Source organism: Gobius niger (assembly GCF_951799975.1).
Source record: "Gobius niger genome assembly, chromosome: 22".
Classification (NCBI taxonomy): Eukaryota; Metazoa; Chordata; class Actinopteri; order Gobiiformes; family Gobiidae; genus Gobius; species Gobius niger.
The window spans coordinates 6,389,869-6,509,847 of record NC_136873.1 but is presented as its reverse complement, the minus strand read 5'-3'; the positions used below and the strand labels follow the sequence as shown (position 1 = coordinate 6,509,847).

The following is a 119,979-nucleotide window of genomic DNA, read 5'->3' as shown; positions in this document are numbered from 1 at the left end:
TGTTGAATTTTTGTCACATTTTTGCTGAGTTTTTGTCACATTTTTGTTGATTTTTTGTCACTTTTTGTTGAATTTTTGTCACTTTTTTGTTGAATTTTTGTCACTTTTTGGTTGATTTTTTGTCACATTTTTGTTGAATTTTTGTTGAATTTTTGTCACATTTTTGCTGATTTTTTGTCATATTTTTGTTGCGTTTTTTTCACATTTTTGTTGATTTTTTGTCACTTTTTGTTTGAGTTTTTGTCACATTTTTTGTTGATTTTTTGTCAAATTTTTATCACATTTTTGTCACATTTTTTGTCACATTTTTGTCATTTTTTATACATTTTTTGTCGATTTCTTGTGACATTTTTGTGACATTTTTGCCACTTTTTCATCAATTTTTTGCCGCTTTTTAGTCAGTGTTTTCTCACTTTTTGGTCCCATTTCCATAATTTTTTTCATCTCAGTTTTGTTGCTATTTTCACAGCATTTTGTTGAATTTTTGTTGATTTTTTGTCACATTTTTGTTGAATTTTTGTCACATTTTTGTCATTTTTTGGTCAGTTTTTGTTACATTTTTGTCATTTTTTCGTCATTTCTTTAATCAAATTTTAGTCATTTTTTTGGTCACATTTTGTCACATTTATGTACTTTTTTTCGCACATTTTTTGTCAATTTCTTGTGACATTTTTGCCACTTTTTCATCAATTTTTCATCACTTTTTTGTCAATGTTTTCTCACTTTTTTCCTCGGTGTTCCTATGAAGGGTCTGCAGGACATTTATTTCGCTCGAGCTCTAAATAAAGCAGACATAATATCATCGGACTCAAAACATCCTCTGTTTAGAGAGTCTGAGCCGCTCCCCTCAGGTCGAAGGTACAGGAGCCCCGCCCTGACTAAAAACAGGACCAGGCAGTCATTTGTGCCACAAGCCATTTTACAATTAAACAAACCAACAATACAAAGTAACCAACAGTGATTTATTATTTTTATTCTGCACAGCTGGTCTGTCAGAAAAGGTTTTTAAGGAACGTAGATAAAGATTTTAATATAATTTAAACAGAGGTGGACGGGCCGTGGTTTGTTTTTTGTATGTTGTCAATGTTTGGATCTGTCTGCTGTGGTCACTGTTGTATTTGTTTATTTCCACTCACTGCAAATGAATTTCCCCACGGGGACAATACATTTCTACTACTACTAAATTTCTACTACTTTTTTGTCACATTTCCATCATTGTTTTCATCTCAGTTCTGTCGCTATTTTCACGGCTTTTTTCCAGAAGCTTTTGAACCGGGGTAAAGCCAAACTGGAGAGAATGTGCTCGGTTCAGGTGGGAGTTAAGGGGTTCAGATAAGATGAGATAAGACAGCCTTTAATTAATCGTCCTAAATCAATCGTCGGGCAAATGCCTCCAGTTGTTTCTTTGCATCGACCAGAGATTTGGACGCCGTGGGGGGGGAATGGAAGTCCGTGCTTTAACTGCTGTTGAGGAAAAATCAATGCGGGGGATGTTTGGCGACTGTCATGCACTGGCCCGCACTGCTCACTATGTCACGTAGGGTTAGGCCTGAAACAAAGACAATGCTCGCAACAGCAGAGCCCAACCAACTGAAAGCAAAACTACATTAAAGGATGAGTGACCCCTGGCAGAGAGAGCGTGCACACACTCACAGTACAGACGCTCATTATAAACAGGATCCTCCGTCTCTGTTGATTTTATTCAGTGGTTTCCGCCCGGAGCGACGAGGACATCTCCGCTATAACCTCTCCCCTACATTAACATGGAGCGCACCCGGAGACTGACAGCCCAACAGCCCGCCCACACGGGACTTCACACAGCTCTGGAGAACAGGCGGCATCGTGAGATTATCGTGAGAGATCGAAGTTTCGAGAGCAAGATTCTGTTTATTTTACACACATGAGCGAGAAATCCCAATGGAGAATGTTATTACAGTGTGGCAAAGCTGTGGCCAGAATCTGAGGTCATTTAACGTCTTGACTCCGACCTGAACGGATCATATTTGCCCCAGTTTGGCTTCACCCTAGTCAAAAAGGTTCTTGGGACAAAACATCAAAATAGCCACAAGAAATGAGAAGAAAACAAGGAAAAATTCAACAAAAAAGTGACAAAAATTCAACAACAAAAAATGACAAAAATTCAGCAAAAATGTGACAAAAATTCAACAAAAAAGTGACAAAAATTCAACAAAAATGTGACAAAAATTCAACAAAAAAGTGACAAAAATTCAACAAAAAAGTGACAAAAATTTGACAAAAATTTGACAAAAATTCAACAAAAATGTGACAAAAATGTGACAAAAATTCAACAAAAATGTGACAAAAATGTGACAAAAATTCAACAAAAATTTGACAAAAATTTGACAAAAATTTGACAAAAATGTGACAAAAATTCAACCAAAAAGGGACAAAAATTCAACAAAAATTCAACAAAAAAGGGACAAAAATTCAACAAAAATTCAACAAAAAATCAACAAAAACTCAAAAAAAAATGACAAAAATTCAACAAAAAAATGACAAAAATTCAACAAAAAAGTGACAAAAATTCAACAAAAAAGTGACAAAAATTCAACAACAAAAAATGACAAAAATTCAGCAAAAATGTGACAAAAATTCAACAAAAAAGTGACAAAAATTCAACAAAAATGTGACAAAAATTCAACAAAAAAGTGACAAAAATTCAACAAAAAAGTGACAAAAATTTGACAAAAATTTGACAAAAATTCAACAAAAATGTGACAAAAATGTGACAAAAATTCAACAAAAATGTGACAAAAATGTGACAAAAATTCAACAAAAATTTGACAAAAATTTGACAAAAATTTGACAAAAATGTGACAAAAATTCAACCAAAAAGGGACAAAAATTCAACAAAAATTCAACAAAAAAGGGACAAAAATTCAACAAAAATTCAACAAAAAATCAACAAAAACTCAAAAAAAAATGACAAAAATTCAACAAAAAAATGACAAAAATTCAACAAAAAAGTGACAAAAATTCAACAAAAAAGTGACAAAAATTCAACAACAAAAAATGACAAAAATTCAGCAAAAATGTGACAAAAATTCAACAAAAAAGTGACAAAAATTCAACAAAAATGTGACAAAAATTCAACAAAAAAGTGACAAAAATTCAACAAAAAAGTGACAAAAATTTGACAAAAATTTGACAAAAATTCAACAAAAATGTGACAAAAATGTGACAAAAATTCAACAAAAATGTGACAAAAATGTGACAAAAATTCAACAAAAATTTGACAAAAATTTGACAAAAATGTGACAAAAATTCAACCAAAAAGGGACAAAAATTCAACAAAAATTCAACAAAAAAGGGACAAAAATTCAACAAAAATTCAACAAAAAATCAACAAAAACTCAAAAAAAATGACAAAAATTCAACAAAAAAATGACAAAAATTCAACAAAAAAGTGACAAAAATTCAACAAAAATGTGACAAAAATGTGACAAAAATTCAACAAAAATTCAACAAAAAATTGACAAAAAATTGACAAAAAATTGACAAAAATTTGACAAAAATTCAACAAAAATTTGACAAAAATGTGACAAAAACTCAACAAAAAAATGATAAAAATTCAACAAAAATTTGACAAAAAAGTGACAAAAAATCAACAAAAATGTGACAAAAATTCAACCAAAAAGGGACAAAAATTCAACAAAAAAGTGACAAAATTCAACAAAAAAGTGACAAAAATTCAACAAAAATTTGACAAAAAAGTGACAAAAATTCAACAAAAATTTGACAAAAAAGTGACAAAAATTCAACCAAAAAGGGACAAAATTCAACAAAAATGTGACAAAAATTCAACCAAAAAGGGACAAAAATTCAACAAAAATGTGACAAAAATTCAACAAAAAAGTGACAAAAATTCAACAAAAAAGTGACAAAATTCAACAAAAAAGTGACAAAAAATCAACAAAAAATCAACAAAAAATCAACAAAAAATCAACAAAAATTCAACAAAAATTCAACAAAAAATCAACAAAAAAGTGACAAAAATTCAACAAAAATGTTTTTGAGTCATAAAGACTCAAAAACATTTAATGTGTAACTAAAAGTTCAATAATTGGTTATTCATCAAAAAAATGCTAAAATATAATTTTCCGTCCCTTTGCAGCCCTGATCCTTATCCGTGCTTTTATCAGCAGCTGATTGGACGAGAGAAATGGATGTTTCACTGAACTCCCACGGAAAAAACACCCACCAGCAACAAGTTCACAAAAAAATATAAACGCAGTGACAGGATCGGTCTAGGTTAAATGGGAGCATAAGTGAGCCTATAGGTCACTGTTTACTGCGTAGCATGTTGCGTTTTTTTACTCATGAATCGTCTGTGAGAGTAAATACTACGCTGACAGAAAAGACAAAGGGACAGAGGGATATTGTGCATCCAATTACACAATGGAGATTATTTTTTTTCACTCAAGTTTGGCTGTAAATAGTGTTTAAGTGGCGCTAGCCCACAGTTAGCTTTGCCCGTTAGCCTGCTAGCTTCTTCTTTGTGATTCCATTAGTGTGTATTGGTGACTCCGAATCAGAGCAGGGAAAGCATTAACACTTGTATTACCCCCAGAGGGACTACGGTGAGGATTTATTAAGGTAAACACGTTTCTTAGTACAGCTTTAAGATTCAACTCCAGCTCGATATACAAAAATTCCGCGTTCCCCGAAAACTTCAAGCACCAAATATGACCCACAGAGCATAAGAACAAGTGCTTAACATACTCACCAGCCGCTCGGACATGGGCGTCTTGTCGTCGGCCGGCAGATGCTGCTCCAGAGCGAGCACGATGCAATTAGCGATGATGGTGGCCAGGATCATGTACTCGAATGGAGTGAGAGAAGTTGTTAAGGAAAACACAAGGGAAACAGCATGGAAATACAGACATCGCTTTTATTCTTCATCCCATTTTTCAATCCATGAGGCGTAATATTGTGAGTTACAAAAAAAACACGTTGCTAATGACTGACCAGACACGGCTGTATGGGTGGTTAGCTTAGCGCCTTTGCTGTCTGCCACGGTGGCCCCCCAAGACGCCCCAGGACCAATTGTTTGTAGGGTTTCTGGTAGGTTTTCCCTGCTGATTGAACAGTCTCCATGGTAACGCGTATTTTCCATTCAGAAAACCTACACAAAAAGTTGGATTGTCCACCACAGAATCCAGATCTGAACCCCCCCATTGAGAATCTTTGGCATGTGCTGGAGAAGGCTTTGCTCAGTGGTCACACTCTCCCATCACCAATACAAGATCTCGGGAGGAAATGAAAGCAACACCGGATATTTCGACACGGCAGAGCCCATGTATGTTCACGTTGGAGCGGCCAGAGCGTGAAAACAGAGATAAAACTGAACTCTCTCCACCAATACTTTAACAAATACCAAATTATAAATATATTTTTCTACTAAATAAAGGACAGAGACATGAAGAGGAGCAAAGTGGTTCAACAATAGTCCATAATACTTTAAATAAAGGACAATGCTAACCAGGAAGCTAGTGTTAGCTTCATGCTACATATGCTAACGTTAGCAACAAGTGCCATTTTTTGGGTTAGTGCTAGATCGTCTGCTCCGGAGGGACGGTCTGCTGTGATTTTGTATAGATCTATGAGTTGGTTTGTCTAAAAATACAAATAATCCTAATCCTAATCCTTAAGGTTAACCCCTTAACTCCCACCTGAACCGAGCAGTTTCTCCAGTTTGGCTTTACCCCAATCCAAAAGCTTCTGGAAAAAAGGTGTGAAAATAGCAATAATACTGAGACGAAAACAATGATGGAAATGTGACAAAAAAGTGACAAAAAATTGATGAAAAAGTGGCAAAAATGTCACAAAATGTCACAAAAAATTGATAAATAATTGACAAAAAAATGACACAAAAAAATTGATGAAAAAAATTCAAAAATGTGACAAAAAATTGATTCAAAAAGGACAAAAATTGATTAAAAAAATGACAAAAATGTGACAAAAAAAGACAAAAAATTGATTAAAAAAATGACAAAAATGTGACAAAAATTGATTCAAAATTGACGAAAAAATGACAAAAATGTGATAAAAAAGTGACAAAAATGTGACAAAAAAATGGATTCAAAATTGACAAAAAATGTATAAAAATGTGACAAAATGTGACAAAAAAATGACAAAAAATTCATTAAAAAAGTGACAAAAATGTGACAAAAAATGGATTCAAAATTGACGAAAAATTGACAAATATGTGACAAAATGTGACCAAAAAAATGACAAAAATGAGTTGAACACCCAACAAAAAATGTTGGAAAAAAAAATCTGATGACGTGAGGAAAAAGATCCTCTCGGTTCAGTCGGGAGTTAAGAGGTTAACCATTCCCCTGGCCCTAACCTTAATTTGTGTCATGATATCTCACGTTTTCACAGCAGACCGTCCCTCCGGAGCATACGATCTAGCACTAACCCATTTTTTGCTTCGACTAAACAGTTTGTGAAAAAAAACATCCATATGGACCTGATTTTGGCATTATTTGTGTGATAAATATGTTTAGAATCCGCCTAAAGTTCTTCTCTAGGTTTGTTTTGAGTAAAGGACATTATGCAAAAGCTGAATGGTCACATGGTCGTTGTCCAGAAGGCCCAGCTTCCATAAAGTTCATACATCAGACATCGACGTGATCACATGGGGATATTACACTTGTGTTCTGCGTGGCCTATTTGTGGCTAATGCTCCTCCCTAACGCTCGGGACTCAGAGGTCTTTATTCGATGGAAGGGAACACACGGCGCTGACCCAGAGAAAATGCAGGCTTTTCACAATGAAGAGGAGCGGTCAACCATCTGGAAGCTTCTGAAGCCTCTCACACATGAAACGAGCGCTTGTGGAGGGACGTATAGAGCGATGCGAGGAACACGCTCCACTGGGCAACGCTCGTCCAGCACGGGCGGGTCATCATTAGGGCTGCGGCAAAACGAGACGCAAAGCAAGACGCTGGGTTTTGCAGAAGGAGAACTGGCAATTTTAGATGTTTAAATACAATTGGCTTGTGTGGTCCTGTCCTTCAACCAGAATATAGACTTATTTATCACATGCAAATAAAGTCAAGTCTAAATCGGGCCCATGTGGATGTTTATTCACAGCAGATTGTTCAGTAGAGGCAAAAAAAACGGCAGTCGTAGCTAGCATTAGCATGTAGCACGATGCTAACATGAAGCATCGTTCTCGTTTTTTATGTAAATATGGGCTGTTGAACCACTTTGCTCCTCCCCATGTTTTATAGTTGATCATTTGTTAACCTCTTAACTCCCACCTGAACGGATCCGGTTTGGCTTTACCCTAAGCAAAAAGCTTCTTGGGAAAAAAGCAGAAATGAAAACCAGGATGTAAACGCGACAAAAATGTGACAAAAATTCAAGAAAAATGTGACAAAAATGTGACAAAAATGTGACAAAAATGTGACAAAAATGTGACAAAAATGTGACAAAAATTCAAGAAAAATGTGACAAAAACTCAACCAAAAAAATGACAAAAATTCAACAAAAATGTCACAAAAATTCAACCAAAATGTGACAAAGACTCAACAAATAAATTACAAAAACTCAACAAAAATGTAGCAAAAATTCAATAAAAATGTGACAAAAACTCAACAAAAAAATGATACAAAATCAACAAAAATGTGACAAAAATGTGACAAAAAATTTACCAAAAATTGACAAAAAATTGACAAAAATTCAACCAAAATGTGACAAAAATGAAAAAAAAAAAAAAAAAAAACATACAAAAGGTGACTCAACAGAAGAAAAAGATCAGTTTTGTGGGTCTTAGCTTTCAAATGAGGTGTTACACAGGCCTATATAATGGCCAAAGAGGACAGAATGCATTTGGTTTAGGCGGGTGGTAAGAGGTTAAAGCAGTCTTTGTTTTCCCCCTTAACTGTCTTCAAACATGACCATATATGGGCAATGCCATCTGTATCTATGTCAATGGAAAATGAGTGAGTGAATCTGCTATGGAGCTTTACCTCTGTCACTTCAAGTCAGTAGCTTAAAAATTCAAATAAAAAAACTTTTCACATTGTATTTGCTGCTTTCACTGAAATAAAATAATCATTACTTACAGATGTAATCTATCGACATAAGTCATATTTTCAAGCGTATTCAAACCTGGCATATGCACTTTAACCCCTTAACTCCCACCTGAACCGAGCTCATTTTCTTCAGTTTGGCTTTACCCCAGTCCAAAAGCTTCTGGAAAAAAGGTGTGAAAATAGCAACAAAACTGAGACGAAAACAATGATGGAAATGTGACAAAAAAGTGAGAAAACATGGACAAAAAAGTGACAAAAAATGGACGAAAAAATGACCCAAAAAATGACAAAAAGTGACCAAAAAATTACAAAAATGTGAAAAATTTGATGAAAAATTTACCAAAAAATGACCAAAAATTAGACGAAAAAGGGACAAAAAAGGACAAAAATGTGATAGAAAATTGACAAAAAGTTGATGAAAAAATGACAAAAAAATTACCAAAAAATGACAAAAAATGACTAAAAAGTGTCACAAAAATGTGACAAAAATTTGATAAAAAATGTACCAAAAAATTACAAAAAATTAGACCAAAAAGGCCCCAAAAAATTACAAAAAAGTGGCAAAAAAAAGTGATGAGAAAGAGGCATAAAATGTCACAAAAATGTTACAAGAAATTGACGAAAAATTTACTAAAAATTAACAAAAAATTGACAAAAAAATTACAAAAAAATGACCAAAAAAATGACAAAAATGTGATAAAAATTCTGAAAAAATAAATGACAAAAATGACCAAAAAAATGCCAAAAAAGTTACAAAAATGAGTTGAATACCCAACAAAAAAAATATGAAAAAAAAAAATCTGATGACGTGAGGAAAAAGATCCTCTCGGTTCAGGCGGGAGTAGAAAATATTTTACTTGTGGTTAGTTTGATTCCTCTGCTCTGTGATTGCCTCAGTACAAACTTTTCCAGGTTTGATCGACTCTTCGAGATGGTCCTGCTTTTCAACAGAAACAAAAGTCTGACCAAACAAGCCCTAATCTGCAACATTAACCATAAAGACATAAGAATTACATGAATCCAACCATCAAACACCGCCTACACGTTCCCCTATTGGTGACAAATCCCATTAGGTTTTCTTCCTAAGCGGCACAGCCCTAATGCCATTCAAGTGGGCGAAAGAAACGCTCATTTTTAAGTCGGTTTTGTTTTGTTTTGCTCCGTTCTTCCGCTCAGACTAACAGACCATCCACACGAGCTCGCTGGGAAACGCCCACACAGCGCTTTCTATTTATCCGAGGCAACCTGTTGTTTCAGAGGCATTTTCTCAGGCTTTAAGCTCGGTTCATGAGCACAGACTTATAATAAAGACTGGGATGATGCTGTTTGCAGGTAATTAGTGGTCGTTTCGGACATATCTTGATCACCATCTTACATTTTGTTGGTGAGAAAATCATTATTTGCGAGGCTAACTTCCGCAACAAATCAAAAATGTCCACACTTTCCATTGAAGAACATATTTTTCTGTTGGTTCATTTAATTCCGATATTTAAAGTTTCAGACAGTCCGCTTTGAGATCTCGCCACTCCAGACTTGGTGCGTTTAAAGGTCAGCACACGCTACACGATTTTTCTAGTCTCAAACGATTTTATATAGAAGGGATTCAGTGCGAAACACACTACACGATTCTGACAAACAGCTGATGTTTTATAACACAGTGCCTCTGTCCTCTCAAATCCGTGGGAAAACCTGTGCGGGTCCCGATTGGTCGACCGTGTCAACAATGTCACAACACCGCAGCGCTAGGCTAATGCTACTACGGAGCTTCAAACTGGGCTGTAGTTCTGTCAAAAGTCAGACACACACACTACGAGATCCGACTCTGTGTGACTGCCTTCGACTAGACACGACACGAGAAGACTCAGCGCTACTGAGAACTGCATCAAAATCGGGTCGTGTGTGCTGACCTTAACTCATTGACTGCCAATGACATCTATAGATGTCAATTCAAATCCGAACGTCAACTGCCAATGACGTCTATAGAAGTCAATTCAAATCCGAACGTTGCCTGCGAATGACGTCTATAGATGTCAATTGAAATCCGAACGTTGACTGCCTATGACGTCTATAGATGTCGATTGAAATCCGAACATTGACTGCCAATGACGTCTATAGATGTCGATTGAAATCCGAACGTTGACTGCCAATGACGTCTATAGATGTCAATAAAAATCCGAACATTGACTGCCAATGACGTGTATAGATGTCAATTGAAGTCCGAACGTTGACTGCCTATGACGTCTATAGATGTCAATTGAAATCCGAACGTTGACTGCCAATGACGTCTATAGATGTCAATTGAAATCCGAACGTTGACTGCCAATGACGCGTATAGATGTCAATTGAAATCCACCTAGTGACTCAATAAAAGAACTACACGTTATTTTATTGAGTCACTAGGTGGCAGCATTGCTCTTTCGTTTTCTCAGCTTTTTGGTCAGAAAACAGCATTTTGGGTGATTTCACCTATTTTCTTCGGACGATTGCTAAAGAATGGAAAGGGGTACAAACGAACTTTTTATTTTAGATGAAAGAAGAGAGTCTAATCTTTCTTTTCTTGGGTTTTGTGTTGACATAGACCTAGACCTAAATTTTCTGTGGGTCTTGAAAATACAGTCAAAATCCTGAAAAACCTCTGGCAGTGGGAGCTCTGATTTGAAAATGGCTGACACTCAATTAGTTAAGTGAGAAGTACGTGGGGTAGACTCATGGCAAGGGGCCTCTCTCCTCACAAGTGGCTGCGCTAATGGAAGATAACCATCGGGTTCCGAGCTTGCGCTGTCCTTGCACCTCCTATCTTATATTCTAGTATCCTATTATCCTAGTTACCCTGGAATGGGAAAGTAAGGGAAGCACTTCCTGGTTACGTAGGGCCGTGGGAGAACATTGTCCCTGTGGAGGATTCAAACATACGGGAATGTCTCAAAACATAACTCCTAGCATCCTTTTGATGACAGAACAACACTGCGATGTGCTAAAAAGCTGTAAAAAAGGTTTTGCATAATACTCCTCCTTTCGCGGTAAAAAAGCTAATCCGTTGGGAGCAGAGCGAGGAGCAGAGCGGAGAGTGGGCGATTTCAGCACCACGGACAGGGCTCCGGTCCAGGCAAAACCACACTGTCACAGCCACAGTGAACATGTCTGAACTACAACAGTCAATATGCAAAGAGAGGACAAGTGTAACGACGGGGGCAACAAGGTGTCATCTTTCCTTTGGCAGGAAATCCCCCTTAACCCCTTAACTCCCACCTGAACAGAGCACATTTTCTCCAGCTTTACCCCAGTCCAAAAACTTCTGGAAAAAAGGTGTGAAAATAGTGACAAAACTGAGACGAAAACAAGGATGAAAATGTGAAAAAAGTGAGAAAAACTTGAGAAAAAATGTACAAAAAAAGAGACAAAAATTGACAAAAAAGTGAGAAAGATTTGACGAAAAATTGAGAAAAATGGAAGAAAAAGTGACAAAAAATTTGACAAAAAAATGCAAATAATTTGACGAAAAGTGAGACAAAACAAATGATGAAGATGTGAAAAAAAAGTGAGAAAACTTTGACGAAAAAGTGACGAACAAATGACAGAAAATGACCCAAAAAATGGCAAATAAAAGTGCAAAAAATGTGACAAAAATGTGACAAAAAATGACAAAAAATTGACAAAAATCACAACCTATGGGGAGTCGTTGAAACATCTGATTCCACAGAAATATTATTACAACTATTATACTCGACTTTAGACTCGGTTCAGCCCTGGTTTGATATTGACCGAGGCCTGGTGGTACTTGGAGGGTCAGTTTTTTCATGGGGCGGCACTTGGTGTGAAACGTTTGAGGATCAATGATCAAAACTACACATTTATTCAAACAAACACCTTTATCTTTCTCTACTTGGGTTAAAAATCGTAAAGAAACATTTCCACATTCGGCACTGAAACGAGTACGTCCCATCCCCATACAAATGAATAGGACACTTAACTGAATCCGAGTTAGCATTTAGCGCAGACACTAATTTGTATCTAAAGTAAAATCTCAGAAAGAGCTGTACATTTATTAATGATTTCTAACAAGGTTTTGATCTAAATGTGTTTGATGAGTTGACAGCTGATTGATGGCTAATGCTAACGGCTATAGGGAAACTACAATGAGCAGGGTTACGGACTCTGAAAAGTCTCCCGGACTAGCCGACTCGCTAACTTTCCACATACGCTAGGATTGAACGACGCTCCTCTTTTTTATTACTTATGTCTTATTGTTTGATTACCGATTGCAAAACTATCTATAAATGGAATATTATTGAAAAGTATAGATTGCTATATTTGGTGGTAGCTAGCGTCACAACTGTACATGAGGCTCGGAACAATCAGTCTTGACTTCGGCCAAAACCCTTTCAGTCAGGCATCATTAAGCAAAGTACATGTAGTTAAACCCCTTAACTCGCACCTGAACAGAGCACATTTTCTCCAGCTTTACCCCAATCCAAAAGCTTCTGGAAAAAAGGTGTGAAAATAGCAACAAAACTGAGACGAAAACAAGGATGAAAATGTGAAAAAAGTGAGAAAAAATGGCCGAAAAAGTGTCAAAAAATTGACAAAATATGGGCGAAAAAAACAACAAAAACGGACAAAAAATTGACAAAAAAGTGAGAAACATTGGACGAAAAATTGAGAAAAAATGACCCAAAAATGGCAAAAAATGACTCAAAAAATTATGAAAAATGGATAAAAAATGACAAAAAATGTGACCAAAAAATAACAAAAAATGACCAAAAAAAATGACACAAAAATGACAAAAAAAATGTTTAAAAAAATGACCCAAAAATTACAAAAAATGACTCAAAATGATTTAAAATATGACAAAAAAGTTGACTGCCAATGACGTCTATAGACGCCAAAGATGGAAAAAAACTCTGATGACGTGAGGAAAAAGCTCCATTTACATGAGTTTTGTAGATCTTAGCTTTCAACTGAGGCGTTTCACTGGCCTACAGGATTTGGGCAAAGCTGACCTGGAGAAAACGCTCTCGGTTCAGGCGGGAGTTAAGACGTTAATAATCCTTCACTTTGACTTGGTGTCACCGTAAACCCTCGTGACCTCTTGACCCACCTCTGCTTGTGTCAGACACCTTTGGGACATGGCTGTCAGGGAACACTTTTAACGCACAAAAAGGATATGGCCACTCGGTGATCCGTTTGGCGTACTTCCTGATGGCGTTGTCCTCCCGGAAGATGAACAGCGAGCGGTTGACGGTGAAGCAGTTCTGCTTGACCGGGTTGGGGTTGTAGATGGCCATGGTGCGCGCCCGCTGCGCCATCGACTGCTTGTACATCCTCTGCCCGCCCGCGGCGCCTCCACCCCGGGCTCCCATACCTCCACCACCGCCTCCACCACCGCCGGGACCCCCTCCGGGACCCCCTCCATAGCGACTGGGGAGGTCTTCGGCGAAGCGAGCCATCCTGGAACGAGCCGGTGAGAGATTGTAAAATCCAAATTAGTTGCAGATGGAGGAGTGGGCGTGCTGCTGGGGGGAGCGCGCATCACACCCGGGGTCCAAGCATGCACAGCCCGCTATGCGCTCGCTGGTTCGGGGGGAAGAGCCGCCGCTGCCGCTGCCGCTGCCGCTGCCGCTGCCGCTGCTGCTGCTGCCGCCGCCCGCGGAGAAAAGCATGCTCGTTACGTCCGCCCCGTCGCTTTTTTACGCACGGTCTGGAGCGAGCAAAGTTCCTCCAAACACAGGTGGGGTTGGAGCGGGGTATTGCGACAACCCAGCGTCCGCTTATCCCCGCATCACGTCCGAAACCGACCCGCCGTCTCCAAAAAGAAACGAATTACGCACACACACAAAAAAAACACCAGTTGCGTGCGCGCCGTGTCAGCGCAGCGTCGCCCAGTATCTTCAGCCTCCTCCTCCCCTCTCTCCCCTCTCCCTCTCTCTCTTGATATCTCTCTCTCTTTCGCCACGTCCTGTGATCGCGATGCGCTCCGTGCGGCGGTGTCCCGCTGCGTGGGGGCTGCTGGGCTTTTATAGCGCGTCCTCGGAGGAGTCGGAGCGCGCCGCACGTGACCGGGGCCCGGGCCTATGAGCGAGCCGAGCGTCTCTTGAGCAGCTTCGGGGAAAGGGATGGGAAATCCGCGCTGCTCTTCGGCAGAGGTGGGTAAGTACTCAGATATACTCACTCAAGAGCATGTACTTCAGGCATATTTTGAAGTAGTTTTTTCATACTGTACTTTTTCCTTTGCTTTTTCCTATCAGTTACTCACTATACTCAAGTCAATTTTACTCTTACTTGAGTAAATATTCTTGACTACCCACCTCAGCAAAAAGAACGGGAAAGGTGGTCGTAGAAACAGAAGCAAAATCATTCATATAAATGATAAATAATATTGGTCCCAAAAGTGACCCTTGTGGTGCACCATGCTCCACGGAATTCCTTTTAGATTCATGTTTTTTTTTTTTTATACTGGGCTTTACACAAATCTAAAAGCTTCTCGACTGGAGAGCAACAATGTAACGCCTCATTTGAAAGCTAAGGCCTACAAAAGTGATGGAGACTTTTCGTCACGTCGCCACATTTTTGTTGTTTTTTTAATCATTTTTTCTATCATTTTTTGTTGTGTTTTTGTAACGTTTTTGTTGCATTTTTGTCATATTTTTGTTGTTTTTTTAATTATTTTTTCTATCATTTTTTGTTGTGTTTTTGTCACGTTTTAGTATCATTTTTGTCATATTTTTGTTGTTTTAAAATTATTTTTTCTATCATTTTTTGTTGTGTTTTTGTCACGTTTTTGTTGTATTTTTGTCACATTTTTGTTGTTTTTTAAATTATTTTTTTGTATCATTTTTTGTTGTGTTATTGTCACGTTTTTTTATCGGTATCATCAGCAAAAAGAACGGGAAAGGTGGTCGTAGAAGCAGAAGCAAAATCATTCATATAAATAATAAATAATAGTGGTCCCAAAAGTGACCCTTGTGGTACACCATACTCCACGGAATTCGTTTTAGATTCATATTTTTTTATACTGGGCTTTACCCAAATCTAAAAGCTAAAAAGAAAAGCATCAAAATAGCGGGGAAAAGAGGATGAAAACATGAGAAAAACACGGAAAAAAAAACACAAAAAAAATAATTTAAAAAACAACAAAAATATGACAAAAATGTGGCGACGTGACGAAAAGTTTCCGTCACTTTTGTAGGTCTTAGCTTTCAAATGAGGCGTTACATTGTTGATCTCCAGTCGAGAAGCTTTTAGATTTGGGTAAAGCCCAGTATAAAAAAAACATGAATCTAAAAGGAATTCCGTGGGGCATGGTGTGCCACAAGGGTCACTTTTGGGACCACTATTATTTATTATTCATATGAATGATTTTGCTTCTGTTTCTACGACCACCTTTCCCGTTCTTTTTGCTGATGATACCGATCAAAATAATAATAATAAAAAGCCGAACTGGGGAAAATGCACTCGTTAATGTTAAGGCGGGGGGTAAAAGGTTAAAATATATATTTGTGGAAGTGTCACAATTCGCTAATTTGGGCCAGGCTGGTCAGAGTCCAGGGCTGTTTTTCAGTCCCAGTCCGCCCCTGTTCTTTATACTTTTATTTTAATAAGCGATTTTATCACTGTCCCACTTTACCAATAGCACCTCGAAAAATGTATCATTGGACCAACCTGTGTTTGAGGCAAAATTATAACTTCTGTGTTAAACATTTGACTTTTTTTTCTCCACTGGTGTAAAATAGACATCTAAAGCTCATTAAAGACATTTAATTCCAAACCAAAAATGAGGTGGAAACTGAATGTTCAAAAAGTGTCCCACTTTACCCATATTCACCCAACCCCATAAGAGCTTCAGAGCCGGGTTCCTATTGTTAATGAGCTGGAAATATGAATTTAGGAAGAAAAAAAAAAGGTGTAGCCTAATGTATAAAAGATGAAATAAGATCGACCATGCCATGTGTTCCTCCGGCTAACTGTCGGATTTTTGCTAAATAATAATGAGCTTTAAACTGTAGGAATTCACCCAATGCCCCAAAATATAGCGTCTACAAAGGCTGCTGTTACAGGTAAAATAAATAAATAATAATAATATCGTTTTGATTCTTGAGAACAAAAATGAAAGGATGGTTGTTTCAGGTCAAATAAATGACCCCCATTTCACTCTATTTTTCAGATTTTCTTTTTTTGACCCATTTTTGGCCAGTCTTCAATTACTAATATTTCCCCTCATTTCTACACCATTTTTTCAGAATTTTTGTCCTAGTACAAAAAAAAAAAAAAAAAAATCTTTATATTTTGCCAAAATTATTGCCCAATTTTTCCACACATTTCTTTATAACGGAGATGAACCCGATATGGTAAGTTCTGTTTTCTGGTTCTAGATGACAAATGTTTGAGTATAGGTAGCGAAAAACAGTATCGTCCAGGTATCGTTACCCAAGTATCGTTAAAGTACCGGTATCGGGTATCGATTTCCAGCCCGATAATCAATGAGGCAACCGTTCCCATCTGAAAACATCAACATTGAACCCTGTTTTGGTCGCACGTGCGCTGCCATCTTTGTCCCGCCCCTTTTTCAATGAAGTCAGATTTACAAAGAGCAGGACTAATTATCCTCCAGTGTTTCTGCGTCTTTAACCTCTTAACCTCCACCTGAACCGTGCACATTTTCTCCCGTTTGGCTCAATTTTTTTGCTCATTTTGTGGAATATCCAAATCTTATTCAATTCCTCTGTCCTTTAGTTGTTGTTGTTTTCAGATTCGTTGCATTTGAGGCATTAAAAATCTTATTAGAAGAGCCAAAGAGTGATTGAGAAATTCCAGATTCAGCATCGTGAGGAAGCGCAGAGAGAGCGACACGCTAGACTAGAGAGCCCTCTGGTGGTTAGAATATGTAGCGCACCTTGGTCCATGCTCTGTTAACCTCTTAACTCCCGCCTGAACCGAGAGCATTTTCTCCAGGTCAGCTTTACCCAAATCCTGTAGGCCCGTGTAACGCCTCATTTGAAAGATAAGATCTACAAAACTCATCTAAATGGATCTTTTTCCTCACGTCATCAGATTTTTTTCCATCTTTTTTTGGAAGGGGGGTATTTAACTCATTTCTGTAACTTTTTTGTCAATTTTGTGTCATTTTTTGTCATTTTTTGTCAATTTTTTGTCACATTTCTGTAACTTTTTTGTCATTTTTTTGGTCATTTTTTGTCATATTTTTTTGTAATTTTTTGTCCATTTTTTGTCAATTTTTTGTCATTTTTTGTCATTTTTTGTCTTTTTTTTGTCAATTTGTTTCGGCTTTTTTGTCAATTTTATGTCATTTTTTGTCAATTTTTTGTCAATTTTTTGTCAATTTTTTGTCTTTTTTGTCAATTTTTTGTCTTTTTTTTGTCAATTTGTTTCGGCTTTTTTGTCAATTTTATGACATTTTTTGTCATATTTTTTGTCATATTTTATGTCATTTTTTGTCATATTTTTTGTCACATTTTTTGTCTTTTTTTGTCACATTTTTTGTCAATTTGTTTTGTCATTTTTTGTCATATTTTTTGTCTTTTTTTGTCAATTTTTTGTCAAAGTTTTGTCACATTTTTTGTCACATTTTTGTCACTTTTTTGTCAATGTTTTCTTACTTTTTTGTCACACCTTCATCATTGTTTTCGTCTCAGTTTTGTTGCTATTTCCACACCTTTTTTCCAGAAGCTTTTGGACTGGGGTAAAGCCAAACCGGAGAAAATGTGCTCAGTTCAGGTGGGAGTTAAGGGGTTAACAGGGGCGTCAGGAGGTGTACAAGCCCCTCTGCCAATAAAAATGTTTTTTGTTGTTAGAATGACACACTCGGGCTTAGAGCGTTCACCCTGCTGGACTTAATCATGACCGACTAGTAGCAGTTTCATGAAAACCACAATGGAAAGTTCATTCTGTTTTCACTTCCTGAGCGAATCATCTTTATTTAAAAAACGGGAAAAAAGAGCAAGTCAAACAACAGACACAGACAGTAAAATATTCAACATAATTGAGTTAACTGTGTTTTGGTGAAGTGGGTGTAGTCCAATCTTCACTTTAACCTGTCCTCTGCATGGCTGCCAAGTGTCCCGAATTAACCGTATTTTACCCCATCTTACCCAGGGCTATATATATCATAACCCTAACCCCTGACCCTAAAGCTAACCCTAGCCTTAGCCCCCTGATCAGGGAGGACAGCAGGTCACCCCCCCCCCCCCCCTGTACGGCTCAACCGATCACCAACCTGTGCGTCCACTCGGAGCTGTGCGCCTCCTCGTGCCTCTGGATGATGCTCTCCACTGCCTGGCCCCGCCCCGCCAGGTGAAGGTCAGACTGCATCTGCGGGGCGGGCTCAGCTGATCGCCAGGACGACCCCTGCTCCGGGGGCGTGTCCGTGCCCTCCGCCTCCTCCTCCTCCTCTTCTGGGTGGGGTTGGGGGCGGGGCTTGCTGGCAGGTGAGGATGCCCAGGTGTCCTCGTACTCCGCCCCCAGCGTCAGCATCCTCCAGGAGCCGTAGGTGGCCGAGCGCATCGCTGCAACAAACACTTTCATGACTTTATGAGGAGGTTTAACAAAGAAAATGCTACAAACCTCTGTTCATTTTAGAAGTTTAAATAAATGCATCATTATGGCGGCGTTTTAAGACTTTGGCAGAACCTTTGTATTTGTTCAATGTATAGAAGCTCAAAAGGCCCAATAGCCACAAATAATGAGAAGAAAACAAGGATGTAAACGCAACAAAAATGTGACAAAAATTCAACAAAAATGTAACAAAAATTCAACAAAAATGTAACAAAAATCCAACCAAAATTCAACAAAATGTGACAAAAATTCAACAAAAATTCAACAAAATGTGACAAAAATTCAACAAAATGTGACAAAAATTCAACCAAAAAGTGACAAAAATTCAACAAAAAAGTGACAAAAATTCAACAAAAAAGTGACAAAAATTCAACAAAAAAGTGACAAAAATTCAACAAAAAAGTGACAAAAATTCAACAAAAAAGTGACGAAAATTCAACAAAAATGTGACAAAAATTCAACAAAAAAGTGACAAAAATTCAACAAAAATGTGACAAAAATTCAACAAAAAAGTGACAAAAATTCAACAAAAATGTGACAAAAATTCAACAAAAATGTGACAAAAATTCAACAAAAATGTGACAAAAACGCAACAACGCGTGGAAAAAGATCAGTTTTGTGGGTCTTTCAAATGAGGTGTTACACAGGCCTATATAATAGCCAAAGAGGACAGAAAGGTTTAGGCGGGTGGTAAGAGGTTAAAGCCATGACTGTAGCTAGTCCGCTATGTGGTTACAGGCAGCTTCATTGAACAGTATGTTACCGTAAAGTTTTTATTTTATTTTATGTGTCATTTATTTGGTGTTATGTTGTGTAATGTCCTTTTAAATCCTGACAGCGCACTTTGAGCTCCTGGCACTTATTATCCAACGTGGATATATGTAAAAGCATAATACCCCCTCTTTAATGTCTACTCTATCTCCCTCTTCTGCTCTGACTGTAAGCTCGAGGCCAGTTCTCGACAGTGTAGTAGTTCATAAAGCTCCTCCATGTCCAGTTCTTTTCTGCAGAGTTCAGCATGTTCGACACTTCGGTTTGAACTGTGAGGTTTGCGCTGTCTCTGGCATTTTAGGTTTGTTTCAGAACAACTGCAGGTATTTGAGACACACTATGTTCTGTTATAATACAGCACTATCAATCAATGTATGACGTCCTGATGCAAAGGCAGAAAAAGTTCTCATTTTGATCGCGTGGCCTCGCTGAGGGGGAAAAAAGAATCTTTTGGGAAACACAATCTTTTTCTCTTTTTAGCCATTTTCTGGTGAAATATAAACTTATTTATCACATACAAATAAAGTCAAGTCTAAATCGGGCCCATGTGGTTTATTTCTCACAGCAGATTGTTCAGTAGAAGTGAAAAAACGGCAGTTGTAGCTACAGTTAGCTAGCCGCTAGCATTAGCACGATGCTGCCATGAAGCTTCCTGTTAGCATTCTCCGTTATTTATGTATTTATGGGCTGTTGAACCACTTTGCTCCTCCCCATGTCTTTGTATCTTTATTTAGTAGAAACTAAATTCATAATTCAGCATTTGTTGAAGTAGTTTTTGAATAATTAGAGAAAGCTTAGATTTTTCTCCAGATTGTTTTCCCCCTTAACTGTTTTTAAACATGACCATATATGGGCGATTCCAGAGATGCCGTCTGTATCTATATCGACTTATCGTTTGCTAAATAACGATGCATTTTTGGGCTCAATATTTATCGTCTGTACATCAATTAGCATTTGCCCCTATTTTTTTTCTCGTAAAAGTATAATTTTGAACTAAAGTGAACTGTGCTAGATTATATTTCACGGTTTTGCAGTTTGTGTGGTATTTCAGGGCAGGATTAAGCACTTTTAGAACGCAGGTTTATTACTCTAGAGATATTTTCTCAAAGCAGATTGTTCAGTAGAAGTGAATAAACGGCAGTCGTAGCTAGCCGTTAGCATTAGCAGGATGCTAGCATGACGCATTCTCCGCTATTTATGTATTTATGGGCTGTTGAGCCACTTTGCTCCTCCCCATGTCTTTGTATCTTTATTTAGTAGAAACTATATTCATATTTCAGCATTTGTTACAGTAGTTTTTGAATAATTAGAGATGCCGTCTGTATCTATAAGGGGAATAAACTTTTGATCACTTGCAAAAACAGACTATAGATACAGACGGCACCTCTGGAATCGCCCATATTTGGTCATGTTTGAAAACAGTTAAGGGGGAAAACAATTTTTTCTTTCTCTAATTATTCAAAAACTACTTTAACAAATGCTGAATTATGAATATAGTTTCTACTAAATAAAGATACAAAGACATGGGGAGGAGCAAAGTGGTTCAACAGCCCATAAATACATAAATAACGGAGAATGCTAACATGATGCTACATGTTAGCATCGGGCTAATGCTTATGGTTAGCTAGTGCTAGCTACAACTGCCTTTTTTTCACTTCTACTGAACAATCTGCTGTGAGAAAATATCCACATGGGCCCGATTTACACTTGACTTTACTTGTCTGTGATAAATAAGTTCATATTCCACCAGAAAATGGCTTAAAAGAGTGAGAAATTGTGTTTCTCTAAAGATTCTATTTTCCCCCTCGGCGAGGCCACGCCCCCTTCTATGACGAGATGCCGTCTGTATCTATCTCAGTTTATTTGTTGTTTTCAATAAAAGCTTTACTCTTTTTCCCCTTGTTTCCCTCCCATTTCTTCTTGTTGTGTATTGAAGTTCTACTTGGAACCTTGATCTTCACCTTTCAACTGGTCTTAAACTTCTGATTGGGACTTTATTTATATATTTTATTTTACCATAAACTGCCTGACTAGTTGATAAATGAGTCAGGTATACCAGTTTACTCTCAAATCAAATCTCCAAGTACACTTTATTACAGGAAATATGCTTTATTTCTATGCAAGCAGCCAAATAAACGTACATAATAATGCATATTTTGGAGCTACGTACCATAGACAACAGTGGACCTCCTCTCGGCCCAGCGGGACCTCACGGGCAGCCTCCTCTGCATCATCCTGCCCCAGGTCAGTCTCAACCAGGGTTCAGCGGGGTCCAGTTCCAGCTTGGGACACTAGATTGTGGGCAGAGGGCACCACGGGGCTGTTGTCCCTTCTCAGGAATGCAGGAAAGCGGGGGCGTTCCTGTGCTTCACTTATCAGAGACGCTGGCTGGGTGGGGGTGGAGGGGTGTGGAGTAATCAGGAAGGGAGCAATCATCGGCCTTTCTCGGGATGGTAGAAAGAAGTGGGGCTTCCGGCTGTTTTTAGGCTCACCCGAACATTCAATTTCAGATTTTTCAGAATGAGCACCATCCTTAAGGTTGCCCAATCCTTTGGCGAAAACCAGTGTGAAAGTCAACATAGCAACACTCTCCCCAACTTCCACAATCCCATCTCCAACCCTCAAGTCAATCGAGTCCTGATTCACCCCTTAAATCCCACCTGAACCGAGCACATTTTCTCCAGTTTGGCTTTACCCCAGTCCAAAAGCTTCTGGAAAAAAAGTGTGAAAAGAGTGACGGAACTGAGACGAAAACAATAATGAAGATGTGACAAAAAAGTGAGAAAACCTTGACAAAAAAGTGATGAAAATGTGACAAAAAATGACAAAAAAAATTGACAAAAAATTGACAAGAAATTGACAAAAAATGGATTAAAAAATGACAAAAAATGACCAAAAAAAATTACAAAAATGTGACAAAAAATGACAAAAATGTGACAAAAAAAGTGACAAAAAAGACAAAAAAATGACAAAAAATGACAATTTTTTTTACAAAACCTTGACTAAAAAAGGACAAAAATGTGACAAAAAAAAGACAAAAAATTGACTAAAAAATGACTAAAAAATTACAAAAAGGCAAAAAATGACTAAAAAATTGACAAAACCTTGACAAAAAAATGACGAAAATGTGACAAAAAATCTACAAAAAATGTACAAAAAATGTACAAAAAATTTACAAAAACTTGACAAAAAATGACAAAAAATTGATTAAAAAATGACAAAAAATTTGACAAAAAATGACAAAAAAAATGACAAAAATGTGACAAAAAATGTGAGAAAAAAAGACAAAAAATTGATCAAAAAAAGACAAAAATGTGACAAAAATGTAACTAAAAACTGACAAAAAATGACCAAAAAAATGACAAAAAAGCTACAAAATGAGTTGTAAGATAAAAAAAAAAGATAGAAAAAAGATAGAAAGAAATCTGATGACGTAAGGAAAAAGATGCATTTAGATGAGTTTTGTAGATCTTAGCTTTCAAATGAGGTGTTACACTGGCCTACAGGATTTGGGTAAAGCTAAACTGGAGAAGAAGCTCTCGGTTCAGGCGGGAGTTAAGAGTTTAATGCTCATGCAGCCTCCAGTAGTTAAAGGTGCACTTTGCAACTTTTTATGTAAAGAAAAAGCTGATATTAATAGGTATTTGACCTTTCAGTGACCCATCGCATGCTTGGGTGGTTTGCATAGCTCCTTTACTTAAGGCCTGTTGGACACTCAAGGGTCTAGCTGATTGAACCGTATCCATGGTTACATACACATTCCATTCTGAAAACCTGCCAGATATGACAAAAAAAAACCTGAAATAAAATAGATCTGAAGCATCATCAGAGCCACTGGCATGGAAAGTGAAGGTGCTAAGCTAACCACCCATACATAATATTAACTTTGTTTTTTCAAAGCTGGACCTTTATGCTCAGTGACTGAACTCAGGAGGTTCTTTGCTTTCAAATGAATATTGTGTTGCCATTGAAAGTGGCAGAAAATGTGAGAAAAATAAACAAAAAAGCTAATTAAATAGTAAACTAGTGGTATCTTCTGTACAATGACTACCAAGGACGTTGTGGGGACAAAAGTATAAACAGCAAATCATTTGGTAAACAGACGATAACAAAAAATGTTAAAGTCGGCATTAGCAGAGCAAACCGAAATAAAAAATAATAAAAAAAATACTTTCAATCATTATAGATCATACTCGATAGAAAAAGATACTTACTGCTATTGTCACATTGGATGCTGAGAAGGCGGTTGATAAAGTTGGTTGGGCATTCCTTTTCTCCACATTACATAAACAATAAGTTTATTAATTGGGTCAAAATTCTACACACCTAACCTTCAGCTACAATAACTACCAAGGAACAACATCACTGCGTTTTAAGCTTCATAGGGGGACCAGGCAGGGCTGTCCACTTTCTCCCCTCCTTTTTACCATCTTCATTGAACCGCTAATGTTTTGAATGTTTTTGAATGTTTTGAATCATTTGTAAATGAGCAAACCGAAAAAAAAAAAAAATTCTTTCAAACATTATAGATCATACTCGATAGAAAAAGATACTTACTGCTATTGTCACATTGGATGCTGAGAAGGCGTTTGATGAAGTTGGTTGGGCATTCCTTTTCTCCACATTACATAAATAATAACTTTATTAATTGAGTCAAAAATCTACACACCTAACCTTCAGCTACAATAACTACTAACGGAAAAACATCACTGCGTTTCACACTTTACAGGGGGACCAGGCAGGGCTGTCCCCTTTCTCCACTCCTTTTTACCATCTTCATTGAACCGCTAATGTTTTGAATGTTTTTGAATGTTTTGAATCATTTGTAAATGAGCAAACCGGAATAAAAAAAAATAAAAAAAATACTTTCAAACATTATAGATCATACTCGATAGAAAAAGATACTTACTGCTATTGTCACATTGGATGCTGAGAAGGCGTTTGATGAAGTTGGTTGGGCATTCCTTTTCTCCACATTACATAAATAATACGTTTATTTATTGGGTCAAAATTCTATACACCTAACCTTCAGCTACAATAACTACTAACGGAACAACATCACTGCGTTTCACACTTTACAGGGGGACCAGGCAGGGATGCCCACTTTCTCCCCTCCTTTTTACCATCTTAATTGAACCGCTAGCTGCAGCTATTCGCCATCTTTTATTAAATATTAATAGTGGAACATTCGGTGAAGAAGCTACCACACGGTAATCAATAAGAAATAAGTGGAAATGCATTAGTAAATTTATTGAAAAAGGTACAACCAATCACATGGATAGTTCACAAGAAGTATGTAACAGAATGCAGTGAAGGTGCGCCAGACCTCCCCCCCATGTTTACCAATTCAGGAAACGAGCTACTGCTTTACTAACACCATTTAAAAAGACGTTCCTGCGGTGAAACCCCTCGAACTGGAATAAAAAATAAAAAAAAACAACAGACTAACGGCACATGTTTACAATAACAATTCGGGAGAGAATTCGTAACTTAAGATTAACAACTTAAAAACATTATCGGCATTACTGTACAAAGTATGTTCACAGGAATCATAAAAACCGCAATTTAGGTAAAACCATTATCAGCACCATTGGCTTGAACTTGACCAAATTTTTTTCCCCCCAAAAAAATCCTTCGATGCATGCTTTAAAACAAAAAAAAGTCATAATTCATTCGGTCCCTTTGTCTCGGGAGGAATGCTATGGATACGTCATTACTCATTTTTACACGATGTCCTTTTCAAATATTACAAGATAAAATGACACATAGCGGTGGCCGGATTTCCGTTTTGTTGGAATGATTTATCAAACAAACCTTTATCCGCTTAACTTGAAAATCCTCCCACTGCCCAAAACAAAACGACCACCGTCTACCGCCAAACCCGAAGACGTCGCTGTAAACACTTTGCGCCCAAGTGCATGATTATTAACTCAATTTGGATGATTACAATTTAACGTGAAATGGGAGAATCTGGGTTTGGTTGGTCTTCATGTTTTGGTAAATAGACGTAAATAAAAACAAACCAAAAAAAAAATGTCCTCGCTGTCGTTGAGCTGTGCACCGGTTCGACGTAATTCTGAAAATACTATTGTCCCGCGTTGCACCGGGACGACGTAAAGTACAAGTTTACAGTTCAAAGTTTAAAATGAAAAGTTTTGTGGTGATGGGGCGGGGCCAGGGGCGGGGGCAGGTTTACCAAGGGCTCCAGGGGCTTATAGATACAGTCGGCAGGAAAGTAAACGCCCACAAACGGTCACATTTTTAAACCCTTCATGGGGGAAAACAGACCGTCACTGCAACTACTCAGGCGGAAGCACAAGTAAAAAAAACAAACAGAACTGCACATGTTCAGTGCTTTTGTACCATAAAAGAAATGTATAGATATTTTTCAGCAGCAGTCGACAGAAGGGGCTACAGCGTCTAAGCTAATTAGCATATTAGCATACAGTAGCTAGTATGTACAGGTTTTTAAAATGTAGAAATACTACCTAGGCGGAGGCACAATCCTCGTAAATGGTCTCAACTCGCAGTATATAGTACTTTTCCACCCATACTAGGCACCCATTCACACTCTCATTCATACACCAGTGTACACAGGAGGCACGGAGGGCGAAGTGTCTTGCCCAAGGAGTGTCGCTCTACCAACTGTGCCGCTGTATATAAATATAAACAGAACCGCACATGTTTACTGCTGACTTTTTGCATGTCTAAGTCTATAAGAATAATGAGTTTAATAATAATTTACAATCATTTTTCGACTGCAGATGAGAAAGGGGTCTACAGCGTGTCGCTAGGCTAACAATAAGCATAGTAGGATATGCTGCGATGCTAACAGTTAGCCTATCTGAACATGTAGTTGGCATGTTCACCATAAAAAAAACATAAAAGAGAAGAAATAGAAGAAATGTATGAATATTTTTCAGCTGCAGTTGACAGAAAGGGCTACAGCATCTAAGCGAATTAGCATATTAGCAAACTGCAGCTAGTATGTACAGGTTTTCAAAATAAGAAATACTATCTCGGCGGAAGCATAATCCTAGTAACAAACAACTGCCTGTCAAATTGACCACAAAAGAGAAGAAATAGAAGAAATGTATGAATATTTTCAGCTGCTGTCGAGATGGGCTACAGCTAGGCTAACAATTACCATAGTAGGATATGCTGCAATGCTAACAGTTAGCCTATCTGAACATGTAGTTGGCATGTTCTAAAACCTGCAAATACTATCTAGGCGGAAGCATAATCCTAGTAACAAACAACTGCTGGTTAAATTGATTTTTAAACCATAAAAGAGAAGAAATAGAAGAAATGTATAAATATTATTCAGCTGCTGTCGAGATGGGCTACAGCTAGGCTAACAATTAGCATAGTAGGATATGCTGCGATGCTAACAGCTAGCCTATCTGAACATGTAGTTGGCATGTTCACCATAAAAAAAACATAAAAGAGAAGAAATAGAAGAAATGTATGAATATTTTTCAGCTGCAGTTGACAGAAAGGGCTACAGCATCTAAGCTAATTAGCATATTAGCAAACTGTAGCTAGTATGTACAGGTTTTAGTAACAAACAACTGCTGGTTAAATTGATTTTTAAACCATAAAAGAGAAGAAATGTATAAATATTTTTCAGCTGCTGTCGAGATGGGCTACAGCTAGGCTAACAATTAGGATAGTGGGATATGCTGTAATGCTAACAGTTAGCCTATCTGAACATGTAGTTGGCATGTTCTAAAACCTGCAAATACTATCTAGGCGGAAGCATAATCCTAGTAACAAACAACTGCCTGTCAAATTGATTTTTAAACCATAAAAGAGAAGAAATAGAAGAAATGTATAAATATTTTTCAGCTGCTGTCGAGATGGGCTACAGCTAGGTTAACAATTAGCATAGTAGGATATGCTGCGATGCTAACAGTTAGCCTATCTGAACATGTAGTTGGCATGTTCAGATTTCTAAAACATGCAAATACTTTCTCAGTGGAAGCATAATCCTAGTAACATACAACTGCCATAAAAGAGAAGAAATAGAGGAAATGTATAAAGATTTTTCAGCTGCTGTCGAGATGGGCTACAGCTAGGCTAACAGTTAGCAGAGTAGCACGCTAAAAACACAGACTTATGGTGTGTTCCAGGCAACTGGTAACAGGTAAATTTCCCACCTCCCACTTGGAAAAAAAGCCTTGGAACAGCGCTCAAACTGGTAATTACAGCTTGTAAACTTTAAAACCTCAAGACTCGTTCGTATACGAGATGAAGACCATAATGGAGCAGCGCCGCTAATGTTAAAACTGTAACAAAACCACGTGAACGTTACTTTTGGTCAGAGCTTTCAACATAACGTTATGTCACATGTTTTTAATTATATCTGGTTTGGTGAGACTTTCATGAAACAGTGTGAGCTAACGTAGTAGCATTAGGCGTTTCGTTTACATACGAGTTTAATCACCTGGAACGCTCTGAGGTCAAGTTGTAATATTCAAGTGGAAAAGTTGCCTGGAACGCGCCATTATAGATACAGACGGCATCCCTGGAATCGCCCGTATATGGTCAAAAACAGTTAAGGGGGAAAACAATTTGGAGAAAAATCGAATCTTTTTCTTATTATTCAAAAACTACTTAAGCAAACGCTGAATTATGAATAAAGTTTTCTACTAAATAAAGATACACAGACATGGAGAGGAGCGAATTGGTTCAAAAGCCCATAAATACATAAATAACGGAGAATGCTAACATGATGCTACATGCTAGCACTAGCTAAGACTTCCATTTTTTTCGCTTCAACTGAACAATCTGCTGTGAATAAACGTCCAAATGTATCCATGTTAGACTTCACTTTATTTGTATGTGATAAATACGTTTATATTCCGACAGAAAAAGGTTAGAAAGAGTGAAAAAGTTCTGTTTTCCCCCTTGGCCACGCCCCCGTCTATGCCGAATGTATCAATAAAACATGTGTCCAACATATGTTAAAATGTTACAGATGAATTATATAAAGCAAAAATACAGACATGGAGAGGAACAAAGGGATCCAATGGCCCAAATGTGTAAATAAGACAATGCTAACCATGATGCAGCGATAACTTTAACAGAATAGTTTGAATTTAGTAAATAAAAAAAAGTAAATTTGTTCTCGTCCACATTTTAGTTCAAGAATTCTGCTTGGTTTTACTATACTAGTTTGAATAGGGAAAAATAAATAAGTTACCATTTTGAAACTTTTGCTGAATATTACTGACATAAATATGAGGGGGGGAAAAAATGTACTGCAAGTTTTCTGAACAGAATCTAAATAACGGACAGACCCAGGTTTATGGTTTTATTTTGTCGAGACATTAGTTACAAAGATTTTCCTCAGAGGTGATTACGTATATCTACCTTCGTTTATGAAAAAAGTAAAAAGAAATCTGTAAAAATTGTGTTTTTTTTTGGTTCAAAGTTCAACAAATGAGGCTGGGAATTAGATAATTAAAAATCCCTCTGTAAAAACCTTTAAAATAATAATAATATAGGGAGTTTTTCCATCTTTATTGTACTCGGACATTAACACTAAGACGTTAAGGGAGAAAACTAGATCTAGATCATCATCGTTTCCACCTGCCGCCAGCTTCAGAAATGTTCCTTTCCTTTTTAGTCTCTTCTTTTCATTTTTGGAACCATCTGATCACTTTAGACAAGTGACAAGGACTTATCTTAGTCACCGAAAATAATACTTCAAATGTCCATGAAATGACACTGCCATGATGGTAACATTAGCCGCATGCTACCGAGCTAGCTTAAGAAAAATCTGTTGTTTTCCCCCTGTTGTACCCAACTTTATTCAATATCTTTCTATTCCGGCAGAAAAGAGTTAAAAAGACCTGATATTCCTGGGATTAAACGGTCTGTTTTCCCCTATGCCAAACCGCAAGTGTGATGCGTTGCCAACTGTATCTATGACAGTCAAGTGGGTGGAGCTTAGGGCGGGGCTTAGGGGGTCAGATGGAGGACAGGGTTCATGAGGGGCTGGGTGATGGGGGGAAAAGGGGCTCATGCGGGTCCCGTGGGTGAGCTGGTGTCCGGAGAGGCGCTGGGCTGCTGTTCCTCCGGCGTGCTGTCGGCCGGGAGCGTTGCCGTGACGGCGGAGGAGTATTTACACCGGGGGGAGCCGCACTCGCAGCTGAACAGTTTGCTCTTGATCTCCCAGAAGTGGTCGCCGTAGTTGAACCTGTGGGGGGAGAGGGCGGGTTGGTGTTACAGAGGGTTCGGTGAATCGTGAGTTCTCACTGTAGATACTCATTCAAACACAGACACAAACCTTTTTACTTGAGAATTTCATCGTTCCTATTTTTAGACATACTAAACAAGTCAGAGGTGCTTACCGGGCAGTGCAACCAAAATGCATGCTGTCCTCTTTTGGCTGTGTAACACCTCATTTGAAAGCTAAGACCCACAAAACTGACATTTTTCCTCGCGTTGTTGCTGTGTTGTGTCACCTTTTGTACGTCTTACTTTTGTTTTCATTTTTGTGACATTTTTGTGGAATTTTTGTCACTTTTTGTTTGCATTTTTGTGGCATTTTTGTCACATTTTTGTTGATTCTTTGTCACATTTTTGTTGATTTTTTTGTCACATTTTTGTCGATTTTTTTGTCACATTTTTGTTGATTTTTTTGTCACATTTTTGTCGATTTTTTTGTCACATTTTTGTTGATTTTTTTGTCATATTTTTGTTGAATTTTTGTCACATTTTTGTCATATTTTTGTTGAGTTTTTGTCACTTTTTGTTGCATTTTTGTTGATTTTTTGTCACATTTTTGTTGAATTTTTTGTCACATTTTTGTTGAATTTTTGTCACATTTTTGTCATATTTTTGTTGAGTTTTTGTCACTTTTTGTTGCATTTTTGTTGATTTTTTGTCACATTTTTGTTGAATTTTTTGTCACATTTTTGTTGAATTTTTGTCACTTTTTTGTCACTTTTTTGTTGAATTTTTGTTGAATTTTTTTTCACATTTTTGTTGATTTTTTGTCACATTTTTGTTGAATTTTTTGTCACATTTTTGTTGAATTTTTGTCACTTTTTTGTCACTTTTTTGTTGAATTTTTGTTGAATTTTTTTTCACATTTTTGTTGAATTTTTGTTGAATTTTTGTCACATTTTTGTTGAATTTTTGTTGATTTTTTGTCACATTTTTGTTGATTTTTTGTCACATTTTTGTTGAATTTTTGTCACATTTTTGTTGAATTTTTGTCACATTTTTGTTTAATTTTTGTCACATTTTTGTTGAATTTTTGTCACATTTTTGTCACATTTTTGTTGAATTTTTGTCACATTTTTGTTGAATTTTTGTCACATTTTTGTTGCATTTTTGTTTAATTTTTGTCACATTTTTGTTTAGTTTTTGTCACATTTTTGTTGCATTTTTGTTTAATTTTTGTCACATTATTTGTCACATTATTTGTCACATTTTTGTTGCATTTCTGTTGAATTTTTGCGAAAGGTCAATTGTTTTCGGAATCACCTGTCACTGCACAAATGTAGAACAACAGACACTCACTAGAAAGCACTACCCTGCAGGTCAAATCTAAGTCTCCGAGCCCCACTCTTGATGCTGTATTCTCCATGTAAAGTTATTTCTAGGAGCTGGGGCTGTTTAGTCCACATCCACACTCTCCTGAGCTGCAAACCCCTCGCTCTCCGGCTCTTACCCGAGCTCCTCTCCGGCGCGGACGCTCTCGCAGGCGAAGAAGGCGACGTGTGGGAAGCGCATGTCCTGGTGCGTGGTGAACACTCGCACTGGCAGCAGGTTGGGCTCACACATGTGGTTCAGGAAGCGGCTGATGTTGCCATAGAAGCGGGCGTCGATGCAGTACTGCTCCTGGAGCTGTGGGAGAACGTGGTGAGGTCAAGGGAAAAAAAAAAAAAAGGAGTGTGGGATTGTCTGAAGGCGTGTGTGTGAGTGGACCTTGTCGTCGAGGCTGAAGAGATACGCGTCGTTTTGTCTCATCTCTGCCTCGTCCTCTGAGATGATCTCCCCCACATATCTGTCGCACACAGAAGAGAGGCCCGGGTGAAAGGGGAACAACAATTACACCATCTCAGGACATTTTACACAGCAGAACACTCAACACAATACTGTTTTTTTGTTCTGTTCACGTTCTTCAAAAATCATTGTAAAAAGGTCTAAGTTGTTCTCTCTAATCAATTGTTTTGCATCTTCATCTGCAAAAAGCAATGGAAAAAGTGGCAAAAAATGAGAAAAACGTGAGGGGAAAAAGTGGCAAAAAATGAGGAAAAAAAGTGGCAAAAAATTGAGAAAATAGTGAGGAAAAGAGTGGCAAAAAATGAAAAAAAGGAATGGAAAAAGTGGCAAAAAATGATTTAAAAAAAAGCAATGGAAAAAGTGGCAAAAATTAGAAAATAGTGAGGGGAAAAAGTGGCAAAAAATGAGGAAAAAGTGAGGGAAAAAGTGGCAAAAAAAGAGAAAAAAGCGATGGAAAAAGTGGCAAAATGGTAATCATATAGTGAAAAAAAAATACAAAAAAGCAAAAAGTAAAAGATAAAAAAGTGAGGGAAAAAGTGGCAAAAAATGAAAAAAATCAATGGAAAAAGTGGCAAAAAATGAGAAAAAAAAGTGAGGAAAAAAGTGGCAAAAAATGATTAAAAAAAAAGCAATGGAAAAAGTGGCAAAAATTAGGAAAAAAATGAGGGAAAAAGTGGCAAAAAAAATGTAAGCAAAAAAATGACAAGCAAAAAAAAAAGAGAAAAAAGCAATGGAAAAAGTGACAAAAAATGAGAAAAAAGTGAGGGAAAAAATGAGGGGAAAAAAGTGAGGGAAAAAAGTGAGGAAAAAAGTGGCAAAAAAGAGAAAGAAGTGAGGAAAAAAGTGGCAAAAAACGAGAAAAAAGTGAGGGGAAAAATGAGGGGGAAAAAGTGAGGGAAAAAAGTGAGGAAAAAAGTGGCAAAAAAGAGAAAGAAGTGAGGAAAAAAGTGGCAAAAAACGAGAAAAAAGTGAGGGGAAAAATGAGGGGAAAAAAGTGAGGGAAAAAAGTGAGGAAAAAAGTGGCAAAAAAGAGAAAGAAGTGAGGAAAAAAGTGGCAAAAAACGAGAAAAAAGTGAGGGAAAAAATGAGGGAAAAAAAGTGAGGGAAAAAAGTGAGGAAAAAAGTGGCAAAAAAGAGAAAGAAGTGAGGAAAAAAGTGGCAAAAAACGAGAAAAAAGCAATGGAAAAAGTGGCAAAAAAGAGAAAGAAGTGAGGAAAAAAGTGGCAAAAAATGAGAAAATAGTGAGGGAAAAAGTGGCAAAAAATTAGGAAAAAATGAGGGAAAAAGTGGCAAAAAAAATGTAAGCAAAAAAATGACAAGCAAAAAAAAAAAGAGAAAAAAGCAATGGAAAAAGTGACAAAAAATGAGAAAAAAGTGAGAGAAAAAATGAGGGGAAAAAAGTGAGGGAAAAAAGTGAGGAAAAAAGTGGCAAAAAAGAGAAAGAAGTGAGGAAAAAAGTGGCAAAAAACGAGAAAAAAGCAATGGAAAAAGTGGCAAAAAAAGTGAAGGAAAAAGTGAGGGAAAAACTGGCAAAAAATGAGAATTATACAGCAAAAAAAAGACAAAAAAGTGAAAAATAAAAGACAAAAAAGCTTGGAAAAAAATGGCAAAAAATAACCCCAAAAAAAAGACCAAAAAAAAGATGGAGAAAAAAAAAAAAAGAGTAAAAAAATGACAATACGGCAACAACGTCGTAAGGAAAAAGATCTAATTCCAATCAGTTTTGTTGGTCATGGCTTTCAAATGAGGCGTTACACTGGCCTATAGCTCTCCGGTCAAGAAACTTTTAGTTTTGGTTAAGGGCGGGGCTTAAGAGGTTAACATCCAATGCTAACTGATGCTAACTAAGCTAAGCCATAGGAATGTATAGCTAACATTTAGCCACAATCAGATCCTACATTTCGACGATAAAGGCATTTAGTTTAAGACCTTTATTCAGGTTCATGTGAGCACTTTTTTATCTCTAGTCTAAAGTTAACAGATAAAATGTGCAGGACATGCTCTGCCTGGGAAGAAAGAAAAGAAGTAAAAACATGTTCAAATATTTGGTTGGTTTAGTAACATAACGTGATACTGACTCGCAGACAAACGTCCCCTGTGGGATGTCCTGCAGCGCCCGAACGCCCCAGCCTTTCTTCTGTGTCCGGAAGAGCTCCATTCTCACTCTGCACACAAGAACAACAATCAGAATGAAATACACAAAAGGCTCCGTGTAAGTCTTAGAAGAAGTTGTGCTGTACCGGAGTCCGTTCTGCACCACGCGGTTCTTGCAGGTCCTCCGGCAGGAGCAGGCGTGGTTACACTCGAAGATCAGCGGGGGCTCCTCGCGGCAAAACTCCGGCAACAGGCAGCCGTTCTGGAGCAAAAGAACCAGAAAACAGAGCGATAACGTGGGGAAGGTCTGCAAATGTGCAATATTAGGTTCATCTCCAATGTCAAGAAATGTGTGGGATCATTTGAGGGAAAACGGAGGAGAAATTGAGGTAAAAATAAGGAAAAGTATTTATTTTTTTTAAATGGAAAAAAAAAAAAAGAGACATAAATTGCTAAAAAATGTATAAAAAATGAGGGGAAATTGGGAAAATATTAGTAATCAAAAATGAGTTTAAAAAATTTGCAAAATGAGAAGAAATAAGAAAAATGCGTTTAAAAAAATGGTGAAAATTAGACAAACATTGGGCACAATTAAAAAAAAAAAAAATCTCTAGAAATCAACAACACTCTGTATACCTAGGAAATGAGGGCCTATGTCATAAATCCTGAAATATCCCTTTAAGTGTTTTTGGTTTTGCTTTAAACGGCAGCTAAAACACACACAGAGCAGCGCATTTGATTTAAGGCTCGTGTTTGGGCGGTTCCTGGACAACATTCTGCTTGTGCTTTTCTAGAAACAGAAGCTCTTGGAAGACAGTGTATTGGACTGTGTGATGTTTGTGTTTGTAAAGTGGTTTCCTGGACATTACCTGGTCGTACCAGCGGCGCAGGCTGAGCTGTCCACACATGCAGATGCTGGTGGAGCAGTCCTCCTTACACACACAGTACTGAGGAGACAACAAGGCACACCTTCACTTTTAACACATGATCCACTAACGAAGGATGACTGAGCTGTTAACCTCGTACCTCGTAACCCGCCTGAACCGAGAGGATCTTTTTCCTCACGTCAGCAGATTTTTTTTACATCATTTTTTTGTTGGGTGTTAAACTCATGTTTGTAACTTTTAGTCTTGTCATTTTTTTTTTTCACATTTTTGTCATTTTTTCGTCAATTTTTTTTCACATTTTTCACATTTTTTGTCAATTTCTTGTCATTTTTTTGTCAATTTTTTGTAATTTTTATGTCACATTTTTATCACATTTGTAATAAAAAAAAAAGTCATACATTTTTGATCAAATTTTTGTCCTTTTTTTGTTACATTTTTGTCCTTTTTTTTATTTTTTCATCAATTTTTTAATCAAATTTTGGTCATTTTTTGGTCACATTTTTGTCACATTTTTGTTATTTTTTTGTCACATTTTTGTAATTTTTTCGTCAAATTTTTATCACATTTTTGTCTCATTTTTTGTCAATTTCTTGTAATTTTTTTGTAATTTTTTGTCAATTTTTTGTCCTTTTTTTGTCACATTTTTATCACATTTGTAATAAAAAAAATCATCGATTTCTTATCAAATTTTTGTAATTTTTTAGTAACATTTTTGTCATTTTTTGTCACATTTTTGTCATTTTTTCGTCAAATTTTGTCAATTTTTTTTTCCATTTTTCATCACTTTTTTGTCATTTTTTTGGTCATTTTTTGGTTTCATTTTTGTCATTTTTTAAAACATTTTTAAAACATTTTTCATCAATTTTCTATCAAATTTTTGTCATTTTTTTTGATACATTTTGGTCATTTTTTGTCACATTTTTGCCACTTTTTCGTCAATTTTTTGTCAATTTCCCCACCTTTTTTCCAGAAGCTTTTGGACTGGGCTAAAGCCAAACTGGAGAGAATGTGCTCGGTTCAGGTGGGAGTTAAGGGGTTAAACTAACACAAGAAAGAAGGGTTTGCAGAGGATGTTGCTCTGGGCTCTGTACCTGCAGGTGGGTGATGTTGCGGTCGATGTTCATGGGGGACGTGACACAGTTCTCCCGGATGTACTTGTAGTCTTCGGGATAAGGCTCATTGTCCACAGCGTTCACACAGCGAATGGCCACAGCCTCCTGCCCCAGGGCGATGTCTCTGTGTCCGGAAAACAAAACAAGTTAATGACAGCGCTGGGATTTAATCATGGAAGAGACAAGGAATCAATAATCATGCCCAGAGACGAAGCTTCAAAAGATGCAATACCAAGACCGAATATTTCACTGAGACTGAGACTTTGTTGTGTTTTCGTCTCTTGTTTTTCAGGGTTTTTTTGTCACTTTTTTGTTGCTTTTCCAGCGCATTTTTTGGTTTTTGGATGCTTTTCTTTTAACCCCTTAACTCCCGACTGAGCCGAAAGCATTTTCTCCAGTTTGGCTTTACCCCAGTCCAAAAGCTTCTGGGAAAAAAGGTGTGAAAATAGCGACAAAACTGAGACGAAAACAATGTGACAAAAGTGAGAAAACATTGATGAAAAAGTGGCAAAAATGTCACAAGAAATTGATAAAAAAATGACAAAAATGTGACAAAAAATGACCAAAATGTGACAAAAAAATAACAAAAATGTAACCAAAAAATGACAAAAAAATGATAAAAAATTGATGAAAACATTTTTTTTTTAAATGACAAAGGTGATGAAAATGTGACAAAAAAATTACAAAAAATTGACAAAAAATTACAAAAAAGTGACGAAAAATGGACAAAAAAATGGACAAAAAAAATGATGAATGAAGGTGTGAAAATAGTGACAAAACAGACGGAAACAATGATGAAAATGTGACAAAAAATTGACGAAAAATTGACGAAAAATTGACGAAAAATTGACCAAAAAATTGACGAAAAATTTATGAAAAAGTGGCAAAAATGTCACAAAAATGACAAAAGAAATGACAAAAAAAAATGACAAAAAAATGACAAAAATGTGACTAAAAATTTGATAAAAATTTGACCAAAAAATGACAAAAAATAGACAAAAATGTGATAGAAAAATGACAAAAAGTTGACAAAAAAATGACAAAAAAGTGACGAAAAATTGATGAAAAAGTGGCATAGATTTATGCCACTTTTTCATCAATTTTTCGTCACTTTTTTGTCATTTTTTTGACTTTTTTTTGTCATTTTTTGGTCATTTCTTTTGTCATTTTTGTGAGATTTCACAAAAATGACAAAAGAAATGACCAAAAAATGACAAAAAAAAGTCAAAAAAATGACAAAAAAGTGACAAAGAATTGATAAAAATTTGACCAAAAAATGACAAAAAATCACAAAAATTAGACAAAAAAATGACAAAAAAATGACAAAAAAGTGACAAAAAATTGACGAAAAAATGACAAAAAATAACAAAAATTAGACAAAAAAAATGACAAAAAAATGACAAAAATGTGACAAAAAATGAGTTACAAAAATGAGTTGAATACCCAACAAAAAAATGATGGAAAAAAAATCTGATGACGTGAGGAAAAAGCTCCTCTCGGTTCCGGCGGGAGTTAAGAGGTTAAGCTTTTAGATTTGGGTAAAGCTCGGTTACACCCAGGGGTAAGGGTAAGGTAAAGTGAGAGGCCAGACCGGTGGCCCTCGAGCCGGTGGCCCTACAGTCCGCCCCTGGTGTGGCGTCCCCGTGCCTGACCTGTGCAGGGGTTTGCGGTGGCCCGAGTGCAGCCGGACGGCCCGGTCTCTCCTGCTGGCCTGGAGGGTGGCCCAGGTCTTGGTGGCGCTGTTGGAGCAGTCTGGAGGAGTCTCGCCCTCTCGGTTCTTCAGGAAAACGTCCGCCCCCCGCGACAACAGCAGCCTGAACACAGCAGAATGAAGTTATTTTAAAAACTGCCACCGTCCCGCCCCCCTCTTCTCTACAGGCTGGTACTCACATGACACACTGGAGGCGGTTTTCGCGGGCGGCGATGTGCAGCGGCGAGTCTCCGTGGATGTTCACAGCTCTCAGGTCACACTGAGCGTCCAGCAGCAGCTCGGCGATCTCCGCACTGCCGGAGAAGGCCGCCCAGTGCAGGCAGATGTTCTCCTCCTGGCACAAACAGAAGGCGAAAAGTCAGTCAGAGAACACTTGATTACTTCATTATGTAAAACTTTACTCTAAAATGCTTTATTCACTCTTGATATCCGACTAGGGCCCGACTGATGTGGGTTTTTTGGGTCCGAGATTGATATGAAGGGAGTGGGGGTGTGGCTGATATTCTAAGTAATGCGTTTCCAATGACATTCATACAGATTTTTGAATACTGAAGTAGCATTATGCAGTACTACAATATGCAACAATATTGACAAAAAAGTGACAAAAATCCAGCAGAAAAAAGACAAAAATCTAGCAAAAAAGTGATAAAAATCCAGCAAAAAAGTGACAAAAATCCGGCAAAAAGTGACGAAAATCCAGCAAAAAAAATGACAAAAATCCAGCAAAAAAATGACAAAAATCCAGCAAAAAAAAGTGATAAAAATCCGGCAAAAAAGACAAAAATTCAGAAAAAAGTGACGAAAATCCAGCAAAAAAGTGACAAAAATCCAGCAAAAAAATGACAAAAATCCAGCAAAAAAAAGTGATAAAAATCCGGCAAAAAAGACAAAAATTCAGAAAAAAGTGACGAAAATCCAGCAAAAAAAAGAAAAAATCCAGCAAAAAAAGACAAAAATCCAGCAGGAAAAAAGACAAAAATCCTGCAGAAAAAAGACAAAAATCCAGCAAAAAAGTGACAAAAATCCAGCAAAAAAGTGACAAAAATCCAGCAGAAAAAAGAACAAAAATCCAGCAAAAAAGAACAAAAATCCAGCAAAAAAAAAGACAAAAATCCAGCAGAAAAAAGACAAAAATCCAGCAGGAAAAAAGACAAAAATCCTGCAGAAAAAAGACAAAAATCCAGCAAAAAAGTGACAAAAATCCAGCAAAAAAGTGACAAAAATCCAGCAGAAAAAAGAACAAAAATCCAGCAAAAAAGAACAAAAATCCAGCAGAAAAAAGACAAAAATCCAGCAAAAAAAGTGACAAAAATCCAGCAGAAAAAAGAACAAAAATCCATCCAAAAAAGAACAAAAAAACAGCAAAAAATGACAAAAATCCAGCAAAAAAGTGACAAAAATCCAGCAGAAAAAAAGACAAAAATCCAGCAGAAAAAAGACAAAAATCCAGCAGAAAAAAGTGACAAAAATCCATCAAAAAAATACAAAAATCCAGAAAAAAAGTGACAAAAATCAGGCAAAAAAAGACAAAAAAAAAAACAGCAAAAAAATGACAAAAATACAGCAGAAAAAAGACAAAAATCCAGAAAAAAGTGACAAAAATCCAGCAAAAAAGTGACAAAAATCCAGCAAAAAAGTGACAAAAATCCAGCAGAAAAAAGTGACAAAAATCCAGCAGAAAAAAGACGAAAATCCAGCAAAAAAAAGAAAAAATCCTGCAGAAAAAAGACAAAAATCCAGCAAAAAAGTGACAAAAATCCAGCAAAAAAGTGACAAAAATCCAGCAGAAAAAAGAACAAAAATCCAGCAAAAAAGAACAAAAATCCAGCAAAAAAAAAGACAAAAATCCAGCAGAAAAAAGACAAAAATCCAGCAGGAAAAAAGACAAAAATCCTGCAGAAAAAAGACAAAAATCCAGCAAAAAAGTGACAAAAATCCAGCAAAAAAGTGACAAAAATCCAGCAGAAAAAAGAACAAAAATCCAGCAAAAAAGAACAAAAATCCAGCAGAAAAAAGACAAAAATCCAGCAAAAAAAGTGACAAAAATCCAGCAGAAAAAAGAACAAAAATCCATCCAAAAAAGAACAAAAAAACAGCAAAAAATGACAAAAATCCAGCAAAAAAGTGACAAAAATCCAGCAGAAAAAAAGACAAAAATCCAGCAGAAAAAAGACAAAAATCCAGCAGAAAAAAGTGACAAAAATCCATCAAAAAAATACAAAAATCCAGAAAAAAAGTGACAAAAATCAGGCAAAAAAAGACAAAAAAAAAAACAGCAAAAAAATGACAAAAATACAGCAGAAAAAAGACAAAAATCCAGAAAAAAGTGACAAAAATCCAGCAAAAAAGTGACAAAAATCCAGCAAAAAAGTGACAAAAATCCAGCAGAAAAAAGTGACAAAAATCCAGCAGAAAAAAGACAAAAATCCATCAGAAAAAAGACAAAAATCCAGCAGAAAAAAGACAAAAATCCAGCAAAAAAAGACCAAAAAAAATGACAAAAATCCAGAAAAAAACTGACAAAAGCGCAGCAAAAAAGTACTAAAAAAGTGACAAAAACACAAAAGGGAAATAAATAGTGACGACAATGGCAAAGAGGAGAGAATGGATTTGGTTTGGGCGGGTGGTAAGAGGTTAAACATACATGAATCAGGCCAAGTGCTGATGTATTTTCATGCATTATGTGAAGTAAACTGAAGTGAATTTCTCAATGATGAGATCAGTGACGTCCCATCTTATCTCTTTGTCACAATGCAATAACTGCGCCTGAAAGAGCACAGTTTTAAAGTTTGGATTCTCCAGCCCGACCTTGTCCCTGATGTTGATGTCCGCGCCTTTCGACAGCAGCAGCCTCACTTGGTCCACGTGTTTGTACTCTGTGGCCCAGATCATGGCCGTCCAGCCCCCGTCATCCTGAAACGACATCCGTAGAAGTGTTTAAAAATCAGCAGTCACAGGCACGAGCGGCTTCCCCTTTTAGGAACACCTACCTGACCGTTAATGTCCATCAGTCCCGTTGACAGGAGATGCTCCACGATGTTGTAATGACCAGACTTGGCCGCTAGATGGAGACAAGTGAACCCTTCAACATCCTGAGGAGAGAGAACAAGGCTTAACGTTAGTGTTATGGTGCTCAGTTCACAGGCAAGGACAAGGACAGGATGAGCAGTTATTCAGTATTTATATTATTATGGGTTTGTTTATGACTTTACACAATGTCCTGCAATGAAGAAATAGCTAAACCTCTTACCACCCGCCCAAACCAAATCCATTCTCTCCTCTTTGCCATTGTCGTCACTTTTAATTTCCCTTTTGTGTTTTTGTCACTATTTTATTACTTTTTTGCTGCTCTTTTGTCACTTTTTTGCTGGATTTCTGTCTTTTTTTTTGTCTTTTTTTTCTGGATTTTGGTCTTTTTTCTGTTGGATTTATGTCTTTTTTTTTTTGCTTGATTTTGTCATTTTTTGCTGTTTTTAGTCTTTTTTTTTGCTGGATATTTGTCACTTTTTTGGGGATTTTTGTCTTTTTTTTCGCTTGATTTTTGTAATTTTTTCCCGTTTTTTTGGTCTTTTTTTGCTTTTTTTTCTGTCTTTTTTTTCTGTTTTTTTGTCTTTTTCTGCTGGATTTTTGTCACTTTTTTCTGCTGGATTTTTGTCTTTTTTTGCTTGATTTTTGTAATTTTTTGCTGTTTTTTTTGTCTTTTTGCTTTTTTTTCTGTCTTTTTTTGCTGGATTTTTGTCTTTTTTTGCTGGATTTTTGTCACTTTTTTCTGTTGGATTTATGTCTTTTTTTTTGCTTGATTTTTGTCTTTTTTTCTGGATTTTTGTCATTTTTTGCTGTTTTTAGTCTTTTTTTTGCTGGATATTTGTCACTTTTTTGGGGATTTTTGTCTTTTTTTTTTTGCTTGATTTTTGTAATTTTTTCCCTTTTTTTTTGTGCTTTTTTTCTGTCTTTTTTTCTGTTTTTTTGTCTTTTTCTGCTGGATTTTTGTCACTTTTTTCTGCTGGATTTTTGTCTTTTTTTGCTTGATTTTTGTAATTTTTTGCCGTTTTTTTTGTCTTTTTGCTTTTTTTCTGTCTTTTTTTGCTGGATTTTTGTCAAATTTTTGTCTTTTTTTTGCTGGACTTTTGTCACTTTTTTGTTGAGTTTTTGTCATTTTTAGCGTTTTTTTGTTGCGTTTACATCCTCAATTTCTTCTCGTTTTTTGCTTCTGTTTTGAAGAAGCTTTTAGATTTGGAGAATTTGGAAAAAACATGTTCAGGTGGGAGTTAAGAGGTTAAACTTCCCTTTGCATTTTACATCAGTTTAAACTCTTAGACCCCGCCTGAACCGAGCACATTTCCTCCAGTCCGGCATTACCCAAATCTGAAAGCTTCTTGGGAAAAAAAAAGCATCAAAACAGCAACATAAATCAGAAACTCACTTTAAGCTGCACATAAGTTGCAGAGTTAATGAATAGATTGGTGGCGGTCTCTCCCCAGTGTGTACCTTGTGGTTGGCGCTGGCCCCGGCCCGCAGCAGGAAGCGCACCACCTCCATGTAGTTGTTCTCGCAGGCCTCCATTAGAGGCGTGCGCTGGTCGTCGTCGCACATGTCCAGGTTCGCTCCAGACTGACCACAGACAAAACAAAATGGAGGTGAGATTAGACAATAGGTACAGTATGTTTATCGTGTAGGTTCTCAGTCGTCCAGGATCAATGCTTGGTCGACTAAAAGGGGGCGTGGCATGGCGCTGACAAAACAGCGTAAACATGTAGCTGCGCTTTATGGAGAGTCCAGAGGCTGCGCACTTGGAGCCAGAGCAGTGCTGCGATTGGATTTTAACTACGACTTGATCTGAAAATCTTCCATAAATTACGGAGAATTGTCAGTTAATAAATCCCTGATATAGATACAGGCGGCGTCTCTGGAATCGCCCATATATGGTCATGTTTGAAAACAGTTAAGGGGGAAAACAAAAAAATCTAAACTTTCTCTAATTATTCAAAAACTACTTTAACAAATGCTGAATTAAGAATATAGTTTTCTATTAAATAAAGATACAAAGACATGGGGAGGAGCAAAGTGGTTCAACAGCCCATAAATACATGAATAATGGAGAATGCTAACATAATGCTACATGTTAGCATCGGGCTAATGCTAACGGTTAGCTAGCGCTTGCTAGAACTGCCGTTTTTCCCCTTCTACTGAACAATCTGCTGTGAGAAAATATCCATATGGGCCCGATTTAAACTTGACTTTATTCATGTGTGATAAATAAGTTCATATAGATACAGACGGCATCTCTGGAATTGCCCATATATGGTCATTTTTGAAAACAGTTAAGGGGGAAAACAATTTTGAAAAAAATGTATATTTTCTCTAATTATTCAAAAACTACTGTAACAAATGCTGAATTATGAATATAGTTTCTACTAAATAAAGAAACAAAGACATGGGGAGGAGCAAAGCGGTTCAACAGCTCATAAATACATAAATAACGGAGAATGCTAACATAATGCTACATGTTAGCATCGGGCTAATGCTAACGGTTAGCTAGCGCTAGCTACAACTGCCGTTTTTTCACTTCTACTGAACAATCTGCTGTGAGAAAATATCCATATGGACCCGATATTCACCTGACTTTATTTATGTGATAAATAACTTCATATTCCACCAGAAAATGGCTAAAAAGAGGGAAAATTGTGTTTCTCTAAAGATTCTATTTTCCCCCTCGGCGAAGCCACGCCCCCTTCTATGACGAGAGGTCGTCTGTATCTATGTTCCGTGCTATACATGTTTTTCATTCATGTGATGTGTGTGTTGTTGTGGCAGCCATTTTGAACACCGAAGTAGAATCATGCAACCAGTAAGTCAGTGTTTAAGCTGCTCAAGACGTTAGCATGCTACCGGTTAGCATTTAGCTTCAACAGCTCAGCTCCGACCTCTCCAAGAGAAAGCCCTGAACCAAACTCCAAACATCCAGCCTTGGATACGACAGAGGTCAGAGGTCACATATGTGTTTATTGTGTTGAAGCCATTAACAGTTAGCATGCAAACCGGTAGCATGCTAACTTCTTGAGCAGCTTAAACACCGGCTCAGACTTAGACTCTGTTGACATGAAAAACTGCAAAAATCGGAAAAAAAAACTGCAAAAATCGAGCCGGTAGCGCTGCATAATTCTACATCGGTATACAAAATGGCCGCCGGAATTAAAAAAGAAGCTCACCTGAACGAGCATGTGGCAGATTTCCAAGTGTCCCGCCTCCGCCGCGGCGTGAAGGGGGGTGCGCTTGTTCTGGGACTCCATCTTGAAGTTGGGGTCGATCCCGTCAACTGTCGAGTCACGGGACAAAGTCAAATTCATAGAACACGGAACATTTACGGCGCGATGTGTGAAATCTAAAGCGTGGCTGACCCAACATGAGCAGGACCCTCCGCAGCTCGCCCTGCTTGGCCGAGAGGAACAGCTGCTTCGGGTGAAACCGCAGCTTCTTTGGCCTGAGATTAAACATTCAAAACCAGCACAGTCATGATTGAAAGTAATTGTGGTGTGAAAAAAACTATTTTAGCTTTAGCTTTAGCTTTAGCTTTAGCGTACTTCTCGTTGTCCAGAGCCACCAGGATGCTCTCCAGAGTCTCGCGGGGGTATCCCGGGTGGCCCTCGGTGGCGCTCTGCACGGAGGAGGAGCGGGACAGGCCGGGGACGGGGTCCAGGCCCGAGCGCGCGGAGAGGGAGCTGTCGGCGCCGCACAGCTCCGCCTCAGGGGGAAGGTGGGACAGGCTGCGGACCGGGCAAAGCAAAGTCAGAATTAACATATCTTTTTTGGATGGGGCACCAGATATTAGAGATCGTTTGCCTCCGATACCGATACGGGGGGTTTGAGGATCTGCCGATATCCGATATTAACCGATACCATGAGACTTTCTTAACCAAACCCTTTGCCCACATTGAAAAGCTTGTCGACTGTTTACCTTTCAGTCATGTGACCTTTGTTGTTGTGGCGGCCATTTTGAATGTCAAAGTAGATTTACGCAGTACTACAACATGTAACAATATCTCTACTTAGGATGAAAATGAAAGACATATTATTGACTGTGGCATTTCTGAGTCAGTGTTTAAGCTGCTCAAGACGCTAGCATGCTACCGGTTAGCATTTAGCTCTGCCCTCTCCAAGGGAAAGCCCTGACAAAGACTCCAAACCTTGGCTACATGTGACAGAGGTCAGAGCTGTTACTGTAGTATTTCCTCAGGTTTCATAGATCTGAGCCACACATGTGTTTATCGTGTTGAAGCCATCGAGTTGGTTGACAGATGCTAACCGGTAGCATGCTAACGTGTATGAGCAGCTTAAACACTGACTTGTGACATTGTTTCTGCTGGATTTTTGTAAATTTTTTGCTGGATTTTTGTCATTTTTGTCAGATTACATCCTCATTTTCTTCTAGTTTTTTGTCTCTATACATCACGTTATTAGATTTTTTTTCCATCATTTTTTTGTTGGGTATTCAACTCATTTTTGTAACTTTTTTGTCACTTTTTCTCACATTTTTTCCCTCACATTTTTGTCTTTTTTTGTCTTTTTTTGTTAAATTTTAATCACATTTTTGTATTTTTTTTGGGTCAAATTGTAATCACATTTTTGTCACATTTTTGTCACTTTTTTCTGAATTTTTGTCACTTTTCAGCTGGATTTTTGTCATTTTTTGCTGGGTTTTGGTCACTTTTTTTGCTGGATTTTTGTAATTTTTTTTCAGATTTTTTGCCTTTTTTTTTTGCTGGATTTGTGTCACTTTTTTGCTGGATTTTTGCCATTTTTGTCAATTTACATCCTCATTTTCTTCTCGTTTTTTGTCGCTATTTTGAATAACAGGAGAAAACACGTTCAGGTGGGAGCTAAGAGGTTAAATAAAGAATGAAAATCTATACATCACGTTATTAGATTTTTTTCCATCATTTTTTTGTTGTTCAACTAATTTTTGTAACTTTTTGTCATTTTTTCTCACATTTTTTCCTCACATTTTTCTATTTTTTTTTGTCAAATTGTAATCACATTTTTGTCACTTTTTTGTCACTTTTCTTCTGAATTTTTGTCACTTTTCAGCTGGATTTTTGCCATTTTTTTACTGGATTTTTGTCATTTTTTTGCTGAATTTTTGTCACTTTTTTGCTGGATTTTTGCCATTTTTGTCAATTTACATCCTCATTTTCTCCTCGTTTTTTGTCACTATTTTGAATAACAGGAGAAAACACGTTCAGGTGGGAGCTAAGAGGTTAAATAAAGAATGAAAATCTATACATCACGTTATTAGATTTTTTTCCATCATTTTTTTGTTGGGTATTCAACTCATTTTTGTAATTTTTTCGTCATTTTTGAATCACATTTTTGTCATTTTTTTCATCAATTTTTTAATCACATTTTTGTCATATTTTTGTATTTTTTTGTCCATTTTTTGTCCATTTCTTGTGACATTTTTGCCACTTTTTCGTCACTTTTTTGTCACATTTCCATCATTGTTTTCGTCTCAGTGACCCAATACTTTTTTTCCCCACTGTAAACAAGTGAAATCACGTGGAGGGCGTAGTCTTACCTGCCCGTGGTGGTGTCGGCCCTGCCCTCCGGAGCACTGGGCGTCGTGGGGGGCTGGTGGACCAGAGCCGGGGGCGCTGTGGACGTGGTGTCCGCTTTGGCGATGGTCACCTCCTTGGCCTTGCTGACCTCTTCTCCGCAGTGAGGACAGAAGCTCTGGCCTTTCAGCACGGACGCGCAGTCGCGATGGAACCGGTGCGAGATGCTGGCGTCCGGCTGGCACTCCATGAACGTGCCCTGGGTGAAAGAAAGAGAAAATAAAACCCTGTCATCAAAGCAAAGTCTATGGAACAGTCATTAAAGCTAAGTGTCACTCACGGCTCGACAGAAGTATCCGCAGCCGGGGCAGCACTGGTGCTTGACCATGCCGCTGCGGTGGTCCTCGCACAGCACCAGCAGCTGCACCGAGTTGGACGGGCGCATCATTTCCTGCTTGAGCACGGCGCCTTGGCACCGGCTGAGCTGCCCGTCCACGCTCTCGGTGGCCATGCACTTCCTGTCGGCCAGGATCAGGATCTCCCGGCTCTTCGGGGTCTCCATTCGACAGCTGCACAGAGGGAGCTCTTGTACCTCCTCGAGAACAGGAGGGGGGGCTGCGGGGAGATGTGTGGAGTTAGCAAGTGGTAAAGATGAGTGATTATTATGGAGCATTTTTTTTTGCTGGATTTTTGTCTTTTTTTTTGCCTGATTTTTTTCACTTTTTGCTGGATTTTTTTCACTTTTTGCTGGATTTTTTTCATTTTTTCTGCTGGATTTTTGTCACTTTTTTGCTGAATTTTTTTTTGCTGGATTTTTGACATTTTTTTTTTTTGCTGGATTTTTGTCACTTTTTGCCATTTTTTTTGCCGGATTTTTGTCACTTTTTGCCGGATTTTTGTCACTTTTTGGCTGGATTTTTTATTTTATTTTTTGCCAGATTTTTTTCATTTTTTTTGCCGGATTTTTGTCATTTTTTAGTCTAATTTTTGTCACTTTTTGCTGAATTTGTGTCGTTATTTTTGCTGGATTTTTTGCTGGATTTTTGTCACTTTTTGCTGGATTTTTTTCATTTTTTCTGCTGGATTTTTGTCACTTTTTTGCTGGATTTTTTTTTTGCTGGATTTTTTTTATTTTTTTTGCTTGATTTTTTGCTGGATTTTTGTCACTTTTTTTGCTGGATTTTTGACACTTTTTTGCCGAATTTTTTTCATTTTTTTTCCATTATTTTTGCAGGATTTTTCTCATTTTTTTGCCGGATTTTTGTCACTTTTTGCTGAATTTGTGTTGTTTTTTTTGCCGGATTTTTGTCATTTTTTGCCGGATTTTTGTCACTTTTTGCTGAATTTTTGTCATTTTTTTGCAGGATTTTTGTCTTTTTTTGGTGGATTTTTGTCACTTTTTTGCTGGATTTTTGCCTTTTTTGTCAATTTACATCAGGGGTGTCAAACTCAAATACACAGTGGGCCACAATGTAAAACTTGAACAAAGTCGCGGGCCACCATTGAACAAATGAACCTTTTAATATGGACCCAAACAAGATTTGCTTTAACATTGAATATGGAACAAGCAACACTTATTACTATACAATATATATGTATAATACCGGTGGGCCAGCTCGAGTAGTCATTTGGTATAGCCTCGCGGGCCAAATATAATTACATTGCGGGCCAGAGTTTGACACCTATGATTTACATCCTCATTTTCCTTCTGTGCATTTGAGTCTCTGTATGTTTCCTTTGACTCTGGGTGATGTTTATGAAATACTCTATACACCCTCTTTTTTTAATGCATTTGGTTGAATAAACAAACTCTTACTGCTGATGTCTGCGCTGCTTGCTGTGGGTGCAGACAGTGGGGGTGGTGTGCTCAGGCGCGGGGGCTCTTCAGGGCTGGTCTGTGGGCGTGGCTCGGGTTCAGCGCTCGGTTCTGTGACGGGTTCTTTAACGGGTTCTTTAACGGGCTGAGCGTCTGTCATGGGTTCAACACTGGGTTCTGACGTGGGCTCAGAGCTGCTGGGCTGAGCGCTGTCGAGGTCTTCCCTGGGCAGAGCGAGAGGCTTCTCCCCCCTGCCCGGGTCCGGCAGCTCCGGCAGCTCAGCATCTGAACACAAGCGTTATACATGTCTCATGAGCTTTAGAGCTGGATGTTGTTAACCTCTTACCACCCGCCAAAACCAAGTGCATTCTCTCCTCTTTGCCATTGTCGACACTTTTATTTCCCTAATGTGTTTTTGTCACTTTTTTATGGCACTTTTGTTACTTTTTTATGGCACTTTTTTGCTGGATTTTGTCATTTTTATTGCTGGATTTTTGTCACTTTTTTGGTGGATTTTTACAATTTTTTTGCTGGATTTTTGTCTTTTTTTTGCTGGATTTTTCTCATTTTTTTGCTGGATTTTAGTCACTTTTTTTGCTGGATTTTTGTCTTTTTTTTGCTGGATTTTTGTCTTTTTTTGCTGGATTTTTGTCTTTTTTTTGCTGGATTTTTGTTTTGTTTTTTTGCTGGATTTTTGTCACTTTTTTGCCGAATCTTTGTCACTTTTTTCCGGATTTTTTCAAAAAAATTTGCCAGATTTTTGTCATTTTTTTTGCTGGATTTTTGCCATTTTTTTTGCTGGATTTTTGCCATTTTTTTTGCTGGATTTTTGCCATTTTTTTTGCTGGATTTTTGCCATTTTTGTCAATTATATCCTCATTTTCTTCTCCTTTTTTGTCGCCATTTTGAATAACAGGAGAAAACATGTTCAGGTGGGAGTTAAGAGGTTAAACAAAGAATGAAAATCTATACAACATGTTAATAAAAGACAACAGCAAAAATCCTCCTAGAATAACCCATATCATGCTCATCCATTCATAAATTAAATCCTTCAGAGAGAATCTACAATGTAAATGGTCACACCGTACTGTAGGATAATGTAGTAATCCTCACCTTTAGCTTTTAGCTTCCTCTTTCGCTTCCTCGAGGGACGAAGCCAAGCGCTGTCCCCGGTCACCTTCTTCTTCAGCTTCTTCTTCACGCCTGATCCTGTGCTCTGAGGACGACACACCCTGGTTATCTCGAGAGGTGGGTTCAATGTGTGAGTGTTGTTGATTCATACCAGGTCTGACTCTGTCCCCTCTTCTTCTCCGTCCTCCTCCACCGCGGACTCCTCGCTCTCCGGCTCCTCTCCCCCCTAAACGCCACGACAATATAAATATCAGTGAGTCAAACAGTGGTCCAGACATAAACAGTGGCAGAGTTTTCTTCTCTTCAATCAATCAATCAAAACTTTATTTATAAAGCGCTTTTCATAAAAAGTTGTAACAAACAAAGTGCTTTACAGATTAAAAGCAGTTCTTGTTCTCTTGTTTACCTGCGTGGTGCATTCGGGGGCCTGGCCGGTTTCCTGGACATCAGAGACTCGCTCCCTTGGATTTTTGTCACTTTTTTTGCCCATTTTTTGTCATTTTTTGCTGGATTTTTGTCACTTTTTGCTGAATTTATGCCATTTTTTTTGCTGGATTTTTGTTATTTTTTTGCCTGATTTTTGTCACTTTTTTGCCTGATTTTTGTCACTTTTTGCTGGATTTTTGCCAATTTTTTTCCCCAATTTTTGTCATTTTTTGCTGGATTTTTGTCACTTTTTGCTAAATTTTAGCCATTTTTTTTTGCCGGATTTTTGACTTTTTTTTGTTGATTTTTTTTATTTTTTGCTGAATTTATGCCATTTTTTTTGCTGGATTTTTGTTATTTTTTTGTTGGATTTTTGTCTTTTTTTTGCTGGATTTTTGTCACTTTTTTGCTGGATTTTTGCCAATTTTTCCCCCCAATTTTTGTCATTTTTTGCTGGATTTTTGCCAATTTTTTTAGCCCAATTTTTGTCATTTTTTGCTGGATTTTTGTCACTTTTTGCTGAATTTTTGCAATTTTTTTTGGCCGGATTTTTGTCTTTTTTTTGTTGATTTTTTTATTTTTTGCTGAATTTATGCCAATTTTTTGCCGGATTTTGTCATTTTTTTTGCTGGATTTTTGTCACTTTTTTGCTTGATTTTTGTCACTTTTTTGTTGAGTTTTTTGTCTTTTTTTGCTGGATTTTTGTCACTTTTTTTGCTGGATTTTTGTCACTTTTTGCTGGATTTTTGTCACTTTTTGCTGGATTTTTATCACTTTTTTGCTGGATTTTTATCACTTTTTTGCTGGATTTTTGTCTCTTTTTTGCTGGATTTTTGTCACTTTTTGCTGGATTTTTGTCACTTTTTTGCTGGATTTTTGTCACAGACTCAGATATTTCTATTGTGTTTAGGGTGGTCCAGACATAAACAGTGGCAGAGTTTTCTTCTCTTGTTTACCTGCGCGGTGCATTCGGGGGCCTGGCCGGCTTCCTGGACCTCAGAGACTCGCTCCCGTTTGGGCCTCTGCTCTTCCTCAGACTCCTCGACCTCGGACTCCTCCTCGTCGGACGCCGCGTGCTCCGCCTTCTCTCCGTTGACGCTGGCTTGTTCAGCGTGACCCGCCTCGGGGCTCTTGGCAGTGTGCTCCATCTGTTTGAACATCTCCAGGACCGACCTCTGCTTCAGCATTTTGGTTTTCTTCTTGGGGACCAGGCTGTAGGTTCCCATCCGCCGCTTCTTCTTACGAGACACCAGCGCTCCGGAGAAAGGGACTGAAGCGACAGGAAAGAAGGTTTTTGGTTAAGAGGAGAATTTTGAGTTACAATATAAAGCTGATTCATGACTGCACATTCAGTCCTCCGTTTGGGCCGCCATCGGAGAGGTTTTTGAGCCGTTGGTCTGAATTAAGGATGTCCAGATCCGATATTCGGTATCGGTAGCCGATACATTGACAAAAAAGTGACGAAAAATTTATGAAAAAGTGGCAAAAATGTCACAAAAAATGTCACAAGAAATGGACAAAAAAAGACACAAAAAAAAGACAAAAATGTTACAAAATGTGACAAAAAAATGACAAAAATGTAACAAAAAAAATGACAAAAAATTGCTGAAAAAATGACGAATAAATTACAAAAAATTGACCAAATATGACCAAAAATTGACCAAAAATGACAAAAAAATGACAAAAAATACGACAAAAATTTGATAAAAAATTGACAAAAAAATAACTAAAATGAAACAAAAAAATGACAAACATTTGATGAAAAATGGACGAAAAAATGACAAAAAATGTGACAAAAATGTGATAAAAATTTGACCAAAAAAATGACAAAAAAATGACAAAAAATGCGACAAAAATGTGATAATAATTTGACAAAAAAATAACTAAAATGTAACAAAGAAATGACAAAAATTTGATGAAAAATTGATGAAAAAATTTAAAAAATTGACAAATAAATGACAAAAAATGTGATAAAAAAATGGACAAAAAAATGACAAAAATTGGATAAAAAATTGACAAAAAAATTACAAAAAATTGACAAAAAATGACAAATAAATGACAAAAAATGTGATAAAAAAATGACAAAATAAATGACAAAAAATGTGATAAAAAATTGACGAAAAAATGACAAATAAAGTTACAAAAATGAGTTGACTACCCAACAAAAAAAATAATGGAAAAAAAAATCTGATGACGTGAGGAAAAAGGTCCTCTCGGTTCAGGCGGGAGTTAAGAAGTTAATGCCTAACTATTAACAAACAAAATACATTCAATCTTTCAACTAAAAGAAAATAATTTTGGGGTGATTTGGCCTGTACTTTCTCTCCCCTCACTGTTCTCATGACACTCGCTCTTAACCAACACTTAACTTAAAGGGATATTTCAGGATTTTTGACATGGGGCCTCATTTCCTAGAGTTTCGTGGTGCTAGGCCAGCGCGACGTACCGAGATGCAGTTTGGAAGAGGCGGGAGGGGAGGCGGGGTCTGCTGAGGCTTTGGGCGGGGCTTGTGCTGCGGCGGGTTCGCTCGTCGTCGTGGTGTCGGCCGTCTCGGTCGCCGTGGGCTCGGCCGGACTGTGAGGTAGGTGGTTCTGTGCGGGGGCCGGGGCCGGGTCTCGGGGGCTCGGGGAGTCGTTAGTGTCCATCGTCTCAGCTTTGGCACTTTTGGCTTCTCGCAGTTCCTTATTGAGAAGCTGGAGGGGGAGAAAACAAGGCGGACATTAAAATGAGAAAAGAGAGGGGGAGGTGAGAGGGAGTGAGAGGTAAAGAGAAAGTGAGAAGAGGAGAGAGGAGGTGAGAAGAGGAGGTGAGAGGTAGAGAGAAAATGAGATGAGGAGAGAGGAGTAAGTGAGAGGAGAGGAGGTAAGAGGTAAAGAGAAGATGAGAAGAAGAGAGAGGAGGAGGAGAGAGATGAGGAGAGAAGAAGTAAAGAGAAAATGAGATGAGGAGAAGAGGAGGAGGTGAGAGGAGAGGACGGAAGAGGTGAATACAAGATGAGGAGAGAGGAGGTGAAAGGGGGAGAGGGGGTGAGAAGAGGAGAAAGGAGGAGGTATGAGGAGAGAGGAGGAGAGAAGAAGAGGGGAGAGGAGAAGGAGGTATGAGGAGAGAGGAGATGAGAAGAGGAGAAAGGTGAGTAGAGGAGAAGAGGAAGTGAAAGAAGGAAAGAGGAAGTGAGAAGATAGGAGGTAAGAGGTAAAGAGAAGATGAGAAGAAGAGAGAGGAGGTGAGAGGAGAGGAGAGATGAGATGAGGAGAGAAGAAGAGGTGAGAGGAGGAAAGAGGTAAAGAGAAAATGAGAAGAGAAGAGGAGGGGAGAGGACGGAAGAGGTAAAGAGAAAATGAGAAGAGAAGAGGAGGGGAGAGGACGGAAGAGGTAAATACAAGATGAGAAGAGGAGAGAGGAGGAGGTGAGAGGTAAAGAGAAGATGAGATGAGAAGAGGGGGTGAGAGGAGAGGAGGTAAGAGGTAAAGAGAAAATGAGATGAGGAGAGATGAGGAGAGAAGAAGAGGAGAGAGTAGGTGAGAAGAAAAGAGGAGAAGGAGGTATGAGAAGAGAGGAGGTGAAAGGGGGATAGAGGAGGTGAGAGGAGGAGAAAGGAGGAGGTATGAGGAGAGAGGAGATAGGAGAGGAGAAAGGTGAGAAGAGGAGAAGAGGAGAAGAGGAAGTGAAAGAAGGGTAGAGGAAGTGAGAAGAGAGGAGGTAAGAGGTAAAGAGAAGATGAGAAGAAGAGAGAGGACGAGAGAGGAGATGAGGAGAGAAAAAAATGACAAAAAATTTGACAAAAATGTGATAAAAAAAATGACAAAAAAAATTGACAAAAAATGTGATAAAAAATGTCAAAAATGTAACAAAAAAATGACAAAAAAATTATGAAAAATTGACGAAAAAATGACGAAAAAATGGACAAAAAATGACCAAAAAAATGACAAAAATGTGACAAAAAAAATGACAAAAATGTGATACAAAATTGACGAAAAAATGACAAAAATGTAACAAAAAAATGACAAAAATGTGACAAAAAAATGACAAAAAATTGACAAAAAAATTGACAAAAATGTGATAAAAATGTGACAAAAAAATGACAAAAATGTGACAAAAAATTGACAAAAATTTGATAAAAATGTGACAAAAAATGACAAAAATGTAACAAAAAAATGACAAAAATGTGATAAAAAATTAAAAAGAGGTAAAGAGAAGATGAGAAGAGGAGAGAAAAAAATGACAAAAAATTTGACAAAAATGTGATAAAAATTACGAAAAAATGAAAAAAAGTTACAAAAAATGTTACAAAAAAAATGACAAAAAATTTATGAAAAATTGACAAAAAAATGTGACAAAAAATTGACAAAAATGTGATAAAAATGTGACAAAAAATTAAAAAGAGGTAAAGAGAAGATGAGAAGAGGAGAGAGGAGGGAGAGATGAGGAGAGAAGAAGCAAAGAGAAAATGAGAAGAGGAGAGAGGAGGTAAGAGGTAAAGAGCAAAGTTCTGTTCCTCAAATATCCGATTCTTATGAACTAAGGTTCTGGAGGACATCGAGACACTGAAGACTCTCTTGCTGAGACTCTCCTGGCCCCACCACATGCTCTGAAAGGAACCCTTGATCGTCTGAACCTTCTGTACCTTCTGTGCGTGGCTGACAGCGGGACGCGTCATGGTCTTGCGCGCTCTGTGCACCGGCGTCACGGGTCCGTTCCTGGCGTGGGACGTCCCGGGGTCGGCCGGGGAACGAGTCCTTAGCGAGTCGGCCTCGGAAAGAGGGCGCGGGGAAGAGTCCGTGAGCGCCCCCGCGGCGGAGCTGTGAGTCCTGTGAGGGGAGAGCTCGGCCTTCCTCAGAATAAGTCCATTGCTCCCGGTCAGAGATCCGTGAGGAGGCTCCGCCGCTCCGTTCTCGCTGACCGCGGCCTTGTTATCGTGTAAGACGGTTTTAAACGACGACTCTTCGCTCTCGTTCCCGTTCAGCATGGCCCCCGCTCCGGGAGAACCCCCCCGCCGGCCCGTCATGTCCGCGTCACCATCTGCAGAACGCAAACAAATCATTATCCAAGCATGTTTTTGAGGCTAGATTTATGTTTGAAGAGTTTCGTGGCGCTAGGCTAATGCAAGGCTAGTGCATGTCTATGGTATCAGCTAGCCTGCATTAAAAACAGTGTGACCTGAGGCAAATCACTTACAGACTAACCATATAAATGTCTGTGTCGATGTCTGTATCTTATATTTGAGCAGCCTCAGCTTCGTGGTCGTATAAGCTACGCGGCGGCAGAGTGATCTGCTAGAAAATAGTCCCTCAAGGTCAGTTATATTCCAAAAATTACTCTATGGACACAGACATTTATATGGTTAGTCTGGTGTTATAAGTGATGACACTGTGGGTGACACTGTTTTTAATGCAGGCTAGCTGATACCATAGAAATGCACTAGCCTAGCATTAGCCTAGCGCCACAAAACGCTTCAAATATGCACTGGAAAAAATGAAATCTTATCTGAGACAAAAATGACTTGAAAAAGTGCTTGAAATAAGACTTTTAATGCTGCTTTTGACTAGGTTTTGACTCGTCTTGAAACAGGATTGCCAATGGAACTAGACAAAAAATGACAAAAAAATGACAAAAAATGTGACAATTATTTGATAAAAAATTAACAAAAAATTTAAAAAAAATTGATAAAAATGTGACAAAAAAATGACCCAAAAAAATTACAAAAAATGTGATAAAAATTTGACGAAAAAATTACAAAAATTTGACGAAAAATGGACGAAAAAATTACAAAAATGTGACAAAAAATGACAAAAAAAAAGACCAAAAATTGATAAAAATTTGACAAAAAAGACAAAAAAGACAAAAAATTGACAAAAAAATGACAAAAAATTTATGAAAAATGGACGAAAAAATTACAAAAATGTGACAAAAAATTACAAAAAAAAAGACCAAAAATTGATAAAAATTTGACAAAAAAATACAAAAAAATTACAAAAAGTGATAAAAATTTGACAAAAAAATGACAAAAAAATGACAAAAATTTGATGAAAAATGGACGAAAAAATTACAAAAATGTGACAAAAAATGTGACAATTATTTGATAAAAAATTTACGAAAAAATGAAAAAAAAGTGATGAAAATTTGACAAAACAATTACAAAAATGTGACAAAAAATGACCAAAAAAGACAAAAAATTGATAAAAAAAATTGACAAAAAAATGACAAAAATTGATGAAAAATAGACGAAAAAATTACAGAAAATTGACAAAAAAATTACAAAAAAAAATTACAAAAAATGATGAAAAAATGACAAAAAATGTGACAAAAAAATGACGAAAAAATGACAAATAAAGTTACAAAAATACCCAACAAAAAAATGATGGGAAAAAAATATCTGATGACGTGAGGAAAAAGGTCCTCTCGGTTCAGAGACAAAATTGCCTTTGACCTTTTTGTCTCATTTCAGGGTTTTTTTTGTCTTATTTTAAGCGTTCAAGTTGATTTGTCTTATTTTGAGCAAATCAACGCTTGTTCCATTGGCAAATCTTATTTCAAGACGTGTCTAAACCAAGTCAAAATCAGCATCAAAAGTCTTATTTCAAGTACAAATCAAGCTCTTTTTCTAAGATAAGATGGCATTTTTTCCAGTGTAAGAACTGCATGAATTACAAAAAAAAAATATCTCCAGAAATCAGCAACACTCTGGAGAACTAGGAAATGAGGCCCTATGTCAAAAATCCTGGAATATCCCTTTAATATAGAACCTGCAGTTACACATAAGACCTGAGGTGGCAGTAGTGAGTATAAAATGACAAAACAGAATGATATGACATCGAAAGGTCATACTTGTGGGTTCCTCGGTGCCGTCTGCTGAACTGGATCCCTCCGTCTTTTGGAATAAACCCTTGTCGACGATGCCTTGGGCCAGACCAGCAGGCTGAGAACACAGTCAGGGGGGGAAATAAACATAGATTTACTAAACAAGATCCACTTTTAAATGGCCGAGAAGAAGAAGTTTCTAAAAGGGGTCGACATAGAAGCGCGTTCGGTTACGACTCTAGAACGCCTTGTTTTCTGCCGGTTATCGCTCGGATAAGAACCTGCCGAGTAAACACGACTCCAGACGCTCTCACCGTCCACATATGAAGGATGTTTTCTTTAGTCGTTTCCCGAAAACAAAAAGCCAGAGGGATAAATGTGAACGATGGGTTAATTTGTGCGGGCGTCCAAAAGACCAGTTCTACTACAGTTCTACACAGGCCGACTTTCTTAAAACACTCTTGTTTAACCTCTTAACTCCCGCCTGAACCGAGAGGATCTTTTTCCTCACGTCATCAGATTTTTTTTTCCATCATTTTTTTGTTGGGTATTCAACTCATTTTTGTAACTTTATTGTCATTTTTTGTCACATTTTTGGAGTTTTTTCGGCATTTTTTTAACACATTTTTTAACACATTTTTTAACACATTTTGGTCACATTTTTTGTAATTTTTTTGTAATTTTTTGATCATATTTTTGTTACGTTTTTGTAATTTTTTTGTCTTTTTGTCACATTTTTTGTAATTTTTTGTATTTTATTCTCACATTTTAGTCATTTTTTCGTCATTTTTTTGTCGTTTTTTTGTTTTTTTTTTTAATCAATTTGCTTGCCTTTTTTTCACATTTTTGTCATTTAAAAAAAAAAAAATTGGTCATTTTTTGTCACATTTTTTGTAATTTTTTTGTAATTTTTTGTTATTTTTATTCACATTTTTGTCATTTTTTTTTATCACATTTTTGTTACATTTTTGTCATTTTTTGTCTTTTTTTGTCACATTTTTTGTAACATTTTGTCACATTTTTGTCATTTTTTCGTCAATTTTTCATCACATTTTTGTCATTTTTTTGTCACATTTTCATCACATTTTGTCACATTTTTGTCATTTTTTGTCAATTTCTTGTGACATTTTTGCCTCTTTTTCATCAATGTTTTCGTCACTTTTTTGTCACATTTCCATCATTGTTTTCGTCTCAGTTCTGTCGCAATTTTCACACCTTTTTTCCAGAAGCTTTTGGACTTGGGGTAAAGCCAAACTGGAGAAAATGTGCTCGGTTCAGGTGGGAGTTAAGGGGCTAAATATGGAAGACATGTTCAGCCTCCGCCTTTTTCTAGCAAGCCTCTTCATGCCTACAGGTAGATCCAACAGCTTTACTTTTTCTGTAGTAAGGAAACAGCCATAGGAGAAGTTCTCCAACTATTCACACAAACACCACCTCATAATTGCCATGTTCTCTCAAAATATCGTTTTTTTTTAGTTGGGAGAATATGATACGCTTTCACGACATTGTACCCCCAACATGCCGTGTGTGTGTGGACGAAAGAGGGGGGGGAAGGGGAGGCTCTTCAGAACGTCAGCCCCAAAAGACACGTCCGAGTGGGGGAGATCAGAGCAGAGGACCTGCCATCCACTGTAACCCCGCTGCCCTCTAGTGGTGGAGAGCGTGTCGACACTTCAGGAGGAGCAGCCATTTCACTGACACACACAGAGGACGCTCCGCCGACTCTCACCACTAGAGGGAGAACACCAGGGCGAGCCCAAAGCCTGAGCACCTATGGAGGTTCAATGGGTTTGTGAGGGACGGGAAACAGACGGTCTGCGGTTTGACCTTTTCTCCAAGGACGTAAAGGTCAGGCAAACCATCGGAGCTCCAGTTGCAGCTTGATTTAGCACAAGCTCACTGGATTGAAACGTATCGAGCCCCATTTTTGTGAGTGACTGAGGAAAACCTCCAGAGAGCCTGCATGTATTGGACAATTAATGTGAAATGAACTGGATGGAGGGTCGGAAACTTCAAGGCATGAGGTGAGAATCTTGGTTGCTTGTGGTTCAAAAACATAATTAATGGGTTAGCTAATAGTTCATCTGTTGACTAAGCAGAAAAACAGAAAAAAGTGCATCAGTAGGTAAGTTTAACCCCTTAACTCCCACCTGAACCGAGCACATTTTCTCCAGTTTGGCTTTACCCCAAATCCAAAAACTTCTGGAAAATAGAGTGAAAACAGCAACAAAACTGAGACGAAAACAATGATGGAAATGTGATAAAAAAATGACAAAAATGTGATAAAAAATTTTTACGAAAAATGACAAACATTTCACGAAAAAAATGACGAAAAAATGACAGAAAAAATGACAAAAAAATGACAAAAAATTACGAAAAAATTACGAAAAAATGACAAAAAAATGACAAAAAAATGACGACAAAAAATGACAAATAATGGATGAAAAAATGACAAAAATGTGATAAAATATCGGTGTATATATATATCGACATTCAACCAACATCAGGATATGACTTTTGGTTCATATCGTCCCAGTCCTAATGGAAATGTATTGGGAACATCCTGCCCCATCAATGGCCGCTGGCTGCTCTGCTTTGTTTTGTTTTGTGACGACACTAGGGGTCGCTATAGCTGTAGTACCTCCACATCGCCGCTGAATGCATCACACTTTAGACACATTAACTTTACTGAACTTTAAAGCCTAATTTCCATAAACTTTCTACAGCTAGATATTCCTCCTGTGATAACGCTGGGTTAGTTACAATTAAAGAAACCAGGCTGGTTTTCGTGTTAGCATTGGACCGAGCTACACGTCACGCAAGGGCCGAGTCTACAGTGAAGATCCCACCTTTATACCTTTTTTTTTAAAACAGGCTTCATGGGGGAGGAGGAGTCTGTAAATCCAGCATTATTTCCCCGTCCAGCGTAGGACTGAGGAGTCTATGACCTCTACGCAACTCGAGCTACAATGCAGTTCATTGGCAGTGTTCATTTTCAACTCTTGTCCCTTGGTTGGGCCTTTCCACACACTTTAAGTCCTGGTAAGTTCAGGAGCAGAACCACACCTCGCGTACACCCTTCATTCTATTCCATCTTTAAGGTAGGGTTGTGCAATTAATCGAAATTCGATTACAATTTCGATTACAACAGTAAACGATTACAAAATTAGCATAATCGCAAAAAATCAATTATAATTTTATTTATTTATTTTTTTCAATGTTTTTTTTCTAATTTTTTTTTTTTCTAATTTTGGGATTTATGTCTTTTTTTTGCTGGATTTTTGTCTTTTTTGCTGGATTTTTGTCTTTATTTTATGGATTTTTGTCTTTTTTTTATGGATTTTTGTCTTTTTTTAATGGATTTTTGTCTTTTTTAATGGATTTTTGTCTTTTTTAATGGATTTTTGTCTTTTTTCTGCTGGATTTTTGTCTTTTAATGGATTTTTGTCTTTTTTCTGCTGGATTTTTGTCTTTTTTTAATGGATTTTTGTCTTTTTTCTGCTGGATTTTTGTCTTTTTTCTGCTGGATTTTTGTCTTTTTTTGCTGGATTTTTGTCACTTTTTTTGCTGGATTTTTGTCTTTTTTCTGCTGGATTTTTGTCTTTTTTATGGATTTTTGTCTTTTTCTGCTGGATTTTTGCAATTTTTTTGCTGGATTTTTGCAATTTTTTAGCTGGATTTTTGTCTTTTTTTGCTGGATTTTTGTCTTTTTTTTGCTGGATTTTTGTCTTTTTTTGCTGGATTTTTGTCTTTTTTTTTGCTGGATTTTTGTCTTTTTTTGCTGGATTTTTGTCTTTTTTTTGCTGGATTTTTGTCTTTTTTTTGCTGGATTTTTGTCTTTTTTTTTGCTGGATTTTTGTCTTTTTTTTGCTGGATTTTTGTCTTTTTTATGGATTTTTGTCTTTTTTATGGATTTTTGTCCCTTTTTTATGGATTTTAGTCTTTTTTTAGCTGGATTTTTGTCTTTTTTAATGGATTTTTGTCTTTTTTAATGGATTTTTGTCTTTTTTCTGCTGGATTTTTGTCTTTTTTCTGCTGGATTTTTGTCTTTTTTCTGCTGGATTTTTGTCTTTTTTTGCTGGATTTTTGTCACTTTTTTGCTGGATTTTTGTCTTTTTTTGCTGGATTTTTGTCACTTTTTTGCTGGATTTTTGTCTTTTTTATGGATTTTTGTCTTTTTCTGCTGGATTTTTGCAATTTTTTTGCTGGATTTTTGCAATTTTTTAGCTGGATTTTTGCAATTTTTTTGCTGGATTTTTGTCTTTTTTTGCTGGATTTTTGTCTTTTTTTTTGCTGGATTTTTGTCTTTTTTTGCTGGATTTTTGTCTTTTTTATGGATTTTTGTCTTTTTTATGGATTTTTGTCTTTTTTATGGATTTTTGTCCCTTTTTTATGGATTTTTGTCTTTTTTTAGCTGGATTTTTGCAATTTTTTTGCTGGATTTTTGTCTTTTTTTGCTGGATTTTTGTCTTTTTTGCTGGATTTTTGTCTTTTTTTTGCTGGATTTTTGTCTTTTTTATGGATTTTTGTCTTTTTCTGCTGGATTTTTGTCCCTTTTTTGCTGGATTTTTGTCTTTTTTATGGATTTTGGTCTTTTTTTTGCTGGATTTTTGCAATTTTTTAGCTGGATTTTTGCAATTTTTTTTATGGATTTTTGTCACTTTTTTGATGGATTTTTGTCACTTTTTTGATGGATTTTTTTAAAGGCAACAAATAATCGTTTGAATAATCATGATTTCAATTATGACAAAAACAATCGTGATCATTATTTTTTCAATAATCCAGCAGCCCTTCTTTAAGGTCAGCAAGGACAGAAGCTCGAGAGCTCGTCATCCTCCTATGAAGCCCCAAAAAACGACAACAAAACATCTATCGCCTTCTTCTCGTTCAATAAAGTTCGCTCTATTTGAAGTGAAAAGGCAGCAGTTCATATTCCAGCCTCCTCTCAACACTAGACTCCATCAAGAAGAGCATTATCACACTGGGATTATCAAAAGATCAGAAGAAAACACACTGGGGAATGAAAAGGAAAGGCCTGCCCTGGAGAGGAGGCATCTACGCAGGCTTCAACCCTGAGGAACATGCAGCACTTTAAACACTGCCCTCTAGTGGCGGACAGTAGTCGACACACACACGGAGGAGGAGGAGGAGGGGGGGGGGGGAACACACACGAGGCGCCGCCATTTCCTGGCACACGGAGGACAGGGAGTTACACCGAGTCGCCAGCAGAGGGAGGGGAAAGGCAGATGTGAGGCAAATCCTGAGGGGTGAGGACTTTTTGGACGTCCAATGGGGAGATATCGGAGGTTCTTTTTGCTTCAACTCGAGAGATCATCCTTCAGCCTCGACGTGAAGGAGTAAGAGCCCACTGTGAAGCGCTGCGTGGGTATGGTGACGATCAGGGTGGCTCGGTGGTTGAATGGTTTGAATTCTCACCTCACAGCAGGAAGGCCACAAGTCTGATTAAATAAAAAATAGAATGAGTTTATTGTCTGGCGTGTACTATGAAGGCAGAACTGTGCCTTTGCAGCGGTTCACGTGCAGGGCCTCGAACTAAACCACATTTAATCTGTTCATTTGAGTTCACTGCAGACAAGATCATGCAGATTTGAATAGGCAAATGAATGTCAAATACATTTGGGGGGTTATGACAAGGGAAGCCTGTATCTCTGCCATACAGGAGGACTCCATTGTAGAAAAAGGTTCTTTAGTGGTTCGTCAGAAACTTTATAAAGACGACTGCGAGGTTTAATTGAGCTCTCAAACCGACTGAAAAACAAATCCGTTTAATTATCGTGGATCTATCTCGACAGCCCTGCCCTCACCTCATCAGGTCCACCTTAATGTACCCAATAAGACAATCTTCCTTCATCTCCTCCCAACTCCAAGCTAGATCTTGCTACAGGATTGGTTTGAAAGTCCTTCCATCACAAATCAGAAAGTACTTTAACATTTTTAGGGTTAAATGGGAGGAAATACTGTTAATACACCCAATTAGGTCATATCATGTACAACTCTGGCATTTGTAGAAAGTGCACTGGAAAAGCAATAATTATTTTAAGGAAGAAATGACAGAAACCTACATGAATTAAGAGATTCAATCTAAAGTATGAGTAGATTTGGTCTGGTCTTAGATCAAATAAAACATCCTATCACCAATGGAACAAGTCATTATTCTCTTAAATCAGATTATATTGTATAATTTCAAGTGAAAAACAAATCTTTTTAAAAGTAAAAGTTCATTTGTCTGATTTCACTGCAAAAAGTATTTAACTAGATCAGTATCAACATCTCAATTTGAGCATAATAATCCAAATGTTAGTTGTTTTGACTAGTTAAGAAGTTCTTGGGTGTTTGTCCTGGATTATTTCACTTGTTCTGAGATGTTTCTGACTCGTTTCGATACATTTCGTCCTTATTTCAGGTCATTTTCTTTGCCAATGGAGTAAGAAAATCGGTCTTATCTCATTGGCAATTTTACTTTCTTATTTCAAGCGAGATTTACCCTAGAACTGGTCTGAAATGTCCTCAAACAAGCAAAGGAAACTCGGTCCGATCAGGAAACGTGTCTAAATGAGAGAAAACCGCTCAAAACAAGAAACATTTCCTCAATTCAAGTCATTTAAGCCATTTAAGTGCAGCATTTGTATCTTTATCTTAGATTAGTCCAAACAGATTCAACATAAAGAACCTTTATTCAAGCAATTTTAAGTCATTTATCTCATTTCAGACGGCCATTTTTCCAGTGTATTGCTTTACTTTGGCCTAAAATTGGTGGTTCCGGCCCTCGGTCTTTTTACAATGAAAACAATTGGCCCTCCGTTAAGAAAACTTGCCTAACCCTGATGTAGGCCATGCGCACTGCACCTCTGTCGTCCGTGACAAAACATCCATTCAACTTTTCCACCATGGGGAAGAGGTGAAAGGTGTGAAGGGAGCGAATGGCGACTGAACTTCTCTGCCTGTGATGAAACCCGAGCCGCTCCGTCTGGAGGAGAAACCGCAGGAGGCATCACAAGACATCAGGACAACGGGCTGAAGGAGGCCCCTGGTGGTGGAGGGAGGGATGACATCAGTGCGAGAGACAGGAAGCAGAGCAGCTCCTCCATTTTACAAACAGCCGTGACAGCGCGCATGTCGGCCACCAGGGGGAGAAGTTCAATGTGGTTTGGTGCTGGAGGAAACTTTTACAGCTATTTTCGTAAGATCTAATGCTTCTGTTTAGTTTCTCCACTTACTGCTTCTCTTCAGGCTACAGCATCCAGCCCTCAATGATACTAGGGGTACAACTTCTGACTAAGGCAGCGGACCCAGTTGCAATAATTTCATTTTACTCTACGTTTGGGTAGACGTCTCTCTTCTTAACCCAGGATTTGAATGTGAAACCTGAAATATGAACTGCTTAAGCCCTAAACTCCCACCGAGCACATTTTCTCCAGTCCAAAAGCTTCTGGGAAAAAGGTGTGAAAATAGCGACAAAACTGAGATGAAAACAATGATGGAAATGTGACAAAAAAGTGAGAAAACGTTGGCTAGAAAGTGATGAAAAATGGATGAAAAAATGACAAAAAAGTGACAAAATTCGACAAAAAAATTACAAAAATTATGACAAAAAATTGATTAAAAATTAGGCAAGAAAATTAGAAAAAAGTGACAAAAAAGTGACAAAAAAATGATGAAAAATGAAAAAAAAGTGACAAAAAAATGACAAAAATTATGATAAAAATTGATAAAAAATAGGCAAAAAAATTATAAAAAAGTGACAAAAAATTGACGAAAAAATGACAGAAATGTGACCAAAAAATGACAAAAAATTGATAGAAAATTGACAAACTGACAAAAAAAATGGCAAAAAAGTGACAAAAAATTACAAAAAATGGATTAAAAAATGGATTAAAAAATGGACGAAAAAATGGACGAAAAAATGACAAATAATTGATAAAAAATTGACGAACAAATTGATGAAAAAATGACCAAAATGCGACAAAAAAAATGACCAAAAATTACAAAAATGTGACAAAAATGTGACAGAAATGTGAAAAAAAATGACAAATAATTGATAAAAATTTACGAAAAAATGACAAAAAATTGATAGAAAATTGACGAACAAACTGACAAAAAAGTTACAAAAAAGTGTTGAACACCCAACAAAAAAATGATGGAAATAAAATCTGATGACGTTCAGGCGGGAGTTAAGAGGTTAACTATCGTACTTCAGCAGTACTTGGATGCATTTCGGGTGGAGCGCGTGCCTTTGTCTGCAGACCACATCTTTCATTACATGTTCAGAACATGTTTGAAGCGATCGACACTGCAATGTTATCAAGTTTAACGCACAAAAAACACAAGGAGAAATCGGTGCTAGCAAAGAATCTTGTACTATGAAGAGTTTACAGTTTACAGAGTAGACCATCCTTCTTTAAAACTAAGAGATTGTCCCAGAATTTGACTTTTGTTCATATTCTAACTCTCCGTCTCCTCTTCAGGGAACCGGCACATGTTTGTAGTGGTGGGGGGAAATCATGGAAACTCAACACCGGAGGGACAAACGAACCTGGGACCTGCTTCCTAAGAGGCGTCGTCAAGCAGCAACCGATCACAGTCCTCGCCTTCTGATAATGCCACAGTTAAAACTCCCCAACAGCCTCCATGAATGCTTTTTAGAAATCTCCTTCTATGCACTTTGTCTTTGTTCACATTAAAAGCAGTACTAAGTAACTCATGCCCCTAGAGGCCATATACGCAACTGCTGGTGTCGTAGCAAGTTGCGATTTTTTAACTTATTAATTGTCTTGGAGAGGTCTGTGAGTCATAATTTAATCTAAAGTCATTTGAAATCTTTAAGAGGGCGGTCTCGGTGCTGTGGTTTACCCTAAAGCCGGACTGGAATGTTTCAAGGACATTTTGTGCAGTAATAAAATCGTTAAGTTGGATACTCGTCTGAAATTGTTAAAATCTTTACAGCCCAAATTGCTCTTCTTCAACAGGGGCCTCACCACCTAAACGCAGCAGGGAAGACCCCCCGTCTGAAGAGAGCAATTCATCATGTTTAGAAGCTCGTCTCTAAAAGATCCATAAAATGTTATAAAAAACGGGGTTGGGACCGGGTCTAAAAGACATGTGGTGGGAAAGCTTTATCAAGCATCTCAGCATTAACCAGGACAAAACTGTCCAGTGTTTCCTCTGGAACAAATAGACCATCAGATGTATTTAGAACCGTGTTACTTTGGGTAGATAAAATATTGCATCTGATAGTGTCTATCTTTCCTCTGAAGTGGTCTGCAAACTCCTCACAGAGGGCATCTGTGGGGTTAAAAGGAGTTATGTTTAAATTAGGGTTTAAAACATTTTCTATCATTGAGAATAAGACTTTTGGGTTATTTTTATGATTGGTGATTATTGTGGAAAAGAATTTGTTTCTTGCATTTCTTATTGCTGTATTGTAGGTCTTTTGTTGGGCACGGAATATTTGATAATTTATCGTTATTTTGCTTTTCCTCCATCTCCTCTCGGCCTTTCTGCAATTTCTCTTAAGTTGTTTTAGTTCCCCGTTTCTCCAAGGGGGAAGGGGTTTAGGATTAACCTTTTTAAGTTTGAATGGTGCAACTGTATCGAGGGCAGTGAGTAGTTTACTGTTAAAGTTGTCAACAATATAATTTTTCAACAAAGACGTGTGTGGAAAATACAACATTTTAAACGATCTGGCAAAATACAGTTTTATTTGGGTCGCTGTCATTAAGGTATAATGTTGCCTTCTAAAGCCAGACCACCTGAGATGATGTAAAATATTGGCATGTACAGAAAGTAGTTTGTTACTTTAGGCTACAATGGTGAGGTTTGGCCCTTAGGTGTTTTGGCGATGATGAAAATTGGCCCTTCACGACGCAAACTTGCCGACCCCTGATCTACACCAATAGATATGCAGAATATATAGAATAGAATACAATCATTTGAACTATAATAACTTATATTTGAGCAGCAGCAGCTTCGTGGTTGTATGAGAACGCGCCTGCTGCCTCTACCCTGGACTGAGAGCGAGTGGACCTTGTTCAGAGAGAAGAAAAACCCACAGGAGGAAAACCCGGCAGTAGGACGACAAGTGGTGGAGACCGGACTGACGTCAAGGCCAGGCAGAAGGAGGGGGAGGGAGGAGAGGGCCTAACGCCATCTCACTGCCACAGCCTGAAGGCACTAACCAGACTCGCCACTAGAGGGAGGACAGACGGGGGAGCTGAGACAGGTTCTGGAGACTGGTTTGGAACACCGCTCACATGTTTGGATGAATCCCAGAAACCAAATGTCCTCCCCGAGTGTTTCAAAGTCAATTTTCTGCAGAAGCCGAGCAGAACAAAGGTCTCAACTCGTCGGTTTCTCCTGTGGCTTCATCAGTGACATCAGCTGGAGGCAGGAAGTGATCAAGAGAAATACAATTAAACTAAAACTAGCGACTATAAGCATAAAATTACAACTAAATGATGTGGTCCTGTTGTGGCTAAAGGTGCAAGACCAAGAGGAACGACATTTGAGACGATAAAATAAAAAGTTTATCTGATATTTCCCAAAACAGTTGGACATCTGTTTATCGTTACTATGACAACGGCTACAATGGAAATAGATAAGAGTCTAGCTTCCCGCCTCCAGCTAAGCCCCGAATGTTTACAAACAATTAAAGGGTCTATAGATACAGACGGCGTCTCTGGAATCGCCCATATATGGTCATTTTTAAAAACAGTTAAGGGGGAAAACAATTTTGAAAGTAGGTAAATTTTCTCTAATTATTCAAAAACTACTGTAAGAAACGCTGAAATATGAATATAGTTTCTACTAAATAAAGAAACAAAGACGTGGGGAGGAGCAAAGTGGTTCAACAGCCCATAAATACATGAATAACAGAGAATGCTAACTTGATGCTACATGTTAGCATCGGGCTAATGCTAACGGTTAGCTAGCGCTAGCAACAACTGCCGTTTTTTCACTTCTACTGAACAATCTGCTGTGAGAAAATATCCATATGGGCCCGATTTACATTTGACTTTATTTATGTGATAAATAAGTTGATATTCCACCAGAAAATGGCTAAAAAGAGTGAAAATCGTGTTTCCCAAAAGATTCTATTTTCCCCCTCGGCGAAGCCACGCCCCCTTCTATTTAGCCCACTCTTTTTAGCCATTTTCTGGTGGAATATGAACTTATTTATCACATAAATAAAGTCAAGTGTAAATCAGGTCCATATGGATATTTTCTCACAGCAGATTGTTCAGTAGAAGCGAAAAAACGGCAGTTGTAGCTAGCGCTAGCTAACCGTTAGCATTAGCTAATTCTCCATTATTCATGTATTTATGGGCTGTTGAACCACTTTGCTCCTCTCCATGTCTTTGTATCTTTATTTAGTAGAAAACTATATTCATATTTCAGCATTTGTTAAAGTAGTTTTTGAATAATTAGAGAAAGTTTTATATTTTTTCAAAATTGTTTTCCCCCTGAACTGTTTTCAAACATGACCATATATGGGCGATTCCAGAGATGCCGTCTGTATCTATAGTGCAGAGGGAGTTAGGGCATAAGCAGCGCTGATTTTGACAACATATTGGAGTTTCTCTTTAGTCCCGGTCCCTCAAAAAGAAGAGTTGCATTACAGCTCCATGTACCTTCTCCCACATGGCAACTGAGGCAAAGCGAAGTCAATATAGAGCGTTGATCTTCTGTGTAAAACCTGACAAGCATGTTTTGAAATGCATGTGACTCTTGTATCAGTCCAGCGGATCACGGTAACTAAATATGTTTGCAATTACTCAACTTCCGAAATCCGAGATGCAGCGAGAGCAAACGCGAGGGAGAGAGCGGTGGATTTTTTGTTTTTTAACTGTGGCATCGAAATCGGTATCGAGAATCGACTTTTATTTCATTTGATGTTTGTGTGTCGCACTGCTTTAAACTGCAGGCTCTTCACTGCAGGCCTTCGATGCAAATGTGAGCCGGATTTTCATAAAGCAAGCAGCGTTTTGCATCTTGAGATTCGGAGAGGGGCATTTATGCAGCTGAACAGGAGCAGGAGTGTGAGAGCGTTTATTAGAGAAGATTAAACTAAGGATGTTTTTCTGACAACTCCGAAAATGCCTCTTCCTGATATACATTTTGTTGCTGCTTGAAGCTGACATGTCATAACTAGCACCATGATGTTTAACAGCAATTATAGAAGTTTAAATGAAGCTCAAGTGCATGAAAAATACAAAAAATAAATAAAAATCTTGCAGCCCGACTTGATATAGCGACAAAAGGTGTACTATGATATTGCAAAACTATTAATTGTCACTAAAAAAGAGTGAAAAATTGTGTTTCCCAAAAGATTGTATTTTCCCCTTCGGCGATGCCACGCCCCCTTCTATTTAGCCCACTCTTTTTCAATCAATCAATCAAAACTTTATTTATAAAGCGCTTATCATACAAAGTTGTAACACAAAGTGCTTTACAGATTAAAAGCAGTTCCCGCCCACCCAACCACCCACTCTTCCAAACAGACAACAACACTGCTCACCCCACCCCCCTCCCCATAGCCACATACACACACGCAGGCACACACACACACGCAGCCACACACACACACATACACGATGAGATAATGGACGTAGTGCTGAGGCTGGGTACAGATGAACCAGGTAAGGAAATGCCATCAGAGGAGCCGTCTGCACCAGGAGCGGTACATCAGCCACAGCCACAGGGCACCACCACCGGACACCCAGCAGAGGTGCAGCAGAAGCACCACACCTCCATCCGGGCACCCAGAGGACAGCGCCCACACAGCCACAGCCGACCACCGCTCCCGGGGCAGAGGGCTCCCTCAGAGGAAACACTGGAAATTCTAAAAATGCAAAAATGCAATATACAAATATATACATAAAATAAATAAAAATAATAATAATAATAAATAAAATAAAATAAACATATATATAAAACTAACTAAAAACTAGTATAATAAGATAATTATAAACATAAATAATAATAAAAATAACTGAATAAATAAGTAAGTAGAGATCAGCTAAAAGCTAAGCTAAAAAGGTGGGTCTTGAGCCTGCTCTTAAAAACATGAACGTTCTCTGCAGCCCTGAGCTCCTCCGGCAGGTCATTCCAGAGGCGAGGGCCGTAATACTGGAAAGACGCCTCACCATAAGTCTTTTTGTTGACTTTAGGAATAACAAGGAGACCTCTGCCAGAGGAGCGAAGGGGCCGTGAAGGTTCATAAGGTAAAAGCAGTTCTGAGAGATAAGAAGGACCAAGACCATTAAGACATTTAAAAACCATTAAAAGAACTTTAAAATCGATCCTGAAACACACGGGGAGCCAATGCAGCGATTCTAAAACCGGTGTAATGTGGTCCCGCCTCCTGGTCTTCGTCAGGACTCGAGCTGCTGAGTTTTGCAAAAGTTGCAAACCTGAGATCCTCTTTTTGGGAAGACCAGAGAGCAGGGCATTACAGTAGTCGATACGACTGGTGATAAAAGCATGCATGAGCGTCTCCGTGTTGGCCCGAGAGAGAATGGGGCGACTCTGGCTATGTTCTTTAGATGGTAAAAACCTATCTTTGTGATATTCTTAATGTGTGGAATAAAAGTCAGCTCAGAGTCAAAGATCACGCCCAGGTTCTTCACCTGTGAGGAAGGATTAAAAGACAATGACTGCAGTTTGGGTAAAAGTTTCTCTCTCAGGGCCTCAGGGCCGATGACTAAAACTTCAGTTTTGTCCTGGTTAAGCTGGAGAAAGTTTTCTGCCATCCAGGATTTGATATCTAAAATGCAGTTAAAAAGTGCATCCATTGGCCTGGTGTCATCAGGAGACATGGAGATGTATAACTGTGTATCATCAGCATAACTGTGAAAGTTGACTCCATGTCTCCTGATGACATCACCAAGAGGGAGCATATACAGGTTAAAAAGCACTGGGCCTAAAATCGAACCCTGGGGCACACCACATGTGATTTTATGGACTTTAGAGGAGCAGGTATCCACACTTACCATGAACGTCCTGTCTGTGAGGTAGGAAGTAAACCATTTGTGTACAGCACCAGAGAGGCCCATGTGTTTTAAACGAGTTAAAAGGACAGTGTGGTCGACTGTATCAAAAGCAGCGCTCAAATCCAGAAGAACCAGCACGGTCAACTTTTTAGAATCATAATTTAATCTAAAATCGTTTAAAATCTTTAAAAGGGCCGTCTCGGTGCTGTGGTTTACCCTAAAGCCAGACTGAAATTTTTTTTTTTAACCATTTTCTGGTGGAATATGAACTTATTTATCACATACAAATAAAGTCAAGTGTAAATCGGGCCCATATGGATATTTTCTCACAGCAGATTGTTCAGTAGAAGTGAAAAAACGGCAGTTGTAGCTAGCGCTAGCTAACGTTAGCATTAGCCCGATGCTAACATGTAGCATTATGCTAGCATTCTCCGTTATTTATGTATTTATGGGCTGTTGAACCACATTGATCCTCTCCGTGTCTTTGTATCTTTATTTAGTAGAAACTATATTCATAATTCAGCGTTTGTTACAGTAGTTTTTGAATAATTAGAGAAAGTTTACATTTTTTCAAAGTTGTTTTCCCCCTGAACTTTTTCCAAACCTGACCATATATGGGCCCCTAGGGGGAAGAGTTACTTAGTACTGCTTTAAGAAGTTCCTGGGCATTTGTCCTAGATTATTTCACTTGTTCTGAGATGTTTCTGACGTTTCGATACATTTTGTCCTTATTTCAGGTCATTTTCTTTGCCAATGAGCAAACTTCAGGAAAAGTGTCTAAATGAGTGAAAACCGCTCAAAATTCCTCAATTCAAGTCATTTAAGCCAATGCTTGAGATTTACTTTTTGTAGCGACTATAACTCTGTGTCATCACGGGCAAAGAGATGGTGAGGTCAAGCCCAAACTTCTCTTTCTATTGTGCTCACACTCCAAAAAGTAAATATCAAGCATTGGCTTAAATGACTTGAATTGAGGAAATGTATCTTGTTTTGAGCGGTTTTCACTCATTTAGACACTTTTCCTGAAGTTTACTTTGCTTGTTTGAGGACATTTCAGACCAGTTCTAGAGTAAATCTCGCTTTGAAATAAGAAAGTCAAATTGCCAATGAGATAAGATCGATTTTCTTACCCCATTGGCAAAGAAAATGACCTGAAATAAGGAGGAAATGTATCGAAACGAGTCAGAAACTTCTCAGAACAAGTGAAATAATCCAGGACAAATGCCCAGGAACTTCTTAACTAGTCAAAACGACTAAAATTTGGATTATTATGCTCAAATTGAGATGTTTATACTGATCTTTTTGCAGTGCAAGGGCTGGAAACACCCCAAAAAATCAGTTTCAGACATCAAAAGGGAGCGGATTGATTTCCCTCTTGCTCAGGGCAGATCACGTCTCTTCTGAAACCACATCACAGCGACACTAACACCTCAACAACAACCAGGTTCCGTCCCTTTCCTCCTCTTCACCGAACATCTAGACCTTCGAGCGACCACGGGGACTCGATGACAAGCAATCCAGGGAGAAGAACTGTTCCCCCTGGTGGCGGAGGGGGGGAAAGGACGGCGATGCAGGAAGCAGGAGGAAGGAGGAAGGAGGAGGGGGTGGTTTGGGCAAAGATCGAGCTTCAGTACAGGCAGCCATTTTAGTGCCCCGCAGGAAAGCAGACGCGACACAAACACGCCACTAGAGGGAGAAAGGGAGCGTGAAAATCATGTGTTTGGATTGTAAGATTCAGAGTTCAGGTGGAAGGCACGGACTGTAGGTACCAGAAACCGACACCACTTGGCGTGCGGCCTTGGGTTGGGGTCCCCAGATGATTTCAGGGTGAAAGAAGAAAAAATAAATATGCTACTGTGCTTAGTGTAAATCAGGCTATAACTAGTGAAATCCATTCAATTATTCAAAATAACCTGAACATGTTTTCTCCAAATTCTCCAAATTGAGAAGCTTCTTTAAAATGGCGACAAAAAACGAGGAGAAAATGAGGATGTAAATTGGCAAAAATGGCAAAAATCCAGCAAAAAATGTAACAAAAAATGACAAAAATTCAGCAAAAAAAGTGACAAAAATTCAGCAAAAAAAGTGACAAAAAAGTGACAATAATCCGACAAAAAAGTCACAAAATCCAGCAAAAAAATGACAAAAATCCAGCAAAAAAATGACAAAAAATCATCAAAAAAAATGACAAAAATCCAACAAAAAAATGACAAAAAATCCAGCAAAAAACATCAAAAAAATTACAAAAAAACATCAAAAAACATCAAAAAAACATAAAAAAAAATGACAAAAAAACATAAAAAAAGACAAAAAACATCCAAAAAATCATCCAAAAAAATGACAAAAAATCATCAAAAAAATGACAAAAAAATGACAAAAAACATCAAAAAAACATCAAAAAATCATCAAAAAAATGACAAAAAATCATCAAAAAAACATCAAAAAAAGACAAAAAACATCCAAAAAATCATCCAAAAAAATGACAAAAAAACATAAAAAAAAAAGACAAAAAATCATCAAAAAATGACAATATCCAACAAAAAAAAAAGACAAAAATACAGCAAAAAATGTGACAAAAATGCAACAAAAAACTAACACAAAAGTGCCATTAAAAAAGTGACAAAAACACATAAGGGAAATAAAAAGTGACGACAATGGCAAAGAGGAGAGAATGCATTTGGTTTTGGCGGGTGGTAAGAGGTCAAAACAGGACTTCTCAGACATCTTGATGGACAAAAAGAAAAATGCTACTGTTCTTAGTGTACATCATCCTATAACTAGTGAAATCCATTCAATTATTCAAAAGAACCTGTTTAGATTAGGGCTGTGCAATTAATCGAAATTCGATTACGATTTCGATTATTACACTAGACGATCTCAAAAATAGCATAATCGAGAACAAACGATTATTGAGGATGCCCTCCCGCTCGTCCATCCAAAGCACAAAAAGTTTGCTCGTTTTTGTCAATACAGCCCAGCCCTACACTGCAGAAGTTGATGCACCTCCAAAGAAACTCCAAAGAAAGCAGGTTTTTATACACTGAAGCCCCAAACACAGACAAAGGGAGATTCTAAGTGTAGTTTCTTCTTCCCTTTCCTCACCAAACCCCTCAAACCTCCACCTGACGATCGGTCTCTTTCTCGTGGTGGCGTCAGTGCAGGCGGCAGGAAGAAAGGGGGGGAGGGAAGGAAACCGAGACTTCTGAGGAGCTTCGCCATTTTAGGGCCACGTTTAGAGACGATTCACATACTCGCCACTAGAGGGAGTGAGTGAAGAGCCGGGGCTGCTTGAACTGGAACCGCTCACCAACACCCAATAGACAGAAGGATCGGTTTTGCAGTAAAGGTTTGATTCAGAGAACGCTTTCTCTAAATACTAATAAATGGGATTACTTTCTTAATAATTGGCAGCAGCCTTGAGGTAGGAGGTGATCTAGTTCGAAGGCTTTTAATTAATGGTGAGCAGCTTGTTGTTTACATCAGTGGTTTCCGTCCCTTGTGTCTTTCTCTTCTCAGATCCACAGGGCACAAAGGTGTTTTTTTCACAAATGTCACAATGCTTATGCACCGTGAAGGTCGAAGCACATCTACGACTCATTAACCTCTTGACTCCCACCTGCCCAACATGTTTGCTCCAAATTCTCCAAATCGAAAAATGGCGACAAAATGGCGACAAAAAACGAGAAGAAAATGAGGATGGAAATTGACAAAAAGTGACAAAAATTCTGCAAAAAAGTGACAAAAGAGCAGCAAAAAATGGGACAAAAAAGTGACAATAATCCAACAAAAAAAATGGCAAAAATCCAGCAAAAAAATAGAAAAAATCCAGCAAAAAAATGGAAAAAATTCAGCAAAAAAAATGACAAAAATCCAACAAAAAAATGACAAAAATCCAGCGAAAAAATGACAAAAAAAATCAGCAAAAAAAAGTCAAAAATCCAGCAAAAAAATGGAAATAATCCAGCAAAAAAATGGAAAAAATCCAGCAAAAAAATGGAAAAAAAAATCAGCAAAAAAAGTCAAAAATCCAGCAAAAAAATGGAAATAATCCACCAAAAAAATGGAAAAAATCCAGCAAAAAAATGGAAAAAATCCAGCAAAAAATGGAAATAATCCAGCAAAAAAATGGAAAAAATCCAGCAAAAAATGGAAAAAATCCAACAAAAAATGACAAAAATCCAACAAAAAATGACAAAAATCCAGCAAAAAAAATCAGCAAAAAAATCAGCAAAAAATTGCAGAAATCCAGCAAAAAAAAGTCAAAAATCCAGCAAAAAAATGATAAAAATTAAGCAAAAAAATGACAAAAATTAAGCAAAAAAAAGACAAAAATGCATCAAAAAAATGGAAATAATCCAGCAAAAAAATGGAAAAAATCCAGCAAAAAAATGACAAAAAAAATCAGCAAAAAAAAGTCAAAAATCCAGCAAAAAAATGGAAATAATCCAGCAAAAAAATGGAAAAAATCCAGCAAAAAAATGGAAAAAATCCAGCAAAAAATGGAAATAATCCAGCAAAAAATGGAAAAAATCCAGCAAAAAATGGAAAAAATCCAACAAAAAATGACAAAAATCCAACAAAAAATGACAAAAATCCAGCAAAAAAAATCAGCAAAAAAATCAGCAAAAAATTGCAGAAATCCAGCAAAAAAAAGTCAAAAATCCAGCAAAAAAATGATAAAAATTAAGCAAAAAAATGACAAAAATTAAGCAAAAAAAAGACAAAAATGCATCAAAAAAGGAACAAAAGTGCCATTAAAAAAGTGACAAAAACACATAAGGGAAATAAAAAGTGACGACAATGGCAAAGGGGAGAGAATGCATTTGGTTAAAACAGGACTTGAAGGATCTTGATGGATAAAAAGTCTGGTTCATTGAGGGCCGACATTTCTTAAAAACCCAAACAATCTTTCCAGCGCTGTCAACATTCTACTACATCTACATTTTCCCAGATAGTGTAAAGACGTGTTCATAACATTACAACTATTCTGTGCACAAAGAGAAAAGGCATCAACACGTGTGGCTTGAGAAAAGACAAAAACGGACTCATTAAGCTTCTGCCTTTGGGGAGCGACTCGGAAAGGGCTGCAGCAAATCGGTGGCTCCTTCTACGAGGCTTTTGGGCCCTGAGCTGCATGGAAGCGAGCAGAGAGCGGCGCGCTTCCCTTTTCAGCGGAAGACAAAGCCTCGCTCTGACGTGCACTGAGCAAAGCTGGAACACGTTTGTAGAGGCCTTAACCATGCGGTGACTTTTCATTCACTGAAGAAAAGAGGAGAAATCAGTCAGTTCGAATCAAGATCTGTGCCTTTCGGCGATTAGATCTTAGACAACACCAGCTTTCTTTCTGATATCTTGAAAGCAAAACATAAAAATGATCCTGATTCAGAGCCAGAGAGCCCTCCTCGGGTCGGGGAAGAAAAACCTCGGGAAGAAAACCGAGCAGAACCGGGAAGAGTCGGCAAAACTCTGCACCGTGTCTAAGAAACCGACCCTGGGACTCTTCTTCCTTCACTGCGAGATCCATCATTTGCTCATTTATTCAATATGGGCAGAGCATGAGAACAACTCTGGCCCGATTTGAGCTCTCTAGAAATCAAACAAATCGATTCTGTAATAAAAGCTTGCTTCTTTCAACTTACACAACGAGTTATCCGTATCCGTTTTCATCCTCATGCATTGATTATTGGAACTCGCTCTATTGTGGGGTACTTGTCACATTTTGTGCTGGATTTTTGTCACATTTTTTGCTGGATTTTTGGCGGGGTTTTTTTGCTGGATTTTTGTCTTTTTTTTTGCTGATTTTCTGTCATTTTTTTGCAGATTTTTTGTCATTTTTTTGCTGGATTTTTGTCACTTTTTTTGCTGGATTTTTGTCACTTTTTTTGCTGATTTTCTGTCATTTTTTGTTGGATTTTTGTCTTTTTCTTGCTGGATTATTGTGACTTTTTTGTTGGATTATAGTGACTTTTTTGTTGGATTATTGTGACTTTTTTGTTGGATTATTGTGACTTTTTTGCTGAATTTTTGTCTTTTTTTGCTGGATTTTTGTTATTTATTATTCTCTAAATTATAGTATTTAGAGAAAACGGTCTCAGAATCAAACCTTTACTGCATGTCATTATTAAAGTGCTTTTCCTTTGATTACCTTTGTTCCAAGTACCTCGTGATTCTGTAATAAAAGCTCGCTTCTTTCAACTTACACAACGAGTTATCCGTATATTTACATCCTCACGCACTGATTATTGGAAGTCGCTATTGTGGGCCGGACAAGAGCTGTACAAGAGCTTCTGTGCTTTTACTGACAGGGACAAGGAAGTGGGAGCAGACACGACTTGCCCCGGAGTCTCTCTCTGAGCTCTTGTCTGTTTACGTCCCGGTCAGATTAGGGAGGTCTGTGAATCCAAACGTGCCCGGATCAAGTTTAAAAGAGGAGATCGGGCTTTTTGTGCGGCTGCTCCCCAGACTCCGGAACAGCCTCGCCGAAAACACATTAAAGCTGCTCCAACCGCTTAAAACTGCCCTTAAATCACATGTTTGATTCAAGCGGAGCTGCATCTCTTTTACTCTCTATTCCTATATTGTTTATATCGTGTCTTTGGGCACCGACATTGGCTTAAATGACTTGAATTGAGGAAATGTTTCTTGTTTTGAGCGGTTTTCACTCATTTAGACACTTTTCCTGATCGGACCGAGTTTGCTTTGCTTGTTTGAGGACATTTCAGACCAGTTCTAGGGTAAATCTCGCTTGAAATAAGAAAGTAAAATTGCCAATGAGATAAGACCGATTTTCTTACCCCATTGGCAAAGAAAATGACCTGAAATAAGGACGAAACGAGTCCATAATAATCCAAATTTTAGTTGTTTTGACTAGTTAAGAAGTTCTTGGGCATTTGTCCTGGATTATTTCACTTGTTCTGAGATGTTTCTGACTCGTTTCGATTACATGTTATCATATTTTCAATGGCTTTAAAAGAAAGAAAGACAAAACTGCTGCAGTTCAGCGAGATTCCTTGGTTCACAAAAAAATGACAAAAATCCAGTAAAAAAAGACAAAAATCCAGCAAAAAAGTGACAAAAATCCAGCAAAAAAAAGACAAAAATCCAGCAAAAAAATGACAAAATTCCAGCAAAAAAAAGACAAAAATCCAGCAAAAAAATGACAAAAATCCAGCAAAAAATGAGACAAAAATCCAGCAAAAAAGTGACAAAAATCCAGCAAAAAAAAGACAAAAATGCATCAAAAAAGTGCCATTAAAAAGTGACAAAAACACATAAGGGAAATAAAAAGTGACGACAATGGCAAAGAGGAGAGAATGCATTTGGTTTTGGCGGATTATCCACAAAACAGAGGTCAGAGAGGTTTATAGAGACGTCCCCAGTCACTGAAGTCCAAGTATTTAACTAGATCAGTATAAACATCTCCAAATTTTAGTTGTTTTGACTAGTTAAGAAGTTCTTGGGCATTTGTCCTCGATTATTTCACTTGTTCTGAGATGTTTCTGACTCGTTTCGATACATTTCGTCCTTATTTCAGGTCATTTTCTTTGCCAATGGGGTAAGAAAATTGCTCATTGGCAATTTTACTCTCTTATTTCAAGCGAGATTTACCTTAGAACTGGTCTGAAATGTCCTCAAACAAACAAAGCAAACTCGGTCCGATCAGGAAAAGCATCTAAATGAGTGAAAACCTCTCAAAACAAAGACACATTTCCTCAATTCAAGTCATTTAACCCAATCCTTGATACACATCCATGAGAACAAACCCCAATCCTGTGAGCTCCACCTCTGAAGAAACGACCCGCACACAGGCTCCACCGCTGCCCCTAGCGGCGGACGGCGGGAGGACGCCAGGGCAGACGGCAGGAGGAGGGTGGAGGAGGGGAAGAAAAAAAAACGAGACTCCTGCACCGCCATTTTAGTGCCACATTCAGAGCAAGGCGGACGTGGCAGACGCTCGCCACTAGAGGGAGGAGAAGACAATGTGGATCATTCAAGCCTAGGAGTCAAAAAAAAGGGGGGGGGGGGAGCATGTTTTCCACACACGTTTAGATCGTGCAATGAGGTTCTCGATCTTCACCGGAGGAAGTGGAATGAGGAGGTTGATTTGAAAGCTCTCGTCACACTGAAGCTGCCCCCCGTCGTTCTTCACGTTACAGGTCTGGACACGGGCCAGAGCTCGGCTGACGGAGGAACGGACCTGACGTGGCTGTGGCTCAAGCATTGTTGAAACGCTTCTCATTTAAAAACACATCCAGGAGCATTTTTGACTGAAATGTGAAGCACTAAACTAATACAGGAAGCCCATGCATTTCAGAACATGTTTGTAGAGGTCCCACTAGATCAGGACCGAGTTTGCTTTGCTTGTTTGAGGACATTTCAGACCAGTTCTAGGGCAAATCTCGCTTGAAATAAGAAGGCAAAATTGCCAATGAGATAAGAGCAATTTTCTTTCCCCATTGGCAAAGAAAATGTCCTGAAATAAGGACGAAATGTATCGAAACGAGTCAGAAACATCTCAGAACAAGTGAAATAATCTGGGACAAACGCCCAACAACTTCTTAACTAGTCAAAACAACTAAAATTTGGATTATTGTGCTCAGATTGAGATGTTTATACTGATCTAGTTAAATACATGGACTTCAGTGACTGGGGACGTCTGTATAAACCTCTCTGACCTCTCTGTTTTGTGGATAACCCGCCAAAACCAAATGCATTCTCTCCTCTTTGCCATTGTCGTCACTTTTTATTTACCTTATGTGTTTTTGTTACTTTTTTAATGGCACTTTTGATACTTTTTTGCTGGATTTTTGTCACTTTTTTGCTGGATTTTTGTCTTTTTTTTGCTGGATTTTTGTCTTTTTTTGCTGGATTTTTGTCACTTTTTTGCTGGATTTTTGTCTTTTTTTTGCTGGATTTTTGTCTTTTTTTTGCTGGATTTTTGTCACTTTTTTGCTGGATTTTTGTCTTTTTTTTGCTGGATTTTTGTCACTTTTTTGCTGGATTTTTGTCTTTTTTTTGCTGGATTTTTGTCTTTTTTTTGCTGGATTTTTGTCTTTTTTTGCTGGATTTTTGTCACTTTTTTGCTGGATTTTTGTCTTTTTTTTGCTGGATTTTTGTCTTTTTTTACTGGATTTTTGTCTTTTTTTGCTGTTTTTTGTCTTTTTTTGCTGGATTTTTGTCTTTTTTTTTGCTGGATTTTTGTCACTTTTTTGCTGTATTTTTGCCATTTTTTTTGCTGTTTTTTTGTCATTTTTTTGCTGATTTTTTGTCATTTTTTTGCTGGATTTTTGTCATTTTTTTGCTGGATTTTTGTCATTTTTTGCTGATTTTTTGTCATTTTTTTGCTGGATTTTTGTCATTTTTTGCTGGATTTGTGTCACATTTTTGTCATTTTTTTGCTGTTTTTTTGTCACGTTTTTGCTGGATTTTTGGGAAAAGTAAGTGAACCCAGGAATCTCGCTGAACTGCAGCAGTTTTGTCTTTCTTTCTTTTGAGGCCATTAAAAATACGATAACATGTAATTGTTTGGGTGGTTTTAGTTTAAGCAGACACTGTTTTTTTGTCATTCTTATGATTTTGATGAAGATCAGACAAGACCAATTTTCTTACCCCATTGGCAAAGAAAATTACCAGGACCAAATGTATCGAAACGAGTCAGAAACATCTCAGAACAAGTGAAATAATCTAGGACAAACGCCCAAGAACTTCTTAACTAGTCAAAACAACTAAAATGTGGATTATTACGCTTGAATTGAGATGTTTATACTGATCTAGTTAATACTTTATGCAGTGTAGAGGTTTTATCTCATCTAAGGCCAGACCAAATCTACTCAAACCTTAGATTTAATCTCTTAATTCAAGCATTTATGTCATTTCTTCCTTGAAACGATTATTCTTTTTCCAGTTCTTTCAAATGCCAGTATTGTACATATGACCTCATTGGGTGTATTGAAAGTATTTCTACCTTTTTTTCCTCCCATTTAACTCTAATAATGTTAAAAGTCCTCTATGATTTGTGTGATAATGTTTCTCAAAATCATCTTGAGGGCCAGAGGTTGTCTATCCCTGCTCTAGATTAACATTGGAGAATATCTAATAACGGGTGCTTTCACTGGTTGAAAATTCCAACACTAGAAGATTAGGATTAAAACTGTGCTTGTTATACCCAGAAGATGCACCAGGGGGCAAACAGGCATGGCACAGAAATTCCTTCAATTGTTGTGCTGGAATCTTTAGTTCCTTCCACACTAGATCAGTATCAACATCTCAATTTGAGCAGAATAATCTACATTTTAGTTGTTTTGACTAGTTAAGAAGCTCTTGGGCATTTGTGCTGGATTATTTCACTTGTTCTGAGATGTTTCTGACTCGTTTCGATACATTTCCTCCTGGTAATTTTCTTTGCCAATGGGGTAAGAAAATTGGTCTTGTCTGATCTTCATCAAAATCATAAGAATGACAAAAAAACAGTGTCTGCTTAAACTAAAACCACCCAAACAATTACATGTTATCGTATTTTTAATGGCCTTAAAAGAAAGAAAGACAAAACTGCTGCAGTTCAGCGAGATTCCTGGGTTCACTTACTTTTCCCAAAAATCCAGCAAAAAAAGACAAAAATCCAGCTAAAAAGTGACAAAAAAACAGCAAAAAAAGTGACAAAAATCCAGCAAAAAAAGACAAAAATCCAGCAAAAAAGTGACAAAAATCCAGCAAAAAAGTGACAAAAATCCTGCAAAAAAAGTGACAAAAATCCAGCAAAAAAGTGACAAAAATCCAGCAAAAAAGTGACAATAATCCAGCAAAAAAATGACAAAAATCCAGCAAAAAAAGACAAAATCCAGCAAAAAAGTGACAAAAATCCAGCAAAAAAAAGACAAAAATCCAGCAAAAAAAGTGACAAAAATCCAGCAAAAAAGTGACAAAAATCCAGCAAAAAAAATGACAAAAATCCAGCAAAAAAAAGACAAAAATCCAGCAAAAATGTGACAAAAATCCAGCAAAAAATGAGACAAAAACACATAAGGGAACTAAAAAGTGACGACAATGGCAAAGAGGAGAGAATGCATTTGGTTTTGGCGGGTTATCCACAAAATAGAGAGGTCAGAGAGGTTTATACAGACGTCCCCAGTCACTGAAGTCCAAGTATTTAACTAGATCAGTACAAACATCTCCACATTTTAGTTGTTTTGACTAGTTAAGAAGTTCTTGGGCGTTTGTCCTGGATTATTTCACTTGTTCTGAGATGTTTCTGACTCGTTTCGATACATTTCGTCCTTATTTCAGGTCATTTTCTTTGCCAATGGGGTAAGAAAATTGGTCTTATCTCATTGGCAACTTTACTTTCTTATTTCAAAGCGAGATTTACCCTAGAACTGGTCTGAAATGTCCTCAAACAAGCAAAGCAAACTTGGTCCGATCAGGAAAAGTGTCTGAATGAGTGAAAACCGCTCAAAACGAGAAACATTTCCTCAATTCAAGTCATTTAAGCCAATGCTTGACTTTGTCCCGTGATGGTCCCGACATTCCTCCGTGGATACCGGTCAGTCGGGACGCTTTGAAACGCTCCTCACCCTGCCCTGTTGCGCAAAGGCTTGTTCCGCCGCGGTCGTAGATCTAAAGATAGTGGCCATGAATGACTCCGGGCTCGTTTTCAGCAACAGGTCCCGACTGAAACTCAATCAGCCGAACGACTCGCCGCGTGAAAGCAGTTTCCCTACGCACATGTCGGACAAACGTAGGAGCTCCTCTTGTGTGAAGTCACGCCTGAAAGCAAACAACGGTGACCTCAATCCTCCAGGTTGTGCCGGTTGACAAAATCCACGCGCTACAAAAAGTCAAGCATTGGCTTAAATGACTTGAATTGAGGAAATGTATCTCGTTTTGAGTGGTTTTCACTCATTTAGACACTTTTCCTGATCGGACCGAGTTTGCTTTGCTTGTTTGAGGACATTTCAGACCAGTTCTAGGGTAAATCTCGCTTGGAATAAGAAAGTAAAATTGCCAATGAGATAAGACCAATTTTCTTACACCATTGGCAAAGAAAATGACCTCTTTTTTTTGTCTTTTTGTCACATTTTTTGTCATTTTTTTTCCATTGTTTTGTCTTTTTTTGTCATATTTTATCATTTTTTTGTCGTTTTTTTTGTCGTTTTTTTGTCGTTTTTTGTCATTTTTGGTAAAAAAATTATTTTCATTTTTTTTGTCATTTTTAGTCTTTTTTTAGTCATTTTTTTGTTTTATTTTTGTCTTTTTTTAGTCATTTTTTTTGTCTTTTTTTTGTCATTTTTTGTCATTTTTTGTCTTTTTTTTTGTCGTTTTTTTTGTCGTTTTTGTCATTTTTTGTAAAAAAAATTGTCATTTTTTTTTGTCATTTTTTTGTCATTTTTTGTCATTTTTTTACGTTTTTTTGTCATTTTTTGTCATTTTTTTACCTGAAATAAGGACGAAATGTATCGAAACGAGTCAGAAACATCTCAGAACAAGTGAAATAATCGAGGACAAATTCCCAAGAACTTCTTAACTCGTCAAAACAACTAACATTTGGATTATTATGCTCAAATTGAGATGTTTATACTGATCTAGTTAAACCCTTTTTGCAGTGTGTGGTCTGGACTTTTCCTGTACTGCAAAAAGTATTGAACTAGATTTTCTTTGCCAATGGGGTAAGAAAATTGGTCTCATCTCATTGGCAATTTTACTTTCTTATTTCAAGCGAGATTTACCCTAGAACTGGTCTGAAATGTCCTCAAACCAGCAAAGCAAACTTCAGGAAAAGTGTCTAAATGAGTGAAAACCGCTCAAAACAAGACACATTTCCTCAATTCAAGTCATTTAAGCCAATGTTTGATATTTACTTTTTGTAGAATAACAACGCCTTTTCAAATTTAATGTTACCGCGTGTTAATACTGACTTTGGTTCTTTGTGTCCTACAGCTAAACGTGAGTTAATAAACCGAGGAGGGACCAGGGCTGAGGAGGAGCCAGCGCCTTTGTGGAGCTCCCTACAGCTCTCCCTTTGCCTGCAGTGGAGTGTGAGCGTCGGAAGAGAGCAGAGGTTTTCCAGGACAAAATGTTCTCGCACATTCTTCCTCTATACGCTCGCGCTCTTCCCTCGGCTTTCTCCCTCCTGATTACCCTCTCAATGCTCCGTAATCTCAAAAACCTGAGACCTCTTGAAAGGGAACGCGCCATTACACGGGCTCTACCCGGCGACAGAATCACAGAGACTACGGCTTCCTCTAATAAGGGCTCGGACCTGTTTGTGGAGAAGGTGAAAGCACAGAATGAGGAGAGACGACCAGATCTCCACTTCTCTGACTGTCGTTTTAAACAGATTCTCTTTATATTCCGAGGCAGAAACGAACATGAAGGAACCAAGCAGTGAGAGCAACATTCCTTAGCTCATTCCTGTTGCGGTGGAAGATAGGGATGCACATGGCTAACCGGTTAATAATTACTAATTGCGTAGCCGGCTACCTTTGCCCGGTTAACTGTGAGCTTCACTTGTCAGCTTAGTTATGTTTTTGCCCATGAGTGCGGTGTCCTTACAAGTCTAGTCCTCCACGTAAGAGTAGACGTATTATAGCCTATTCACAAGATTGATGAAGTTTGGCAGTGACGAAAAAAAAAATAGTGCTCAAGACAGAGTGAAATAGTGCTCAAGACAGAGCGAGTCAAAACAAGACTTAAAACTAGTGCTCAAGACAGAGCGAGTCAAAACAAGACTTAAAAATAGTGCTCAAGACAGAATGAAATAGTGTCAAGACAGAGTGAGTCAAAACAAGACTTAAAAATAGAGCTCAAGACAGAGTGAAATAGTGTCAAGACAGAGTGAGTCAAAACAAGACTTAGAAATAGAGCTCAAGACAGAGTGAGTCAAAACAAGACTTAAAACTAGTGCTCAAGACAGAGTGAAATAGTGTCAAGAAAGAGTGAGTAAAAACAAGACTTAAAATACTGTCAAGACAGAGTGAAATAGTGCTCAAGACAGAGCGAGTCAAAACAAGACTTAAAAATAGTGCTCAAGACAGAGTGAAATAGTGTCAAGACAGAGAGTGAGTCAAAACGAGACTTAAAAATAGTGTCAAGACAGAGTGAAATAGTGCTCAAGACAGAGCAAGTCAAAACAAGACTTAAAAATAGTGCTCAAGACAGAGTGAAATAGTGCTCAAGACAGAGTGAAATAGTGCTCAAGACAGAGAGTGAGTCAAAACGAGACTTAAAAATAGTGTCAAGACAGAGTGAGTCAAAACAAGACTTAAAAATAGTGCTCAAGACAGAGTGAAATAGTGCTCAAGACAGTGTGAAATAGTTCTCAAGACAGAGCGAGTCAAAACAAGACTTAAAAATAGTGCTCAAGACAGAGAGTCAAAACAAGACTTAAAAATAGTGCTCAAGACAGAGAGTCAAAACAAGACTTAAAAATAGTGCTCAAGACAGAATGAAATAGTTCTCAAGACAGAGCGAGTTAAAAAAAAGACTTAAAAATAGTGTCAAGACAGAGCGAGTCAAAACAAGACTTAAAAATAGTGCTCAAGACAGAGTGAAATAGTGCTCAAGACAGAGAGTGAGTCAAAACAAGACTTAAAAATAGTGCTCAAGACAGAGCGAGTCAAAACAAGACTTAAAAATAGTGCTCAAGACAGAGCGAGTCAAAACAAGACTTAAAAATAGTGCTCAATAGGGCTGCACGATATTGAAGTGACTTGCAATATGCGATACGGCTGTGCAATATCGCGATAACGATATTATTGCAATATTTCACCAAACACGATATGTTACATTTTTTTCAGCAAATTGTGTCAAACGAAGACTTAAAAAACACCCAATCAGGACCAAAACAAGGGTAGAATTTAACAAAGCTAGTAAATGTTAAACTAAAAGTGAACTTTTACACATGATTCAATGCATGAGTTTGAGTTTTCACAAAAAGAAATGGGTCGATCTCAGTCAGATGAAGGCTATGGTGATGTTGCGATATATTGTGGCTTTTCGCGATACTGATATTGCATCAGCTAATATCGCGATACGATATTTTTCGCGATATATTGTGCAGCCCTAGTGCTCAAGATAGAGCGGGTCAAAACAAGACTTAAAAATAGTGCTCAAGACAGAGTGAAATAGTGCTCAAGACAGAGCGAAATAGTGCTCAAGACAGAGCGAAATAGTGCTCAAGACAGAGTGAGTCAAAACAAGACTTAAAAATAGTGCTCAAGACAGAGTGAACTAGTGCTCAAGACAGAGAGAGTCAAAACAAGACTTAAAAATGCATATAACTGAAAGTATTTTATCTACACTCTTGCCTCTTACTGTAATTGATTAATTCTATGTTGATGTTTTTATTGATTGTATTTGTTTTCTTATATTTATGCAACTGTGAAGCACTTGCCTTGTGTACGAATTGTGCTCTACAAATAAACTTGCCTTGCCTTGCCTTGCTCTGTCGGATCCTGTGCAGCTCATATGAAGTGAGTGAGATCGGTGAAAGGCTGTAGCGGATCTGCGATTAAAGAGAACCTAACGTGACACAAACCCAACACCACAACACATTATCTCTCAGCTTTTAACCCACCACAAAACTCTCACAGCGATAACACGCCACTAAGTGAGGGATCAATGTGTTGCCAATCAAATGCTAGCGTCCAACCGCCCATTGAATTGCATGAAATTAATAATAAAAACTAAATGATGGAAATAATAATGATAATAATATTGACATAATCTAATATTGCTTACATGTATGCGTACTTACGGTATAGATATGCATGTGTGTATATGTATATATGTACGTATGCATGTGTGTGTGTGTACGTTTGTATGTATAATGATAACGATTCTCACTAGGCTGTATTAATGATTAAAACCAAAACAAAATGTATAATAATAATGTTAGTAACGATAGTGATAATGGGGAAAATAAGGATGATGATAGTAGCAATGACGGTAATAACAATAGAGATCTATCATTATTCATTTATATCTTAAATCTATGTGTCCACCATCTTTTTTTGTTGTTGATGTTTTTCGTTTCTGTATTCACTGCAGTGAAACAAAAATGACAAAAACTCAACAAAAAAGTGACAAAAATCCAGCAAAAAAAAAGACAAAAATCCAGCAAAAAAAGACAAAAATCAAGCAAAAAATGACAAAAATCTAGCAAAAATGACAAAAATCCAGCAAAAAAAAGACAAAAATCCAGCAAAAAAAATAACAAAAATCCAGAAAAAAAAAAAAAATCAGCAAAAAAAATAACAAAAATCCAGCAAAAAATATAGCAAAAATATGACAAAAATATAGCAAAAAAAAAGACAAAAGTCCAGCAGAAAAAAATAACAAATCCAGGAAAAAAAAAGGACAAAAATCCAGCAAAAAAAAAAAAGACAAAAATCCAGCAAAAAGTAACAAAAGAGCAGCAAAAAAATTAACAAAACAGACAAATTAAAAGTGATGGAGAGAATGCATTTGGTTTTGGCGGGTGGTAGGAGGTTGACCGATTAAGAGTCGCCTCATGTCACAAGTTTGTCTTCTGATTCTGAAAACATTTCCTGTTTTTAGGAAGGCAGGACAGACTCAATAATAATTCATCTTTCTGACCAAAGAGATGTTAGATCAGTTCTCCGGAGAAATCAGACTTCGGGGCAAACTAATAATAACTAACTCTAATATACAAATGTGGTGTTATTGGACATTTAAGACATTATCTTCCAACTTCCCACTCAAAATAGTTGAAGTAACAAAACTGTCAAAACTGTGCAGGGCTGGCCTTTTCTAAACAAATGCTGCTGGACTCCTGTTTTTCCCCAATCATTTATCAATGAAGTGTAAGGAAGAATGCAACTGAACTTTAGATTGGGCCCCTCAAATTCCAGCCCGACCAGGCCCGTCCTGGTTCAAACTCTAACCTGGACTAGACTGCGACAAAAATAGGGAGAGTGCCTGGTGGGCTGGACTCTGCACTTGCTCACTTCAAAGCCAAGCCTCATGGGTCCCAACAACAAAAAATTCACATGGGACAAGCGTCGTTACGATACTAAAATGTAAGACTATTTCGATACTGGAAAAACAAAATAAAACTACAGATTTAGATACCGTTGTCTCTTGATCCATCTGCACTGTCTCATGTACATTACGGAACACTAAACTAAAGGTCGACGGCCGATATATCGGGCCGATATTTAGGGATTTTACAGCTAATGTAATAGAGACTTCCAGTTTACTGCATTGCAAAGTCATGGCTTTAAAACGAGTCCTCCCACAAATTCAAAACATGTCACACAAAATTAAACGTGTCGATTATCTAAGTGGATAAAAAGGGGTGCTATATTGTGAGGCGTAATAACACTTTAGGAGAACTTCGATGTCCGCGCAGTAAAGTCGAAGTGCATTGGCCTGGTCAACCCGGTTTGGGTGAGCCTTTCGACTGCCGAGGCCAGGGCCAAACCGGTCTGACCAGGTATACGTTTTGGAATCGACCGCTGGCTGTGGCCAAAGCGCTAAACCATGACTAGCGTGACATGAACAGATTGTTTGGCAAACATTTGATTGGCAAACGAGAGACAGGACAGCCCTCACTATCAAAGCAGAACTAAGTAACTCATGCCCCTAGAGACTTTAAGCGCCACTGCAGGTGTCGTAGGATGTTGTCGTTTTTTACTCATTAATTGTCCGTGAGAGTAAATACTACGCTGACAGAAAAGACAAAGGGGGAGAGGGATATTGTACATCCAACAACACAATGAAATATTTTTTTTCACTCAAACTTGGCTGTAAATACTGTTTAAGTTGAGATAGCCCGCAGCTAGCTTTGCCCGTTAGCTTGTTAGCTTCTTCTTCGTGATTCTATTAGTGTGTATTGGTGACTCCAATACACACGGTCGCAGCAAAGTTGCAATTGCAGTTTTATGGCCAGAGACACCAGGGGGGGTGAAAGACCCCGAATCATCCAATTAACACTTGAAATACCCCCAGAGGGACAACGGAAAGGATTTATTAAGGCAAACAAGCTACTTAATTCTGGTTTAAAATGCAGGTCATACGGATTTATGCTGCTGATCCAAAAGGGAATTTTGACGATATTAGCATTTAGCTCCTGTTAGTGCAACTTTAGCTGGTGTTAGCATAATATCTGCATGTTGTTTACCTTCGTAGTTTGTATTTTAGCTGCTTTTTTCCTGTAGTATTAGCATTGGCACCTCTGAATGATTAAATTGCCGCCACCAGAAGGCAGTATTTGTCCATATTTGTTAAACAACTGCGGTTGTGTCGTGTAGTGGAATCACAAGCGCACTAGGTAGAGTGGATACCTGAATATGCGAACACATACAGTATATCGTGATGTACGCGGTAGAGCCGTGTTCAGTGGAAAGATGCCATATAAAAATCCTTGGGTATATAGATACAGACGGCATCTCTGGAATCGCCCATATATGGTCATTTTTGAAAACAGTTAAGGGGAAAACAATTTTGAAAAAATGTAAATTTTCTCTAATTATTCAAAAACTACTTTTAAAAAATGCTGAATTATGAATATAGTTTCTACTAAATAAAGATACAAAGACATGGGTAGGAGCAAAGTGGTTCAACAGCCCATAAATACATGAATAACGGAGAATGCTAACTTGATTCTACATGTTAGCAACAGGCTAATGCTAACGGTTAGCTAGCGCTAGCTACAACTGCCGTTTTTTCACTTCTACTGAACAATCTGCTGTGAGAAAATATCCATATGGGCCCGATTTACACTTGACTTTATGTGTGTGTGATAAATAAGTTGATATTCCACCAGAAAATGGCAAAAAAGAGTGGAACATTGTGTTTCTCTAAAGATTCTATTTTCCCCCTCGGCGAAGCCACGCCCCCTTCTATGACGAGATGCCTACTGTATCTATGACAGGCTATTAGGTTGCATTAACTCATTGACTGCCAATGACGTCTATAGATGTCAATTAGATTTTTCAATGGGAACAGCTGCAGCAAAGCCTTAAGCATGTCTGTTGTTAAAATCTTAGTTGTGCTGCCTAAGCTGCCACCTAGTCACTCAATAAAAGAACTATAACTTATAACAGCATTTTGGGTGATTTAACCTATCTTCTACGGACGATTATTAAAGAATGGAAAGCGGTACACACAAACTTTCTTTTTAGATGAAAGAACAGAGTCTAATCTTTCTTTTGGTGGGTTTCGTGTTGACATAGACCTAGACTTAAATTTTCTGTGGGTCTTGAAAAAACAGTCAAAATCCTGAAAAACCTCTGGCTGTGGGGAGCTCTCTGATTTGAAAATGGCTGACAGTCAATGAGTTAATAAACAACTCACATAAAGTGATCTGATCCATACGACTTTAATGTACATTTCATAAACTAAAATTAACACTCGGCCGCTCCAGAAATGACTGATTTTACTTTTTTTAGGCCACTTTAGGTGATCCAGTCATGGTTTCTGTCCCAGCCTTGATTAGTTGCATTAAACATTAGCCTGCTGTTGCTAGCGGCATTTAGCATTCATTCAAAGCACCAAACAATGTTTAAAATCTACATTTCAAATGCCTAAAAATAAATCCATGAGAGCAGTAGAAAGAGTAAAGAAGTAACTATACAGCTGGTATTGATGTCATTTAATTTTGTTGAGAATTTCAAGAGAAAAACGTCTCTTAATATCCAGTGCGGTTCTGTCAAAAGTAAAAGCTAACATTGGCCACAAAACACCTGTTCTGTTCAACACGGTCCAGCAGCAGTAGTCGTACCCTATAGATACAGACGGCATCTCGTCATAGAAGGGGGCGTGGCCTCGCCAAGGGGGAAAATAGAATCTTTAGAGAAACAACTTTGTTCACTATTTTTAGCCATTTTCTGGCGAAATATAAACTTATTTGTCACATACAAATAAAGTCAGGTGTAAATCGGGCCCATATGGATATTTTCTCACAGCACATTGATCAGTAGAAGTGAATAAACGGCAGTTGTAGCTAGCGCCAGCTAACCGTTAGCATTAGCCCGATGCTAACATGTAGCATCATGTTAGCATTCTCCGTTTTTGTATGTATTTATGGGCTGTTGAACCACTTTGCTCCTCCCCATGTCTTTGTATCTTTATTTAGTAGAAAACTATATTCATAATTCAGCATTTGTTACAGCAGTTTTTGAATAATTAGAGAATTAGAGATTGTTTTCCCCCTTAACTGTTTTCAAAAATGACCATATATGGGCGATTCCAGAGATGCCGTCTGTATCTATGTTTCGACAACAGATGCATTTAGTTTTATCTTTATTCAGGGTTTTCGTAAAATTCAGAGATCTACTAAGCTCGAGTAAAAGTTTTGCGATACTCTGTGAGAGCAGAAGGAGCTGCTCTGTGCTAAACATGCACCAGAGGAAATTAAAGAAAGGATAACTGCTCAACAAGGGATCCACACAGTGTAGTTTAAACTCACATGGCAGCACTCACAGACCGCTGACACAATGGAGAAGCTATGAGGTAATACTGTGCTGAAAGTGTTTGTTTCCTATCGCTGGTGAATTGAAAGTGAACTTGAAAATATTGTTTGAATCAGATTCAATGACTGGATCAGGCCCAGTTAACCAAAAGACAGTTCTGTTCTGCAGGTTTACCGCAGCGTTGCTAAAATGCTACACTCACTGAAGACTAGGCCTGTCACGATAACATTGGGCGATTATTTCCCCCATATTGATCGCTCTCGATTCAATATCTATAATGGTAAAAACAATAAATGTGGCCTTTCCTGGACTAGCAAGTAGGGATGGGCGATACCACATTTTTTGGAATCGATACGATACCGCCACTTTTGGGGTCTTTTTTTGTCTACACCGATACTGGTCATTTCATATGGGTGAATGTATTTCAATCAATATACATTTCTAAAACTGGTTGTTTTATATAATTAATTGGTAAATTAAAATTATATTACTTTAATTGGTTAATTAAACAATGTTTATGTGAAATTAAATACATGAACAACATTTAAAATTGATACTTAAATGACAAACAGAACCTAAACCAGAATGATATGCCCGGCTCAGTTCAATCCTTTGCTGTTTTGGCTCAGAACAAAGAAATAAATCATCCTTTTGTGTTGACAATTGCTGCCCCGCCTTCCTTTTACATATGCAAATTCGTATCGATACTTTTTGCCCAATATAGATACTTAAAAAGTAGCCGTTTGGTATCGATCCGCCCATCCCTACTAGCAAGTAAACAGATGGTTTACTTGCTAAACCGGACTGAAAACTGCGGCTAACTCAAAAGCTCCACACTTTTAGCCTCACAATCAATGGCCGCTGGTCGCGCTGCTTTACGATCGCGACACTAGGGGGCGACATTGCTGCAGTACCTTCATATAGGGCCGGCAGAACAAGCTCCTCCTCCAAGCATTGCACTTTAGACACGTCAAGAACAACTTTAAAGCCTGGTTTTTCCTAATCTTTCATAGCCCGCGCCATTAGCTCTAATGCTAACAGCCTGTCAATCAAAGTCTGGCCCTCATTAGCATGCAAGATTTCTAAAATATTCCTTCCGAAAACCCGCCTGATCCTACTGTGTCTAACCCAGCGTTTTCACAGGAGGAATAGCTGTAGAAAGGTTTTCGTGAGGAATATTTTAGAAATCTTGCATGCTAACGAGGGCCGGACTTTGATTGACAGGCCGTTAGCATTAGAGCTAGTGCCGCGGGCTATGACTGAACTGCGTGCCCCGCGAGGACCAAGTCTACAGTGAAGATCCCGCCCTCACACACCCAAAAGTGGAACGTTTTAAGAAGAATGAAGCAGACAGCGAGAGTTAGCGGATGGTTTATGCCGAGCCTCACTAAGCCAAGACTTCACGGAGTTCAGTACAACTTCATGTACACAAAGAAATACTAGTAAACAGCGCATTCATCAGTACAAAAGATGATCAAACTAACAATTCACTGCTAGAAGTCCAGCAAATCCATCGATAGTTTCCCTCTACAAAAATAAATCCGTGTGCGTGCGTCCTGTTCCTCTACCATGTTTTGGTTTTGCCCGTTGACAAGCTAGCGCCAGTTTGTAGCTGATTTTCCACTTAAATTCACCAGATCCTCGCCGTTGGGTGCGACTTCCTGTTTTGTTAGTCAGAGAATTCCCTGGGCTTGATCTGACAGGTGCTCCAGCTTCACGGCCCTGGATTTTGTTTTTGTTTTTTTCAGACTGCGACAATGGCCAATTCTTCACACGATTATTGAAATTTGCGATTTAGATTCAAATTGTATTAATTGCCCTGTTGGAGCCATTTTTTGTGTTTTCCTCCTGGCCACACGCAACAGCCCAGTCCGACCATAACGACATCTAAAGTTTGATATATTGAGGCAGGAAACTGAAGGCCACAGGAAGTAAAAATGACAGGCTCTGTTTGAGTAGAACTTCACCTTAAAATCTTCACACAATGAACGACATGCAATACTATGAGACACAACTTACTTTGGGTTAAAAAAAATGAAGTATTACATTGAAATATGGGGGGGGGGGATGCAAATAAATGTCCTGGCATTGGCTTAAATGACTTGAATTGAGGAAATGTATCTTGTTTTGAGCGGTTTTCACTCATTTAGACACTTTTCCTGATCGGACCGAGTTTACTTTGCTTGTTTGAGGACATTTCAGACCAGTTCTAGGGTAAATCTCGCTTTGAAATAAGAAAGTAAAGTTGCCAATGAGATGAGACCAATTTTCTTACCCCACAGTTTCAAGATAAATAAAAGCGGAGACAAGACACAGCCTTGTGGCGAGCCCAGTGGACTTGCACCAGATAAATGGGGGATTTCCAGAAGGAAATGACCTGAAATAAGGACGAAATGTATCGAAACGAGTCGGAAACATCTCAGGACAAGTGAAATAATCCAGGACATATGCGCAAGAACTTCTTAACTAGTCAAAACAACTAAAATTTGGATTATTATGCACAAATTGAGATGATTATACTGATCTAGTTAAATACTTTTTGCAGTGTGAACATAAGTATTGAGGTTAAGGTGTACTTTATTGTCCCCATAGGGAAATTTATCCTCTGCATTAGACCCATCCCCAACCAAAAATATACCGTTCATATGTCCTTTACTGAACGATAAGTCAATATCGTAACTATCTGAAACAAAATATCCAATATGCAAGACACGTGACTTCCGAATGCGATCCCCGGCGACCGTGGTCCTTCTACTCTCGCTATTTCCCCATTAAGGATTAGCGACGTCTTACACAAATCGACGAATGGTTCAAGAAAACATCGCTGACAGTGAGAGGTCACTCGCTACGTGTTAAAAACATCACATTGGATGTAAATTTTTGACTGTAGGAAACGGCTAAACTAAAAAGTATTTATATTAAAGACTGGTCGAAAATCCAGCCATTATAGCCTTATTAGCCTATAGTTTCACTTCCTGATTTTAACGCAATCTCACCCTCCATCCTCTCCTTTTCAAATAGCGGTTTCAAATAAAGAGAAAAAAAGAGCAAACGTTCCCAAGGCACGCTTCTAAAGACACCTGATGTGTGCATTTAGATTTGTTCACATTGTTTACAGCAGATCCAAACGCTTTGATGGGTTTGCAGAAAGTTCTTGTTCTCTCTGGAGCTGGAATTCAATGGTGCCAATGGCGTAAATTGGCCAAAAGTGAGTGATTTTCTGTCTACATAGACAAAGCATTGGTGTCGCCATTCTTTTTCTCAGTCTACTGATAAGCACCATATGACCAACAAATGTTCACACCGGACATAACTGTAACCTATGCACCGACTGTCCTGGAAAACAGTTGATCGTCCACCTCAAGCCCAAAGCCTCAGGTCTAAAGCCTCAGGTCCAAAGCCTCAGGTCCAAAGCCTCAGGTCTAAAGCCTCAGGTCCAAAGCTTCAGGCCCAAAGCTTCAGGCCCAAAGCCTCAGGTCCAAAGCCTCAGGTCCAAAGCCTAAGGTCCAAAGCCTCAGGTCCAAAGCCTCAGGCCCAAAGCTTCAAGCCCAAAGCTTCAAGCCCAAAGCCTCAGGTCCAAAGCTTCAAGTCAAAAGCCTCAGGCCCAAAGCTTCAAGTCAAAAGCCTCAGGCCCAAAGCTTCAAGTCAAAAGCCTCAGGCCCAAAGCCTCAAGTCAAAAGCCTCAGGCCCAAAGCCTCAAGTCAAAAGCCTCAGGCCCAAAGCCTCAGGCCCAAAGCCTCAGGCCCAAAGCTTCAAGCCCAAAGCTTCAAGCCCAAAGCCTCAAGTCAAAAGCCTCAGGCCCAAAGCTTCAGGCCAAAGGTTCAGGCCCAAAGCCTCAAGTCAAAAGCCTCAGGCCCAAAGCCTCAAGCCCAAAGCCTCTGGAATAGGCTCCAGTCCTCTACATGGCATTCATCAACAGAAAAGGTCACCAGGCACAGCAGCCACATTCACCGACCAACGATGTCCACTGGTTTTGCTTTGAGTAAATTCAATATCATCTGGCCATTCATTAAAAACATGGACAAAAGAGCTGATCATGAGAAATGAAAAGATTGAGTATTATACAGTCTCAGAAGCGAGCGCTGCCCCAGGGACACATTTCCAGATATTGAGCTGGGTTCAAGGTCAGCATCACTGAGCAGGTGCTTCATGTCTTGGGTCGATGGGGTAAACTCATCAAGGACACGCCAAGTCCACACAGAGAAGCCCACACGGTCATAGTGCTGCCGCGTGAAGAACATGTTATATACGTGAGAGTGAACACAGTTTTGTAACATAGTTTAACCTCTTAACTCCCGCCTGAACCGAGAGGATCTTTTTCCTCACCTTATCAGATTTTTTTCCTTTTTTGTTGGGTGTTCAACTCATTTTTGTAACTTTTAAAAACAAAAAACAAATTGGTCATTTTTTCTCACATTTATGTCATTTTTTTTTTTCAGTTTTTTGTCATTCTTTTTTTTTTTATTGTCAAATTTTAAGCACATTTTTGTCATTTTTTTTTGTCATTTTTTTTGTAATTTTTTGTAAATTTTTTGTATTTTTTGTCCATTCTTTTATTTATTTTTTTGTCCATTTTTCATCAAACTTTTGTCATTTTTTGTCCATTTTTTTATTTTCTTGTCCATTTTTTTTTTTTTTTTTTTGTCAAATTTTAATCACATTTGTCATCTTTTGGTCATTTTTTTTGGTCATTTTTTGTCAAATTATTGTCATTTTTTCGTCAATTTTTCATCAATTTTTGGTCATTTTTTGTCATTTTTTTGTCAAATTTGTATCCATTTTTTGGCAAATTTTTAAAAAGAAATGTGTCAAATTTTAATCACATTTTTGTCATTTTTTTGTCACATTTTGTCCATTTTTTCACAAAAATATTTTGTCATTTTTTTTTATCATATTTTTGTATTTTTTTGTCCATTTTTTGTCAATTTCTTGTGACATTTTTGCCACTTTTTCATCCACTTTCGTCAATGTTTTCTCACCTTTTTTTTTATCACATTCCCATCATTGTTTTCGTCTCAGTTTTGTTGCTATTTTCACAGCTTTTTTCCAGAAGCTTTTGGACTGGGGTAAAGCCAAACTGAAGAAAATGTGCTCGGTTCAGGTGGGAGTTAAGGGGTTAAAACATACAATGTTTAGCAATACATTCTTATACTTGTCCTATTGCAATAATCAACTAACCCTAATATTTCCAAGATTTTTTTTTTAAAGCAACTCTAATTCTGAACATGCATTATAGCTCCTAAATGATCCACAAGCAAAACTTTACAGTAACACACTTTAAAGCACATGTCCCTTCACAACTGAAAACACCGAGTCTCGCACAGCGCACGAACTCTTCCCCTCTCGCGTTGTGTCACACAGGCGGCTCATTCCCAGTGCACCTACCGCCCCCTGTCGGCCAACACAACCAGAACCAGCACACAAAAACCCAAGCACAAAACTCAAATCCCCGACTTTTCCCACGTCCCAGGACACACAACAGCAAAGTCCTCCAACACCCACCCACCTTTCCACCTCCCCAAAACCACCACAATCAAACGCACGGGTGGTCCTCCCCCCCCCCCCCCCCCCACCCCACTGTGCATGCACTGCCTCCTCACCTGCAAGCAAACTGCAAACGTGATGTGTTGCGGATTCATGCCCCAAAAAACGCACCGAAATCCGATAGGAACGAGAGGAAACAGACCTGCAAAAGCGCACGAGCCGGTGTTTGCGCACAACCTGGCGCCTGATATTTACACTCAGAGGTAAAGAAGTGAGGGCTAAGCATCTGTTTGACACCGGGGGGGGGGGGAGTGGACGGGCTTTCCAGACGACGGGACAACCGGTCAGACTTTGTGGAGTATGAAATATGAAGGAAAGTGACATTTTTGTGGACGAGCGAGAGGCTGCGGTCCGCGCTTTGGAGATGTCACAAATGGGAAAGCGGGTTAGCGTTAGCCCGCGAAGCTAAGCTAACCCTTCCAAGCTGCACAGGAGGCAGGACAACAAAGCCACGTCCTGATATTCCGGTTATAATTAGCTGCTGTTAAGTGTAAGTGTTTATTTTGAAGCGCCAAAAGCTGCCTGGACGCAAGCGGAGGGGGCACGGGAAGGTGTATAAACGCGCACCGGTAGCGGCGGCGCGGCGCACCCGCATGCGCTATTCACGTTCCGGGGCACAGCATCTTCCTGCCCCTCGGTCCAAGCACAAAAGCAAGCCACTCTCTCGCTCTCTCTCCGGGGCTGGAGCAGACCGACAGGCGAGACCGAGAACGAGGCGTCGCGGCGCGGGCCGGACTCTCGCCTGGGTCGCGCGGGGCGGGGGGATCGCGCCGCCGGAGGGGTCGCGGGACGAGCGGCGGGAGAGAGCGGTAAAGCTGATGCGGAGGCAGGGGAGCACTTACCTCGGGTCCGACCGAAGCCATGGTGCCTGGACTGACGCACCGCCCACCGCGCGTGACGTCACGCCTCGTACACATGATGCACGCGCCGCCGGACGCCGCCGGGGGGAAAGAGGGGTTTCTTACGCCGACAATTAAAAGATAAATAAATAAATAAATCGGTTCATAGTGTCCAAAAGCTTCTGGGAAAAAAGGTGTGAAAGTAGCAACAAAAATGAGACGAAAACAATGATGGAAATGTGAAAAAAGTGAGGAAAAAATGGACGAAAAAAGGACAAAAAATTTACAAAAAAATTACAAAAAAATTACAAAAATTTGACAAAAAAGTGACAAAAAATGGACAAAAAAATGACAAAAATGGACAAAAATTTGACCACAAAGTTTTTAAAAATGGACGAAAAATTGAGAAAAAATGGACGAAATAAGGACAAAAAATTAACAAAAAATGGACAAAAAAATGACAAAAATTGACAAAAATTTGACCAAAAAGTTAAAAAAAAATTGACGAAAAATTGAGAAAAAATGGATGAAAAAAGGACAAAAAATTAACAAAAAATTGACAAAAAAGTGAAAAAAAATTGAGAAAAAATGGACGAAAAAGTGATACGAATTTGACTAAAATGAGACGACTGCCCTACAAAAAAGTGATGAAAAGAAATCTGACGTGAGGAAAAAGATCAATTCAGTTTTGTAGATCTTAGCCTTCAAATGAGGCGTTACACTGGCCTACAGGATTTGGTTAAAGCTGAACTGGAGAAAATGCTCTCGGTTCAGGCGGGAGTTAAGAGGTTAAAGGAACAGTTCACCGTTTTTCCGTACTGAGAGATGTTCTTACCTGAGCTTAGACGAGTTGATGCGTACCTGTCTGGTCTGTGTGCGTGCCCTCAGTCACGCAAAAAGACCAAAGATGTCGGTCGCGGGACGGCAGGGGAGAGCGGTAAAAGCTGATGCGGAGGCAGGGAGCACTTACCTCGGGTCCGACCGAAGCCATGGTGCCTGGACTGACGCACCGCCCACCGCGTGTGACGTCACGCCTCGTACACATGATGCACGCGCCGGACGCCGCCGGGGGGAAAGAGGGGTTTCTTACGCCGACAATTAATACATAAATAAATAAATAAATCGGTTCATAGTGTCCAAAAGCTTCTGGAAAAAAGGTGTGAAAATAGTGACAAAACTGAGACGAAAACAAGGATGAAAATGTGAAAAAAAGTGAGGAAAAATGGACGAAAAAAGGACAAAAAATTTACAAAAAAATTACAAAAATTTGACAAAAAAGTTAAAAAAAAATTGAAGAAAAATTGAGAAAAAATTGACGAAAAAGTGACAAAAAATGGACAAAAAAATGACAAAAATGGACAAAAAATAGACAAAAAAGTGAAAAAATGGACAAAAAATTGAGGAAAAAATGGACGAAGAAATGACAAAAATTGAAGAAAAAGTGACAAAAAATGGACAAAAAAATAACAAAAATGGACAAAAATTTTACCACAAAGTAAAAAAAAAATGGACGAAAAATGGAGAAAAAATGGATGAAAAAAGGACAAAAAATTAACAAAAAATTGACAAAAAAATGAGAAAAATGGACAAAAATTTGACAAAAAGTGAAAAAAAAATTGACGAAAAATTGAGAAAAAATTGAAGAAAAAGTGACAAAAATGGACAAAAAAGTGACAAAGATTTGACAAAAAATTGAGAAAAAATTAAAGAAAAAGTGACAAAAAATGGACAAAAATGACAAAAAATGACAAAAATTTGACAAAAAATGCTAATAATTTGACGAAATAGTCACGAAAATTTGACAAAAATGAGACGACTGCCCAACAAAAAAAGTGATGAAAAAAAATCTGACATGAGGAAAAAGATCAATTCAGTTTTGTAGGTCATAGCTTTCAAATGAGGTGTTACACTGGCTTTGGTTAAAGCTGAACTGGAGAAAATGCTCTCGGTTCAGGCGGGAGTTAAGAGGTTAAAGGAACAGTTCACCGTTTTTCCGTACTGAGAGATGCCTGAGCTTAGACGAGTTGATGCGTACCTGTCTGGTCTGTGTGCGTGCCCTCAGTCACGCAAAAAGACCAAAGATGTCGGTCGCGGGACGGCAGGGGAGAGCGGTAAAAGCTGATGCGGAGGCAGGGAGCACTTACCTCGGGTCCGACCGAAGCCATGGTGCCTGGACTGACGCACCGCCCACCGCGTGTGACGTCACGCCTCGTACACATGATGCACGCGCCGGACGCCGCCGGGGGGAAAGAGGGGTTTCTTACGCCGACAATTAATACATAAATAAATAAATCGGTTCATAATGTGATGTTGTTCATGGTCAGATCATTTATTGGCTCAGCTGGAGATGGTAGAGAAGGTTCGAAACCCGTGTGGGAACAAGGATGAAAATGTGAAAAAAGTGAGGAAAAATTGGACGAAAAAGTGACAAAAATGTACAAAAAAGTGAGGAAAATTGGACGAAAATTGAGGAAAAAATGGAGCTAAAAATGTACAAAAAATGTACAAAAAAAGACAAAAATGGACAAAAATTTGACAAAAAAGTGAGAAAAATTTGACGAAAAATGGAGGACAAAATGGACGAAAAAGTCACAAAAAATGACAAAAAATTGACAAAAAAGTGAGAAAAAATGGATGAAAAATTGAGAAAAAAATGGATGAAAAAGTGACAAAACATTTACAAAAAATTTACAAAAAAATGACAAAAATGGACAAAAATTTGACACAAAAATGAGAAAAATTGAGGAAAAAATGGACGAAAAAGTGACCAAAAAATTACAAAAAATTTACGAACAAATTACAAAAATGGACAAAAATTTGACAAAAAAGTGAGAAAAAATTGATGAAAAATTGAGAAGAAAAATGGAGGAAAAAGTGACAAAAAATCTACAAAAAATCTACAAAAAAATTACAAAAATTTGACAAAAAATTTATTGAGAAAAAATGGACGAAAAAGTTATAAGAATTTGACAAAAAAATGCGAATAATTTGACGAAAAAGTGACAAAAAAATGCGAATAATTTGAAGAAAAAGTGACAAAAAAGTCACGAAAATTTGACAAAAAAGAGACGACTGCCCTACAAAAAAAGGGATGAAAAAAAAATCTGATGACGTGAGGAAAAAGATCAATTTAGTTTCGTAGGTCTTAGCTTTCAAATGAGGCGTTACACTGGCCTACAGGATTTGGGTAAAGCTGAACTGGAGAAAATGCTCTCGGTTCAGGCGGGAGTTAAGAGGTTAAAGGAACAGTTCACCGTTTTTCCGTACTGAGAGATGCCTGAGCTTAGACGAGTTGATGCGTACCTGTCTGGTCTGTGTGCGTGCCCTCAGTCACGCAAAAAGACCAAAGATGTCGGTCGCAGGACGGCAGGGGAGAGCGGTAAAAGCTGATGCGGAGGCAGGGAAGCACTTACCTCGGGTCCGACCGAAGCCATGGTGCCTGGACTGACGCACCGCCCACCGCGCGCGACGTCACACCTCGTACACATGATGCACGCGCCGGACGCCGCCGGGGGGAAAGAGGGGTTTCTTACGCCGACAATTAATACATAAATAAATAAATAAATCGGTTCATAGTGTCCAAAAGCTTCTGGAAAAAAGGTGTGAAAATAGTGACAAAACTGAGACGAAAACAAGGATGAAAATGTGAAAAAAGTGAGGAAAAATGGACGAAAAAAGGACAAAAAATTTACAAAAAAATTACAAAAATTTGACAAAAAAGTTAAAAAAAAATTGAAGAAAAATTGAGAAAAAATGGACGAAAAAGTGACAAAAAATGGACAAAAAAATGACAAAAATGGACAAAAAATAGACAAAAAAGTGAAAAAATGGACAAAAAATTGAGGAAAAAATGGACGAAGAAATGACAAAAATTGAAGAAAAAGTGACAAAAAATGGACAAAAAAATAACAAAAATGGACAAAAATTTTACCACAAAGTAAAAAAAAAATGGACGAAAAATGGAGAAAAAATGGATGAAAAAAGGACAAAAAATTAACAAAAAATTGACAAAAAAATGAGAAAAATGGACAAAAATTTGACAAAAAGTGAAAAAAAAATTGACGAAAAATTGAGAAAAAATTGAAGAAAAAGTGACAAAAATGGACAAAAATGACAAAAAATGACAAAAATTTGACAAAAAATGCTAATAATTTGACGAAATAGTCACGAAAATTTGACAAAAATGAGACGACTGCCCTACAAAAAAAGTGATGAAAAAAAATCTGACGTGAGGAAAAAGATCAATTCAGTTTTGTAGGTCATAGCTTTCAAATGAGGTGTTACACTGGCTTTGGGTAAAGCTGAACTGGAGAAAATGCTCTCGGTTCAGGCGGGAGTTAAGATGTTAAAGGAACAGTTCACAGTTTTTCCATACTGAGATATGTTCTTACCTGAGCTTAGACGAGTTGATGCGTACCTGTCTGGTCTGTGTGCGTGCCCTCAGTCGTGCAAAACGACCAAAGATGTTGCTAGCATTTAGCCTCTCACAGTATATTCCTATAGCTCCAAACAGGGGTGAAGTTGGAAGCTACCACGCTCTTCCACGGGTCTCTCACCGCTCTTCTTGGTGTTTGTCAGTCATAGAACGTTGTAGCATCAACTTTCCCATTTTTCCAAGTTTTATTGCAAAGGTCGTTGACATATATGACTTGTAAAAGAATTCATGCTGAACTCACACTTTCAAATGTGTCTAATATGGCATTTTCTTAGACTTTGAAAGAAATGAATGAGATAAAGTCACTGTAGGTGCTGCATGTGGTGTTGTTTACATTTTGCACTTTATTGCTACAATAATTGATTATGTTCTACTAAAACTAGGCTTTTGTAGCAGTTATTTGCATAGATAGAATTAAATGCAAATGTATACCAAAAAAGAAAATAAAGTAAATAGTATTTAAACTGTGAAACACCCTGCCCTTGAAGTAAAAGAACTCCTCCACAGTGCACCAATTTAAAAAACAGTTCAAATCAACAAATATCAACTCTTACACACTACTGTAAATATTAGATTTTCACTTTAAAAACAGCAGTACCTGTGTTGTTTATTCTAGCTTACGGCTTAAAGTATAATACCTGCGAATCAGACCATTTATGTTTTTTTTTGTCTACTTTTTGTATTTGAAGAAAGAGGCACTTAGCATAAGCGTTGTCTTCATCATCTCCTTTTCAATCATGTATAAAATAAAGTAAAAAATCATGTATAGTTGTTGAAATGTGAAAACATGTAACTAACATGACTGAAATAAATAAAATAAATAAAATAAATAAAATAAATAAAATAAATAAAATAAATAAAATAAATAAAATAAAATAAAATAAAATAAAATAAAATAAAATAAAATAAAATAAAATAAAATAAAATAAAATAAAAATAAATAAAATAAAATAAAAATAAATAAAATAAAAATAAAATAAATAAAATAACAATAAAATAAATAAAAATAAATAAAATAAAAATAAAATAAACAAAATAACAATAAAATAAATAAAATAAATAAAATAAATAAAATAAATAAAATAAATAAAATAAATAAAATAAATAAAATAAAATAAATGAAATAAATAAAAATAAAATAAATAAAATAAATAAAATAAATAAAATAGATAAATAAAATAAATAAAATAAATAAAATAAATAAAATAAATAAAATAAATAAAATAAAATAAATAAAATAAATAAAATAAATAAAATAAATAAAATAAATAAAATAAATAAAATAAATAAAATAAAATAAAATAAAATAAATAGTTATGAAACGAACAGACAGACTGAAGAAACACACAACAAAAACAAAATAGGGGGAAGAGAGAGAAAGGGACAAAATAATAATAATAATAATTAAATAATAATTTAAAAAATATATATAAAGTAACTAGTATTATTTGCAGTTATATGTGTTTCACGCTAACATCGCCGTGTTTTTGCCAGCGACCCACAGACGCTTTTTCATTTTGGCCCTCAGAGACAAAAAGTTCGGGCACCCCTAGTATGTGCGAATATTTCCCCGGTTGTGGACAGTGCACCTTCTCTCTGGAATGAAAACAACCGACAGAGGGCGCTGTGACACCGCCGCACAGCGCCATGACACACGACGTGCAGTCACTTCCGCTCCGTACGCAGTTGCCAGGGGAACCGCCGGGGAGGGAGAGATTCTACCGTTTCCACTGAACTTTTCACTCTTCCTCTCATGCCTCATCTCCCGGGCTCGTCCTGCTGCACTTGCCCGGGCTGTGTGACCCTCACCCCCCCGACACAGGACCGCACCACACCCGCTCTTCGGGCTGTTTCTCCGTCAGCTTGGCTAACTTCAGCTGGAGGTCCAACATGAGCCAACAGGCAGCGGCTCTGCAGACCTACAACAACGAGCTGGTCAAGTGTGAGTCTACCGTATATTTATTTAACATACCTTTTATATTATGGAAATCTATTTGTTTGACCTTGTGTTGTTTTATTAAATGTTTCGGTTCTAGCTAGGTAGCATCTTTTCAGCCTCCCATGAACAGGAGTAAAAACATAGTTAGCATTATAGCATTTAGGCTAATAACACTGTTTCACAAAGCACTTTCGACACGGTTTGCATTTTCTTTTTTATTTGGGCACAGGAAAAACAACAAGTAAACAAGTAGCATAATTCAGTAATTGATTTGAAGAAGTAGTTACGTTGTAAGAAGCTGTAATTCTCAAACCCATTTTACGTTTTGGACGTAAATACCCTCAATATAAAACTTCTTTGCGCTTTAACCTCTTACCGCCCGCCAAAACCAAATGCATTCTCTCCTCTTTGCCATGTGTTTTTGTTACTTTATTATGGCACTTTTGTTACTTTATGCTGGATTATTGTCACTTTTTGTTTTTGCTGGATTTTTGTAATTTTTTTGCTGGATTTTTGTCTTTTTTTGTTGGATTTTTGTTACTTTTTTGCTGGATTTTTGTCACTTTTTTGCTGGATTTTTGTCTTTTTTTGCTGGATTTTTGTCTTTTTTTTTTTGCTGGATTTTTGTCTTTTTTTGCTGTACTTTTTGTCTGGATTTGTGTCTTTTTTTTGCTGAATTTTTGTCCTTTTTTTGCTGGATTTTTGTCATTTTTGTCAATTTACATCCTCATTTTCTTCTCGTTTTTTGTCGCTAATTTTTTTTCGCTTCTAGATTTGGAGAATTTGGAGAACAGGGGAAAACATGTTCAGGTGGGAGTTAAGAGGTTAAACATGTGGTTTGAAAAAAAAAAACTTTTAGTAAACATATTAACAGGGATTACTCGGGCTGGGACAAAATTTTGGATTTGGATCGCAATACATTGTGCAGCAATACTAAGTATCGATACTTTTTCAAGTATCGCAATACTTTCAATAGAGTTCGGGAATGTGACGTCATATCGCTAAGCATTATGGGATTAGCAGCAATAATGGAGATTATAAATGTTAAAATACTGGAGTTATTGTTCACATTAAAACACTTGGACACCACATTGTGTTAGATATATTTACCAGCAGTAACTCTGAAGCTAACAGAGTTGTTCCACAGCTTTTTTTCTTCACTGTTTTTAGCTAATGTTAGTCTATGGAAATGTATGCTAACAGCTGCAAAGATGGTGGATCTCCATGGTAACAGTGGAATTCCCCGAACTCTATACTTGTGTTTGGAGGAATGTTTATCCTGCACTCTTTTGTTTTCCAGTAACAGCTCTTTGTTACATTTTATGTTAATGCCCTTTTCGATCATAAAGTAAAGTAACTCATGCCCCTAGAGGCCATAAGCGCCACTGCAGGTGTCGTAGCATGTTACGTTTTTTTACTCATGAATTGTCCGTGAGAGTAAATACTACGCTGACAGAAAAGGCAAATGGAGAGAGGGATATGGTACATCCAATAACACAAAGGAGATTTTTTTTTTTTCTCTCAAACTTGTCTGTAAATACTGTTTAAGTGGCGCTAGCCCGCAGTTAGCTTTGCTCGTTAGCCTGTTAGCTTCTTCTTCGTGGTTCAAGTGTGTATTGCGCCTCTGTATTACCCCCAGAGGGTCTCCGAAAAGGATTTATTAAGGTAAATGAGTTACTTATTACTGCTTTAACGCTTAAAAAAACTGTCCGGACACGTGACTGTTTTCTTTTTACACATTTTAAGGTTAACATATCATTATTCCTTATTGTATCGCAATACATATCGGACCGTGATATGTATCGGATCGTGACAAAAGTGGACCGTCCCAGCGCTAGTGATTACAGACACTGATTCAGCTCTGATTAGGGCTGCTCGATTATTGAAAAAATAATAATCACATTTTTTTTGTGGTAATTGAAAGCACGATTATTCAAACGATTATTTGTTGCCTTTAAAAAAATCCATCAAAAAAGTGACAAAAATCCAGCAAAAAAGTGTCAAAAATCCAGCAAAAAAGTGTCAAAAATCCAGCAAAAAAGTGACAAAAATCCAGCAAAAAAAAGACAAAAATCCAGCAAAAAAGTGACAAAAATCCATTAAAAAAGTGACAAAAATCCAGCAAAAAAGTGACAAAAATCCATCCAAAAAAAAGACAAAAATCCATCAAAAAAATTACAAAAATCCATTAAAAAAGTGACAAAAATCAATCAAAAAAGTGACAAAAATCCATCAAAAAAATCCAAAAATCCATTAAAAAAGTGACAAAAATCCAGCAGAAAAAAGACAAAAATCCATCAAAAAAAAATGACAAAAATCAATCAAAAAAGTGACAAAAATCCATCAAAAAAATGACAAAAATCCATCAAAAAAATCCAAAAATCCATTAAAAAAGTGACAAAAATCCAGCAGAAAAAAGACAAAAATCCATCAAAAAAGTGACAAAAATTAGAAAAAAAAATGTAAAAAAAAATATTGAAAAAAAAACAAACAAAAAAAAAATATTTGAAAAAAAAAATTAAAAAAATATATATATCATCGATTTTTTGCGATAATGCTAATTTTGTAATCGTTTACTGTTGTAATCGAAATCGTAATCGAATTTCGATTAATTGCACAGCCCTAGCTCTGATGATCTGAATTGTTGTTTTTGGAGTAAGAACGTCATTTCTTTTCTCTATATATTCTTTCACCACAGTCTCCTTTATTCGTAGGAAACTCTGGGAGCACGGACCTTTGAGAGAAGATAGAATATAGCCAAAGTAATCCACGATATTTTGTGTATATATTGTGATATTCAAACTGCGAAAATTCAAAGCGCGATGAGACTCGAGATGAATAAAATGTCACTACTGAAGGTTTACGAGTGCCTGTCTCTCATCGTGTCCAGGTATAGAGGACCTGTGCTCGAAGCGCGAGGAGCTGAGCCGCCAGATCAAGCAGGAGGAGGAGGAGAAGGAGCGCCTGCAGCACGACGTCCGGCTGCTCTCGGAGAAGCTGAGCCGCGTGAACGAGAGCCTGGCGCAGAGGCTGGCGGCGCGAGCCACCTTCGACCGCACCATCGCCGAGACCGAGGCCGCCTACACCAAGGTGAGAGAAGCCAATCAAATCCATGGTGGACTCCCAGCATGCCTCAGTGATGAGTTCAAAACACTTGGATATTAAAGAACAACAGAGCAGCCCCCCTTGGCAGAATCCACACTCAAATTACTGCAAACAACTGTCCCCAGGTGTATTTTAAGTCTTGTTTTGACTCGCTCTTTTTTCTCACAACACGATCCGCCGTGAAGGAAATGCATTAGCTTCAGGTCGATGAATTATAGCAGTTAGATATAAAGTTTAACGCAAAAAGGAAATACTTAAAGGGCCTATATCATGCTAAGAGCTGTCACGATAATTACTATATCGACTTATTGTTCAATAAATAGCTGATAAACGATATATTTTTGGGCTCGATCTTTATCGTCTGTACATTTATGAGCGTTTCCCCCCAATTTTTTCTTTGTAAAACTTTGGTTGGTATTTAACCTCTTAACTCCCACCTGAACGGATCCCATTTTCTCCAGTTTGGCTTTACCCTAATCGAAAAAGCTTCTTGAACCAAAACAGCCACAAAAAATGAGAAGAAAGCAAGGATGTAAACGCAACAAAAAAGTGACAAAAAATACAAAAAAATGTGGCAAAAATTCAACAAAAAGTGACAAAAATTTAACAAAAATGTGACAAAAATTCAACAAAAAAGTGACAAAAACTCAACCAAAAAGTGACAAAAATTCAACAAAAATGTGACAAAAATTCAACAAAAAAGTGACAAAAACTCAACCAAAAAGTGACAAAAATTCAACAAAAATGTGACAAAAATTCAACAAAAATGTGACAAAAATTCAACAAAAATGTGACAAAAATTCAACAAAAATGTGACAAAAATTAAAAAAAAAATTGACAAAAAATTGACAAAAATGTGACAAAAATTCAACAAAAATGTGACAAAAACTCAACCAAAAAGTGAGAGCAAGAGTGTAGATAAAATACTTTCAGTAATTTTTAAGTCTTGTTTTGACTCGCTCTGTCTTAAGCACTATTTTTACTTGCTCGTTCACACACATTTCAAACTATTCGAACAGTGACAAAAATTCAACCAAAAAGTGACAAAAATTCAACCAAAAAGTGACAAAAATTCAACCAAAAAGTGACAAAAATTAAACAAAAATGTGACAAAAATTCAACAAAATGTGACAAAAAATTCTACAAAAATGTGACAAAAATTCAACAAAAATGTGACAAAAATTCAACAAAATGTGACAAAAAATTAAACAAAAATGTGACAAAAATTCAACAAAATGTGACAAAAAATTCAACAAAAATGTGACAAAAATTCAACAAAAATGTGACAAAAATTCAACAAAAATGTGACAAAAATTCAACAAAAATGTGACAAAAATTCAACAAAAAGTGACAAAAATTCAACCAAAAAGTGACAAAAATTCAACCAAAAAGTGACAAAAATTCAACAAAAATGTGACAAAAATTCAACAAAAATGTGACAAAAATTCAACAAAAATGTGACAAAAATTCAACAAAAAGTGACAAAAATTCAAAAAAAAATGTGACAAAAATTCAAAAAAAAGTGACAAAAATTCAACAAAAAGTGACAAAAATTCAACAAAAAAAGTGACAAAAATTCAACCCGAAAAGTGAGAGCGATCGTTCACACACGTAGCTTTTCAAACTATTAGAACAACAGAGCAGGATCTCTAAGCTCGGAGCTCAAAGTCGTCTGCTGATAAACCACATATGTGACGTCCTATAGGTGTGGTCTTCAGTCCCCTGTCCAGCGTGTGCCATGTTAGTACAAAGTAGAGCGAGGGTACAGCGGTTACTGCATCCGGCGAGCACGTCATCGGCACTTACCACTCCCTGTAGAAGCTTTTACTCCAACCACAGCGTGAAGCGTCGAGTCCATCTTTTCAGAAGCAAAACATCTGCTGTAGTTTGCTCATTAAAACATGTCCGGTTATGTCTTTGTTTGGGGATAGATTCTGGAGAGTTCGCAGTCGCTCCTCAGCGTGCTGAAGCAGGAGGCCGGGAACCTGAGCAGAGCCACGGAGCCCAGACGCAAAGACCACTGAGGTTTACGCCACAGACTCTGTTTATATGTTTGTTTCACATATTTGATATTTTGTCACGCGCGTATATTTAATGTACAAACATTCCAAATGTGATTGAATAAAAATACTACCTTTTCTAAAGCTTTGGTTGGCTGTTACATTAACTACAGTATTCCCAGCCCGATACACTTATACCACGATCCGATACAGTAAGTAATAAGTCATATATTTACCTTAAAATGTGTAAATAGAAAACAGTCATGTGTCAAATTGTCCACAACAAAATGTAACAAAGCTAAAATAATGATGAGTGTGATGATGATAGTGATGAGTCTTATCTTCTCTTGAACGTTGCAAAAAGATATGATCATCGACTTTAGGAAGAGCGCTCTCCCACATGTAACATATATTAGGGCTGTGCAATTAATCGAAATTTGATTACGATTTCGATTACAACAGTAAACGATTACAAAATTAGCATAATCGCAAAAAAACGATTATAATATATCTATATTTTTTTTCTTTTTTTTTTTTCTTTTTTTTTCTTTTTGGATTTTTTTGTCACTTTTTTGCTGGATTTTTGTCACTTTTTTGCTGGATTTTTGTCACTTTTTTGCTGGATTTTTGTCACTTTTTTGATGGATTTTTGTCTTTTTTCTGCTGGATTTTTGTCTTTTTTCTGCTGGATTTTGGTCTTTTTTTGATGGATTTTTGTCTTTTTTTTGATGGATTTTTGTCTTTTTTTGCTGGATTTTTGTAATTTTTTTGATGGATTTTTGTCTCTTTTTTTTGATGGATTTTTGTCACTTTTTTGATGGATTTTTGTCTTTTTTGATGGATTTTTGTCATTTTTTTGATGGATTTTTGTCTTTATTTTGATGAATTTTTGTCATTTTTTTGATGGATTTTTGTCATTTTTTTATGGATTTTTGTCTTTTTTTATGGATTTTTGTCATTTTTTTATGGATTTTTGTCTTTTTTTATGGATTTTTGTCACTTTTTTGATGATTTTTTGTCTTTTTTTGCCGGATTTTTGCCATTTTTTTGCTGGATTTTTGTCATTTTTTGCTGGATTTTTGTCGTTTTTTTGCTGGATTTTTGTCATTTTTTGGTGGATTTTTGTCGTTTTTTGCCAGATTTTTGTCTTTTTTTGCTGGATTTTTTTCCCTTTTTCGATGGATTTTTTTTAAAGGCAACAAATAATCGTTTGAATAATCGTGATTTCAATTATGACAAAAATAATCGTGATTATTATTTTTTCAATAATCGAGCAGCCCTAACATGTATAAAGGGACAACAAGTGGAGTGTGTGGAGTCCTACAGGTATCTTGGAACAATTATAGATTGCAAACTGAATTTTAATGAAAACTGTGCTGCTGTTTGTAAAAAGGGTCACCAGCGACTATGTTGTCTTCGGAAACTGTCCTTCTTTCATGTAGATAAAACTGTGATGTCACTTTTCTATCGATCGCTTCCGTCTGGGCGTCGGTTTTTGATGCCAATAAGCCACACGAACCGTTTTAAGAAAAGCTTTGCTCCCGCTGCCCTTTCCTTTATGAACAAGACGGGATCAAATCACCCCTGACACGGCTTTTTTATCTTTGTTACTGTCAAGTGGCTTAAACTTCAGTTGTTTCTGCACCAAAGGCACATCCTGTTCGTATCTGGAGCACTTACAAGCTTTATATTTAAATATGTGTGATGTTTTATCTTTGTATATTGTGTTTTAATGTGTCGACTAGTTCTCAGAATTGCAAGACGAATTTAGCCACGGGTACAAATAAATTAACCTAACCTAAATAAAGGAGTGAAGAATGAAAATGCCTCCAAACACACAGCAGCCTTTTGCAAATAGCTTAATTTAAACCAAAAGCTAAACGAAGCTTCAAACAAAACTTTGAGGAATATTCATTCATTCCTTCCTTTTAACTTCAATTCAAAAGATTTATTCTCATTGGAATCTAAATATTAATTTCTCTCAAGTCCTTGCTGGGGGATGGTGGGTGAAGAGCAGAAATGCAGGGAAGGAGTTCAGCTTCCTGATAGCCTGGTGTATGAAACTGTTCTTCAGTCGACTGGACCTGGCCCGTGGATTCCGCAGTCTGATGGAGCTGGTCAGGATGCTCTCTATTGTCCCTCTGTAGAAGAACCACACAGTGATGGAGCTGGTCAGGATACTCTCTATAGTCCCTCTGTAGAAGAACCTCACAGTGATAGAAAATTGAAGACTACACCACTGGTTTACAGTTTGTTCAAGTCTATTTATTCAGCTTTCATTTGTACACATTTGACATCACTTTCTTTTTTCCCCCCCACTTACCCAAAATCATTGACAACATTTGTTTTTTTGTACAGTAAGCACATCAGCCGTGATGTAGATTTATACAGAGGAGAGGGGAGAGAAGCCAGAGAAGCACTTCCACCGAGAGATGTTCCACTGATCGGAGAAACGGGCTCAGTAAGACGTATTCTGAGTCAGGGGGAGGAAATCTCAATGTTTTTTTTTGGAACGTCAGCACATACAGAGAAGTTAAAGTGGATCGCAGAACCGTTTTCAAACTGCACAGTGTTTTATGGATCGTAATCAGACCAGTGGCCATTAATAACCTCTTAACTCCCGCCTGAACCGAGAGCATTTTCTCCAGTTCAGCTTTACCCAAATCCTGTAACACCTCATTTGAAAGACTTACAAAACTAAATTGATCTTTTTCCTCACGTCATCAGATTTTTTTTTCATGACTTTTTTTGTTGGGCAGTCGTCTCATTTTTGTCAAATTTTCGTGAGTTTTTTGTCAAATTTTTCTCACTTTTTTGTCATTTTTTTGTAAATTTTTTGTCACTTTTTTGTCAATTTTTTCTCCATTTTTCGTCAAATTTTTCTCACTTTTTTGTCAAACTATTGTAATTTTTTGTACATTTTTTGTCACTTTTTCGTCCATTTAAAAAAAAAAATTAGTCAAATTTTTCTCACTTTTTTGTCACTTTTTCATCCATTTTTTCTCAATTTTTCGTCAAATTTTTCTTACTTTTTTGTCAAACCTTTGTATTTTTTTTGTACATTTTTGGGCACTTTTTCGCCATTTTCCCCCCCACTTTTTTCACATTTTCATCATTGTTTTCGTCTCACTTTTGTTGCTATTTTCATACCTTTTTTCCAGAAGGAGAAAATGTGCTCGGTTCAGGTGGGAGTTAAGGGCTTAAAGTAAAAAAGTTACTTAGTGCTGCTTTAATCGCAATCAAAACATCAATTCTGCTTTAGCTAAGACAACATTCTCTCCAAACTACTATATCCTGTCTCCAATTTTCAGCAAAACTTGCAACTGAAGACATTTTGGACCCTATTTTTTGCAATAATGTCACCATTTCTAAAGAAAATGGCAGCATTGAATCAAATCGAAAGCCTTGATTTTACCACAATTCATCCAGTGACTCGTTCTCAATGTCCCGCGGAAACCCTGTATTAGGCCCGTCAATGGGACTTAGTTTATAATAGACTTTTCTTAAGTCAATTTGGATTCTAACTCCTAAGTTTCCGTCTCTTCCCGTCGACCTCCCCTCTCTCTCCGTGTGCAAAACGAAGCTCGAAAACATAACAGTGCAAAAGACACAAACCTCCCGACGAACGCCGACGAATAAAAATCTCCCAAAGCACGGACGATCAAAGTAAAAAAAAAAAAAAGACATCAAATCTTGAAAAATTATCGACATATGGACAAGAGCTGTACAACAATACTGGTCTCAGAGTGGATTGCGACAACGTAAAAAGAACAGTTGGCATTAATTATGAGTCAAATAAAAATAAAAAACACACCTCATCGTCGTTAGATATAAAAATTGTGGTTTTAAAAAAAAAGACCATTGCGGCGTTTTTGTACACGCGCCATCTTGCATTCGGTCACAGTCATGTTACAGAGTGGCATAACCAGCATATTCTTTTCGGCGGCAAAACAAAGAAGGGATGACTTTAATCCGTAATATTAACCTTGGTCTGAGTTTTTCAGTTTATTCTTTTTACTTGCTCCTTAACGCCATTTTATTGCTCCAATACGACCGTCACAATATTCATATCCATTGAGGAGGTCGCTGGTATTAGCCCATTAAAACACACTATTGATGTAGCGTGGTATCAAGCTAAAGGCTAACGCTAATTTGACGCTAACAAATGTTAAAATGGCCGTCGAATCCTGGCCTCTGGAGGTGTCTTTCTCATTAGCATATTATGAAATTATGTTTAGTGGCCATTCAATGTGTATCCGACCCCACAAAAAGCAAAACGTTAGCTGAATTTGAATTAGCATTTAGCTCAGAGGACACTTTAATACACTGGTTTGTATCTAAAGTAAAACCTCACAAGGTCTGTACAGTCAATCGTTCATAATTTGTGTATTTTTCTTTTGGTGGCTAATGCTAACGGCTATAAGGAAAACACATTGAGCAGGCTAACCGACTCTACCCTCCACCACTCAACAGGAAGTTAGCTAAAACCTTCCGTGCCCAGAGCCCATTTAGCCGTCGAATCCTGGACTCTGGAGGTGTCTTTCTCATTAGCATATTATAAAATTACGTTTAGTGGCCATTCAATGTGTATCCGACCCCACAAAAAGCAAAACGTTAGCTGAATTTGAATTAGCATTTAGCTCAGAGGACACTTTAATACACTGGTTTGTATCTAAAGTAAAACCTCACAAGGTCTGTACAGTCAATCGTTCATAATTTGTGTATTTTTCTTTTGGTGGCTAATGCTAACGGCTATAAGGAAAACACATTGAGCAGGCTAACCGACTCTACCCTCCACCACTCAACAGGAAGTTAGCTAAAACCTTCCGTGCCCAGAGCCCATTTAGCCGTCGAATCCTGGACTCTGGAGGTGTCTTTCTCATTAGCATATTATAAAATTATGTTTAGTGGCCATTCAATGTGTATCCGACCCCGCAAAAAGCAAAACGTTAGCTGAATTTGAATTAGCATTTAGCTCAGAGGACACTTTAATACACTGGTTTGTATCTAAAGTAAAACCTCACAAGGTCTGTACAGTCAATCGTTCAAAATTTGCGGGTTTTTTTGGTGGCTAATGCTAACGGCTATCAGGAAAACACATTGAGCAGGCTAACCGACTCTACCCTCCACCGCTCAACAGGAAGTTAGCCAAAAAACCTTCCGTGCCCAGAGCCCATTTAGCCGTCGAATCCTGGACTCTGGAGGTGTCTTTCTCATTAGCATATTATAAAATTATGTTTAGTGGCCATTCAATGTGTATCCGACCCCGCAAAAAGCAAAACGTTAGCTGAATTTGAATTAGCATTTAGCTCTGAGGATACTTTAATACACTGGTTTGTATCTAAAGTAAAACCTCACTAGGTCTGTACAGTCAATCGTTCAGTTAATTGTTCATAATTTGCGTTTTTTTTTGTGTGGCTAATGCTAACGGCTAGAAGGAAAACACATTGAGCAGGCTAACGGACTCTACCCTCCACCACTCAACAGGAAGTTAGCTAAAACCTTCCGTGCCCAGAGCCCATTTAGCCGTCGAATCCTGGACTCTGGAGGTGTCTTTCTCATTAGCATAATATAAAATTATGTTTAGTGGCCATTCAATGTGTGTCCGACCCCGCAAAAAGCAAAACGTTAGCTGAATTTGAATTAGCATTTAGCTCAGAGGATACTTTAATACACTGGTTTGTTTCTAAAGTAAAACCTCACAAGGTCTGTACAGTCAATCGTTCAGTCAATCGTTCATAATTTGCGGGGTTTTTTGGTGGCTAATGCTAACGGCTATAAGTCAATTGTACATAATTTGCGGGTTTTTTCTGTGGCTAATGCTAACAGCTATAAGGAAAACACATAGAGCAGGCTAACGGACTCTACCCTCCACCACTCAACAGGAAGTTAGCTAAAACCTTCCGTGCCCAGAGCCCATTTAGCCGTCGAATTCTGGACTCTGGAGGTGTCTTTCTCATTAGCATATTATAAAATTATGTTTAGTGGCCATTCAATGTGTATCTGACCCCGAAAAAAGCAAACGTTAGCTGAATTTGAATTAGCATTTAGCTCAGAGGACACTTTAATACACTGGTTTGTATCTAAAGTAAAACCTCACAAGGTCTGTTCAGTCAATCGTTCAGTTGTGTGGCTAATGCTAACGGCTATCAGGAAAACACATTGAGCAGGCTAACGGACTCTACCCTCCACCACTCAACAGGAAGTTAGCCAAAAAACCTTCCGTGCCCAGAGCCCATTTAGCTAGTCTTGTTTTGGGCCTGGTTTTTGTTTTTCTTAAAGCAGTACTACGTAACTTGTTTACATTAATAAATCCTTTCCGTCGTCCCTCTGGGGGTAATACAAGTGTTAACGGTATGATTGGGGGGGTCTTCATCTCCCCCTGGTGGACACAAAACCACAATTGCAACTTTCCCTGCAGCCCCAATACACACTAATAGAGTCATAAAGAAGAAGCTAACAGGCGAAGCTAGCGCCACTTAAACAGTATTTACAGCCAAGTTTGAGTGTAAAAAAATGATCTTCTTTGTGTATTTCGATGTGCAATATCCCTCTCTTCCTTTGTCTTTTCTGTCAGCGTAGTATTTACTCTCACGGACAATTAATAAGTAAAAAACTGCAACATGCTACGACACCTGCAGTGCCGCTTATGGCCTCTAGGGGTTACTTAGTACTGCTTTAATAGCTTTTTTCAACAGAATTTGAAAAAAACGAATTGTTCATGTTCATTTAAACTAAACTGTTCAAACCAATGTCAGTATTTCGTATTCAAGTCATATTCACTCCTTTCTTTGCCGCTCTAGCCTGACAGTGGAATGTTACAGTACATGAGGCGGAGATGTCAAAAGGAACCTCGCTTTTACAAATGCCTACAGTTACCAGTAGAAAAAAGTGGTTTACAATTTGTAGAGTGACCAAAGCCTGACCCCGTTGACCGCGGCTTTCTCAACAGTTGGTGCGTTCGGCCTCCGTGGAGCTGTAAACGTTACTGGAAGCTTGGTTTTAGGGCTTCAGATAGGACTTTTTGTTTGGTTTTCACAGACGGTTTCGCACTCCAGATGGAGAATCCCGAGTGCTGCGGGATACAGAGCCGTGGGAAGATGTTTTAGTTAGGGGGCGCTGAGGGACAAAATATACCCCCAAAATACTTTTTCTGTGCATAAATCCTATTTATTAACCTCTTGACTCCCGCCTGAACCGAGAGCATTTTCTCCAGTTCAGCTTTACCCAAATCCTGTAGGCCAGTGTAACGCCTCATTTGAAAGACCTACAAAATTATATTGATCTTTTTCCTCACATCATCAGATTTTTTTTCATCACTTTTTTGTAGGGCAGTAGTCTCATTTTTTTTGGCACTTTTTCGTCAAATTATTCGCATTTTTTGGTCAATTTTTTGTCCATTTTTGTCATTTTTTGTAAATTTTTTGTCACTTTTTCGTCAAATTATTCGTCAAATTATTCGTCAAATTATTCGCATTTTTTGGTCAAATTCTTATCACTTTTTTCGTCCATTTTTCGTCAAATGTTTCTCACTTTTTTGTCCATTTTTGTCATTTTTTTTTTGTCATTTTTTTGTCACTTTTTCGTCAAATTATTCGCATTTTTTTGTCAAATTCTTATCACTTTTTCGTCCATTTTTTCCCCAATTTTTCGCCAAATTTTTCTCACTTTTTTGTCCATTTTTGTCATTTTTTTGTACATTTTTTGTCACTTTTTCGTCAATGTTTTCTCACTTTTTTCACATTTCCATCATTGTTTTCGTCTCAGTTTTGTCGCTATTTTCACACCTTTTTTCCAGAACCTTTTGGACTGGGGGTAAAGCTGGAGAAAATGTGCTCGGTTCAGGTGGGAGTTAATAAGGGGTTGATATTGCCTGCAGTTCACAAACTACCCACCAGGGGGTGCCGCAGCGCCCTCAGCACCCTGGGTTCCCACGGCCTTGGCGGGATAGCCCGGGGGTTTAGGGTACGGGGTTAAGTTAAAAAGTCTTTCGCAGGGATGGAAATATCCTGCATCCATGGATTAGGGTGGTCAAATCTCGGGGACTTTCTCAAAAACGATCGGAAACCATCAAAAATGTGCTAGCAAACAGCTTAGCTTTGATGGCTGTGTTGCTAAAAAAGACAATTGGCTTGATTCAACTACAAAAGGGTAGAAGAAGACTTTGTTGAGAGATTGCATATCAACAATTTCCACATCATCTTGTGAATGCATAGATGTTTTTACAATGTATTTTGGGCTACAGCTATTTCCCCCCCACATTTATGCTCGTTTTTGAGCACAGTTCAGTGAAACCCGGTCGTACAGAAGCGATCATTGTAGTGGTCGATCTTTGGATAAACCTATGCACTCTTAGCTAAACGTCTAAAGGCAATTTGACGCAAAACATCTCGAATTCAACATGCCGAACGTCGCTGAATGACTCCACAGTGGCCGTCAGTAGGAATTTAGCGAGAAAAGGCACAAGAAAAGGAGTTTTAGTCGAGTACTGCCTTGTGTTTACAGAGACACGAACATAGCAAAGATAAATGTTTGTATATTTCCTCAGAAGTCAGAAGTCCTCAAAACTCCGAGACAAACCCACGTCATCACAGATTATCGGAGGTGCCAGTATCGGCGCTGGGTATTACGAGAAAAAAAAAAGAACAGTCCGGGGTCAAGCTTTGGTCCCAAAAAAAAAGCATCGGTGATCACACTTAAAGACATTCAACATGACTTAAAACTGGTCCCAAAACTCGCACACACAACAGACAACATTGGCCAAGGGCACTTCTGCACGATTGAGTAAAACAATGCTACACTCCTCTGATGGTGCATAAAATGTTGTGTGTTTTTTTTTTTTTTCCAAAGTCCGACGGATCGTCCAGTGGCTTCAGTTTGCCATGAAAAAAAAAAAAAAGGCCCGAAAAACGTACAAAATCCAATGAAAACATGCAGGTACAAAACGAACAGAATGGCAATTTGTCCCGTCTCTGGTCCGCTTGTTGTTGTCCTGACCCTTCCAGACCTTTTAACACTGAACTCACCGCGGCGTTGGGGGGGTAAGGCTTCCTGCACATTCAAGTTTGCTCTGGCCGCCTCCCGTGGAGCTACAGTTTGAGAGCAAGACCTCCTCTCAGTGGTTTCAGTAAAGACAGCAGGGAACGACTGGGTAAAGATGGGCACAAGGTCTGTCAGAGCTTCTAGCCATGTTTTTACGTTGTTCTTGTAGTTCTTCTAAGGGAAAAAACTATGTATAGTCATGGTAAACCCAGATGTAGGGCTGGGTACTGGTACGATACTTGGTTTGTGATACCGATACCTGAATTTTATTGTATTTTTCGACACCTGTACTAACATATTTGTCATCTAGAACCAGAAAACAGAACAATAACGTTTGGAAATGTACAATATTGGGTTCATCTCCAATGTCAAGAATAATTTTTGAAAAAATGGGCAAAAAATTGGGAGAATTCAGAAATTAGAGCCAACTCGAACCAGCTTTTTTGCTACCGATACCTACACTGGGGTTTGAGCATCTTCCGATATCCGATATTTACCGATCAATCAATAAAGTCATATTTTTTTGTCATGTTACAGATAAATTATCAATTATAACTAACTCTTGGATAAGCATTTAACATGGATGACTTTTCCACACAGGTACAGGATTTAGGTTCCATTAATAGAGTTCGGGAAATTCCACAGTTACCATGGAGATCCGCCATCTTTGCAGCTGTTAGCATACATTTTCCATAGGCTAACATTGGATAAAAACAGTATAAAAAGCCGTGGAACAGCTCCGTTAGCTACTGAGATACTGCTGGTAAATACGTCTAACTCACTGTGGTGTCCAAGTGTTTTAATGTGAACAATAAATCCAGTATTTTAACTTCTAAAATCTCCATTAGTTTACAATTGCTGCTAATCCCATAATGCTTAGCGATATGACGTCACATTCCCGAACTCTATACTAAAATATTTGTCATCTAGAACCAGAAAACAGAACAATAACGTTTGGAAATGTACAATATTGGGTTCATCTCCAATGTCAAGAATAATCTTTGAAAAAATCTGCAGAAAATTGGGAGAAATTAGCATCTTTGAGTATCTGCCGATATCCGATATTTACCGATCAATCAATAAAGTCATATCTTATTGTCATGTTACAGATAAATTATCAATTATAACTAAGCCTTGGATGAACATTTAACATGGATGACTTTTCCACACTAAATATTCTCGGGTACAGGATTTAGGTTCCGTTAATAGAGTTCGGGAAATTCCACAGTTAGCATACAGCTGTTAGCATACATTTTCCATAGGCTAACATTGGATAAAAACAGTATAAAAAGCCGTGGAACAGCTCCATTAGCTGCCGAGTTACTGCTGGTAAATACATCTAACTCACGGCGGTGTCCAAGTGTTTTAATGTGAACAATAACTCCAGTATTTTAGCTTTTAAAATCTCCATTAGTTTACAATTGCTGCTAATCCCATAATGCTTAGCGATATGACATCACATTCCCGAACTCTATACTAAAATGTTTGTCAACTAGAACCAGAAAAACAGAACAATAAGGTTTGGAAATGTACAATATTGGGTTCATCTCCAATGTCAAGAATATTTTTTGAAAAAATGGGCAGAAAATTGGGAGAAACTAGCATCTTTGAGCATCTGCCGATATCCGATATTTACCGATCAATCAATAAAGTCATATTTTATTGTCACGTTACAGATAAATTATCAATTATAACTAACTCTTGGATAAACATTTAACATGGATGACTTTTCTACACTAAATATTCTTGGGTGCAGGCTTTAGATTCCATTAATAACAAGGCCGTGGGAACCCAGGGTGCTGAGGGCGCAACAGCACCACCTGGTGGATCGTCTATGCATTACAGGCAATGTTAATAGATGTTAATAAATAGGAAATAAGCAAAGAAATAGCGTTTTGGGGGGCAATCTTGTCTCTCAGCACCCCCTAGCCAAAATATCTTCCCACAGCCCTGATTAATAACAACTCACATGAAGAGATCTGTTCATTACAAATATCTATCAGTTATTTCTTAAACTAAAATACAAACACTTGGCTTTAGAGGTGGTTATTTTATTTCATTAGGCGAATTTAGGTACTTCTATCATAGTTTCTGACCCAGCCTTGATTAGTTTTCGTTAGCGTTAGCATGCTTCCGCTAGCTTTAGCATGCTATCGCTAACCGCAGAATTTTGCGCGGCGATCAAAACGACATTTGCGGAGGTTAAAACTAACTTAGCGGTTGGATTCCCCGGATTCTTAGCTTTATAATGATATGCAGCATGCCCATATTCACTTAGATTTAGGTGGTAAAAGTTGTGTTTTTAAGATGTTCAGAGCCAAAACTGGTGTCGGTTCAGTATCAGATATTCAGTCAGATATTGATATATTGTATTTTATTTTCCAGTATCGGCTTTGTATGGGAAATTGTGGCAAAAAAGAAGGAAAAATAGTGTAAAAAAGAAGAAAAAAAATCAGGAGTTTTGTGTGAAAAAACAAATTGGGGGGAAAATATAGGGAACAAATTGCGGGGAAAAACTGAGCTGAAACACTTTTATTTTTTCAATCCCTGTAGTACCTCAACTATATTTTTTGACACAATACCAGTTTCGTTTAACGGTGTTTAACGGTGTTTCCCAACCAGGGGTACGGGGACCCCTCAAGGACCTAGCAGGGGGTACTTGACACTATTTCAGATTGAAA

At 37.7% G+C, this 119,979-nt stretch overlaps 2 protein-coding genes across 2 annotated transcripts; one reads left to right on the top strand and one right to left on the bottom strand.

The window, feature by feature from the left end:
• Positions 1-29,219: 29,219 nt before the first annotated feature.
• On the bottom strand, positions 29,220-96,824 carry ehmt1b (euchromatic histone-lysine N-methyltransferase 1b). The gene is made up of 25 exons (XM_079581306.1): positions 96,781-96,824; positions 55,981-56,071; positions 53,780-54,174; positions 51,602-51,848; positions 50,112-50,425; positions 48,881-48,955; positions 48,712-48,814; positions 47,599-47,883; positions 46,123-46,397; positions 45,806-46,041; positions 43,815-43,997; positions 43,632-43,714; positions 43,443-43,549; positions 41,722-41,844; positions 40,224-40,325; positions 40,042-40,146; positions 37,413-37,567; positions 37,175-37,336; positions 35,502-35,646; positions 34,393-34,470; positions 33,670-33,785; positions 33,508-33,594; positions 31,352-31,430; positions 31,095-31,270; positions 29,220-29,612 (listed from the first exon to the last, which is right to left on the bottom strand). Exons 1-25 carry the CDS (start codon positions 96,799-96,801, stop codon positions 29,435-29,437), a joined length of 3,921 nt encoding a protein of 1,306 aa, XP_079437432.1. The 5' UTR covers positions 96,802-96,824; the 3' UTR covers positions 29,220-29,434.
• Positions 96,825-102,955: 6,131 nt separating this feature from the next.
• ssna1 (Sjogren syndrome nuclear autoantigen 1) lies at positions 102,956-108,362 on the top strand. The gene is made up of 3 exons (XM_079581047.1): positions 102,956-103,154; positions 106,042-106,241; positions 108,188-108,362. Exons 1-3 carry the CDS (start codon positions 103,103-103,105, stop codon positions 108,278-108,280), a joined length of 345 nt encoding a protein of 114 aa, XP_079437173.1. The 5' UTR covers positions 102,956-103,102; the 3' UTR covers positions 108,281-108,362.
• The last annotated feature ends 11,617 nt before the right edge of the window (positions 108,363-119,979 follow it).

What these genes read in the sequence shown, in the direction of transcription:
- ehmt1b (XM_079581306.1), bottom strand. Translation starts at nt 96,801, where the DNA reads ATGGCTTCGGTCGGACCCGAG. An exon ending in TGGCTTCGGTCGGACCCGAG is followed by an intron (nt 56,072 to 96,780) that starts GTAAGTGCTCCC and finishes CTGTGTTCTCAG; the next exon opens with CCTGCTGGTCTGGCCCAAGG. An exon ending in AGGGGACAGAGTCAGACCTG is followed by an intron (nt 48,815 to 48,880) that starts GTATGAATCAAC and finishes TGTCGTCCTCAG; the next exon opens with AGCACAGGATCAGGCGTGAA.
- ssna1 (XM_079581047.1), top strand. Translation starts at nt 103,103, where the DNA reads ATGAGCCAACAGGCAGCGGCTCTGCAGACCTACAACAACGAGCTGGTC. An exon ending in CAACAACGAGCTGGTCAAGT is followed by an intron (nt 103,155 to 106,041) that starts GTGAGTCTACCG and finishes CATCGTGTCCAG; the next exon opens with GTATAGAGGACCTGTGCTCG. An exon ending in CCGAGGCCGCCTACACCAAG is followed by an intron (nt 106,242 to 108,187) that starts GTGAGAGAAGCC and finishes GTTTGGGGATAG; the next exon opens with ATTCTGGAGAGTTCGCAGTC.